Raw genomic sequence first — 118,802 nt, 5'->3', positions numbered from 1 at the left:
AAACCCCAGTTTATCTTCACCTCAGTATAGGTGCCTCTGGTCATTTTAACTTGATACCCTATGTCACATCTGTCGAAATATCTTACACACCTCAGGTCATCTAAGGTGGCACTAGATGACTATTTTAGACAACCAGACTCAGCTGTAGGGAGTAATTTAGTAACAGATTAAGACACCTAAATGACTTCATTCAAACACTTAGACACTTAGATGTCTCTATGGGTGCTGGATGTCTGACTTCCCATGGTGTCAGTGGAGATGTGGCCAGTATGGTTGAAGGTGTGGAGGTGTGTCCAGATATAAAAGGTTAAATGTGTCCAGATATAAATGTAGTTTGTGGTGGCTTCAGTGGCTCTAGAGTCCACTGATCAGGTCCAGTTTGTCCCTTCCTTGTAGACATTTGTATTTAGGTGTCTTAAACCAAAATATATCTCATTTCTGAAAGTTGGGTTTGACTTGTCTATTTTATATCCGACACTAGGGTGAAGTTTGTCATATCCTATGTGTACTTGCTTCTTCTGATTATAAAATGAATCCAGAAAAACAAACTCATGTCTAGATAGCTAAAATGCCCTTGTGAATCCCACACTTGGTGGCTCGTGCCTATATGCAGTGGCCAGTTGTGTGTTGTCCTGTGTTCCTGGTTAATAGTACATTACATTGCAGAGGAAAGAACTGCCTTTTTGAAAGTGAAAACTCAAGCTTCCTGGGTAAGAAAGATGAGATTCCTGGGCTTGTTTCAGCCTCCTTGTCAGGTTCCAGGTTAGGAACTTATTATCCTTTCAGTGTCTCACCTCTCCCATATGTTCCACGTCATTGCCTCCAGGGGCCACAAGACAACACATGCAAAGCAACTTTCCTGGGACAAGGCCAGCTGATGGCAGGATCCAGGATCCTCACACTCCCATCACCCATACCCAACCACTGCCACATGTTGTTTCTCAAGGAAAAATGAGCAAAATATTTCAGTACCTCTCATTTGAATAAATTAATATGTTTCCGCCCATAGTTCCTTGAGTGGTTTACTTTTGCCAGCTATTTTATGTTTTAGGTATTTTCAGAAGCAGTTTAGAAAAGCTGAGGAAAAATGCAAACACATTTTTTGCTTGAAGGCACTTCCAAGAAGATTGATCCTTAGGTATTCAAAGAGATGCTTGTGAGTTTTCCGTACATGGAGCAGGGCTACAGCAAAGAGTGTACGCAGGTACAAGAGGGGTGAATGTGTTTATGTTCTGGACTGTGAAAACCTGGATTTCTAATGAGCTGTAGTCTCTTGTTGGAGGTGGTAGCCCTATGTCATCATCTCCTTGCAGCACAGAAGAAATTTAACTCTCCTTGATAGAACTGAAAGTAGTTGCATCCAAAACAACATATAGTGGCATCTGTCACGGCATAGACGTTGTGTACCTTGCCCTGGAGCCATCGTGCCAGCCAGTGACTCTGTGGGAGATGACAGTTTTACTTCAGTGACATCACTTTGTGCCTGAGATATGCATGGCAAGAAGTTGGTTCATTTACTTAGTCTACTTTCCTGCAGAGTACGAGTTCATGTATCCACAGACTCATGCTCTCCTTCACACCTCATATGACCTTTGAATTTGTTGACTTGTTTCAAACAGACCTGATGGAGCACAAGAGCAAGGGGTGCAAAGGCTTGCAGGTGTAGTGGAAGTGTGTAAAAGACAGAGATGTGGGACCCCAGCTCTTGTGAGACAATGAGAGCAGAATATACAATATAAAAGTTTTGATGCTGGGAAAAAAATCTTATGAGACCTGACACCCTCTCAGACACCAGAATCAGGCAGCTACAGGTCACCAGTGTCACCAATCTATAGAAAACCAAGCATTCTTCTCTCTTCTGCTCCGGAAACTGCCTGGAGCTGTTCATGTAAATGCTGTGACTGGCTTTGTGTCCTGCCCCATGGGAGCTGAAGGAGGTGTAGCAGCCAGTCTGGGCATGGGTGGCACTCTGCTGCTTGGCTTTCACATCTTGGAAAACAGCACATTTCTCTTTGCAGCTGGTTTCAGCCCTTTCCACCTGCATGTCTCCAGCAAGTGCTGAAGGTTACCCTGCAATGGAAATTGCATAGGGCTTTATTAAATAATTTGCCAGAGAATCCAAATCAAACTGGGTTAAAGCCAGGAAACACCTTTTTACACTTGCAAACATGTCTCAGTGCAGCAGAAACCCGGCAACATGTCTACCACAGGTGCTTTGCTGGCTGCTCCAGGCTCAGGCGTGGCAGAAGGGGTCCTGCAGCAGGCTTGCTCTTCAGGTGCTGAGAGCTGCTCCTGGTATTTTCAGTTGCTACACTGGGGTGGGAAAGGACTGGGCATCATGCAAGCAGTGTCTGTGCTGTATCCTGCCCTCCTCTCTCTCACCATCTGGGTGCCTTAATGAAGAGACCGGGAGCTGGTAGGAAAAAACACAGGATTCTTCAAAATCCAGACAAAAACTGTTGATGGTGTCCACACCTTTTGTTGTTAGTAAGAGCAAAAGAAAGGGAAAATGGTTCCCAGTGTCTTCTTAGAGCCTGATTATTTTTTTTTAAGTTAAATTCATCAGCAGTGACAGTGCTGTCCTTGAGGAGGTGTTCTTTTGAAGGATAGCACCCTGGTGACAGCAGGTAGAGCAGTAGCTGCATGCCCCTTCTCACTCAGGTTTGCTTAATGAGCCAGAAGAACTTGAAAACCCTGGCGAGAATGGGACCCCCAGGAGCAGTCGAGGCCAGCCTCACCTCCTGATCTTACCTTTCTTCATTTGGCCTGACGTTTTTGTTGCAGATATGTAGCCTGTAGCAGGGAGTTGGGGGAATGAAACTTTATGGAGAGTGAGTGAGCACCGGCAGAGCACCAAAGGAAAGATGTGAAAAATGGGTAAGACGAGACCAAGTGAGTGGCAAGGGTCACTCTGTGGAGGTGGCCAAGGCAAATGTGCACAAAAAAGGGACAACATAAAGGCAATTCCTTCCTCCTCTCTCTATCTTATGTGGAACCAGTAGCCCCACTTCTGATATCACAGAGAAACAAGAAGAAAAACTGTGGACTTAGTGTCCAACTTTGGCGAGCTGCAGGAGCAGGTGGTGTTCCGCCTGCAGATCTTTGCCTCAGACTGTGGTTTACCATTTGCAAGACAAGGTCCCAGAAAAAAACCTTGGATCCCTCCCGTCGCTGCCCTGAGACTTCCTGTGTCAGCTTCTGTGTATGCACAGGTGCCATTTTGTTTTCCTAAAAAGACCCTCTTAAAAATCCCCTGCCCTGAAATCCTGAGGGTGGCAAAATGAAGTGGACTGCTGGGGGACCTGTCCAGGAGCCGTGCAAACTCCCTCAGGGATCTTGGAGAGGCAGGATGGAGAGCTAAGGCTGAGGGCTGAGTGTTGTAAGTTTGGTATTTATTATACAAGTAGACTCTCCTGCAGACTTTCAAGCTCTGCTTGCCAAGCCTTCCTATCAGCCTACCTCCACTTCATTTCTTCACCTCCCCTGCCTCATCTGAACATGCTCCCCTTGGTGCTGACAGGCTGCAAAGCCTTCAAAGGATATAGGTCCTCTCCACCACTGCCTTCATTATACATACTCCTGCTCATGAGAACCTGCATCCTTCGCCAGCATCCCTCTGGATATAGAGAGGTGTAATGGAGGGCTGCTCCCTTTCCAGGCTGCAATCAGCCTCCACCTGCTTCTCCGCTACCCTGCCTTGGACCATTTGCATTTCCAGTGCCTGGGAGGCCTGTAATGCAGAGCACACCATTCTTCTCTCCCTGACCTACCAGGTGTGATTTCCAACACCAAGATCCTCAAGTATCAGTTTGCCCAACTCAAACCCCAAGAGCTGGAGAAGCAAAGATGCCCAGTATGTCTGACAGTCTTACATTAACTAATTATTAGATGGCACTGGAACAAACCTTTCTGTAAATACATGGATATTCAGCCTATAAAACTGAGGCTGTGATTCTGAGCAAGTGATTTAATTTAAACTGGGCTTTGTAATGTAGCAGGTCCTGTTTCACATATCCAGCCAAGTAATTGCTAGTTGAGACACCCTGGTTTCTGATCACACACTTTGCCAGTGTAATTTATAGGTTTCTTTCCGGAAGTCCTCTCCTGCCATTATCTTTGTTACCAGGGAACTTGCACAGTAAACAAATGAACCTTCCTGAACTACAGGCACACAAAGCAATATCTCATTTCTCTACAAGCTTCAGACCAGCAAAGAAACACCAAGCTCTCTTTCAAATGCAGTTAGTTCCTTTCTCATCTTCTCTGTCTTGTGCAGAAACCAGACGATTTAATCACTTGGTCTTGTGTAAAGCATTTGACACTGTCCTACATGACATCCTTATCACTAGTCTTGAGGCAGGAATTTGGTAGGTGTACCATTCAGTGACTATGGAATTGGCTGGATGGTGAAACTCAAAAAGTTACAGGCAACAGCTCGATGTCCAAATGGAGCCAAGTGAAGAGAGGCATTCCCCAAGGGTAGGTGTTGAGATGAGCACTGTTTAACAATCTTTATTGGTGACAGCAGGATTGAGTACACCCTCAGCAATTTTGTCAATGACACCAAGCTGAGTGGTGCAGTGGACACACTGGAGGGCAGGGATGTCATCCAGAGGGATCTTGGCAGGTTTGAGAGGTGGGACTGTGCAAACCTTGTCAAGTTCAACAAGGCCAAGTACAAGGGCCTGCACCTGGGTTGGGGCAATCCCAAACACAGATACAGGCTGGATAGAGACTGGATTGAGAGCAGCTCTGATGAGAAGGACCTGGAGGTTTTGGTTGCTGAGAAGCTCAGCATGACCCGGCAATGTGCACTTATAGCCCAGAAGGCCAGCTCTCTCATGGGCTGCATCCAAAGCAGCATGGCCAGCAGGTTGAGTGAGGTGATTCTGCCCCTCTACTCTGCTCTCCTGAGAACCACCTGGAGCACTGTATCCAGCTCTGGACCTTCCCCAACATCAGGATGTGGACCTGTTGGAGAAAGTCCAGAGAAGGACCACAAAGATGACCAAAGGGCTGGAGCACCTCTCTTGTGGAGACAGAGTGAGGGACTTCAGCCTGGAGAAGAGAAGGCTCCATGGGGACAACCTGGTCTGATCCCTGAAATCATCTGTAATTAACAGAAAGAATCCCTAGAACAGAAGATGGAGTCAAGTTGAAAAACTCCCTGTCTTCCCCAGATTCAGTTTAAAAAGAAATATAAGCAAACTTTATATGGTAAAAGAGAAAATTGTCATGATGAACAGCTTGAGGTGTTCTGGATGTTTTGTGTTGGTATTTATTGCCTCCTGTGCTACTCTCGATGTTTCACTATGGCTTACATACTGCCATCCTGAGTTACCTTGCCAAGTAAGTGAGTTTCTAATACAGAAACAGCCCCTGTCCTGAGTACAGTTGCCATCATTCCCCACCTTTCTTGAGCCCACAATATGGGATAAATTCCCATTTTTCCTTCCTTGCCAGATTATATCTACAAAGTGAAATCACCAGGGCTAGTGTGCCTATTTTGGAAAAGAGATGTGGAACTCTCCTCTTTCCCGTTGAAATGCGCTTTGCAGGCAGTCTGAGCACTGAGGAAGCAGTCCACAGCTTCTCCAGTCGCACACAAATGATATCCCAGCAGCATGCTGAGGAACCCTGGGGTGCTTGGCAGACGTGTCCAGCCCCGCTGCTCCCACACCAACCCATGTTCTGCCTCCCATTCCACCACCAGTAATAGTCAGCTACTGACCCCGTGATGGTTTATCTCCAACACCAACACACCTGACTGGATCGTGCATACCAGAGCTGATGTGCCTACCACAGATATCTGTCCCAAGAAATAAATTAGCCCCCTAAATCTGAAGAACTGATATTACAAAAGTCAGTAGGGAAATATCTTTTTTTTGGAGAGAGGGCAGGAATTTCACACATTTCTCACATAAAATTAACTTTATTCCTTAGGGATCTGATGCACTTTTATATTACATTTTGAGAAATAATACTTATAAAAGAGTCATCCTTTTCTGGAATAAACTGGAGTAGCTTTATGTTTCTGTCTTTAGAGATTTCAGGGACCACAGATTCTGAAGATGTTGAAAGCTTCCACTTCCATGCATGAGAGGTACATTTATATTCAAACCGCATTTTAACATTTTAATTGGACAGCGTGAATAAAAGGATATTCATTTAATAATTAAGTTCAGGAATAAGAAAAGCATGTGCATTACTAACTAGAGACTGCTGCATTAACCAGGAATGTTTGGGAACCGGATAGTCACCCTAGTGCTTCTGTTTCCCACTCCAGCAGAAAATCTCTGGTGCCTAAGTGATCACTAGGCAGGCTGGCAGAGGGTAGTAGGGATGTTTCAGGACATCAGCTGTGATTTTTTTCCCTGCTCTTGGGAAGGCGAGTTCTGGTCATTCACAAGCTTGCTGTCTGCCTGGACACTGGATCTGTCTTTGGGGGAGGCTGGAGGTGGCTCCCAAAATGCAGATTAGATACAATTAGATTAGATTAAAAGTATGCTGGGAAACTGCAAAATATTCTGGTCCTAAGACTGAACCATGGGAATATCATGCAGCAAGTTAGCAAGGAGCAGCTCACTGTGACTGGGGAGTAAAGCTTTGCTAACTGGGGCTGATTATTAAAGGACACAGCACTCTAGAGTAAAGTTCACCCCTGTTTGACTATATCTGTAATTCATTTTCTAAATAAATATATAACCTTCACTTTTCAGAACTGTTTTGATCCATTTCCTCCTCCAACTAACCACCATTTTCTGGTTTCTCAATGATTTTTACATTGTGTTTGGCAACAACCCTGTTTTCATCACCTAGAAACTCAATATTCAGAGCAAAACCTCTCCAGTTGGCTCATGTGTCAGAGTCTGCATACCTTCACTAACAGAATCTGCAAAACTGTACTGATTAAATGTCTGCTTTCACTGCTATTTAGAAAAACACACCCCAGATGAAAGGTCCCTCTGATTGAATTTTCAGTTGGTTTGTGCTTGCAGGGGCCCGTCACTAGAAAGCACACTTCCAAACCAGATCCGAGGGCAACTAACAGAAAGCTTTCAGACATTTTATGGAAACAAGTCTGGCCCCTGTGTAATTCTGACCATGGCTGGTGAGAGCAAACACAGAGCACTAGCAGAAGGCATATGTGCTCTTGCAGTACAGCTTAAACCTCTGCAATAGGGCTCTGTGGGACCAGGGAAGAACTCGCATTGCATACTCAGTCCCTGCACACAGGGATTTTTTTCCCACCACACACTGATTTGTTTACTGGTTCTCAAGGTGTCACTATGTTCATATTTTTATGTCTGTATCACAGAATTGGCAAGAGACTTCTAGAATGTAAATGTCTTCCATTGCTGGCTACATTTCTTCTAACTAATTGGGACAACAACTCAGGTAGCAAAGACAACTCCTCACAGTTCTGTGGAGATACCAGGGGCTGCCAAGGAAGAACTGCCTCCAAGTACAGGCTGAGGCACACAGCAGCCTGAGACCGACAGCAGCCACCCACAGCAGCATATTCTGAGGTACCACAGAGGTTTCCATGCTCAGTGGCAGCAGGGGCTCTGCAAGCTGCTCAGTGTCTGAGGACTGTGCCACTATATGAATCACTAGAGAAGCAACACACAGCATGACTGGTGGCACCTGCCTTCCCTCAGGAAGGGAGACCCTGCTCCAACACCTGCCAAGCACAGTGGGCACTTGGTGAGAAGGGCTCAGGGTGCCTGCACAAGCCTTGGCCCGAAGGGTGGACTGTTGTGCTCCCCCATCACCCAAATCCCCCTAATCCAAAGCCTTCATAAAGCCCCTCCCTGCCCCAGGCACATTGCTTCCCTGCAGAGTCATTTCAAAATTGTCCGATAAAACATTTCAGCTTTTAACTTCTTTCATTTGCCAGTGAGAAAGCACAAATGATTATGAGACAGATAAAATATCTGCAGGTCACAGTTCATTCTGCCTGCACCTCTGTAGGGGATGGTCACATTGGATGGAGGTAAGTCATCCTTTTTTAATGTTTGTGTGTGTGACCACATCACTTATGGACAGATCATAAACTCTTTGTGGCAGTGTTTGAGACAACTAATATGTATCTCTTCAAGAGATCTCTGTGATGTTGCAAAGAAAACGAAAAGGCAGATTGAAAAGCTTCTTGTGTCTCTCTTGAAAATCCAAAGCAGTCTCTAAATGTGGATCGTGTGTGTTTCAGGTGCCCACAGTAGAACAGGCAAAGTGGCCTCCCTCTGCAAACTCTTCGCACCTTAAAGTCCAAAGTCAGATTTACTCTCTTGTGATGTAATTCCTACAGGATCCAGTACCATCAATGTCATCATCCCCCAAATTCTTTGTTGGAAGACATTTTCTCTACTCAGAGTTTATCCTATTTTCCCTGCAAGTTTCTTTGCTCCCTTATCATCTCTGGGAACAGATAGTTTTAACATACTTCATTCAGAGATATATTCTGCACTTGCAAGGAGCCTGCAAGGGGCTGTGGCACAGTGCCATCCATAGCATGTGATGACTGGTACTGGGAGGGATTTTCTGACTTCATTTGTTTAATTTCCTCCCACTTTCCTCTAATTTTACATTCCCTTATGGAGCAGTCTCCTGGCCTTCCCAAACCATCTTTTCTCTTCTGATGCTTTAAGACACCTGGGTTGACCAGCCTGAGCTGCCCCCTCTAGCAATCACCAGGCAGCATGACCAGAGTGTCAGGCTTTTCACTGTCCCAGAATTAGCATAAGAAACTGGCATATGGACTGTGACTGTAGGCAAATGTGACCTTTTCAGAGGCTGACTTTATTTATTTATTCTGTTGCCATTTATTTCTGTTTTAAAAAAAAGTCATGGATGGTAGTGCACTGTCTCCTGGACCTACTAACAATAAATAATTACAATACCTCTGACTAGCAACGCTTCTTCATTAAACAGTAATTAAGATTGTAGTCACAGCCTGGGACACAGGCTGAGTGTAGAGCAAGACCATTGTTAGCATTTCCAGTTCCTCTGCACTTTCATTTAGCTGGTAAAGTGCCAGACACAAGTGCCCCCATGTCTGTACATGTTTCTGCATGCTGGCACTGATGGGAGAAGTAACTGAGTGGCACACAGAGCTCTGTTTGCCACTGGACCTGTGTATCACATATTTCTGTAAATTCACATTATTTTGGGGAAAACCAGCTCATATGAGGTCTTAAACCACACAGATGGGCATGCGTGGCAATTTTTGCCTGCTCTGGAAAGCTCTCTCCCTCTTTGGCCCCAGGGACCATTTTCCTTGGCACAGCCTCCCACAGGGCTCACTGTCAGCTGCACCCTTTGAGTTGTGCTCTGAGTCCCCCAAGCACACGTGAGAGAGGCTGGAGCCTCACATCTTTCCTCTCCCAGCTCCCTGTCTGCTCTGAAGCTTTCACCCAGGCAGGAGGATGAGCTTCTCTGTGCTCATCATCCCCTCCCGTATGTCCCTCTGCATGAGACCTCTGTATCTGCAGAGCTAGATATTAATGAGCTTGAAAGAACACACCAGCTTCCAAATTAATTAGAATAAATCACCCACCAGAAGTCTCAATCAGTCCTGCTCTCCCCATTTCACAGAGGTGGATGTTCCTGCGTGCCTATCTCCATATCACATACCCTGACCTCCCTTCATTTTCTCCGCCTCAAATGGCAGCCTACTGCCTACCCAGGTAAATAAATAGCTACAGCATAGAATCATAGAAACATTTAGGTAGGAAAATATCTCAGAGGTCATTGAGTCCAACTGCTTACCCAGCACTGTCAAGTCCACCAGTAAGTATCAGCCCTTCCCTGGACAGACCCTCTTGCTCCACGTGTTCTAAGTTCACAGAGAGATACAAGCTCTGGCATGAGGTTAATGGTAGCTCGCCTGACAGATCTTTCTTTTGGACAAAGACAGATCCTTGAGTTTCTTTGCCATCTCAGCATCAGTCCCTGCTGTCGGCAGAGGCTCCCACTGCTAAGTGTGTAAAAATAGTGCGGAAAGAAAAAAAATCAATCATAATTTTTGCAGTATTGTCTCCCACTTTAATAACCTCATTTAATTAGAAATCATAGGCAAAAACCATGGCAGGTAAATTTAATATAAATTCCAAAACAACTGAGATTGAAGGAATTTCACCATCTCTAATAATCTTGTTAAGAAAAATATCCCTGAAGTTGCAGATTTCTCCCAGGTGTCTCTCCTCATACCACACAGCTCCATCCTAAACTAACCATCCTAGAGGACTGGCACAGGCCACCAGCACATTTTTGGGTCTGCTGCAGGGTGCCCTGACACACCCGAGAGCAGCTGTAGAAAGCACACAAACCTGTGGTCATGCAGGATCAGGAAGCAGGCTGAAATAGCAACACTGTGGTCAGTCCCATTAGCCTAATCACTTGATTTTTTTTGTTGTTCCAGAGCAGATTCGCCTTCATCTAGTCAGCTGTGAAGAGGAGAAGAGCTATGTTTTCAGGTTTTTTAGCATCACCCAAGAAACCCATGTTCTGCGAGGGAAGGATATTTGCACAGGCTTAACTTCAGTGACCTGATACAACTACAGCAATCCCATGAGGAATACAACGTGTTTCCAAAAGTTCTTGAGCTGAGCTGAGGGCGCAGCAGGACTTGCACCCCGCAGGCACACTGCTGACTCTCACACATATGGAAAAGGCTGAAAAAAGCCATAAGGAGGGGGAACAACAACACTTTTTCCCCAGAGCACACCCTGCCCATGCCTGCAGCCTCTGCAGTGAAGCAGGATGGGTCCAGCAGCCCTGGGGTCTCCAGGCAGCCGGCAGCAGAGCTCCCAGCATGCAGGGGGAGATCCCTTTTTGTGGGAAGGGAGACATACTACACTACACACATGGGTAGAGCCCAGCCATGCTGCTCACTGACCTACACGAATGGGACTTCCCAGGTGAGTGAGTGAAGGCAGGAGAGCCAAGCCTGACAAAACCAGAAGGGTCACTGCAGCCCCTCCTGAAAGGCAGCAGCATTGGGGCACACAGCAGAGCCTTTGGCTGGGAAACGGGGAACACTCCCAGCCACACTGGGATCTTAACAGGGAGAGAGGAACCCATCTTCTCCTAGCTCTTGCATCCCACCCAGCAGAACTGCCCTCACTCCCATGCAAAACACCAGTTCAGCCAGGACTTAACCCTGAAAAACTTTCCTCTTGTATCCCGCTGAAGCCTAAGGGACTGCAACCACCTCCGAATGTGTGCCAGCTCAGAGGTGACACAACAACCTACACAACAAGCAGCACCCTCTCTTCCCACATTTCAAGGAAAACTGCTCGTATATCAGCACTAGAGTGGTGTTTTAGATTGCTAGGCGTCCTCTTGAATAACTAAACAGCAGTGAGTAATAGGTATTTACATACATTACGGTCTATTCCCCCACTGGAAGGCGATTTGTGCTGATAACTTCCATTAATGCTAAAGGGAGTCGTTCACATAAATCCTCGGCGCATTAATGGCCCATGAGCCTCCTCTGTGTAGTAGTTCGTGTTGCTGCATTTAGCGAACGAGCGCGATATAAACGTGGCCAACTTAATATGCAAATAAATTCAAGTATTTACTGAGCCATAAGAGATAGTTACTAGGCACGTCTCATCCATCGTTTACAGGGAAATAGATGGAGGCTGCCAGATTAAATCGGGAGATAAATGCTATAAACATTTTTTTAAGGCAACAGGGTACTGAGTCTCCACATACACATAAATAATGATCATAAACAGTTTCTTGAAGACATCTCCTCTTCCATTTGTTTTCACTCTGCGAGTGTCTTTACTACACATCTGCACTGAAGCACTGTTTGTTGCATTGCTGTTGCCTGGCAGTGGCACTGGAGTCCCTTCTCCCCCTCAGGGACAGAAGAGGGCCATGCACCATCCCTGCTCACTCAATCACTCACTCACTCACTCACTCACCACCTCCTTGGCAGCTGCACAAGCTGCAGGAAAGGAACATTCTCACCTTGAAAAGATGGGCCACCCACTACAATTCCCTTTTACCCAGCACCAAAACATGAGACCTTCCTTTACTGGCACCTGATGCAGGAAAGAGAAGTGAGACTTTTTGCACCCTTTCTTCTCACAGATGCTTTATTGAGAAACTGCACTGGGCATTTGCAAAACAAGAGCCCTCACCAGGCCTGTGCTTTTCTGAGGCAGAAACCAGACATCTTCTATGGGAAACATATTTTAAAAATGCATCAGATACGGTATTATTGAAGTCCTCCTTCAGTTCCCTGTGCATGATTTCTAAGATGCCATGCCAAATGGATGTGTCCTCCACAAGATATTTCCTCCTAGGGGTAATAAATGAAGTAACAGTGATTCACTTTATTCTTTCAGATGTGGAACAAGGAAGAATTCTCTATCTCTATTGCACAGTTCAATAGGATAGTTCCCATGCACATCCAAGCTCATGGAAATGTGTAGATGCGTATATTAAAAGGCCTTATCTACCTTATACTCCACAGCATCTGCTGATCTGCAATCCCATTGATGCTGTGGGGTTTTTCATAGGAGTCACCAACAGACCCCTGAAGTCTTCCCAGAGTCCCTGTGTCAGCTACGGGTCGGTGCATCTGTCCAAGCTTTAGAGCACAGCACTGAGAGTGTGCAGGCCTTTCCCTGGGGAGCCAGAGCCAGGCACAGTGGCAGCTCAGCCCCAAACAAAAACGGTAGCAGAGACAAAAGAAAGCCTCACAATCTCTCAGGTTCTTTAATATGGAACCCCTACTTGTAATGTTGCCCTTTGGATTTGTCCTTAGCTAAAACCCCAGAGCTCTCTTTTGCCCTGTTCAGTGCCTGGCTCTCCTTTCAAAATCTCTTCTGAGTACCATCTCTGGCCAGGTTTGAAGACACCACCCAAATCTTTGCTCCTGCCTCCAGTCATGTTTCTCTCCCCAGAGTGCCCACAGGTCTCAATGGCTGCAAACCTTTGATGTGTACTTTGGAAATCAGATCATTCTACACACCGATTCTGTAAAACAGAGGTTCCACCAGAAAGCAGCTTGTGCCCCCTTGCTGCCTCCCCAGGAGAGCCTCCATGGCTGCTTGCAAGGTGCAGTGCTGGTCTCATGGCTCAGGTCTGACATTCTGCCTGAAATTCAGGCTGCTCTGTGGGGCTGGGGAGCAGCAGGTACCCAAGAGATGACTTTGGCAAGGGGACAGGAGGTGGCAACAGGACACACAGCAAACAAGAGCAGTGGTGATCCCTCATTCCCACCTTTCCTCTCTCATGCCTTGATACACTGTGTATTTGAGTGACGCATTCCCTCTGACTGTGAGTTTATAGAGTGCCTAAACACTCACTGGAGCCTCTTAGGATGACAACTACCATAATTCTCAATAAATCTGCCTGTGGTGCGAGATAAGGTCTTGGGTTAAAAACCTACCTGTCTGTGGTGTCTTTCCTGGCAGGCAGGCAGGCAGGAAGAAATCATTGGGGGGTAATGCTGCTTACAGGCTTTCAGGTCAACAAGGACTTACCCTGCATTTTGGGGACATGGTGGTTTACATGTTGCTCACAGTTAGCTTTTTTATTGAAACCTCAGGTGTGTGACACCTGCAGGAAGATGGGCTGAAAGAAGAAAGCATCTCATACCTTCCCTGCACCTCCCACCAAATAAGATACGATACATCCTGTGGTACCTCCCTCACACCATTGACACACAAGTGGAAGCATGAAGAGATGGAGACAAGCATCATGAAAAGGTATTTACACAACAGAGAGGTGGGGCAGCTCGCAGAGACCTGTCCTTCAGCAAAAGGCAGCATGCGCACATGTGCTGCTCCTATCCGAGGAGGGTCACAGAGAAACACAGCTTATTTGTTACAAATTACTTGAGATCACAGGGGATGCCACAAGGAATCACCTATCACTGCACATGCTGTGGAATTCATCTCTGTAGTTCTCCCTGGGAAAGCAAGGATTGCCCAGGTGCCAGCAGAAGTCCAGCAGTTGAGCTGCCACTACTCCCTGGCACCCTGTGCTGAGGTGGGAGCAGTGTACAGGGCAGACACTGCTTCAGGTGCAGCACCAGTTCCAGCTATAGAGGAAAGTATATCTCTACCAGCATGTATTTGGGGTAGAGCTGCAGGTGGCCAGCTGCCTGTCTCCTGAGCCAGGACCTTGGAGCTGCAGCGTGCTGGCAGGAAGGTGGGCAGTGCCTGTGTGCCCGGGCAGGGTTAACAGAGGAGTGAGACCTTGGGCCTCCCCCTCCCTGTGCCAGGTGCAGCCCCCTTCCCTCCTGCTCCAGCTGCAGCAGAGCTGTGTGGTCACCCAGGGTCTGTATGGGGGGCAGGTGGGAGCAGACCCTCTGTGAGGAATGGGTAACCAAAGCACTCAGAGCAATTTAGGGCACAGCTCTGAATGCTCCATTTCAGTCACACCTGTCATAAATAAAGAAAATGCCAGCAAATACTCCTGGGAGCCCCATGTATAAAAATACTTGAAGAAACGAGAGCAACAGCTGGCCCTGCAAAAACTTTTGTCAGTGTGACATTTTGAGTGCCAAGCACACCAGGCATCCGTGCACATGCCAGGGAAGAGGAGCAGGAAACCAGAGGCGTATTCCTGGCTGCACTGCCAACTGATGTTGGAAAGGAAACCCCATCGTTTGCGTCTCACACCCAAAGCAAACAGAGTAACAAACTCTTACAGGGGGAAAGAAAAAGGCATTTATAGCACCATTTCTTCTGTATGATGAGAATCACCCCTAAAGCTGAGGTCAGTATAAACTGCAGGGCTACAGCAAACCGTTCCATTCAAGAGGAATTATTCATCCTTCAGTGGAATATAATTACACATTCAGACTCTCTCTCTGGGCAATCCTTTATTCAAACCAAATTTACACTATTTCCTAAAGGGAACTGTCAATCTTAATGAATGACTTACAGGTTCATCATCTTTAATAAGGCTTTATTTAAAAAATAACATCAGAAGTTTAGATCTTTAATTAATAAATTTTAACTTCACCTTTACTGCACATCACCTTTTCTTTTGTTAATTCCTTCATTCTCATCAGCAGAAAAACTCGGTGCAAAGATGCTAGCTTAGATTATAAATTCTTTTCAATTTTATTAACCAATAGCAAATTAGCCAGTACCTTTAGTGCACCGATATATCATGATTCTGTTCAGCAGAGCAGTGTCTAATCTCCTGACACAAAATTTTGAATCAAGTTTCTTTTCTAATATACAGTGAAATAAAGAGAAAATTTTGCTTCCTTTGTACAGGAAACCAGTTCCTCATGAGGCAACTTGTTATGACAGAATTAATACATGTAATTAATTTTTTCCCTCCAAGGTGAGCCTGGAATATTTTTCTTTGAATAAGTAAACCAATTATTGTTCATTCTCACTGTGGAGAGCCATCACCTGTTAAGCACTGTAGCTGCTCTTAATGGTCAGCTGGAGAACTCAGCTGGGAGTGTTTTATATAAATAAAGCTGACTCCTCCTTTGCACCATTTTAAAGCTGTAGAGAAAGAAGTAGGGTAGGATTTTAGGGTATTGGGGTATTATTTTCTCATTGCTACTTTTTTTTTAAAGACACCATGTGGTCATTGAGTATAGTTTATGAAACTATATGAACTAAATTCCCCTTGTTTTATGAACTAAAATGCCCTGAAGAAAGCAGGGCTTTGCTGACTTCAGTGTTACCAAATATAAACATTTCATTTCTTTCCATTTTGAACAGAAATCATTGCCGCCTTGCTCTCATCAACTATTTCCTGAAAGTCTTCCTTACCCCAAAATGTGCTTTTACCCCTTGTATTTACTTGCCAGGTGTGTGTGGGTTCCCTGCCTTTTGCAGGAGGAGAGCTGCCTTGGTCTCCAGCTGAAAGTGCCCTGGGTGTTTCCAAAGTAGTGCTAGGAGTATGGGGTAGCCTTAGTGATGTGAGTTCAGTTCACAGCAGGAAAGGAGCCCCTGAGCAACTCTGAGCAGAGCCCACTGAGAAGTGGTGATGCTGGGCAATTAGACCCATAGAATCATGGAATATCCTAAGTCTGAAGGCACCCACAAGGATCACTGAAGTCCACCTTCTAGGATTCAACTCAAATTTCTTAAATCATCCCATATTCTACTATTGGGTTTGAGCTGGCTCCTGCCAGAGCTGGATGCTGGGGGAGTTCAAGGATGCTGACAGGTCCCAGCATGGCCAGGGATGAGGAGGATGGATGCATCCCCACTGAGGCCAGCCCATGTCCCAGCAGAGGGGCCCTTGTCCAGGTGCCTCCCCAGCTGGCAGGGCTTACCTGTCTCCTGTTACTGGAATGTGAACGGACAACTGTCCCACACCTCACTTCCTTGCTTCACCCCACAACCTGACCTCTCTTGCTTTTTTCCTTTTCTTTAATATTACCTAAATTTGAGGGAGGGAAAGACATTGGGGAGACAGCTCAAGCTCCTGGACCTCTGGTACCATGATCAGGTGCTATATCACCTTTCTCTCTAAAAAAAATTTTTTTGTGTTTAACAAAACTCCAAATCTTTGTGTCATGCATGGAACTAAGGGAATGGCTGAGGGGAAAGCATCCTATTGCAATTTCTTCTTTCTAGGTCCCATAGCCACCTGTGCAGTCATGTTTCAACCCTGCAGGTGATTAACCTCATGGCAAGTCACTGAATGCCCAAGAAAGAAAATTGCTGCTTTCTACCCACCCTTTTCCACAAAACATAAGGAAGTACTTGACTTAAACATTTCCAATACACAAAATAACAGAAACATCAGAGTTACTGTGCTCACTAACAAAGCGTTTCTCAAGGTTTACCTTCTGCAGTGTTTGTCGTTTAATTAAGCACATGTATTTTCCTGTTGGTAGATTTTTTTTCCAGTCCCTCTTTCACACTCAATCACTGAAAAACTTGTGCCCCTGGCAGTCTTTCTAATCTAAAGAACAGGTGCATCAGCTGACTAACTTTTATGATGGGGCAGAGGAGCTCTGCCTGATCGGGAAAATCAGTGTGACATCTGAATTAAAATACAAAGTCACCTGCAGCCGGAGAGGACTGGGAGGCACCTCATCTAAATAAAATTACGAAACCTAAACTTGCAAATCTCCAAACCATGCCCTCAGCTGGTGTCAGATGAGGCTGGAGCCAGGAAAGTTATGCTGATTTACACCAGTGGCTGATTGAACCTGGTGTGCTGAGCTGCACCGGGAACCGGCAGCACGGTGGGATGGAGGATGCTCTAAGTACTCCTGTAGCACAAAGACACTCTTTAGACTCAATCCGTGCTCCCACAAATAACAACATCCCTTTCTTTGCTTTACTTCTCCCATTGTGCCCTTATTCAATTTGAAAAGCCCTTGGTCTGTCCTTGAGAAAAACATCTTCAGAAGCCTCTTTGAAATAAACCCAGGATTAAATAGCAATCCCCCTCCAAGCAGAGCATTCTAGCAACTTTCCTTCTGCAGCTCACCGGGTTAACTTTATTCCTGCCACAAGCCCCGCATGCATCAAACCCAAAAGCAACTTCTTTCTGCCAGACCGCTGCTGTCAGATGAGCCCCAGGCAAAGAAACCAACCCCCACAGCCATTCAGCAGCGATGGAAAGGTGGAATTACTCACTGAACCACGCCGGGCTTCACCCTCTGTCAGCAAAAGGTGGGTGCGGGCTGGGGCGGCAGCAGGCGCTTGGGGGCTAGGGAGGGACCAGCAGGGCTAGCCTGGTGCCCGCAGGCATTGCAGCCCCGTGCCCTGTCCTCCCTCAAAGTTAGCTTTAAAAGACCTGAAAAGAGAAACACAAACAGCTCTGCTCAAGTGTGCTCCTCAGTATCTCTCAGAAGCTAGAAGCCTGTTGGTCTTGAAGGAAAAGCCCAGCCTGCAAACAGTATTGCTCCCTTCAGTTTTCAGTTAGGCATAAAAATTCAACTTAACATCTGGTTTGAAGACATGAGGAGATTATAATTAAACTCATTGCTTTATGAACTGTACAAAAACCCCAGAACATGTGACATATATACTGTTTGCTACATATATTGCAATATAAGTTGCTTTTAAAATGGAAGACGCATTTACCTTGGCAGCAAAAAAAAGACCAGTTAGATTCAGGTTTGGAAAAGCCCGAAGCCAGGCTGCATGCAGAGTGCTCTGTAGTCAGAAGTCTTCACTAACTCACACACACCCCCACACAGACACAGAGCCACGCTCCCGCTGCTGCGCAGCACACGCCGGTAGCACCAGCTGATCTCTGCCCCTCTCCCCACAGGAACTGCTCCCAGGGCTCGGGAAGGATGTGCTTTGGGGAAGAGAGTCTCCACCTGAGGAGCTGCGAAGTTACCACATACAGACAAGCAGAACAAGAACTGCTCTGACAAGGCTGAGCGACAAACACCAAGCAGAGAAGAAGAAGAAGAAGAAGGAGAAGAAGAAGAAGCATGCTTTCCCCTTACCTATTGCTTAGGCCAAGACACTTAGCAGAGTCTTTAGAGAGCCTGGGCATTGGGACCCAAAGGGCAGAGGACTTTCAGCACAGTCACAAGTACCCGGCAAAAGCCATCTTCTCCCTGTCTTTTAGCACAGTGTAAGTCTCCAGCAGCTCAGCTCTCCAGCTGCAAACATCTCATTAGACTAATGCATTCAGCACAGGCAGAAAACTCGATTTACCATAGCTACAGCAATGAATTTCCATTACGATGACAGCTTCAACCACATCATGTCCGGAAAAGCAGCCAACCACTGCCTTTTAAAGAACACACGCATTTTACACGCAGAAAACGAGGCCTGTGTGGCGGCTTTCCTTTCCATTTGCAACTACATTGAGAAGAAAAATTGCCATTTCTTTTTATTTTGGAAACTCCACAACCCGAAAGGTAAAGACATTTGGACTCTTCCTGCCCCCTCTCCCCCCCTCAAAACAGCACTGGCTTTTGCAATACCGTGCGCTGGGCTGCAGCAAGAAGGGGTGTTTGCAACATTTCTGGTCTCACTACCCCTCCTCTGTTGCCATGGAAACCGGACTGTAGCATCAGCCCTTTGTCCCACTCCTGCAGCAGCCTGGCCCGATGCTGAGCTTACGTGATGTGCCACGGTCGGGAAGGACCAGTGACTTCGGTTTTGATAATTTACATGGAAATTGGGGGAATAGCGCCTGGCTTCTTTCTGCCAGCGACACTGAGGGTGTGTGCATACAGTGCTGCTCATGCACACACACATGCACCTGTACACAAACTCACAAAGTCGGCTCTGTGGAGAATCTTACAGGTATGGCCAGGCAAAAATACCCATAATATATAGAAATACCAGTTATGGCTACCGTGCCATGTCACTTGGGCAGAATGCAGGAGCAGCTTTTCATTGAATTTCCAGTCACTCATCACAGAAAGTACCAGTTCTTCCCTTGTTTAGCACAGCACTAGCAGCTCTTACCACCGAAAAAAAAAAATTCTGTAGTACATATGATAAATAATGGTCATAATAATCCTGCCATGCTCCATTGACTGCGCTAGATCAAATTATCCCAGCAAAGGGGTTTGTCACAGTTGTTCGTGAGCGTTGCACAGCTCCCCGCTGCCCACTTCACACGCTTACATATATTGTTACTCAGTATTCATGGCAAGCCAAACGTGCTCCTCACCTCTCTTTATTTCCAGTCCCATGAATGCCTCACCAGACAGGCTTGCAGCTGTGGCCACTGTTTCTGCTGGTTTTGTGGTCCCTGCACACTGGTTTTGTGATAGTGGGGCTTTCTGGGATTTAGGGGAGTTACTTTTGACTTACCACCACAGAAGATGAGATGAATATTAAGCCTGTTTTATTTACTGAGGAGGAAGAGGAAAAGCAGGAAAGCAGAGATCCTGGGCTATTTGTACCAATAAGAGCCGGGGCTTTGCCAGTCCCCTTCCCTGCCAGTGCGGAGAAGGGCCAGCACCTGCCCACAAGTGACTGTGATCAAGGTGAGATGCTCAAGCTCATTCCAACATCCCTTGCAAGCACAAGGTCAGGAGGATGGCTGTGGTATTATTTGTTTCTTACAGTCATGGCTAGAGAAAAACTCTCTGCATTTGAAGAAAAAAAAATTAGGTTTGGTAGATCCAGGAGAAACAAGGTGGCATTACATCTCTTTTTCGTTTTTTTTTTTTTTTGCTTGCATTGCTACAAGCTTGACAGATATTGTGTGAAAAATATTTTATCAGCACAGAATTGGAACAACTGTTTTCTGTCTTCTTCTACTGCTGTATGAAATCTGTGGTGCTCACAAACATGCTAGTAACAAAGCCCATAAATGCTCTTCTTCCCAGCCTTCATCCTGGCAAAGACCTGTAATCCCTCATTTTCCCTCTTCTCTTTTTTTTTTTCAGACAAAATCAGGGTCAGTGGGCCAGCACTCCTGGATTTCCATAACAGAGTAAAATGGAGGGAACTGGACCACAATGGAAATTCCTGTTTTAAGTTCTCGAATAGGATACAAAGGGAAAAGTACTAGTAATTACTAAAAATTGTGACGAAATCTTTTAAAAAGCCTCTCTTCTCTTGTGAGCCATTTAAAATTTGGAGTATGAGTCTTAGCCATCCCTGTCATTTCACATTGCCTCCGCAGATCCATTGCTGCTGTGGCTTGTCACATGCGGTGCTGTTGTTTGTGTCACACCACGTTACCAATGTCATCTAGCATGGGCAGGCTGGCACAACCTCACAGCATGGAGGCATCAGCTGTGGCTTCTCACAAAAAATATCAAATTAATACAACGCAACACAAGAGCAAAGTGTTGGGGAGGCAATTGGAAATTTTGCTTTCTCGTCACTGCTGCTATTTATGCCACGTATAATTTTGGAGCCAAAAACCAAACCAGACCTCAAACTAGCCAATTCCCCACTGCTTTGGGAGCAAATGTTGCACAGTGAAGGGTTGCAGAGTTCCTTGGAATATGCTCTTTGCAGGGCTTATTTGACAGCCTTGAATTTAAAGTTTAATTTAAAGAGTTGAATTTTGGTTTAAAACATACGGCTGGTCAGAAGAGCAGCTTAAAATCACAGCTAAAAGCAAGGGTGGACGAGATAGTGTTGGGGGGGTGGTTTGAAGTGTTTACATCTGCTGTGGAGTCAAATGCAAGGCTCATTCCCTGATCTCAGGCTCCCCAAGAGAGGCAAGGGGAGATGGGCCAGAGGTGGGGCTGAGGGGAAAGTTGTGCCCAGGATGGCACAGGGGAACTGCCTGCCCGTGTTCCTGTGCCATGTTCACACAAATATCACAGCCACCTGAGCTGCCATGGCCACCTGCTGGTGGCTTCAACCCAAGGCTGGCCCTTCGACACAAAGCTGGTCAACGCCAGCCTCCCACGTGCAGAGGGACAGGCCTGATTGTGGGGCGAGAGGAAGAGTGGAGGCAGGAGGTAGGGGAGCTTTAAATTGCTGCCCAAGTAAATCTGCCTACCAAACACCAGAAATGTGGTTGAGCAGCATTATCACTTGCCTCAATTCCAAATGAAAGTGAAAAAGGAGGTAAGGGATGGGGGGTAGAAAAGGTGGTGTTTACATGAGGCCCTGGTTGTCACCCAGCCTCAAAAACACTGAATCACTTTCTTCTGTAGGCGTAAGGCTTTCAAATGAAGATGGCACTGCAGAGAAATATTAAGGATCTCTGCACAGAGAGGCAGGGAGTAGCAGAGCAAAGAGCACAGCTGCAGCCTCCTGCCTCCTGTTACTGCTTCCCCAACTATTTGAGCCACAGGCCACCATCAATGTCCAAAATCATTATTTTTTTTAATGCAAATCCTATTCACGCTCTTTTCACCTGTGTCCTGATATTTTAATTTTGCCTATTTTGTACTGATTATTTTTCAACCCTTCCTTCCACTGCTTGTCCTCACAGCCTCCTCTGAGGAGGAACAGACCCCTGACATGGAAGTGAAGCTTTTGGGGTAGGTGATGGCATGATGAGGGACAAAGGACCAGGGCCTTAATGACCAGTCTGGAGGCAGCCTGACATCCAGGGTTTGGACATGGGGCAATCCATGTGGCAATGGGGATAAACCCAGGTTAATCTCTGTCACTCTTGTCTTGAAACAGCCTCAAAGAGGGACTGAGCTACCAGCTCTTGCCCAAGTCATTTCAGATAGGAGACAAACCTGGCCAGGGTCTGTGCTCTGCCAGGGAGGGACGAGTATCACAGAGGGTTGCCACCCACCCAGGACCATGCTGGATCCTGGCCTTGAGCCAGTGCCCCTCCCCAGCCTGTGGCTCTGGGGCACAGCCAGCCCTGAAGCCCTGTGCTGGGCATGACGGCACATGTCACTCTGCTGCTCTCCATCCACCAGCAACATGAATAAACTCCCACAGACTGTCATTTTATTTCAAGCATTACCCTATAATTTAAATAATTTGATTCTTTAAACTATTACATTCAATTACCTTCAGACTTCCATGAAATCAGAAAGCATTCAGGTTAAGTGAGAAAGGAAATTAAATATCCCAAAACAACATAAGTGTGTGCAGCCCAACCTGCTGTTTGGGCAGAAGATGATCGGGGCGGGGGTGGGGCTTGGAGCACGTCTTTCCACCTGGCTGCGGGGGTGACATTCACCCTGTCAGTCACTGCAGCACAGAAGATATCAGCAGGTCTTTTGGGGCAGCTGCCTGCCCGGGTTATGCCCCGTAGGTGAATTTTCCCTGCATCTTTACTAGACATTTCAGTTTAACAAGATTTTTGCCTATAAATCCTTCCGGATGATGAATCAATCCCGTGACACCCGCCCCGACCCTGTTCAACCCTGCCACGCTTGCACAGATACAGTTGGTTAAGTTATGATGGAGTCCGGTTTAAGGGAATGAATTTAAACAATTACCTTAATTACAAGAGCAGTATCATCTTTCAAGAAAGCGGTTCTCTAGGGAGGACAGCTGCTGAGAAGTCATTTAGGCGCATGAACCTTTGAAAACAGCGGTGAGAGGAGCTGCGACTCCTGCCCCGGCTCCTTCCAACTTGCCCAGCAAAGGAGGCGAGATGGGATGGCTGCCAGGCTGCCAGGACCCAACAGCACCCAACAGTCACGCCCTGCCCAGCCCGGTCCTGGAGGTCACCTTTTGTTTAGGCTCGTTGCTAAGTGGGAGTAAAGCCGCAGAGACTTCAGATGCGCTCCAGCAGTCAGCTCAGGAGGATGAGCTGAAAATTAAGCACATGCCTGAGGCAAAGAGAAACCCCTGATGTAAGCCTGAGAGCAGCCAGGATGGGCAAGGTGTGGCAGAGGACAGGAGTTCCATCCTGCTCAGACCCCCACCCAGCCCAGCCCGTGCCCACTGACCACCCCACAGCCGTCTTTTCCCCCGGGACAGGCTCTGGACCGGCTCTGACTCCTCCACCCCTGGCGCGGCAGCCCCTGCAAGGTCACCCAGCTACCTCCCTACCCCAACTCACTGCTCGCTTGAGGACATGATTATTTCCCAAACCACTAAACATCAGGAGCAGCTTTGTAATTTGCTTGGTTCTTTATTACATTTATTGATTTTAAAATATTTTAACAGCTCGTTTATTGCTGTGTTAAAGAGCTCAGAAAGGCAATAAAGTCACACAGCATCCTTAGTGATAAAAGAAATAATCCTTTGAGCTGCCAAAATCATGCCTTCTCCTTCCCTTCTGAGTTTCTTTCAAGCAAAAAATCCCTGAGAGTAACTGCAACCAAAAGGGCAAGTGCCTGGGCAAAATCCCACGCACCCAGAGTGGGTAGGTAGAACAAAGTGAAATAAACTGTAACCAAAACTGGAGCTTCAAAGCAACCTGCTGCAGCTAAGAAACAAAGAAACCTTATTCATCCCCGAGTTTAAGGTGCTTGACACACGTGTAACTCGTTAAATGTTTGTTTATACAGCTGAGGTGACCGCCCATGGACCGTCTCTCTCTGGCCAGGGTCAGCAGTGATGCTAAAACAGTGATGAGACTCCAGGTCCAGAGCAAGGATGATGCTTGCTAGGGTGTAAAACACTAACTTGTTTATCTGCAAATACTTAGGAGCCCTGCTCTCCCCTCCAACCTTGGGCCCACTTCCCCCTTGCACATGTCACCCTGGGGGATCAGCCATTTTGCACCTGGGCGCAGCTTCCCCCATGCTATGGGCAACCCAGCAAACCCTCCTGCCGAAGGGCAGAAGTGGCAGAGGGATGGCCCCACGCGGACGCATCTTTGAGCATCTCTCTCACGTAATTTGTCTCAAACAGCCTCACTTTCTGCACTAGAGATAACTGGGTCTGAGCAGTAATTAAAAAAAAATCCTCCAGGTGAGGGTTTTTGTTCCTTGGATTACTCTGCTGTTTCTACAGTCATTTCCATCCCACAGCCTCCCCAGGCACTTAACCAATTAAACACCTACAGCCTGGCAGCTGCCGGCAGCTCCCTGCTCTGCAGCAAGAGGCCCTGGCCAGCAAGGACCATTCATTCCTATGTGAGGTAACACAGGATTTCTTTAATCAGCCCCCATTTCAGCAGGGGGACAGCACAGAAGCCTGTGCTCTGCTTCTCTGTGTGCCTGGCCCTGACTCACAGATGCAAAGCCGGGGGTGTTGGGATACCCTTGCTGCACTGATGTGAACGGAAGAAATGGCAAGCTGTTGCTCAGTGGAGGAGGTGGGGGGAGAGGGGTGTTCTCCCTCCCCAGCAGCTGCCATAGGGCATGCCAAGCCCCTGTGTGACCTCTTTCCCTCAGGTTAGGGCAGGATCACACCCTCTCCAGCTTCCTCCCTTCCTTTAGGCTTGGAAAACTGGTCTGGCACTAGGAAAGCCGATGTTACTCCACACCACCACCCCCCCCACCCACCCCCCCCCCAAAAAAAGGCACTTCTGAGAACAAGTTAGCACAGAAATTCTGAAAGAAATAGTGTTAAAGGTGTAGGCAGGTAACATTAATGGGCAATGCCTGTCACACCTGAGGGGATTGAAGGCCAAGAAAGCCATTCCCAGCCAAGGACTGAGTCCCTAAAGTCTGTCCTTAAGTAGTCATTAAGTCTCCTGCAAGGAGGAAACTACACTTCCACCACAGTCCTCCACAGCAGCCACTGTGCAGCCATGTCACACGGAAAGCTGTTCTTCCCCAGACTGAACACTTGCTTGCACACCAGAGAGACGGGAAAGACGAGGTGTGATGGTGCCATCTCCTGCCTCCTGCCAGAGGAGCACTGCATCTCATTAGCAGGATGGGCTCAGCTGCCACCTTCAAGCAAAGCTCATCAGAGAGAAAGACATTAGTAGCAATTTCATATAATAAAATTCTACCAAATGTACAAGTCCAGTAGGTTTTATTTTCCTCCATAGCTAAAAGAGCAGTAAAGATATATGTCTCTATATAAGCTATGTTTGCATACTCCTTTTCCTAATTCAATAAAAAAATAAAATCAGTTGCAATCCAAATTCACTGTAATTATCTCTGTTTTTCTCTTGGCAAGTGCTATTTTTAGTCAATACGCATGCATAGCCATACTATAGCATAGCTATTTTTTAAATTACATATGCCAGCATAGTTTATAGATTTTAATTTGCCAGGGAGTTGGATAGCCATCAGCAGTCAGGATCTGTATGTTGTTTGCATACAAACTCAGTCGAGAAACTTCCCCACACAGCATCTGCTTGTACAACGGAGGAGGGGCAGACCCTCCCCGGGAGCCGAACCTCGGGGCAGTTTAGAGCCTGTTGAACCAAGGGCTCAAATTTCACGGCTCGGAGGGAAGGGGAGCCCGGGTGGAATAGCGTACATCAGCGATGAGCATGGATTTAGGAAGAGAAACGCAGCGCTCCACTTGCCAAAAACCTGACAGATGGGCACATGGGATGGGTGTCCCTCCTTGGCTGGTATGTCAAAGCACCGCCTCCGACACCGGCTGCAAAGGCCATTTTCTGCTCAGGGTACATTGTGCATGGCCCCAGGAGGGAATAGAGAGATCCCTCTCCATAAACACGCTGGAGGTCAGTGGTGGTGGGGAGAAGCACAGGGTGCCCAGCACAAGGGCTGTGACACCTGTGAGCAGAGCCAGGCAGCAGGGCTGTCCTGCAGCCCACCTGAAATGCAGCTGTGCAGCCGCCCAGGCAGCTCTGGCGCCTACACGTTTGCCTCACTAAGGAAGCTGACACCATCTCTTAGCCATACACTGACTTTCTTTAACAAAAAAATAGTACTAGCAGAGATCAGAAATATACCAAAATTTCAGCACTCAGCTTCTGAGGATAATCTGTATCTGGATTTTATTTTACTGGGTGGTGGGGAAGTACTTTAGTACAGTTTAGCCCTAAAGCACCCCAAAGTCACATGAAATTCAGAATCCCAGGACCGACTCTGTTGTCCTCCATCAACATGTACTTCTGCAGACACTTGTTGGATCTTCTCATGGGTGAGCAGTTGGCTGAACTAGCAAAGGAGATTTGAGCTCCTCAAGTGACCTCTGCTGTATGCCAGAGAAGGCTTTTTCTTTTTTTCAGATGTGGAATAGCTGCCAACAGAAAAAAAAAGGGGAACCCCCCCTAGAACCAAAACATACTTCCCAGTGGTATTCTGAGCTAGCTGATTAATTGCTCACATGCTAACCTTCAGAAATCATATTGTGGTTATTATAAAGCTAATCTAATTTTAGTAGTGAGATCTTTCAAATAAAAGGCTTAATTTTAGGGTTTTCTTCCTATTTTCCCTCCTCTGCTATTTTGACACGTACATCATTTTTGAGGCTGGCATGATGTGCATACCAAAAAGCCTTGCCTGTGTCTAACAAGCTGAACTATTTTGTTATTGCCTAGCCTGCAACCTCACATCTACAGAGACCTGGCTTACAAAGGCTGGTGTCAGCTTCCACATCAGTGCTGCTGTAATGTTTAACACTGAGCACTTACATAAAGATTCAAAGCAGCATGGTGATTAATTGCTCACTCCTGCAAGTCTCCCAGGCTCACATTTGACCAAGAGGTCTGTGCTTCCCCTTCAAGAGACAGTGGGGTTTGAAGAATATTACTCTATTTTGTGTTTTAATGGGCTTTTAGCAGCGAGCATGGAAGATGCTGTGCTGGGCAGTGCTGTCCGGGAGTGTGCGGGGAGCTGGAGCTGACCCACAGCTGCAGCTGGGCACCAACACCCCAGTGACATCCCACAGGCATCACTCAAGGCATCAGATTTGGAAGAAGAGGTTAGAGGCACACTATGCAGGGATAATGTCAGCATTGATGTTGCAAGGCAGCAATGGACTGGACAAACTAAGCTGCTTTCATCCCAATTATTTCTCTTCTGTCTTCTACTTTTACTGAGCTCATAACAAAGATGATCCCCCTGACCTTGCCACCCATCCCTCTCTCTCCTTGTCTCATTGCACCCACAGTGCTCCATGCAGCACCCTGCCTGTTGCTGTGTGCCTGGCAGAGCCAGCTCCAGGGTCACCACACATAATTGTGCCAGTGCCCAGCCACCCCCATCTCACACCCCCTTTCCAGGAGACAATCCTTCACATGGTGGGGGCCATTATCCTGAATTCCATGGCTACCAGGCAAGAACAACAATGGGGAGAAGAGGTTCTTCATTCATCTAAAAGAGCCTGACCCCTCCTGTGGCTGGTTCTCAGGATGGAGATGGCCTGGGGGACAAGCAGGTGACATAGACCACTTGCACCCCACTGCAAGGTCCAGCCCCAGCTGCCCTGCCTGATCACATCCAAGTCTTACAAGCTTGCTGAGAGGTGGGACAGAAGAAGAATGAAGAGCCCATGTATAGTCATCCCTGTATTTCAAATAACCAGTGATTTTTAGTGTACAAACTATAGATTAAATATGAATTCAAATGTAAAATATAATGGGGCAGTTTTTCATCTTCTGAATGAACTCCTCAGTCCCGACTGAAAGAAGGAGGTAAAAAAAATAAAAAAGAGATCAAATACACCTAACAAATCTACATCAGGAGGGAACCATAAAAAGATACAACCATGATAAAACCTTATGTGGGGAAGTTAACTGCGAAGAGTAAATCCTCATAACTTCAGGAAGAAATACCTGTATGCAGCAGTCCCTTCTGCCCCGGGATGTTAAAGAGAGCTAATGATGTAAATGAGGTTGCTCAAACTGCCTTGTGCTGGGAGGCTGACACCCACTGCCTTGTATGTGAGGCCAAGACAGCAACAGGCTCTCTGGAATTGGGCTTGATCCAGAGGGACCTGCACAGCTGGGCCATATGGGTGGACCAACAGCTGGCTGCAAAATGAAGTAAGAGCTGTCTTATTTCAAGGGACCAAACTGATTGTCACCTGGGCCTCCAAATCTCACCACCCTGTTATGGTCTGTGTCTATTTCACAGCCATTATAACCTAATCTCAGCCAGTGTGATTTACACATAGTAATTAATGGAGCTTCAGTGGTGAGGAAATTGGTCATTCAATTTGAGTTTAATTTACTGCACATGCATGCATTAGGAAGCACAAATTCCATCGCTGTGATCTGGGCACAGAAAAAGGGTTGTGTGCTGGCAAGGAAAAAACAAAACACCCAGTAAACAATTCACCACTGGCCTTTCACATCTCCCGCTCTGCAAGTGTCTCCTCAATGGGAGGATGACACCCAAATAAACCTGGACATCTCAGTTTGGATTCTTGGAGGTGGAAGGCAAAGTCTCATTGTCACTGCTATCCTGTTCCCCAGCTGCAGGAAGCATCAGCCTGGCATATTGGTGAGTATGGCCTCATTCTGATCCCTGCTTATATTTGGGGTGTGTATCCATCAGAGAGGGCAGAGTGGGTTAATGGAATTCAATGCTACAAGGTATAAAGGCTACAAAAGATGCTGTATCTGTGGCATACACATGAACAATTCCAGTGAAGGAAAACCATGCCTGAAAACCAGGACAACCTTTCACAGTGTCATAGGTTAGCAAGCTAAGTCTCGGAAGTGATGTTCTTCTTACAGCTTCCTCTGGGACCTGACAGAACCTATCAGCTGGCCAGTTTGAATATGGACAATTCTTTAAGCCACTTAAAGTTGTGACCGCCTCTGTGATGCACACTTAAGAATAGAAACCCTGAGGCAGACTTTCTCTCTCTCGTTTTCAGTGTTGGGACAGGTGGCTGCGGGCCCTGTGGGGGGCCAGGGGGCCCGGCCCAGGCCCTGCTTGGTCCAGGCCAGGCTGGGCCACGGCCATCCTGGAGCCATGGACCTGTTCCACCCACAGAACCCCCCACAGCCCTGCTGTGGGCAGCCGGAGCCGCTCAGCTCCACCATAAGCCACATTCCAGCTGCAAGGCCTAGGTGAGATTAACCCTTTTAGTGCTGTGAAGAGCTGAAAACCTGAGGGAGGAGAAAGAGGAGATGCTTAAAGCTGAAATTCTGTTGTAAAGCTACGATATGTCAGAGTATCCCGTTGTAATTTCATGAAGATATGGGGGGTGGAGTGTTCAGTTCAACTTGTGAGCAAAAGCACCTGTGCTGAGATAGGCAGATGCTGACACAGCTGTAATTTCATGAGAAGTTTGAACAGGGAGAGATGGAAGCGATGAGGACTTTTGCTCCAAATGGGAAAGGAGAAAACCTCAGTTCCTAGAGATGCTCCCAGAGATAGTCCTAAAGATGAAGCTGAAGACCCTTTGCTCCCAGGGAAGGAGAAGGGCCTCTGTTCTTAGAGATGAAATGCTCCCAGAGATGGGTGAAGAGAACTTTTGTTTCTGAATGGCTCTACCTTAAAATTGTACCCCAAAAACCTTCAAGAGTGGACCCTCGAAAGCAGTTGTAGGAAAAGCTGCAACTTGGGGGAAGGGACTCACACGCAGGCAGAGAGACTCCTCTTCCTAAATGGACTGAACAATATTTGGAAGTGGGCGGCTGTCTCATTGTGATAATGTTTTCATAGCACGAGCAAGAAGAGACTTCTCTTTCTAAATGGACTGAACAAGGTTATTATGGAAGTGGTAACAGACCAAACATCTTAAGGGTTGTTTTTTTACATTGTCAGTGGGAGAAGGGAGGAAGGTGGGGTGAGGAGAAGAGTTCTGAAGGTGTGGTGTAATTTTTTTTCCCTTTCTTTTAGGTCTGTTAATAAACTTATTTATATTCTTTCAAGTTTGGTGCCTGCTTTGTATTTCTCCTAATTCTTATCTCACAGAAGATAAACAGTAATGAGTATTTTGGACCAAACCACTACACACAGCAAAAGCAGCATTGCATTTTCAGCTACCTTAAGTTAAAGGTGGCCTCATACCAGGCTGGACTTTGGAGCACCTAATAACCACGCCCCAGCAAAGCCAAAAGCAATGCCTGGGTAATCCTCAGTGGCCCATGTGGGACCAGGAATGCCCCAGAGGCATTGGGGCTCTTCCAGCTCAGGGACTATCCTGCAGGAGATACCTACTAGATGTCCAGCTCCTCCAGGGTTTCTCCCCAGAATGCCTCCATGCCATGAAGTATCTAGCTATGTTGCTTGCATAAAAAGAAAACACTCACACCTGATTTTAAAGTAAAGGTGGATGAATTTAAAACAGTTGCTCAAGGTGGTCCATGCAGTCTCTTTTGTGCCGTTAAATTCCACACATGCAATATAAATGTAACATCTTCCCTGTTTAATGGTTAGAGCATATATGTGGCTTACACACAGTGAAAGGCTGAAAACTATTCAGTGCTTCCTGATTCAGCACACATTAGAAATCAAATAATATCATAAGCTTTACAATCCATTGTACTAACTAGATTTATTAATAGGGTTCATTGCCAGTAATAGTTCTATTATTGAACTGAATGAAAAATATAAACAATTTTGGCACAAAATTTTTTCTACCAACTCGATAGTGTCTGCATTGGCTCAAGCTGCATCTTAAAACAAAAGATCATGGTGTGAAAGAAACTAGGTGCAACCATGAATATCAGTACATGCAGTGTGAACAAATTTGATATCTCAGCCAGAGTTCAATACTGAACACAAGCCACCCAGTTCCCCCTTCTCTGCCTTCTCAACAAGCACCTGCTTTAATCCAGCACCTGGGTGCTCTGCCAAGCCCTCAACAAACCCTAAGAAAAGAGATTTTAAAGATGCTGCTGCCAGGGGCATTTTTACATGTTTGTCTGCACATCATTTAAAACCTGAGTGATCACAGCGTGCTGTGGGTGCCCACAAGGCTCCCCAGGTACCCCGTAAATCACCTCTTCATGGTAGGGGCATCCCCACGGTGGAACCACCTCATGTACTTCCCTTTGCAGAGCTTAAAACACAGCTGAAGTGCAGATACCTTCACAACGACCATCTTACACAAACACTTTCCCAAAAACTATTGCAAAGCAATGTTTAAAGCTCAAAATGGACTGATTCACACCTCAATTACAGCTAAGAAAGGAAGCTCTGCCTTCCTCACGTTTGTATTTTAAAATAATTTAATAACAATAGTATAATAATTCCGATATTAAAATGGGTTACCTTCAGCAGGTTTTAAATGGTCAGCAAGGAGGTGGGGGGAAAACAAATCACAGAAAACACAGAAATTGGGGCGGGAGAGAGTGCCTATGTAACAATAGTTTATTGGAAAGAAAAAAAATAGATCAAAGAAACTTCCATCTAAGCCTTCTTCCCCTCCAGACAGGGGGAGCACAAAACTAAACCTACAGCTCAAATTACGATAGGTATCCCCTGGAAAAATCCGTGCGTTTCCTGAAGAAATCCATGCCCCTGCCTCCCCCTGCTGATCGCGGCCGGGAACTGCGCCTGCTCCTTAAGAAAAGCCCCTTCTCTTCCACTACAGCTCAAGGGTTTTCCCACTCACACACACTTGCCAGTTATTTAACGACTTAATTTACTACTAATCAACCATTGTCAACGTTTGGTGGGAGGAGGAGGCAGAATTTTAAATCGTGTTACACAAAATACCCATGAGAAAATCTCATTTTTGTAACTTCTTTCTTTTAGCAACACTTACCTACTTCAACAAGCAGCATTTATCAGCCCTAAATCTAATTCATGGTGCCTCCCTCTAGAACTGCAGTCACAGCACCCTGCACCCATCCTTGAGCTGGGCCAGGAGGAGCAGGGCCAGTCGCACTGCATCACCCTCCTCGCTGCCCAGCCAAGTCCCATTTTTACCCCTTGGAAGTGCTACAAGCCCTGAAGGTATTTGCAGCACCTCTGGTTTGGAAGGACAACCAGGGTCTGCAGTTGCCTCCTCTGGCCTAGAACAAGGGGCTACAAAAAGGAGCACGACAGCAAAAGGGCAGAAACAAACCTGTTCAGGCTGAAAGAGCAGTAGCTGCTTCCCAGTTTTGCTTGGGTCGCTACTGCACAGGGAGTGCAGCAGGAAAGCAGCTTTTATTTCCAGAACTTTTTTTTTGTTCTTCAGTTACTAGCCCAGAGTTTCAGAAGACTTAGGTAGAAAATTGGCTAAATTGCTTCCTAAATGTTATCAAAAAGTGAGGCTTACACAACAATGAGTCCAAAACGCTGCTTCTTCCTGTAGTTTTACCCATCCTGGTACCTGTTATTCAGGAGGCAATTGATCTATGTTTGAATGACCATGCATACTGTTAACAAAAAATAGTTATTAATGGACACACCGTGCAACAGAAGACCAACAACTCAATAATGCTGGGAAGCTGCAGTTGAGTTGCTTTAATTGTGTGAAGCTCTTCTCCGTGGCCCCACTCTACATCTATCTTGGGAGGTGGTGTAAAGCACAACTACATAGCTGGTATTTCCATGAGAGAAAGTATCAGCATGTCTTTCTCACATTATCAAGATTTCCAATACCGCCAATTTTTCTCCTCACATTATTCTACAAAGTTACCTTGACTATACAAGGGACACACCTTTGAAGTATTAGATTTAGCCTTTGCTGGCTCAACAGAATTATCCCTGGTTTGCAGACTTAAAGTGTTATCCCAGCTGTCACCTTCAATCTTCAAGAAGAAACCAGTTCAGTATTCAGACCAGGGACATGATTTTTTTTTTTTTTTTTTAAATAATTTCAATGCATTCACATCTTGCCAGTATATACCTTGACTGTTAACAGCAAAATTTAGGGATCAGCGGTCAGAGCACAAGCCCAACGCATCCAGAATACTCTAATTATCAATTTTACCTCCTGACTATCGCCACTCCCCTATTTTTAACTACTGCAGACTTTCACTATGAGTTGTTCTGGCAGAACAATGTCATCTTAGCATTCAATTTGCCTACTTGCTTTAGAAAGAGTCACCAGACTCTTTTATCATCATTTCTCTGACCAGTGCAGTATTTGGCTCAAAAGCCTACAGAATATAACTATAGAGCTTCTGTGTTGTTATTTCTCTAATGTATTTTGCAAGTTAAAACTGGAGTTAAAAGGCATCAAGTGTACAAGCCATTTAATTTAAACCTAGCCTTCCTTCTTGAGTTTGAACACCTGACACTTGGTTTACAAGTTTTCTTCTACACAATGCACTTCAGAAGTACTTTGAAAGATACCATAACCCCATTAGAACATCTTCAAATTTTATTTGCATCTACTGTAATTACAAAGAATATAACAATATAAATCTGCACTTAAAGTGACAACCCTTTCTAACAAACAAGGTCACAAATTACTGTGCACCTAATTCTGGCTTTGGGCAATTTTTATAGGATGGAAATTTTCCTGCATGAGAATTTGTCACATTTTACAGCATTTTATTTTCATAGCTCAATACATAGGAACAGAAATACGTCTATTCCTACTTGCAGAACACTCGTAAGTATTTCTGAGGTATAGAAATGTAACATTTCATCTGTTTTACTGAGAGGAAAAGGAAGAATCCATCCATGCCTTTTGTCAAGTCTCACAGAATACACTAAGCCCTGATGCTCTCCTCCCTGAATTTATTCTCGAATTAGACTTGATTATTTTTTCTTTAACAGGAGTAGGAACAGAATCACTGTCTTGTTTACAACCTTGCAGAAGACTGGGGTAGGAAAAAAACCCAAACCAACAACTTCAGACAAAGATGCACGCTATTACAAATGCAAACAGCCATCAAATTGTCCAGTTTATTGATGGGAATTCAAAACTGATACAAAACATGCCCTCTCTGCACGTTGTATTTTACCCTTAAAATGTTTCTGACGGTGTCAGGTAGATTCAGAATTAAGAATATACTTCGGCTTTCAGCATGTACCTTTTATAAAGGTATTACACAAAAGCCACTAACATAACATGTGGTCCCAAAATTACTTAGAGACATTCTGTTTATCAAAAGACTCAGATCTCCTGCTGATCTGATGAAATAAAGGCTTAAAAATGTTTTAAGCCATTAATAAGCATCTTATGGCAGAGTCAAGAAAGTTTATGATTTCCATTATAATCTCGGGCATAAAAAGGCAACAGTCCTAAAAAAGCAGCCCTCCAGAATATATGGAATGTGGCAATGGATATGATGCCAATTTGTAATGATCAAGTTAAGTAAAACAGATTCTTAAAGCTATGAATGATGTGAGCAGTATCACAGCAAAATAGTTAATGAATACCACAGAACCAATCAAGTTTGAAAGTTGAGCAAATGTTGCTTCAATCAACAGAGATTTGTAATGTTAAGTATACCAAAACATTTTCTAAAATAAATTCCTAATGCAGAAAAATTGATTGAAAGTTTGCTCCTAGCTAATAGTACCTTTTATTTAAATTGGACCCTAAACTGATCAGACAATACATAGCCCACACTTTCGGACATTTATAATAAAAAAGCTTTTATTTTCAATTGAAACAAATGCACCATCCTGCACTTTGAAGGCTATAATGAGCCATAAGCATATTCCAAGGTGTATCAACGATAACAGATTTGTTTCACCTCCACTGAGAAGTTACATAATGCACTCTTAATTGGTAAAGAAAATTTAAACTCAGCCTTCTCAAAGCTTCTGTACTGTGTTTCTTGGTTAATTGTACAAGTTCCACAGTCAGACCGAGAGCTTGCAGTGTGTGCAGATATTGTAGTCAATCAATAGTATGTTTAATCGTCATCTTCCTCCTCTTCCTCTTCCTCCTCAAAACTGTCTTCAAAGCCCTCACTGTCTTCCTGGTCCTCATCACCTTCTATTGCTGTATCCCATTGTGGGTGATTTTCTGGCACTGGTTTTGCTTCGTGAACTTCCAGCTGTAATTGGATAAGGAAAAAGAAGAGAGGGGAAAAATAGGTTACAGACAATAAACAGCAACTTGGGAAAACAAACAAATCCACACACCCAAAACAAACAAGCAAACCACAAAATAACAGTTAAAAAAACCAACCAAATAGCAAAACAAATCCCATCCCAATTCCCAAACCAAAAACAAAACCAGGAACTGCTTCCAGAAATAAGGCATGCCAGATTTTTCCCATTAACTGGACGAATCTAGGACTAAGGAAAGGCAGTGAAATAGCAAGGCAAACCTCAAGGTATAAAAAGCCACAGCCAACCCATACTGCAGAAACTGAATAAACATTAGAAAAACATGAATTAAAATACACACACACGGGAATTATCACAAATTTTAGTCTCGTTTAATCCATTATAAAACTACCACTACTGACATTAGGCAGAAACCACTTGCAAGTCCATCCTTCCCACTTGTTTTAAAATGAGGACAGGTTAATTCTTTTAAACAGGACTTCTGGTTTTGTAATAACCATTTGGAGTAGCTTTTGATGTAATACAAATATACAACACAGTCAAACATCACCTTCAATGGTTTAATCTGGTCCAATCCCATATATGAATCCGATCTTAAATAAACTGTGTACTGATAGTTTCCAGGCTTGCCTGGTGCTGGGAACTTCAGCTCTACCTGCAAAAGAGATTTCATACTGTAAGTTCTTACTGCTTCCAAATGACACATTGAAACAAGTACCTGAGTCTTCCAATGAACAATAAACACTACTACAGAATAATAGAAAGTTTTCGTTTCTTACTAGGGACACTTCTTTGAAGATCTCTATGTAATAAAACACCTGCAGCAGAGAGTCACAATACCCAGACACAATACCTCCCACAAAAGCTGTATTCACTGAGTCACTCAATCACTGATTTTTTTTCCTGAATTAGGCCAAGTAAGTACATTAAGTACACAATTTCACCCTGCTGTATGCTAAACCTCAAAAACCCAAACAAGTTAAAATATTTAGTCTGCTAAAAGTATTATCTTAACTCTGCTGTTATTTGAAATTGAACATAATATCTAGTTTGGAAGAACAAATACATTAGGTCCTAATTTTTCAGAAAAGTAGCAAGAAGAACACTGCCAAAGGTTACAGGTTCAGTAAAGTCCATAAGAGCCAAAGCTAATTAATTTGTAACAGTCTCTGCTGTACAGAAAGAAAACACTTAATATTTCTAATGATTTGAATAAATTCAGGAATTTCACTGTGTATGAATACTGGTTTTCATCATCTTTTGATATCAGGGGGAAAAAAAAAGCCAACATATTCCACGAAGAAACTTCAAAGTTGTCTTAAATTACTTTCTCTTTCTCCACTATCAATTTTCACAGTTAAAAGGAACTTCTCTACTTTTATCAGCAGAATAAAATTTGTTTTCCATCTTAAGAGATAAGTACAAAAAAAATTAAAATCGACATGTATTTGCATACCATAGACACTTCAACAGAGTTCTGTAATACCCCAAAAAGAAAACTCTCCAAGTACTTTACCTCTTCTTTATCTTTTAGTGTACAAACGTGATATGGCATACATATTAACATCTGCTCCTTCCGATCTGCAATATACAGCCACCACCATTCTTGCTTTTCCTTTCATAAAGGGAAAAAAAAACCAAAAGTAAAAAACCACCAGGATTACTGAAGTCATAGAAAAAGATGCCCCCACACTTTTTAACGGGTAGTTAGGATTCACTGGTCTTTGTAATACAGACAGAAAGGAAAAGTTTGTGTCTGGTGGCTTTTTTAAACTCTTGGATGTGCATGAATAAAATACATGGTGTATACTGCACACTAAAAGCAAACAGGTTATCACAAGTGACTTCTGGTTTCCAAAGGCTTCATTCCATGTATTCAACTTAAGTTATCGTGTGGGACATGGAACCATCCTGAAGAATTGTGTCCACTAAGGATTAATGAGCAACTTAAAGATAAAACAACCTTAGGTCCTTCAACAGAAATCCAACTTGGATAAAAAGCTGAGCATATAAAGCAAGGAAAGTGTAAAGACAGATAAAGAACTCTTCACAGAAGAGTCTTTTTCAGGCAAGTATGCCCTGTCCCACTGCTCCCCCACCCCCCAGAAATTAAAATGACATTTGAACACACAGAGATTTCACTTCAAGGAAGCGACTCAGTATCAGTCAATATAGATTTGTATTTGTAAAGGATGCCCAACAACTGTCCCCTATCACACACAGGTTTCCAAACAGCTACAGGTCTCAAGGTTTTGCCATTGCAGATGCTAAAGCGGAGATCCTAAATTAAATTAAATTAGTGTGGTCCTTCATACAAGACAGCAACACTGTACTAAAATAGTGGTTTTTTCCTTCAACTGAAGTCAGAATTTTAAGATTGTGGTGCAGTTCAGCAGCACAGACACAACTGTTCTTAAATGGTAAAGACAGTTTTTAACATCAACTGTTCTTCATTTAAACGCTACACCTTTTTCATTAACCCTCTGGCACCCATTTTAGGCAAAAGCCACTTTGTTTTAACAGAAACTGAAACCTTTTTATTATAAAAAAATAGTTTAGTACTGGAAAGCACGTTCCTGTTCCTACACCTCCTTAAGCCTTTTTTTAAAACAAGTGAGAACAGTAAGGGACAAGGGGGAAGACTTCTACATGGTTATGAAGAAGTATTTTAGTAGATAGGTAACAGTCACAACAGCGTAATCTTGCCCTTCAGGCAAAAAAGGGGAATACACACATTATTTTTAGACAACCCAAATGTTGAACTGTGTTCCAAACCAACTTTTATCCACCCCTGACGGTTTGGTAACTCATCATGTTTCTAACAGACTAGAGCCCTAAAAAGTGCATCTTATTCAGTTACAAGTCAAAGCTCCAAACCAGGGAGCCAATTTTTATACATTTACACCAAAAACAATCAGGCAGTTGCTTCAGTGTCCCATAAAAAGTGGTTGTTTTGTTTCATTTTTAATCTAACAGCATTAGAAGTGCTAAATGAAAGGATGCAGTGGATTTTTAACACCATCAGTAAGCAACTTCTAAATTCCACAGTTGGGAAGCAAATGCTGTTAACATACAGAATTTGAAGAATTTTTGTCTCTACTGGAAGAGTTAAAAGTTCAGTAGTTTTAGATTTTTTTTAACATTGCAGAAGCCAGTGTTTGGTGATCTGAGATTTAAATCATGCATGTTTAAAAATTTAAAAAGCCAAATTAACTTATTTTTTCTTTTGAAGTGGCTAATTATTATACTATCACAATCTCACTGAAATATTCAACTATTTACAACAGCAAAACACTCACACCAACAACTAAAAACACCAATTAGCACTCCTGAGTCCCATGACAGAGAAATGTAAAGTTATCTGAACATGTTAAATGCCCATTTTGAAGTGTATAAAAGCAAAAGCATCACAGTGAAGCAACAGCATTCCCTTGTGTTTTTGGAATGGGCACAGAGAATAGGATAAAAACCTATTCATATACTATTTAGGACCAGAATGCGTAGAATTCTAAATCCTTTTTACAACTATTCCAAGTGATTTTCTTTAAGAAAAAACATCCCATGTGATTACAAGGCATAAGTTACTTTATCTTTAAGTTTCCACAGTAAATATATTGTCAATCTTCTTGACAGCAGTAGCAAAGAAGACTCTTATGCAGTCAAAGTGTTTATTTCGTAGCCAAGAGGCCTCTAGGAATAGAAAGATGAACAGTATAAATAGCACAGATGAACAAGAGCTACAGAAGCAAGATCCATTACAGAAATGCCTAATCACCATTTTAAGCCTATAAGGACTGTGACCATAATAAAAAGGACCTGCAGTTGTATCAATATGTCATTTTTGATTTTACCAAAACACTGTGCTGACTTACTTAAAAAACAATAAAAATTCCTTGCCCTTGAGAGTGATGGAAACAGACAAAGATCAAAACCATCAAGTGGCTTTTTACAAAAGCTAGTAAAAATAACAGCCAAGTGGGGAAGCAGTATCAGTGCTAATGATAATCACTGATCTAATGCTCAAAGGATGCTACAGAGTTAACTCTTTGGAAGTAAAGCTCCTGACCCCAACGTGCCATCACTTTTTTACAGAAAGGACAATTGTGCAGGACTGTCATTTTTGTCTTGCTTATTGGGTGGAATTTAAAGTTTATGCCTGTGAGAATCTGGCAAACTAACAGGCAAGTGGGCAAAATGCCCTTTAACAGATGGGTGTAAGGTTTGGCATGCCAGGGAACCAGTATGTTCATGAAATTGGAACACCAAGGCCAGTTTCTACCTAAAAAATGTCAAAACTACAATCTGTGCAGTTTCTGGATCCATGGATGCAGGAGCAGAAGATAATTATTTAGGAACCTGCATACATTAAAGACACATCTCTGGCAGAGCAATCAACTGCCCCAGAACTCAGATGAAACAGCATTAAGGCTGCCTCCTGAGAACAGGTGTATTATGCTCAGCTACCCTCAAACATCTGTATATTCTGGAATACAGCATTTTATCTCTATTTTTGTATCTCTGAACTGGCCATGACCACAGTACAAATAATACTCTAAATAATAGATGGAAGAAAACCAAACCAGAGTACAATGGATTTTGTTCTTCAGATGTAGCAGATCAACTCTATCTGAACATGCTCCAACCACAGCTACAGCACTAAATACAGCTGCATTCAACTTTTACGAAATCAGTGAAGAAAAGTTGGACAATTTACAACTGCAGTACCATGAGAGGATATGTGTGTATCTTTCAAGTTCAAGCATTCAGATCAGCCCTAGATTTCTTTTTAGCAGCAAGCTGTATTTAGGTTTTATCATAAAACCCATATGTACCTTGATTACACACAGCTGAAGCTTATGCAGCTTTATACAGAGTAAGTATAAGCAAAGTCTCTGAAGGGACCCTCACCTCAGTAAAAGAGAAATACAAATAGTCAGCACCCCTGAGGCACTGGGCATGGTGCTTATTGTCTGTGAGCTTCAACTGATGACCAAAGACAGCTGCCTTCGCAGCAAGGAGGTATCAAGACTCTGCAGCACATGTGACATGATCTAAGGCAGTCAGAAAAGCAGAATGCCAGTACACCTTTCCATGTTATGCTGGTGTACTGCTGGAAGCTGTATTGAGAGATGGGAGCGCACCTAACTGTCAGGAAAATACAGCTTTAAGTGCAGCCATTACAAAGCTAGGTGTCAGCTAAGGCCTTCAGGAAGACAATTTATTTGCCCTCTGGGACCTTAGCAACAACTCCTGCTTCCCACAATTTGCTTTTTAATGCTGCTAGCAGGTAAAACAAGCAGGAACAATGTGATCACAAGCATGTGGACAGTGGAGTATGTTTGCACATGCAACAAGCTGTACAAGGTATAGACATAAAGAGCCCTGGGGATTGAGAAGAAGGATCAAATATACACAGCATCTTCCTTTTTAAGTCATGCTTTACTCTTCTTTCCCACCTTAGCTGTCTTCTTTAAACCACAAGAGAAAGAACAAGCCTTGCATCCCACCCCCCTTATTGGAGATAGGCAACAACAGAGAAGAGATCCTAGATTAGTTCCTTAGACTGCAAGGAAGCAAAGGAAACCTCTGAACCATTGGCCAGGAAAGAAAACGCGGCCAAATACTCCTTTCTCCTGGTTCCAATCTGGTCACCCCCAAGGACTTAACTTATTTGCTCAGAACACAAACCCTTCACTTGGAAAAATCCCATCTTTTTCAAGATTCCACTGCTGTTACGGAGTTCTCAGACAACTACTGAGTGGCTAGCTGCTAAAGCAAGTAAAAAGTGGTATCTCAGAACATACTTTCAACACCAAAGGCTGCTGTAAAGACACCTCAGCTCATACTGAGTCACCACTCTCAAATACATCCCTTCCTCTGATACTCATCCACACTTGAACTTATTATTTTCGAGCTCTATAGCAAAGACTGTTCCAAAGCTGGCTTCTGCCACTTCCAGACTATGCTGTGGTGTAAAGAGACAGCTTTGCCAACCAACCCCATCTTCCATAGCTGCACACTGTGCAGCCACCACACTGCTGTGTTCAGAAGTCAGCCAGCAAGCAAGCCAAAACTATCCGCTGATCCAAATGAGTCTCAAACTCTCCGGTCATTACTCATAACACGGGAGGGGTCAGCATCTCCCCCAGTCACAGGCACTTGGAGTTAGATGTAGAGTTAAAAACACCCCAACATTTCACCTTATATTTTATACAGGTTTGCAAGTCTCTGGGAACTGGGTAGAAAAAATAATGAAGAAAAAGCTTTTAGAAAAGTATCTGAAAGTGTTTAATTTTGTAAGTTAAGACTTTATAAAATTAATACTAGATCTTTTTTCCAAGCATGAAGCTTTTTAAAAAGCCCAATATTTACAGTAAAAATACAAAAAGATCAATTAATTTATATTATTATTAATTTTCATGTTTCACAACTGTAATGTTTTTCATTACTGACCTCAGGAAAAAAAAGACTGTAAACAGGATGTGTTATCTTTGACTTCGTTTCAAGAAGGGCTCGTTCCTTTCTCTGTATACTTTGCTGTAATTCTTGCCACTCCTGTCAAAGATAAGGTTAAAGAATTACTGTGCACTAACCATCTTTTGCATTAATAAGACAGAAAATGGGCCGTGAAAATGGAACATGTGACAAGTTGTTGTGCAATACTAAATATTATAAAGGGAAAAAGCAGATCTGTGGGGCTCACACACATTCTTCAAAACTCAATTCTGCAGCACTACCTATAAACACTCTCTATCTCAGCCATAAGAGTCCTAATTACAAGTTTGATGATTCCTTTCCCATCAGGAGCTTAATCTCACCCTGTATGGGGCATTCAGCTGTCACTCAAGTCTTGTACTGAAAGACCTGTGGTGCAGAAATCATCTACCACCACAGTGTTTTGCTCTCAATTACTATTACGGTTTCAAACAACTAACTTGACAGTTACTAGTTTAGTAAGCACCTGTGCAAACAGTTTGCTCAACTACTGCATGCTTAGTACGCATTATGCAGCATGCAAAAGCCACTGCCTGTAAAGAACACATTTCAAGGGAGAGACTTTAAGTCACAAATCTGCAGCAGCTAGTAATCAAATTAAGCTGAAAGAAATATTGCAGTTTTCTCCTGAAGTTCAGCCATTTTTCTCATGTCATTTCTAAGTTTTCTGACTATGCTGCAAAAATCTTCGCTACTCACTCTGAAACAAACTTGCAATGACAAAGCTCTTATACCAGAATGAGGTCTGAAAACCTCTGGAGAATTGATATTACTACTTCATCCTAGTGTTGCCTAGCCTGAGGGGATGCTAGAGGATTAAAATGCATTTTCTCTCAACCCCAAAGGCAACATTACCCTTCAAGAAAAAGTAAGGCTTACAGCTTCATCATCTTTGTTTTGCTTCTCATCTTGCTCTCTGTCAGAGTCTCTGTCGCTTCCATCATCTTTTTCACTTTGAGAGTCCCTGTTTGTTTCTTCTTCTTCAGATTCACTTCCTTTATCCGAGACCTCCTCCTCCTCTTCCTTCACAACAACTTCCTAATGGGAAAGAAAAAGAAAACCCAACACCTCTAACTTAGCTTGTCTGCATTACTGTAGTACGCAGAATTCACAGCACCTGCCTTAAGGTCGCACGATCTACGGTCTTCTTGTGTCACAGAGTTATGTCTGCAGTTAAGATTAATCCTTTTCACCTCATTTGCTAAGAGAAGGAAGGAAGCAACTTTCCTTCTCCATATGGCACTTGCAACAGGAATAGGAAAAACCAGTATTTGATTCCCAGATTGGATGCACCATCCCTGCAAGTGTTCAAGGCCAGACTGGATGGGCCCTGGGCAAACTGATCTAGTGAGTGGCATCGCTGCCCACGGCAGAGGGGCTGGAACAAAATGATCTTTAACGAATGATCTTTCAACCCAAATCATTCTATGACTCTGGAACTGCATTTCATAAAGTCTTACGAAACAGAGAACTTAAGAAAGTACCTACAACACAGCCCATGAGGTGGAGAAAACACCATAAAGTGGGAGCATAAAGTTACTAAAGATACTTAATTTATCACAAGAAAGTCTCATTTTGGTTTTTATCTTCAAAGAAAAAGCAGAACTTACAGAACAATTCACCTCCCAGAAGGCAGCATAACAAGAACTAATAATAAGAAGGGACTATAAAGCCAAATTTCTAAAAGAGTTGAGCAACTTTCAGCAGGTCACTGCAAATGTTACCATGGTGGCTCCCTGATTACTTCACCAGAAATTTTTAAATGTAAAGAAAACAAATGCTATTTTAGAAGACACACTTCACAAAAGCATAAACTGAAATGTAAGACACAGATACAACCCGCCCCCCCACCATGAGATTACAAGTGATAAACTGAATAAAATTATAAATATCATTGAATCTGTGAGCTACCCCATTAGCTTGTTTTTGCTTCTGCTGTTTTGGTGGTTGTAATGAAGGTGGCACAGGTTTCTTTTTCAATGGCTTCTTCTTCTTTGATTTTGAAGCTTTCTTGGTTCCTTTATTCTTTTGTTGCCATCCTTTGCTCTTAACTTTGCTGGCATCTCCTTGCTGCAGGAAAGCAGTATTCAAATATTTATTCTGTTCATAAAATTTCAGTCATTCAACTGTACTTTAAGCATTTTAAGCTGAGAACCAAAATTAGAAAGCACAGCTCAAAGGACACTTCAGTAGGCATTTCTGAAAAAAATACTTGAGAAGTGCACAATTAGTAATTCAAGATGTGAAAGAAAGGTCTCTTTAATTAGCAAGAGGAACATTCACTCTTCACTTACCCCATCTTCTGTTGGTTGCTCTTCTGCTGCACATATAGACTGTTCCTTTTCAAACACATCCTGGTTAGAGAAAGATGTGAAAACTACTAATGCATCTCTGTACCAAAAGAGCAAATTATTATTTCATATTTGAACTTAAACCAAATCACCTTGATCAGGTCTGAATATTTCACTCATTATGGCAAATTCTTTTATCAGTGACAGACACAACAGGGGATTAACAGATCAAAATTAAACACTTTCAAACATTTGGTCTCAGATTTTTCCATCACTAGTACTATAAAGAAATTTAGTAGCAACATGTCATCTTGTTCCTAAGAATCTACTTGTTTTATAAAGCACAGAAATCCTGTATCACAAAAGCAAGCAGTAGTAAAATGCTAATTCTGTTCCAGTTGTCAGAGCATTAAAAACTTCAACAGCTGCTCTGCTACTCAGGGACACAGAACAACAAATCAAACCAGAAATGTGAAACATTAGGACACAACACAATGTTAGGATTCTGTAAAATAGAACATCTCTATGTAAATGGAATTTTTAATGCATTTCTTTCTTCAAAATATACTATATGCCATTAAAAAAAACCCACCCAAACAAAACAGTCACAAGGAGCTGTCTTACACAAAGAGGGCAAATAGGAAATACCACCACAAAAAAAGTGCATCATACAAAAGGCTAGCTCTAGTTTTACAGTCATGTGTTTCTATGCCAGACTGCCCAGTGGAGGTCACAGGAAACACCTTAAATGAATTTTCTATATGCTGTTAGACATTTTAGTTTCTAAGTACAGTTCAATATCCTCACAATTTTCAGTTTCCTTCAGTTTGCAATTCCAGCATATTGATACAGTGCTTTTACTTTCTACCTACTGCACCTTCAGCTACCACAGCATGAGCACATGGAGCTTGTATATACGACTTTCTGCTCAACTGGCTTCAATAGTCTGATCTCCCCTGCAATACTTAGGCTTGTGTGCCTTACCTTAGAGGTGTAATTCAGACCTTCTGTTTAATTAGACAATTATGTCATGAGTACACATGCAAAAATTGACACTGTAGTCTTTGACATATCAAAGTTTGTTTAGGTTCTGTGTATTAAGGTTTTTTGTTCAAAGAAAGCCATTACTGCATTTTAAGCTAGAAAATAAGCACAAGTTAGAAGTTTAGCTACTAGGGTGTAGTATTGTTTTGGTTATGCCACACGCTTTCCTACTCAGCAGTCCACTTTCTTCATGTGACACTGGTGTACCTCCTTTATATTAACTTATACATATTCTGCTGGACTGTGCTTCTTTCATAGAAGTGCCTAGAACACCCAAGAGATTTGTAACATTATGAGCCCACATAAAGTGAAATCAAGCACTGTCCTGAGGACTTGAGTGAATATTTTATTTTAGTTCAAGAACCAAGTTTCTGAACGTCTCTTTTCCTGTTGTTTACAAACCTCAGAGCAGTATCACTTGACATATTCTGTTACTGTTCCCTAGACAACTGCAATGGGTCAGACTGAACTTTGGTTTTATTCCAGGAAAACCTTCTCATTCCAAAACAAAACCATAAGAATGGATTAAGAGCACAAGTTCTCAATGTCAAATCTTAACCTTACAGTTACGTTTACAAAACAACCAAAAATGCCTGTTTACTAGTATATACATGCAGTTAACCATGAAAGAACAAGTATTCTTAATACTTACTGCCATGGTCTGTCTTGTTAGTGTGACCAGAACAGTGACAAGAGAACCTACTGTAATGTTGTTGCTGTCTTCATCATCCAAAACTAGTGCAAAAATAAAAGCAACACATCCATTAGACTTCTTTAAAGCCTTTTCTCCATTAAACATTGCTTCTGCTACTTCTAAATGTAAGCATTCAAATTCCAGAATTTTTAACAAAAAATAATCTCAAAGTATTATTTAATAAGTCTCTTACAACTTCAAATATACTATCAGAACAAGGGCTGGTAATTCAGCAACCTATAAAACCGCAACATTGAGTTTGAAATTTTAATTGCATGAAAGTTAGAAAATTCAAAGTTATAGCTGCTGTGGGAACCATAACCCTGTAATACCATGCATTATATATTAAAGCATTAAACTTCAGAAACATGAAATACCACACATGACCAGAGGGACCCTGTTATATTTGTTTTGGGAATAATAACTTTCATTTTCCTGACTTTCATATGATTAACAACTCAATTTCAATGGCACATTAACAATCATGCATTTAATTATTTTTTAAGGAGAAGGCAAAGAAAAATAAAAGAATAGCAATGATTAGTTTAACTAAAACATCAAACAAACCCCACAGGAGAGCCACTGAGGAGTTTATACCTCCAACCTATAAACTGGAGAATGTCTCAGGTAGGAGAGGAATAGAGTTATGTCGCAGTGTAGACATTTTATTTATTCCCCTCCAGTCCCTCTCTGAGGAAGCAGTTTTACTATTCACTAGTCTTACATATATATTTTATATAACGGCAATACTGAGCTGAACAGAAAAGCATATGCATGGTTTAATCCTCCACACCACACTTGAGTGCAGCTGTGTGACAAATGAAGACTAGAGGCTGGAAATAGTTGTTTGCCAAAATATGGGGAGGTACTCCAAGACTGAATTTTAAGCAGATTAACAAGACTATATACAATCCTATGCTACAATAACAAAGTCCTCTGTTTATTTGTTAAAAAAAAAACAAACACCAAAACCAACATAAATAACATTTAGAAACACCAAGATTAGCAAACATTTGCTTCCTTAACAGATATTTCCTCTAACACTTGCTTCTCACAGGGGGACTACACATAAGCCAAATTACAATCAGGTTACCGAAACAAAGCAGATCACATTTTGAATGTGATCATTGCTATCACAATGACAATATAAACTAGAAACAAGAATTAGAACAACCTTTCAAATATCACACATTTACTAGCACTGTTCTTCTACAAACAAAAGGAGACCACAGAACCAATTCACTTCCCACTGCAAGGCTGTCTAACAGGAACTGCTTAACAATATACCTAATTTTCAGAGACGAAGACCATTATACATTCATTGAAATGGTGCACACAAAAGGTAGCTAAGCATAGCTCAGACAAATTCTGCCAGATATAAAAACTATACAAGAATTATCACAAAGGAACTCATGAATATTTAGTCATCAGGATCTCCAACTCAAAAAATCTCACAAAGGACTCTACATGCTGGAGAAGGCTGAGTGTAAATTCTAGAATAAGCGTAACTGTTTAAGACAGCTAATAAAAGTGGTATTTCAACAAAAATTCCACACTGCTCATGAAATATTAAAATCAAAAGACAAAATACCAGATAAGCGCCTGTATGAGAAACTACTGCTGGCTTGGGAATCCATGGAATGTTTCAATGTACTTTATCTCCTCAGACTGTAACTCTCATGTACAAGAACCCACCACTCCGAAGAAGTATGCAATTTCCAGGCCACATAAATACATAAACAGCAGTGAGTTGTGCTTCAGCATTCTCCAAAAGCTTACTGCCAGCAGACTATTAAAATGTCAGAAGAGTGACATACACAGAACAAAAGGACTTCCCACTCACCCTGTGGTTTTATATCCATAGTGACATATGGAAAGCTGCCAAGGACAGCCATAACTTCTTCATATTTTTTATCTTCTAGGAAGTGCAATAAATTGCGACGATCTGAGCCTTTCAAACTCACCAAATCCTGAATAGTTTTGATTTTATACTGAAATAAAAAAAGAAGAAAGGAAGCCACGTGGTAGCACAGAACACAGTCCACAAATAAACTCTTAATAATACATCATTGGTGTCCCCACATGTTACTAATACATACACACCATTACATTTGTTCCTATTAAAAACCCCACGCTTTGGGAAACTAGCAAGTGTATGTTTTGAGAAACAATAAACCAAAGAGGTTGCACTCAAACCTACTCAACAGCACTGCTTTGAACATTGATGTGTTCCTTAGTATGTCACCCCTTAGAAATGGTACTTTATAGTTTCTTACAAATTTGTTATTTCAGCCAAGTTTTCCAAGAAGTTGAGCCAAGAAATCTTCCTGGTAGGGTTTTTATTTAGATAGAGTACTTCAGTGCTTTGAGACTTCCATTAGCAGAAACAACCAAATACGAGTCTAGGGATTTTTTTTTGTACTGAATCGCAAACAAATCTAAATCCACTCATTTTAAGATTTGCAGAGCAAAGCTAAAAGGATAAAACAAACAGATTTGAATACTTGATTACCTCAGCATTACAAATGCATGTACTTTATTAAAAACAATTTCATGCATCCACGTAGACTGATCATACTGCCAGTCTAGGGCACTGTATTTTTGAAGAACTCAACGCATGTGAATCCTGTACAAATTAGCCTAAAAAACTGGTTTCTTCCCTCTTTTATAGCAAACAGAGGTGGGATTATATCATAGCCAAATTCTTCAGTTTTCTACTTAGTGACAACGCACATGACAAAAAATACATTTAAAATTCTTTATTTTCTCATATGTTTCCTGTAGTTTAAGACTGGATTTTAAAAGTCTTTAATGATACCTGTAAGAGACTCTTTTACTTTATCCAAAGGATATGCCTACTTGAATATTTCATGAACTAGCATCTTCAGAGGGGATTAAAAAAAGGCAGTACCTAAACAGTCTTCACACTAACACAGGAGCATTTAAACACCCCCTAAGGCTGTAGTTAAAGCTAACAAAATTGCCATCAGATAAAAATAATATTTTCAAGATTGATCCATATTAACCACTATAATAGAACTAGCAGAAAAGTCAACAGCTTCCAGTAGAAGGAAATGCTGTTTCTAACCAGGCACTCCCAGAAGATATACTAGACTCGAACGAACAAGCAGGTTTGAATACAAAGACAGCTGGTGAAACAGAATGAAGAAACACATGCAGATATTCGGACAAGATTATTCTTTTTTGTCCCTAAAGTCTACAGATACCATCACTTACAGACTACAGTTACGTAGCAAAAGCTTTGTAAGACACAGCCTTTCACACAAAGGATCACAAAACCTGAAATGCTTCCCATAGTAACTGATCATTTTTTTTCCTTTTATGAACTCCTCTGTGTAAGCTTCCAAAATATATTTTCTATCAAAGTAGATTAAGAACAATGTAAAGCCAAACAACCCTCCCCCACCCCTCCTTCCCCAAAAAGAAAGTCCCAATAGGATATTCCCCACACATTCTGGAAGAATATTAAATAGTAGATAGTACATTGTAATAGGAAAGAAACTGTTCCTATTGTTTGTGAAGTCAACACAGAATGATCTTTTACACTTATTTACACTTACCAGATCTCTGATCTTAATCCCCACCTCCTAACTGAGATGGACTTTAAAGAAACCAAAAGTAGACAGAACACCTAGGAGTATTGTATTGAATTCCTGAAAAATAAATCTATTTTTATTCTCTTAGTTAATTCATGACCTTGCTTCCTTAGCCGCAGATAGGTAAAAGAAGTAGCAGACAGCATTTTAAGAGGTTACCCAGTATCATTTGTATTTTTATACCTTTTTATGATTGGAAACTCTCCTAAGATTGTCCTCTTCAATGTGAGGCAGCTGCAACAGGGGACACTTGAACTGCTGAAGTCCCTGGACTGTCATCTGGGAAAGCTTCATGCAATTTTCCAAAGATCCCAAAGATGGAGCACGGAACTCCCTTTCTTGGGGAGAATGAAACAAAACACATGATTTTTAATTTTTTTTTCTTTATACTTTTCCAATGTATACTTGTATTACAGAAAACCTTATTTCCAGTCCACAAAGCAAAAGAAAGAGACATCTTAAAATGCTCAGTATAATTAACTGGGCAGCCTTTTTGCTCTCACTCCAGCCACACAGACCAGCAGACATTTTCTTCCCTCTATTTAGGATGTCACAGCTGAACACTAAGGGAGACTTCCATCTAACATTGCCTCAGGGAACAACAACTGCACAATGTATCTATGTAATTATTATAGACAAAAACTCCAATTCAGTTTTAAAAATGCAGCATCAAAACAAACAAAATTTGTATGCTTTATGTATGCATGTGTCTGTATAACATGTTTAGCATATCATTTAATATAGTTTATCATTAAACATTAATCTTTTACAACATAATACATTATTTATAATATTTTCATCTTGAGAAATGAACATACTAGGTAGGAGCCTATCACATGCAAGAAAAAACTATATTTATAATTGAAGCTAAGCAGACCATATTATGTTAGAAGGCAGTAAGAAGAGCTGTAAAAATACAAAATGCATGACTTTTATAAATAAACTTAATGGTTAAAAGGGGGGGTCTGAGCAAACTCCTATTTAACTTTTCTTTTAGAAATTGCCTACAATTCTTTTCATATTCTAAAGTGCAAAAAGGCCTACACTCTCATAATTAAAATGATTATAAGGAGAAAAAGTCTTAGCCAGAACAGAGCAAAAGGAAAAAAAAAAAAAACCAAAAAACTCCACTTAGTTATTTAATACTCATCACATCTGCAAAGAAACGAAAAAGCAAAGCAGACACAAACTGCAACATAATGTTGACAACCATTCATTCATAAATAAAACTTCTCATAAACCCTGTTTAGAGAACTCATTTCAGAATTCCCCTGCAGCTCAAGAGCTGCTGCAAGTCCAGAACTGGCAATGCTTTACCATGAAACAAAAAAATAAGTTCAGATCCTCTTCAAAGAGCCAAAAGGAACTTAAGTTACTTAAATCTTTTTCTGAACTTATATGTGGCATATCAAAAAACTGAAGGCCATTTTCAACAGGTATTATGGAAGGCACCTGCAATTTATGATGCCTGCTACTTCATTTAAGAATCCCTATGCTTTCTCCTACACTTCAAAATCTTTTCTGAGAAACAATCAGCCTTTGACTACCTTGACTGTTACAGGTGTATTCTGCACATAAACATATAAATGTGTGAACACAAGTATCTTTGGGTACATACACAGATACATATGTATACAAATATGTGTATTTGGGACACTACAACAGGGGCACAGAGGTATCTCTCAAGAGATTGATTAGACCAGTGGTCAGAAGGACTGTGGCCACTCTGCTAGGGCTGTGTGACCCAGCTGACCACCTGTCAAGGCAGTGAGAGATGCAGATAAAAGCAGGATTGCTTACACCTGGGTGAGAAGGCAGACAGGCTATAACCTGCACCTGAACAAAAGGGTACCAAAGCTACAACTGCTAAACACTTACCTTGCATTTTGATAAAAAGCAAGTTTAAATTAATTTTAGAACATTTAACAGAGGAAATACGAAAAGGTAATAAGTTTGACCAAAAAAAACCCCCCACGAATTTGGTGTCTTCAGTATGTTTGCTGCTTCCTTTACACCACTCACTATCTTGCTGCAAATTTCTAAGCAGCTATGAGGGCATATTGACTGCACATGAAAGATCACTCTTCCCTCTGCTTCACCTGCCCCTTTCCCCTTCAAATTGTCTGTTTCTTCACTAATTACACCAAGCTATAAATATCATCAGCTATCAAATCAAATTACATGGGAGGACATGTGACAATTATATGCAATGCAAAGAGAAATATAACACACAAATGGAACTACCTGGCTAGACAGGTAACTAAGGAAGATGTAAGTTCAACCTTTAAAGAAAAAGTAGTAATGGAAAGATTAATGTCCCAACCAAATAACACCACATTTACTTTCCATTTCACCCAGCTTCCACCTCCCCTGTAATTTTCTTGGCTGCTGCTGCTAAGCAAAGTCACAGGATTTTAAGTTAAAAAAACACACTGCAAACCAAGTCAATAAAAGAATCCTAAATAATCTATGACAAACTGACTTTTGCAGGAAATTCATCTAGAGCTTTGAGACCACAGAGCACTAGTGAGAGTAGAAAATATTCTCTTTCTTAAAGGATTGACTCATCATCTATATGACAGTAGAAAAATATTTTAAAGTTGGAAAGTATTATTTTGGTTTCCTGAAAAGAACACAGGGTCTTTGTACTCCCTGAGACTGGACCTGAGGACAGCAGAGCTTTTAACATCCTCCAAATGCCCCACCATAAAATTAATGTCATTGCTGTACCTATTTTGACAGCTTCTGATTGTCAAATTGCACAATACAAGATGACCTTTAATCTAAGGTTATAAAATTGACCAAAAATACAGAATCATAAAATGTTTTGCATTGACCTCAAATATCATCTAGTTCCAACCCCCTGCCCTGGGTAGGGACACCCTCCACTAGACCAGGTTGCTCAAAGCCTCATTCAACCCAGCCCTGAACACTTCCAAGATGTGGCATCCACAGCTTCTCTGGGAAACCTGTTCCAGTGCCTCCCCACCCTCACCAGCAAAGAATTTCTTATCTAAACCCACCCTCTTTCAGTTTAAACCCAACATATGACATTTAAGTAGTCAATCACAAGTTTAAATGCAAATTTTAGTTGCTTGTGAAGGACTGGCATATACCTAGGTCAAGCCACAACCTCTTCATTACACTGCAGCTTCCAACCTGAATTACGGAATGTGCTTTGACTGGACAGCTGAACTGACGCCCAACTTCTGGAGACACTTACTGGAGCCCATTCCATGTTTTTGGCAGCAAACACTTCACTTGGCAAGGCACCTATCTACTTATCATACTTAAGGATGATCTCAAGGAAGCCATGAAAATAATTTATACTTGCTGGTTCTCAGGTATCAGTTAAATTGCCACAAAAAAATGGATGCAAGCAAGGGATGGCACAAAGCAAAGCTAAGTGCCAAGATTGTCAAGATTCATCCCAAGTATCTCTCTTTAAAAGACCTGATTACAAGGTGAGCATGAATTGCTGTAGACATTAAGCTTATAATGATGCCTTTTCCTGGTCTTAAAATCAAGACTCAAACACGGTTAGAAGGGAAAAAGGGATTTTACCTTGGTATTTATTTTAAAGATCCTTAGGTGCACACGTCCAGGTCGAATGCACCTTAATGCACCCTGCAATGCACACCCCCAAAAAAACTGGTCTAACATTACAGGTTTTACTAATTAGCATCTCTATCAAAAATTCTCCAATGAGAGGCTCGAGTGAGCCCCCCTCCCCAAGAACCTTCCCCTGGATGGTTCTGTCTTAGTTTACAAAATGTGTTTTGGAGAGGATCTTGGGGTCTGGGGGCATTTTGATCCTTAACTATGAAGCTTCTAAAATGTTTAGTCTCTTAACTTGACAAACAAGTCTAAGAATGTAGGCTAAAAACACTAAGAATACAGAAGTTGTAAAGAAGTATAAAAGGGGTATAAAAGAAAAGGCAAAAAAATCCTCATGGCATCAATAATAATAACAAAAACATTTCAGAATATTTGAAAGGCATAAATGCAGCACAAAATGAGCTTCTCATCCCACCATCAATTCAGGTTTCACAAAGTACAATTTGTCCCCAAAATATTTCTTTAGATAGTATTAATACATGCCATCACCTTTGTACTTTCACAGATCAGGACTGCTGAAAATCTATGACTAATTATAGCATGTGATCATTTTAATTACTGTGTCAAGGTTGATTTAAGTGAAAATTAACCCCAAAACCAACTGCAGTTAATTAAGTTTTAAGCCACTTAAAATTATGGTGACAAATACAAACTCAAGCAAAGCAATCTCTCAAAATTCTCAATACCTAAGTTCAATTTCATTCATCTTAAAAAAATGTAACACCAAACCAATGCCACCTTTAAAATTTCCAGTTGTTTCCCAGGGTGAGACAGTTCTCTCTACATGCACAGTCATCAAAAACAGGGTCAATGTAGACCATCTCAACATTTGCTAAGCAGTAAGTAGTAAAAGCAGTGACTCCACTTTAGACCAAAGATCAAAATTCTGAAACTGTTTACCTTGAAATCCCCAGTTTCATTACTGTTGGCTGTTAATGGGCAACTGTTGGGTACCACCTTCTCTTTAATACCATGTGCTCAGAGCACTGGCACAGAAGCAAGAGGAAATGTTTGGTTGTTTGGTACAAATTTCTGGGTACTGCCACTTTCAAACTTTGGAAAATAGTTTTGAGAAAAGCTGTTAGAGAAATACCAGACAACTCCCCAACTATACCTATGATACATACCTACTTTTTTTCCAAATCTAGGGAAATAATTTCTACTGTACATAATGACAGCTATAAATTCTCTTCCGCTTTCACAAAATGATTTGAGGCTGGAAGAGATAATGATAATCTCTGGAAATTGTTAGTAGTAGAGCTTGTTCAGATTTGGTTTATAAATAACCATTTCACATGCTAACGGAAAATTAGTCTACACCACTGTATTTCAAAATACTGTTTCCTTTTTTAATTTTAATTTAAGCTAAAATCTAAATTTTCTGGAACTTCAAAGCAATTTATTAAGAATACTACATCTATAAATAATCATTTTACTGTCAAATTAAGAAAGTATCTCTCTGTATATTCAGAACTAGAGAAGAAGAATACAGCTTCCTGAAGGTCATTTAAGTTGCAAAGTATATTATGCACTCTGTTCCATATCCTATTTCAGCTTTTACAAGAAGAACTATAGATGTTCCTCATTTTTCAAAGATTTCCGGTTCTGTTGCATGAAAAAATCTTCTGCCTGTATTATTTTGGTTTCATTATGCACAAGAGAAAACAACTATTTGTTAGTTGACTAATACATACATAGACCATCTTAAAAGGTATTTTTCAGAGCCTTGCACTATTTTACAGTATCTCAGAGGTTCAGGTATTTTTTATAAAATAGTATCCAAACTTTAAAAATCTAAGCTAGCACACAACATCCTTATTTGCTTATATCCCCTCTCACACTTTATTTTGTTATGTAGCACAATTTCCAGCACCACTTGCAACAGTTCTGGGAAGTATCTTTCCCAAAACCATTCTTACTAGGAGGCTATCAGTGGTCATTAAAGGAGTTTTGGCCTAGTAAAGATCAAACAGTAAGTATTGTTCGATAGCAAAAAAATGGTCACCAGTTTGACATAAAAACATGCCTTGACCATGTTTGGTGCAATAAATGAATGATACCCAAGTCTTTGCTTCCTTACACTGCAAGGAAGCATCTTCTGAGTAATTGCCTTTTTACAGTGAAAAGATAAAAGCTTAAATATTATATTTCAATTAAATTATAATTTCTATGGCAATTACAGCTAAGCACCTGCCCCTACAAGTTCAGAATAAAACTACACAGCAGGCTAAAGAGCATAGCATTCTGCAACAGAGAAATATGAGCAACATACAAAGAAATAATGGCAAAGAAATGATCTAAAGAACAAGAGGCACTCATAAGAGGAGAGAAAAAACTGTAAAAGTGCAAATGGAAAGAACACAAGTCTTATACTAAATGCCTTGCTACTGAAAATGAATCACATCTTCAAGAAAAGGTTTTCAAATGCAGTTAAGGAGAAACTTTAATTGCAAAAAATTACAAGCAGTACACACATACCCAGGATTTCAGAGCAGAGCCTGGCAGCAGCAGCATTTCAATCCTCAAAGCAGAGAATTCTCTCATTACAGTAAAAAGAGCAAAAGTGCATTTAGGCATTTCTAAATATCACAGGTTAAGTTTCCCACAAGAATCAAAGACTTTATGAAGTATCACAATGAAGAAATATATTTACTGGGTTTAATTATACAGTTTCTTTTCTTACCTTCCCTGCTTCGAGCCATTATTATTAGCTGGCAGATCACATTAATCATTTCTTGAAGTAGTGCAGGACTCTTCTTAAGGATAAACTGCTGATCTGCAAGATATAACTGGCTGCAATTATGCTGTACTACTTCTAGGAAAAACAATCAGACAGTTCACATGAACTGGACCATTAAATGCCATGGTCTTCACTTCTATTCATTCTTGTATTACCAAAAACACCACTTTATTCTCACTGATGTATCCATCTGTAACATTCCTTAAAAAAAAAACAGGTAAATGCAAGTTCTAAGAGGAAACAAATTTTGTACACCAGCTTCCACATCAAATGAAGCAACACTTATTAGATCCATCTAAAAAGAAGCAACAGGATGGCATAGACAATTTATCAGCCATATTAATACTGCATGAATTCTTTAGGTAATCGCAGGTTAAAACCAGAATTCTTAATTTTAAGTGAATCACCAGTTCTGCAAAAAACATTATTTGTAAAGTACCAACTTCTTTTGAATGCAGTCCTGTGAAGTTCTAAATACTAACAGTAACTAAGTAAAAATGAGACATTTTTCATTACTTTTTAAAACGGATTGTTTTTCTTTTGAAAGAAAGTGAAAAATTTGAAGCAAAGCATCTTCCCTGGTTTGTTGTTTTTTGGTTTTTTGGTTTTTTTTTTTTTAATTTCCATTAAAATGTAGACCATCTCAACTTTGCTGGTCAGCCTAAAACTATGTCTTTCATGACTGAAACTTAAGAAATGCATTTAGAAACATTTTGGTTTGAATATTTACAAGTATGAAAAATCCCAAAACACAAACTGAAGCTCACAGGTAACTGATATTTAAAGTTCTAATCTTGTCATCTTTACTTCACATACTGGGCTAAAAACCTCCAAAAATAAATACACATGGAAATGCTATAGAGAGCAGCATTATGCTGATCTTGGATTTCTTTGCTCTGAAAAGCAAATATACTTCACGTTTAACTTTTTATTCTATTACAAAGACCAAAACCAATTTATCTAAGCCATATCTGCAGCCGAAAGCATTAAAAAGTAAAATATCAGTATTGCAGGGCTGTCAGGAGAGCGAGTAAATGCTAAGTAAATGTTCTAAAGGGACATTAAAGTTGAAAAACTAAGCAGCCTGAATAGAGACTATTGAGCAGAGATCCATTCAACTCCTTATAGGACAAGAATCAAAAGCAGTGTAGCATGCAGCATCTTGCTCTGTTCCCAGTAATATTCGATTAGGGGAGAAGCCACTACCTTCTTCAAGGACCTCAGGAACTTGCACCCGGGCAAGATGAGTCAACAGCAGAACTCTGGCTTTCAGACTGTAAGGGCAGGTGAGAGGAGGCTCATTCTTCTTTAAATTTATGCCACCAATTTCTCTGATTAGCTAAAATAAAATAGTTAAAACACAAACAGTTATTTTGTTGCTAAAGACAAGCAAATACAGGAGAACAGTTCACAAGGGAAAAAAAAGTGTGTTCACAAAAGGAAGAGTTTAAGTAACTTTTCCTTGGAAATTTCTGTAGAGGTGAACATTAGCCATTTTTATCTAAAACCCAGCTCCAGAAAGTTAAGAAGTGTCTTTATATGCCTTTTTTCAATGTGGGAACAAGGGGTTCATAAAGATTTGCATTCAAGAAACTTGTCTTATGTAGTGATAAGTAAATTTGTCTTGACAGGTAAGTATTTTTAATATCTAATTTTATTGCCAAGGTTTACTAGATTCAACCATATTTCTAAGGCACTTACATTGAACTTAATATACACAAGCAACAGCATCACCTTGAGAACCTTCACCCATCTAAGACACAGTAAACTTCCCTAGGAAGAATTCCAGGTAAAACAGGAAGGAGGCTTACAAGCCTGAAATCCCTAGTGGGCTGAAGATCAAGTATTTTAACTTGTATATAAACCACATTAACTTAAAAAAAGCATGGTGTTCTTTATTCAGGATGACCTTTCCTGATCCCCACAGGACCAAGACCCACAGTTCAAACACATCTGAGTAACAGAAGCTCAGATAAAGTAACATCAGTACACAGTCCAGAAGCTTCACTTTTTAGGTCAAAAAGTTACCTGAGGAGAGATAAAAATTCCAAAATCTCAAGACAAAAAGAAAACTTTGGGTATCAACAGCTAAGCTACATCAACCTTTGACCAGTCTTTCCCCACACTTGAAAAAAAGATCTCCTGACAAGAAGTTTCTTAAAAGCACATCCTGGTGTAACCCCAAACCAAGAGCAGTAAAACTTAGAAAAGAGAACTTTGTGAAAAATGGTAACAAAGATCATGGCCCCAAAAGCAGGATACACAAGCAGAAGTCATTAGCAATACCCTTCTGTATTGATGCTTCAAATAACTGTACTGCCATAAAATCAAAAAAATAAACCCCAGATGACACTGATTATTGGACCTTTAGAAAGGGAACAAAATCTGTCATAAAATGCAAAGTCATGCACTACAGCTTGGAGATGGGAGCCTGCTAGCTGAAAAAAAGAGATATCTACAATGGGAAAATCCCAAAAACTTACTGATCCCACTCTAGTTGTACTAAACCACCATATAGAACAGCTGTGGACAAGAGCATGCTGAAAGTCATTCCCAGCAGAAATACAGGAACAGTAGTGCAACTAAGGCACTGTTAAGACTTAACATAGAATACTATGGACAATTCTAAGCAGATAAAAAATACTGTAGAATTTAGAAATCTATCAACTGGGAACAGTACCCCATTCAGCACACAGCAGGAGGGGAGAAATGAGTCTTTTGGAAAAGACAGGAATGAAAGACAGCAGCTTTTCTAGTTTAGCAAAATAAAGACAAAAAGATAACTAATGGGCTATTCCTTCTGTCTACAGATGCATAAGGATACACGCAGCAAGAATAATTTAGACTCCAGAATAGTGATGATAAAAACCAAGGATATAAATTGGTCACAAACAAGACTTCTAATTACTAGAACAGCAAGTTCTGGAACAGCTTCTCAGCAGGATATGGTTACAGAAGGCTTGACTGCCTTTTAAATAATGAACGATTAAATGTAAAAGGGCTTGCAGAATGCCAATGCTGGCAACAGCATGAGAGAAGAACCATTGATCCAGGTGATCTTTTCCAGCCTTTTGCTCCCATTGCTGAAAAACCCCACTTTACTGCAATTTCATCTTCTACTCATAAAGTCCACAACATGATAAAAGAGACAAAGAAAATTAAGTAAAAGAAAACAGACTGAGATATCTCTTACGTTTAGGTCATGTTTAAAACATGAAAATTTAATCGTGTGCATGCAAAGGTTAAATCTCTGAGACTAATTCCCCCTCTTTTTGCCAACTCAAAACATTTTCATTGGAGCATTTTGTATACAGTGCTTTAAACTTCTTAAAATCAAAGTGTTAGCTTCTGATAAATAAGACTTCCTAAAACTCTGCTAGCAATAATTATTTTCCACAGTATGCATTTATGGCATCTCTGTTGGAAACACTGAATGGAAATGAATATAAAAGGTAACCAGAGTGGAACAGATATTCATGGAGGAATCTTTACAATATTTAAAGACATTACTAATTCAGACATCAGATAATAATTTCATTTTACTGTTAATACACTCCACCAGATCTGTGTTAATGATTTAAAAGAACATCAAATGATCACCTCCTCATATCAATACTCAAAATCTGTAAAGACTAACACTTTAATTTCTTATTTACTTTACCCCTCCCCAAAAGCCCAGCGCAGCAGCCTATATACTAAACCAATTCAATTTAAAATAAGCATTAGCACAGTTCATGTTATCTTTTCTCTTAAAAAAGTTTAGATCAAGTCTAGTTTCTAATTCCTATTTCTGAAGGAATACAGTCGCCTCCCTACAAAGTTAATGCCCAGAGAATTATGAATTCGACTTGAATTCTGTCAGCTGGTCACCTAAAAGCAACGTCTCCCTCTTCCCTTGAAGGGGTCAGTTAAAACAGCTCTTGATACAACTGACCTGAGGTATCTGGATGTTGTCTGCTGGTCTGCTCGTTGCATCTTTATTGTACTGAGGATCAAATTCAGATGCCCCTGCTAAAACCATGATAAGTCCTGCAAAGATAATTGGAGTCAGACAAAGAAAATGTCAACATCTTAAGCCACCAACTAATTTCTTCAAAACCTTCCACCATAAAACTTATTCCCATTCCTCCCCGCAACAATTATGAATATCCATGTTCTCGATTAATGTTCTGTTCTGTTAATGGATAAGTTACTACTGCCACAGGGCAAAGGAGGCAGGAATCAATGTCTGGCACAAGACAAAAGAGATCATTCAAGGCTCAATTTCGCATGGTATCAAGTCCAGCATTTGACACTAAATGTCTTCAAAAAAACACAATTAGACTTCATTAGGACCAGCAGACATCACTGCACAGCAGTTTGACTACTTCTGCATGCTCATAGAACCATTCCTCTCAGCAATCCATGTGCCTGCAGCAGCACGACAATGTGTATAGAAGAGGGAGGCAGGAAGGATAAAATTCCAACTCCATTTTCAGTTCAGTCAGCATTGAAAATTCAACAGAAAAATTCTTTTAATTATTAGAAAAGCAGTTCAATAAATAATCCTGCGAAAAAATTGCACAAAGATGATGGACTGCTCTTTTCTTAATGTGATTAGGAAAATCCATATTACACAAAACATTCTGTAGTGTAATTAAAATGAAAGCCCTAGACAACTGGATATTTTAGTCTCATTGTGAGCTTTCTGCTCATGAACACATCAGACCCCTCAGCCATAGACAATCAGAGAGAGCTCACAATCATTTGCTCCAGTTAAAATAACTTTTTCACCAGTAGTCACTCCAGCTTCCTTCTCAAATTTTGAACAAGTGCTCTTATGAGCAAGTCAAAGTTATTTTTGCCTACCTGCACTGCCAAGTGAATTCAAACTACTAACAGTGAGTCAATTCACTGAGCATCAATTTTCATTTCCACGCTCAATTATCTATTCACTTCCTCAGCACAGCATATTGAAGACTTTCAGATGACTACAAGTATCTTCCCATTATTTAAGATCAACAACTTTAAAATTTCCTTTCCTGGAGATTTACAAGTTTGTTTGTCCTGAAGCCTGAAAAAATACCTTAAAACCAGGCAAGTCATGCAGATTTGTCTCATCATTTCTCTAGCCTGTTTGATTACATTTGCTGACACTGATATACCACACTACAATGGAATTCACAACCAAGCAAAAGCCTTACATGATCACTGTGTGGTTTGTCTAAGCCACCTCAGCTGCACCTCAGTTTTCATTCAGACTGCACAACAGACTTCAACAGAAAAAACTGACCTGCCTCTGATCCTAGAACTACCTAAAAGTGTTAAGTCCTTAAATAAGGTCACATAAACCTGAAGTTAACTTTTTAACCAATCTGTAGGAGACACAAGGCAAGCCTCTCAAGGCTGGGTTCTGAGCAAGGTTCAATATGAAATAATCTACTACCGACAAGTCTGGAGAAAGAAAGTGATCTCCCTAAACTTCTAATGTCCCACCTACTACCCCAGTTCCTCTTTTCTCACCTAGCTGGAGAGGGGAAAAAGCATAGGAGTATGACAGAGTATAAACCGGTCTGAACTAATCCCACACACAAATCCATGTGTCCTGTGAATAGAAGGCTAACATCTTTCCATACTCTCATCCCCTACACCTCTTGGATCATCTGTGGAGCATTTCTGCTCTGTAGGAAAAGGATGGATCAAGAGCAGATTTCAGCAGTCTTCCAGCAAATTTAAAGCTGAAAAACAGCGCAATTCAAAGAAGTAAGAAAATATATTTATGAATCCTCTTTCAGAAGGTTTTGGGGATTCTTCTATTCTGCTTTTCAATTGCTCTGAGCATGCAGTCTAGTTAAATCCAATCTAGAATTACGGAGTACTGTGCCAATTCTTCAGGCCCTTGCCAGCCCCCAAACTGAAAGATACAATTTTGCACCAATGTAATACATCTACAGTTTTTCCCAGAAAAATAGGGGGGGGGGGGGGGGGAGTGTTATTCCTTTGAAATAAGGGAGTAGACAAGAAAAGTAAGTATATTGAAAGCTACAAACAAGTAACAAAGTAACATGGAATTGATAGCAATTTTTAAAGAGAAATTTAGCTCTCTATTCTAATATCAAAAACCCAGAAATACTATTTCATTTTTTATGCACATAAAAATTGTATGAAGCCCTTAAAAAAATTCCAAAGCCTGTTTTGTTACACTAACAGAAGAAAACACAGAGAGGTTGGCTCCTACTGGCAACTGAGGGCTACAGGCAGGTCAGTATGTTTTTCCCAACATACAGTACCCCTTTTTCTTTCTTTTTTTTTTTTTTTTTTTGTTAAATGTATAGATGGACATAAATATAGATCTATACAATTCCCTCTCCCAAATATTTAAGTCTTCTTACAGAGTATTCTTCGCCTGCGACGGAATTAAGTTTTAAAAACACTCTAAAGGAATGAGAAGCATGAGAAGCTAACTAAAGCTTATGAAATAGGAGTATTTTAACGTCACCAGAGTGACACTTCCAGATGAACATCTACAGTTCAAGATGCCTTTTACTTACGCTTCATGTCCATGTTCCGGGTTTTATAGACAAAATATGTATATATTTGAGTTGTCCGAATGAGAATCTGATCTCCACTGTATCGTATTGATCGGTACCACCAGGAACCCTGAAATATTCAACAAGAACAGACTGATGTCAGCTACAAGGAAGCATCAAAACAGCCATACTGCATGACCTCATGCAGTCAACAACCAGGTAACTCAGCCCAACTGATTTTGCCTATGTTGAAGTTAACTGAATTTCAGAAAGGAGAAGGAAACAAAAAATATTTGCTGACACAAACTTTAAAAGCACACTGATAAATTAATCTGAGAGAATCTAATGTTAAACATTTATAAATGACCTCTAGCCTAGAGAATTTCCCCCAGCATATACACCTGCACACATATACACTGCTTGGTTTATTTCTGGTTGTTTTAATCAATTCACTAAACAGTAAATTCACTCAATTTACCACTTTCTATATATGATGTAGTAGCTCCTTACAGTGCAACACAGCACTCAAACCTAGTTTAGGCAGACCAAGATCAAACTGAGAACAAAGACATTTCTTTCACTATGACAAAATTTGCAAAATAGTGATTTAAGTCCCCTGATCAGAAAATGCTTTTCAGAAGGGGAATCTGGAGGTGGCATGGGGCCCTTGTTGTAAATTCAGAATTAAGCCATACACCTTCAGGTTGACAGAAGAAGTTTTCCAAACCTTCAGCAACACTCTGATAATTGCCTAATCAGCATTACACCAGTGACTCAAATTACAGAACTCACTCTACAGTGGTTGTACCATCCAATATATTTTCAGAAGAATGTTGTGCTGGGTTATAAACTACAATCTGTTCATTAAACTCCTCCCTGTAAGCAAAGCTCATTTAATATAAGAAAACACATCAAAGGTACTCCTTAATCTACTGTAAAGTTTACCGTAAGCAAAGAGCAACAAGCAGTACAGTAGTAAATGATGCTTACTACAATTAATTTAATAATAGTGAATTCCCCCACTATAGTAAGAATTCTGCAATCTACTTAATTATTTGGGAAATGCTCAAGGACTAGCTCCAACAAATTTTTTAATAAATTAAGCTTGATTCCTCCATGAATAGATGAACCCTGGCACAAAACAGTACACAACTTTCTACAATGTTTTTCTGCATTAAAAAATTAACTATAATCCCATAGTTATCAAATATTTGTACAAGTACAGGTATTGGAAGAAAAATGTAACTAGCCAGTCCAAACCTACATGAAAAAGGCTGCCCTAACTGCTTCTACAGATACAGCTCCTGTCTCTTGCCTTATGTACAGGACATTATTTAGGTCAGTGGAGGTCTGGAAAGAACTTATCTTATAAAACACTTATCAGTATTTTCGTTTTTCTTTAATCTGGATTCAAAGGGTGGAAGTAGCCTTCCTTTATTTTAGATGCCCATCAAACATAGGATGACTACACTGTAGGGAACTTCAGCTACTTCATTGATTCATGAAAGAAACAGGCCCATTAAAGGCATGAATTACCTTGTATGTCTACTTTAAAATCAAATGATAAAATAACTTGCTCCATAAAAATTACTATTCCTCTTCATTGACTATAAAAGAAATTTACAGCAACAAGTGAATGTACAAGTCTACATCTGGTATGGAGCAAGAAGAGGCAGACTATTTTTCCTGTGCTCAAAACATTTCTTTGTACCAATAGCAAGGCTGTTTTCCTTTCATTTGAGCTATGATAAACCTAGTATAAATCACTACAAGTATGTGTATACAAAAAAGCATCAACAGACATCAACTGAATCCTAAAGGGAAAGGTATGAAAAATTTTTGCACCCTGGATTTTAAACTTTTTATTCAACAGCTTGTTGAAATCACCACATTTAATCTTCTAAACTGAATCCTCAATCACACAGAAAGACTCAAAGGGAAGGGATAATGTCTCTCTGAGTCTCTGCACACAATGATGCAAGCAGCTGCCAAGACCTCAGGACACTTTTTCAAATGAAAATCTTCTCAAGAACATGAGGGGTTTTCAGTGTCAGCGTTCTGAGTCTTGCTTCATGCCATACCCCAAACGCACAATCGGTGGATAAGGGACATGGTTCAAAAGCAATACTGTAGGGTAAACCTGAGCCCTGAAGTAACAATCACTTAGCAATTGATTCCTCACACAAAGCAATCTCAAGGGCAGACATCTCATGGTGTACAGAAGAACAACAAAAACTGAAGTTATGAAAACAAAGGCAGCCAGGAAAAAACAAATCAACCACCTGTTCCACCGGCAGTAATCATTCTAGCACCAACAGCTAGAGACATCTCAGTCTTGACTCTACTGTAACACCAATGAATATCCTCTTGAGCTCATCACCTCAATTTTCTTGCAAAAGAAGCTACAAGACAAATTACATAACTTAGCAATTCTTGTGATATGTAATATTTTCCCTGCAGTCCCCTCTCTATCATGGCACTGCATTTTTCTGGAAACTCTACAGCAGCTATACTTTTTTCACGACAAAAGAAAACACCACCTTTTAAAAAAAAGCTCACTTGCGCTCTCTAGGAAAGGTAAGAATGAGCAACCCAATGTCTAAGACAGCTTTGTTTACAACTTGGTTACTGAGAGTAGAATATTAATCAGATAACACTTACCACAACAACTGGAAGAATAACCATAAATGCTAGTCCATATACAAACAACACCTACAGAAAAAAGGCAAAACATACTGTATTAGAGACTGTGGCTACTTAATACCACTCTTGTTTAATCTTTTTTCTAAAATACAGTCAAGTAGCACTACCACAAGCTTACTACAAATTAACACAAGCTTACTGCATAATAGCTGTCATTATTTCTGAAGAGCAACTTACAAGTAATATAATTAGGTAGGGCTTAAATAAGGAGTATCAGTTTACCGTGATTCACGAATGAATCAGTTTTAAATGATTCTCACATGGTCACAGGTCAGTTTCTTTAATAATTAAAAAGTTGGCAGCTAAACTGTGATGCAGTGGACAGACGATTAAAAGAAATCAAGTGGTTAAGAAAAATACCTTGCAGCAGCAAATGCAACAGGAAGAACATTTAAATACTGTATGATTAGAGCATCACTAGCAAACCAAACGGAACTATAGAAACACAGCACACAGCTCTAAATGTATTTCCTTGCAAGAGCAAACACTCACTTTGTAGCAGGGGTGACCACAACAGAGCCTCATTATCATTGGAATGAGATCCATCCAAACATATTCATACTTTGCTCTCAAAGGTTAGATTTAAGCTACTCTAATACTTATGACTCCTGAAATTTGCTTCGAAGATGTGCATTTGGACCAAAGTATTAACGTGTTTTGACTAAAAATGTGCAGTATTAAGCAAATTTTTTTTTCAAAAACACTTGAAAGTTCACCTTAAAATCTTGAGCTAAGTAAGCTGACTCACCAGAATTGAATTTTTCTGATCCACAATCCAAGCTGGCAAAGCTATACCGAAACTTGTAGCTGCAGGATTAAAGAAAAGAAATCCACTATAAAAACGTTTCTCAATATTTTGAAGTCGTATTATGTCTAACAAACAAACAAAACCACCAACCCACAAAAAAACCCACCATGTTTATTACTTCAGTAAGAAAAATTTTAACAAATATAGCAAAATCAAGCAACAAATTAGAAATACACCAAGTATGCAATAAAATAAGACTTAAATCCAACACCTGAAATACCAAATGTTTTAGCTTAACATATTGCAGTGAAATAGATAGGCAAGATTTATTAATATATATATTAAAAAATTTCACAGGTTGAAAGATTTATGAGTTTTGCATTACAGAGTTTTCAGCAGTTTAAACACATATAGTTTAGTAAACAAATGAACTGCAAGAAAATGGTCTGAGCAAATAACTTCTGTGTGAAGTTCTATTGGTTTGTCCCTCTAACAAAATGTTCTAAGCTGCAAACTGTAAACACAAAACCCTCTATCAGTACAAATTTGTGTGATTGGTAAGAAAGAAAAAGGAACACTTCTCAATTCAAAAGGAGTTAGGCTACAGAAAATAGAAGACATGAATCTCTAACATCTCCAGCATACAGATCTGAGTAGAGAATAGCATAGAACAGTTTGTCTTGAGACACTGGTGATAACAAATTAAATTTTGCAAACACTATCTATCCCAGTACTAAGAGTTCTAGGAAACCAGCGGGGAGAAGAAAAGAAAGTAAGACTTTATGGACCTGCTTAAAATAAAAACAACATGCCTTCCTTAATACTAGCAGTTGTCCATGAGGAGCAATGCCTCAAATAAGGACAGACTAGGATCCCTATGTAATTAGGCACTACACTGATGCTATCTCCAACAGATTGTGACAGCCATCAATTCAGATAAACAGTTGCTATACACAATCCGAATGTGACTTCTGTAAGTTGAAAATTACTATTTGTAATTACCAAACATCTGACAAGCCTGACCATACCTCAACCTTAGGAGTTCAACCAGATAATACCCCATGAATTTACCACATTGAGTTACAGGAAATGCCTTGCTCTGGAGAAGGAAGGTCTCCAGACTCTTATCTATTAATGATGATGGATTTTTAGAAGAATCTACTAAAAATCTGTCTTTTACTGATGGAATAAATTTCAGTTTACTACAGTATTTTTGACCTTTAGGACTGTAGCTTCAAACTATTCCACGAACAGAAGTAGTTCAGTAAAAAAACCTCTTTCTCTTCTGGTCTGAGAGTCTCCTTGCCCCCCACTCATGCTCACTGAGCTGAAGCACTGGCAAACACCAAGGGAAAACAGGCTTTTAATCATAAGGTACTTTTAGTAGACTATCTTCAGATAGTCTGCTTTTAGTAGACTACTCTCCAGATCCCTCTCACCTGTTTGTAAACACTCTTTGAATGATTTTGCCTTTACTTTTAGTAAAGGAGAAAGTCATGCAAATCCAAAAAACTCTTGTTTGCCTGCCTCTGGCCTCACACTGCCTCAGCTGGATAGAGAGGAATGCTGCTCCCTGTTCCTCTGTGCTGGGCACAGAGGGTGGGATGTACCACATCGAACTTGGCTGGACATGTCTAACCCCAGATGTGCTTCATCTCAGCCCTGAAAATACCTCTGTGAGGGACTGTATCCATCCTGTGCCTATACAGAACTAGAAGACTAGAGTACATAGCTTGGGTACATGTTTTTACACCACAGATGTATAAATAAAGAGAAGATGAATTTCACTAAATTAGAAAACCCCTCACACTTCAGTGTGGAACAAGCTTAGGGAATCGAGGAGGGAGAGAGAAAATTTCAGGGACTTCTCCCACCCTTCAGATGTCTCAAACAATGAGAGGTCTAGAAATAAACCAGAGAATTCTAATTCCACTGTAGTCTGAGGTAGGGTTTTCAGAAGAGCAAGAGGCTTAACGCTCATAGTACAAACTGCTACCCTGCCAAAAAACATTTCCATTTGCCCTCTGGGAATCCAAAGTCTCTTAGGTTTGTGCAAGCAATCACTAAGCCAAGCAAGGATCTTCGTGCTTTGTAATTCTCAAGTTTTGGCTGAGTTTTCTTTTGAAGAGACAGCTTCAGGTCCATTCAAGGACACTTACACAACTGCCTAACTTCAAATCCTATGCCTTGGCAACACTAAGAGAGTAGCTTATGGATGTGAAAAACAATTTAGCACCCAAAAGGTCCTAGGAAAGCTATTAAAATTTACGTTTTGCTGATATTGTGACAGCATTTCTGAAGAAAGATTCTATCTGTATTTTGTAGCTAGAGGGACAGAGACCTCTTATTTGCCAAGCAAAGGAAGCACTAGAAGCTAGGAGCTGACAAATCTGTTACGCTATAAAACACAGTGATTAAAGAAGCTGATCTACCTCCTTGGTCCATCAGAAATGCCTTTGTCAGACTGTGATTTAGTTGGCAAAGCTGTTTTTTTGAAGGAAGAGGGAAGATTTTCTTATTTCTTTGAAACACCAGTTCAAAGGCTGGGGTTGGTTTTTTTAACTTTAAAAATTAATGCTCTGTGTTGGGTGGATATAATTCAGAAGAATTTACAGAACAGATGACAGAGTACCCTCATGTCATCCTGTAACTTCAGAATTAAGTTACAAATTCCATTTATTATTTCCAAGCTGGCTGTAACTCATTCCACACAGATATGTTGTGTAACTCGCCCTAACAAATGGCAGGTTTCCATTCTGCCTGTAAAGAGTACCAGTTAGAAATATGCAACGTTTTTCCTTAGTAGGCCACTTAAACAATCACTAAGGTGTTTTACAAGCAATTCACACAACTGCAAATAGGGGAAAATTATTAACTTCCAGTCTTAAATTTGTTTAGCTTGGATCACCTACTGTATAACTTTGACACACCATCATCAGGATTATTTTCACGTAGCTACCTGCCCAGAAACAATATCCCTACGTACATCCTTTCCAAGTGTGTTTATTGCACTACAGCTAGGTTTTAATTTTTCAATATACATCTCTAGTATTTGACCATAAATACCAAGAAATGTTTAAAATCAGTTTCTGCTAAGCAGTATTCTATTTTTTGCTTATACCTCCATTAATATTGGCAAGTCTCTCTAGATTTTTACTGAAGCTGACTAATTAAAAAAATCCTTCTTTTTTAAGAAGTTTGAGAACTGTGAAAGCCAACTCTTTCCTGCCTTTCCCTGCCATCACCCCCCCAGAGCCAGTTTCACAAGAAAAAAATTGGTCAGATGCATTGCCTTAATCACAGCAGAAAGTTATTATATAAAGCTCTGCATGCTTCTTGACTGATGAGATATTACACATCCCAATGTACAGTGATTACAGGACTTCTGTCATTCATAGTTGTTACCTTGTGGTCCATCTGGATTACCGAATTCTTCCCAGTTTTTTCGTGACTCTTCATCGGTTAAACTAGTTACAAGAAGAGATATTAAGTTAATACAGAAAACATTTCTCTAAATCATTAACAAACAGAAACTTTAAAATGTGGCAGTCATATTATCCTCTAGAGGTGGTTTGGAAAGCTAAACAGCTTCTGCTATTATTTTGTACGAAATCTAACAGGAAATATTAGGAAATACTGCTGCATTCCTCCTTGATACACAAATTCTTTAAGCACTCTGACAGGAAAAGAAATCAGACACAGAAGATGCACACGCTGGAGACAGCACACTCACATCTCCCTTTCATGACAGCAACTGCATACCCATCAGCACACAATATTTTTTGATGCCAGGTTACAGCACAGCAAATTTTGAAAGACAAAGGTTGAAACTTTTCTTTTTTTTTGGAAGGAAGGTAAATATGGAAGATGAGTTGATTGATCAGAAGTAGTCCATATGGGCCTTTATCTTATTCTAGACCTTTAGCCTTTGACAGCCTGTGTTTGGTTGTCGCTGTTTTATTTTTCCTGGAAATCTCTACTTTCATAATTTATTTCTCTTTTATTTAATAGGACACCACCTCCTAAGTCTTACAGCTTCTGTGCCTGTTCAGTAATGACAGCTTTTTGGCAATTGTATGCCACCTCAACAGAATCCCTGTTACTAGGAGGAAGAATACTGCTTTAGAAAACGGAATACCAGGCATTCACTGTATTTTGTCTCACATAAGAAATGCAGTGAAGTCAGGCTTCTCCTGATCATTTCTAAGTCTCCCATTTGTTGACAAGCAGACTCACCAAATGGGCGGCTTTAATATTCTTTCAAGACAGCATGGCTAAGGAACTTCACCGTCATTTACCTCATAATATACCTCTGCCATGGCCCTTGCTCTAGTGTTTGAAGTACTGAACTGCAGCACCAAGTGTTTGAGTACTGGCTTGCAAAGCAAAGAATTTAAATGTTTCAGGAGTTCAAAAAAGGCATACCAGAATTTCCTACTGAAGAGATTTTCAAAGTGATACAGATGTGTTTAAGCAAAAAGTATGATTTCCAGCCTGCTCAAGCAAGGCTTGATATTGGCTCTCCTTCCCACCTCTTCCCAAACAGGGCTCTCAATCAGTAAGATTAACCACACACACAACTGACTTCAAGGCAGAAGTCACCAACTTCCTAGGTTCTGGGATGATGTGACTGACCCAGTAAACCTCAATAACTGAAGAAGTCTCAGTGGGGATGGGCAACAGTGACATGCTGCGAAGCTCTGCATGACCACAGTGACTCAGCACATCTGCTGCAAAGAAGTTGACTCCACCTCAGCACAAAGGGGACACAAAGGTGGCCTTTGTTTTACATAAAAAACCTATCAACACCTGAGGGGATCAACTGGTGGTATAAACATTTCTCTTCGAGTGCATTAAAAAAGTATGAATGTTTCAAGTTTGAGACATCAACATGGGGGGAGTAAATACCTGGCTCAGTCCAACAGAGTATAAAAACCAGACAACTAGAATTCTGAAGAGAACAATGGGCTCCACTTGGCTTCAAGCCACACATGCCTTCCCATCAGCACCGTGACAGTGAGTGTATTAGAGATACCTGTAATGGGAATCCCACCAGTATTGTGATAGACCTGTGTATGGAAATGCCTGTATTTTGATTTCCTTTATACCAAATTCTAATATTAGACATCTCTCAGATACTAAAAAAAAAAAATGCTGCAAGAGATAAGACCATAAAACACTCTAGAGGAAAAGCAGATTCAAGGACTCAGCTCTTAAGAACCACACAGGTAATACAACACAGTCACCAAGTAAAAAATCAGGACTGCAAGGCAAGCACAAATGGAAAGGGACAGGGGTGAGCTGAGAGAAAAGAGTCAGATCCAGAATGAAACATCCTTTTCACTGGATGGAACAGTTAAAAGTACTGTCTTTTACTCTTTGGCTTTACCACCAGGTAAAATGAACAGCTTATTTATTTTCTAAGCATCACTTCAAAACTGCTGTCACAGAGTTGGCTGGTTAAAAATCACAACACCCATTTTGACCTTTGTCATCTTTAAGATTTGATATGTGTTATACTGGAAACACACTTCCTAGCTGACATGAAAGTTAACACAAAGAACTAACACCTTACAGCACTCTGACAGGTGCAAAACAAATTATCCTTCCTAACTTGTACAAAGCAAATACACACTGCATGAAGACATGTTTGGCTTTTGTTACATATCTGAACACACTTTTTCCTGCCTGCTTAGGCTATCCTTGTTCTTATTGTAAAGGCTGTCCTCCCCATAATATCATGATTCCCTTTTTTCATAAGCAAAAAAGAAACTTACGCTGCATAGGCCTTAGCAATCCTCATGAACATAACTTCATCTCCTCCTTTATCTGGATGGTATTTTAGGGATAGTGCACGGTACTGCTTCTTTATTTCCGATATACTTGCTCCCTTCAAAAGGAAAGGTTTGCATTTATTAATAAATACCTTAAATAAAATTCATTCCTATATATAATCCTAATATACATTGTGTAGTATTTTTCTGAACCATTCACTGAAGAATTATATTCTAACACAGGATCATGAAACTACATATATATATTTCATGAAAACATTATTATTTTTCTGGTAACATTATAACCATTATGTTTTTAAATAAAGACAGCAGTCACAGTCTAACTAAAAGACATTCAGATAACAGAATATTGGGGGTTTTTTTCTGGATTATTTTGCGTATCCATCCATAGGAACAAAAAAAAAAAAAAAAAAAGAAGGATTTCTTATCTGTTTGATGAATCTTAAACATATTCATGAATACAAGGAATTCTCACTTGCAATATTCTTCTATTTAAGCCAGAGTTCATAGATCAAGTATGATGGTCCACTTGCAGCTTGTATGCAGAAATAAATGTCAGTCACCAGAAACAGCAGATTTCCCTGCCACTTAAAAATGCCTTTGACTAGAATCATCCTACCCATAAATTATTTCAAACTTCTTGAACAAAGGGAATACATTACCTATACCTGAGAAAGATTGATTTTTTTTCTACTCCAGCATGCTGTTAAATGCCACCAACACAATCCCCTGTGCATTAACTTTCTGCTTGGACTGTGAACTTCATTACTCAAGAAAACCCATAAAACGTTATAGTAAGTTCAGCTAAAGCTTTTTCTATATGTTATCTGTTAAGCTTCACACCAGAATTACCACAATACTTCTCAATATTTTGTGCCAGAGAAGCCTAGCATGCTGACCTTAACTGCATAATAAAGACACAAGAAGTTATTTACAGATGACGGTACTGTTTCAATAAATTTAAATCAGAAATTAAACTATCCTGAGGCTTCACTTGCTGTTACTTTATCTCACTTTATACAGTCTGCCATATTCCAACACTATTTTTCAACAGCATGCCTGCCTCATTTAATGCACAGGATGAATTTACTTCATTATAAATTAGCCTTCAACTGAAAACAGGTGGTTCAAGACTAGATGAAGAATGCCAGATAAGGAGCAGAAGCTAGAAAGCAGGGGGAAAATAAAAAAGGACAGTAAAAAAACCCCAAGCTATTTGAGTAGAGATGTGTTTTCATGGTTCACATGAATGCTGCCTGAAAAAAACAAAACTAATTTTTTCTCTCTGACACAGAGGGTGCGTATGATCCCTGATAAGTTGATGACAAGCCTTCCATCTACATTACTTGCTTACTCCTCATTTTCCAAAGCCAGGCTACAGAGGTTAGGCCTGACTTCCAGTAGTCTTGGACAGCTGGAGTCAGTCTGCTTGGAACACAGAGCGCGACTATATTAAACACTTGCAAATAAAAGAATAATTAATGCCCCAATTGTCTTACTTAAAGAATCAAGTTTATAATCACTCTTAGCTTCATCTTTATGCCTTGGATCCCATCTCTGAAACTGCAGTACAGATACTTATTAAATAGATCATTAATATCTGAGCACCTTATGTATTAGTGAATTCAAGTGATGTGCTTCAAAAAGAGCTATTCTATGTTCAAAACACACTGCTGATATTACATATAAAATCAGGTGTATGTACATTATCTTCACTTTGTTGGTGCTGTGGTTCTTCTCTGGAGAAAAAAAACAGCCTCTTGTTATAAACTGATATGCTAACATAAAATAAAAAAATAATCTTGACTAGAGTGTGAATGCAAAGAAGAAATGAATTAGCGTGCATCAAAACTTTGAAGTGCTTGCATCTGCAACCATTTTAAGTTCAATCTTCAATCATTTTTTAAGTTCGGGGGGGGTTTGCCGGTGGTTTGTTTTTGTTTTTTTTTTTAACAACAATAACAGTTCCATCATCTAACTACACTTCAGCATCTGTATCACTTCATCAGCAGGGTTGGCAACAACTCTCAAAGTTCCACTTGAATGGTAACAGAAGAAAGCTGCTAGTTTTCACGTAGTCCAAACTAAAAGTCTTTCAAGAGATTTAAAAGAAATTGCCTGATAGCAAGAAATACATAAAAGAAACACACTCTGAAATTTTGAACTCTTATTTTGAGCCCTACTTCAACTATCTATTTTCACCACTATCTCTTCATCGCCCTTTTAAGATCTCTGGCATTCATTCAGCTTGTCCTTATGACAACATGCTCCATCCCTCAGTTCTTGAGTCATTCCAGAATTAGTTTCTTTGCCTGCGTAAGTTGCATGTGTCTTGAGCATGTGTACAAGTTTTCATCAATAAACACAAAATTGTAATTCACTACATACATGCCTTTCTTTCCCCTCTGGGTTGCTCCTTGTAGAAATTTCCCAAAGATAACAAAGGAAAATCCTGATGACCTAATCCCTAGCCTGATTTGTTTAATCAAAGTTAACCCAGATATATGAACATTTAAACTGCATGGGTCCAACAGATACCATTCAACAGTAAAAATATGTATTGCTCCTTCCTATGCATCAGTGAGAGAATCAAGTCAGCAATCAGTGAGTCACAGAGGAGCTGAGCAGGGGTTGAATTGTAACTTGGCTCTAGACATGACAGGCAGGTGTTCTACCTGTCTAGCTAGAAATAGGCTACAGACTACTTAACCTGCTACAATGGCTTTCTTAGCACAAGGTGCTGCTTTTCTCTGCTGACAGTCAACACCACTTAAAGGCAAGAGATGTATTTGCTGATGTTCACATACATATTAAGCTCTCTCACACTAACAATATACATCATGTTTAATCAAAACAAGTACATTCAAACCTCATTCATATTCTTGTGCTGAGCTGGATCCACAGTGTACTTTCTTCACTCTCAAGAGTGAAACATACCTCAGACTCCAGAACTGGAAAGATGACTACTGTTATTCAAAAGCAGAGCCTTGGATCAGGAAATAATTAACATAAGCAGAGAATCTGCTTGAGGTATTGTGGTTAAGATGAAGAGAAAGAGTTTGACAAGACTAAATAAGAGTTTACAAGAAGTTCAGAAGGTCTGTCCTTGGGATATGTAATTTTTTGCATCCATTTTGAATCAGTCCTTCAGTATAAACAAAGCACTGCATCTATTTTCTAGATAAGGACTATATCTTTTTTCATCCCAGTTTAATAAAAGTATAGGCTGGTATCACTGTTTAGAATTTGTTACTTGCATTGACAGATACAACTGAGATTCAAGCTAGCCTGCACTACATCAAAATGTGCATCACCAACACCCTTCAGTGAAACCTTTCATTTACAAGGGAAGTATTGTTTCGTACAAAAACTATAAATCAAATGAATTCACATTCTTGTTTATACAGTTTCGTCAGCATCCCTAGAAGTGGCTATTGAGAAGATTTACACAGGGCATACAAACAAGATTTTTTTTTGTTTTCCTGTACAAAGAGCAGAAAACAACATCAGAATAAGATTCAAAATAGATTTTAAAAACCCACCTTGCTACATTACTAGAATTTTGAAGGAGCTAGATACAAAAGTTATAAATTGGTACACATACAGGCAAAAAACACATAACAACTGACTTTATAATATGCAGCAGCAGCTTTCACATGCCAAAAAAGAACAAAAACACTAGACAGATTCATAAACTTACTTTGTTTGAAAAAATAAGTCTAAGATTAGACATCTACACACAGAATATACAGTTACAGTAGTAGACTAGTGAAAAATGTTATTACTTACAGGATCCAAATGTAACACTTCATAAGGGTTGTATTCTTGATACTCTCTGTCTGTTTTGGAAACTTTGTATGCAAGAAACAAAAATAACGCCCAGCCAGCAAGGAGGACTATTTTCCTGTTCGGAAGAAAGGGATTTTTTAAATACATAAATCCACTAGCTCTAGCACCATTCTAATAACATTAGAAGCCATTTAATAACACTCTTCAAGAAACAGTATTAAAACAATAAGAAACATTAAAGCAGGTATTAGCATTTCAGTTTTAATACCACTTTTTCTCCTAGTTTTTAACAAGGACAATCCACTACCACAAAGCCTCTTTCTGTTCTTTAACTGTCTGTCCTCAGCAGGCATACATTAGTATTTCCTATTTTTAAAGGACAATTTTAACTTAAACCTAGACAATGTGTTAAAAGAAAAAAAAAAAACACAAAAAGCTGACACAGGGGCATAACAGACAGCAAAATATTTTGAGGGTGGGAGCAACAAAGACCGGATGGATATAAAGCCATATACCTTCAACATACAAAGTCATTATTCTTTTCTATTCGAATATATATGTTCACATGCTAAATATTTAAATCAAAAAAATATCACTAGCACCACTAATTTCAGTGAGGAAAAATTACTATTTTGAACAAATAAACACATTGTTTACTTCTTTTGTTTGGTTGGTTTTGGGGTTTTTTTTTTGTTTTTTTTACAGCTGAGGCTCACTGGTCTCATTTATCAGATCTTTATATAGGACAAACAGCATACATCTTGATTTCAAGCCCTACTAGATAATAATGATTACCTATTAATTATTCAAATACAGCAGATTGCAAATGTCTCTTTAGTGATGCAAAAGTAACTAATTCCTGCTGCTTTGATTACAAACCAATACATTTTTATTTTCAAAAAATAGTAAGAATTGCTTTAATGGAAAGTTGTGTAAATGAAATGTACGTACTTCACTGTCGGAATTATGTTCTGCTGCGGTTTTAGCAGTCGCAAGCGGTACCACAAGCATCTTCCATACACATTCCTTATATTCTTTAATCGAATTTGTTCTATAAAAATAGAGATTGTGATTAACCAAGCTGACAAAATGCAGAACAACAAACGTGCTTACCTCACCCCAAGCAGGCAGTACAAGGTCAGTTGGACGACTAACAGAAGGTCCAGCATTACCAGAGAAGAGAATGCTTTTTATCCACTTAAGTGACGCTGCACATGCATAAACATAAGATGTTGGTCAGACTACTCTCTCTACCTAAAAAGAATCCATTCTATTTTCCATATGCCACATAGTAACCATCACATGTGAAGCCAGCCCTTGTCTGTCTAACATGCACCCGTAAAATTTGCTTCTGCCACTCAACTCCTAAAGTTTCTCATTTCAATATGTTTTTCCTACATACAGTAGCTGACAAACGAACAAACAAACAAACAGAAACCCACAGGCAAACTGGTGTTTGTATACAAATAAAGAGTACAGCAAGAGCAACAGCTCCTTCCTCAATTCAAAATATGATGCATTTTCTTCCTCTTTGTGACATCTGCTTTTATAAGCTGCCTTTTTTCCCTTTTTCTGCTGAAGGGGAAAAGGAAGGAAGATTAAGATAGCAGCTACTCATAAGCCATGCAGCTCAGTAATACATGCCCTTGGCAAGGGAGTTCTCACATTAATGACAGTCAACAAGATTTCCTCCCATAGTCCTTTCAGGACAGGAAGGGGCTGGAAGGAAGTTGTATTTATACTGTCAAACTCACCATGATGAGGCATGGAAGCTCTGTTAAGAGAGCTTTATTGTACTTCAGAGCTAAACAGGACCAACTTAGTCTTGGTCAACGAATTCTTTTATACTATGAAAAGTACAATGGAAAGCAAGTAACTTGTACAGAATTTCTCTAAGTACTGAAATTATATGTTATAATTAAACTCCTGTTTTAGTAACTTGTCTATCCATAAACTATGCAGTCTGACCTGTAACACTTCTGAAGTGAGGATGCCACTGTTAATTACCTTACTTTCAAAAGAATAAGATCACTTGGTCCTTTTCAGACTAAAGGAGAAGGAATCAAGACTACAGAAAATTCATCCAGTGTCAACACACTTAGATATTGCTGGTGAACGAAATTTAAAAGACAATAATGAATTATATAAATACAGGAATTATATTAACAACTTTGATCCAAGGCACATGTCGGTCATAATCTACTAAGTCTTAAATCTCAACTTGGCACTTTTGACCAGGTGATGCCCTCATGGAGTCACAGAATGGTTTGGGTTGGAAGGGACCTTAAATACCATCTAGTTCCAGCCACCCGGCTATGGGCAGGGATGCCACCCACTAGACCAGGTTGCTCAGAGCTCCATCCAGCCTGGTGTTGAACTCAACTAAAATAACAGTTATGATACACAAAGACATTTTTATTTGGCTGATTTCTAAAAGGTAATAGTGGAAGACAGTGACAACCTCTGTTTAGTTATTCTGAAGGTGTTGGAAGGTGGGATATGGTGTTGATCTACTCGAATTTCTAAGCAAGCACACAATTCAGATGAAACACGTAGAATTCAATTAGCAATCACCAAACTCTTTGAGGCCAGAGAAACATGACCATTGTGCTCCACATCAACCATGAGTTCAGATTTAAGGCAGGTTAGATGTGAGCACTGGATGGTATTTCAAACTCTGGCTGATTTGGCAGAAATAGAGTGGGAACTCAGATGACATGTGGCCATCCATGAACTGGTAAAGCAGGTAACTATTAAAGCTTGCACAGACACGGTACCGGAACCAGAAAAGAAGTGTATCAGCTTAATTCTGAACTACCTAATTTTACAGAGTATAGCTTCCCCAAAACTTTATATGACATTAAACAGTTTGATGCAATTCCTGTAAAGATTATATTAGTAGTTCCACCACCCCCAAAGACAGAGAGTGATAATCAAGGATAATTCAATCCCCTGCACCTGATTCAACTCTTGCCATGCTTCAAAATAAGCTTCCAAACTTCTTTAACTGTCTTGGGCAACAGATAAACTGCACAAGTATTTTGCAGCTCTCCTGATCTGCAAAGATTGTTCACAAACCTAAAACACAAAACTTTCAAAACAAAAAAAGAATATGACTAAAATTTGGTTAAGCAATCCCCCACTAAGTTTTACTTTTGTAAGATTTTAGAAAGCAATGTGAAGGAAAAATTCAGCAGACAACAGAAACATTGAAAAAACTCACTCCCTACCGGTAGAATGTAAATTAATTTGGCTTTTTGTCTTTGCTTTTTGTATTTTAAGACAACAATTGTGGGAGATCTGTCTTGGTTCAAAACTGGATCCATCACAACCAGAACCTAATTGTTACTTAAAATTAAATTACAAACTTAAAGCAAAACTAAAGAGACAGAACTAAACAAAGAATAGGTATTTCAAAAAAAAAACCCCAACCAAACTTGATGCCATTAAAGACTACACTCACAATTAAGTCATAAGGATGAAAAAGCTTTGCAACAGAAACAGGGAAGAAAGTGTTCTGAAGGTTTTAAATGGTCACTGGACAACTATGAGCCATACTGCAGTGCTTTTATGGAAAGGTTAGTGATTATACTTGAGTAACTCAGGCATCAGAAGACTCACAGAAGACATGTGTTTAAGCCTAAATCATTTGTTTCAAATACTGTCAGTCAATTCAGTTGTTTGGTGCTGAAGCAAGATGAAACCAGCTCTTCATCAGTTCAACCACACGGACCCAGACCAGCACCTGAGCCTTTTAGTGGTTTTGCTAGGATTTTGCAGTTTTAACAAGCTGCTGTGCCTTGACTTCAAAGACCTATGCCACAATGCCCCACTTCTCAAACCTGCCAACTGTCCAGCCCTCCAAGGACCAGATGACCCTCTCCTTTCCCCACTCTGCATCCTCCCTGCAAGAATTGCCAGTACCTTCTACCTTACCATACCAAAAGCCTTCCAAAAATGCCCTAGAGGAAGGCACCTTGGAGAAATGAAACATGGTTGAGCAAGATAAACTGAAGAGCTGGCAGAGAGTCAAATAAAAATTAACACTAAATGTAGTTTACAATAATCTCTGAATTGAGGTTTTGGAACAGCCTTCCAGTATCAGCTGCAGAAGATATGTTTTGTGACTAGTCTGACAATAGCATCAAAAGGAAAAAAAACCAAAACCAACAACCTGAGCCACGCAGTATGAGCAAAAATTAAGCCTTCTGAATACTTGGCAAATGGAGTCCTGGAACTGCTATGCTGCACAAGGGGATCTCTTCAGCCAAACACCAAATTAAGGCACGATGCTAAGTAGCCATTGCATTTTTTACACATGCATCTGAACAACTCTGGATCAAATCTAATCACAGTTGATCAAACAATATCAAAGCAAAAGCATCCTATTCATCTCTTTCTGATCCTGGGATGGCAATGGTCTCATTTTACTAACAACCCCAAAAGGAAACAGGGCACTAAAAAGGTGAATGATTGCTTACAGTTATCTCTTCAGAACAGATAAAAAGAATCAAATCCTACCCAAACTGAGGCTGAAGTCCAGACCACTCAAATTATTTGGAGCTATCCTGAGGCACTTCCTCTGTCATATGTCATCATTAACACATGTTAATTTGTGGAATTCAAAAACAGGCAGCTACTTGGAAAAAGGAGGAGCAATACAGACAGCATAACTCCCAGTTTAGGCAGAAATCCTAAAATGGCAAAACACCATACTAAGAAAGCTATATTCCTACTGTATCTGGGAAAAACAAGCTTCCTGTTTATTTACAAACAAAGCCTGCAACTGCACCAGAGAAAATACTTATCTTGTAAGGAAGACAGTGGTTGCAGGAAAAATAAAAAAGAAAAAGAGAAAGGAAAAAAGGAGAGAGCAAAATATTACAAAAAAAAAGAAGAAGATAAAAATAGAAAAAGAAAGTTATAAAATGAAGAAAAAGTTTAGAAAAAAAAGGAAAGGAAAGACAAAAAAAAAAAACCAAAAATAAAACCAAAAAAAAAAACTCAAAAAAAACCAAAAAAGGCTTGCAAAGGCCAGAATACCACATAATTCCTGCGCTTAACAAAGGCCGCAACTTATTACTAATGAGCAAGTTGTGAATAAATCATATCTTTTTTGCTTTGTCTTTGTCTGACTAAAGGAGCTTCCTTTTTACACAAGTGGATTTACCATGCCACAGAACTGGCACACTGCCCTGCAATATCCTGCAGACCCTGATCACACTGGAGTAAAATACCTTACATACTGCTCAAGGTAAAGCTTTGCAGTGAAATATCAACTGTTCCTTCTTTGGATTTTAGCTCTGGAATCCATATTCTGTCAGGGGAAAGAGGTTCAGAGTTTTAAAGGCAGACAAGAGTTCTCTTCTTTCTTCTCAGTCCAGATCATGGCTTCCCATTACAGCGTAAGAGTACATCACACAACATCCTTTGATACGGGATTAAAGGGAGATGAGTGTGTGGGGGGCGGGAGGAAATGCATTTCCTCTAGTCAAAATCACTTCTCATTCGATAGGCAAAATCCTTCACAACAGTGAACCTCTCCTACAGTTTTAGCAATAGGCATTAAAGAGCCTTGGAAAGCAAAGGTGTAATGCACCCGTGGGCTTTTGAGTTAATCTCACTAACACTAACCCATGCATCAAGGTGCTGTTAAAGCACCCCTCTCACATGAGGATGTAGACTGCCACTTCATTTCTGTAAATAATTTGGGGAAGCATCCCATGCTTGCCTTATTTCCCTCCACATTGTTCTGGATGCATCCAAAGTTCCTGAGATTCACAAGCAGGTTTTCACCAACGTAATTCTTATTCACAAGGCTTCTGCCAAGTGCCTTTTATAATAATTTAAAAAATGTATGTGAATATCCAGCCAAAACTACATCTTAATATACTTTTCAAGTTTGAGAAATACAACTAGTACTGCTACAAAAGAAAACCTGAGTGTCATCTCTTTCATGACTTTGTCAGAGGCCTTACAGAAGTTTAGGGAGATGATATAGGTTGCTCTTCCCTTTTTGACTGTTGCAGTCACTTCTTTGGTACTCCAGGCAACAACACAGGTATGACTAGAGAATGTTTAAGTAAACAATCAACTTCTCTTGATCAGAACTTATGCATGCCTCTTGAATATCCAGTTCGTTAAGCCAGAGGTGTCTGCTTTTTCTGCACAGGTAACACAGACTACACAGTTCTCAGGTAAAACAGAACAACCTAACAGGTTGCAAAGGGTGGAAAAGACCTCGGGAGATCACCTAATCCAACCCTGCTGCTAAGAAGAGGGTCAACAAAGCAGCTGCTCGAGGTATGGCTGCAGGCCTTTCGAGTAGCTTCAAAGACAGAGCTCACTGAGCCACCCATTCTACAGTTTGATCATCCTCATGGGGCAAAAATTTCTCACATCTGTCTCAACCTCTGTTCATTTACCAATCACATAATGGGTGAGGACACAGGACACACAAACAGAGAAGGAAGCTAATTACAGGTTGGATTTGCTGTTTCCAGAGATTACATTCAACCCGTGTCTACAACTCAGCCATGCCCGGCTTACGTTTGGTTTTGAAGTTCACCCATCTTACATACTTGTTTCCAAAGAAACAGGAGGATACACCAAATCTTTAGGAAGGCTGGACAAATGATCCCTACCTAGACCTAATCTTTTTGTTTCAGGTTCTGGAGGTTCCAAAAAGTGCTTAAAAAAAACCCAAAAAACCCTAAAGGGAGATTATTTTTCATCTGTCTGAGAAAAGAGAAAAGATTACACATTTATTGTTATTGGAGACAGGCAATTCTTGAAGAGAGAGAACGGAAAGAGACACAGCTGCAGCTATACTGAAAAGTTTTAATCTCCAGAGTCTTGTTTCAGCTGCAACAAACAAAGGTCATTTTTAGGAAAAAAAATTACCACAAATAAGACTACTGGCATCAGTACTTCTATCTAAAGCATATAAAAGTCTTAAAGTATCAGTATCATTTCTGGCTATTAGGATAGCCAAAAGCAAATGAAAAGCCAATATCCAGAATACATGGAAGCCACCAGTTTCCCATCATTCTACCTCAAACAGCAGGAAAGAACAGAAACACATCCTAGCCTCCTGTGTTCTTTCTATCTTCAGGCTACTAAGAAAAGCAAAGTCACATAGTCTAAAATACAGCTCCAGTGGACTCTGACAGAAAACGAAACAGGAGGAGGTGCACATGAAACACTCTGCCCACCAGCTGCAGACAATTCATCTAAAGGAGAATGGTTTTGCAAGAAAATTGCTTATTTCAGCAAAGAACACAGAGCAACATAGTTCTGCAGCCCTAGGAAATGCCAAGATCACTTTAAAAACAGACTTTCACAAAACTCATTTGTAGTGTGTAGTGTCCTCTCTCCACACCTGAATGGAAAACTTGTACCTGTGGAAAGCATCAAGAGATGCAACTAATACACACATCATGCAAGTCTTGAATAAAGGTTACAGCCCAGGGGTACCATGGCTCTAAGCATTAAATCTCATCCATTAAAACTGAGGGCAACAGGCTCAGTCAAAACACTCTCAAGAGTTTCCAGGTTTGCTGGGTTTTATTCAGGGCTCTACAGTTTTAATCCTCTAAACTGCACACTAAGTAGGCTCCTATTTACTTTCAACAGTTATGGGCATGCATATATATATATATATATATATATATATACACACATATGCAAAATCTGAACTCCTGGGCTTTTTTCTACTCCAACAATAACAGAAATTAAGTAATGTATGAACAATTTATTTATTGAGGTCTTGAACTGAGGCTCTCTGAACGAATTTACTTAAGCACTGAACCATTTCTTGTATAACAGATGAAGTAGGAAAAGGCTACCCTACTGCTTCGCTAGGCCATCTTTGCTTAACTCTATTGACATTTTCCTTGATAATTATTATAAAATAAGACTCCACATGGATATAGTAAGTTATCTGAGAATAATTTTAAAAATCACAGGATTAGGAAAAAACCCATACACTTACTTTCAAAAAAAGCCACTGACAAACACTGATAACTATGTTTTAAAAGCAGGAACCCATCTTTACCAGCAACTAAGTGGCAGGATTCAAACTTGCAGAAGACTCACAGTCAGCAACTCCTCTGAAATACTAAGCAATTTCAAACCTTATTATAATAGGATTGACTTCTACTGTAAAACCCCAAATTAAGAGGCATGAAGCAAATTAAATTGATTTTAGAGTGTTCTAAAACACAGTTGCTTAAATCCAAAAGTCTTCAAATAACCACTAGTGTTTCCATTAGGATTACTTTAAAAAAAAAAAAAATTAAAAATGGAAAGCATGTTTCAGGACTTCGAATGGACCATAGCAGTGAAGAATTAAATGATCTGATAGACACTTTCTAACTTTAATGGCTATTATTATAAGAAGTCTCCTCATTACCCTCATTATTTATCTATAAAGAGGTCCTGTCCAAGTTACCCTCTTCACTAAAACATTTATAGCTGAAAAATCTCACTCCCATTGTCTTCAAAGAGATTTTTTTCTGGCTAGTAAATATTCATAGAAATAAGCAAAAAAAAATCATGTGTTTTGAGTAACATGTTAAGTAGTAAAACCCCAAGCAGTTCATTAACTACAAAGAGACCTGCGAAAGACTTAACAGCAAGGGTGCTTTTTTCCAGAGCATGTTTTGCAGCAACTAGATTAAGCTTAAAAGGAACAAAAAGTAACCTAACTTTTCATTCCCACAATTCCACACATATTTGCTGACCAAAAGACAGCATTTGTAACTAACAGCTCTAAAAAACAGCAACATAAGGTGATTCAACATCTTGAAAGTTAACTTCTTTTCAGAGTTTACTTACTCAGGCTTTCTGTGTACAGTCAGCTGGGCACAGTTCCACACTACACTACTGCTAATCAAGCCATTTCCAAACCTTGTCCTTCCTATTAGTGTACTGTTTCTGACAAAACTGTCAGTGGTACTACCTATGCTAACTTTGAAGCTCTATCACCTAAATTATCTAATTCACAGTACAGGTGGACCTATAGGTGCATTGCAAAACTTTAATAGAATCTGAGAGGAATCAGAAAACTGGACATTTTACTATGGAACAACACCCACATGAGTCAAGGTTAACAATTTTAGATGAAGCCAACAATAGTGCTGAGCTCCAAGATTACACACTCTTAACTATTAGCTTAATTTTATCAGTTTGGTGTGGGGAGGAAACCAGAACACATTAAGTCCAGAACCAATGTGAACAAAAGTAACTTAGCGCATCACCAATCACTAAAAATGCTTGTAGTCAGTTTTGTTCTGATGCACACCTGGAAGAAAATCTAATAAAGGACAGAACTAGTGGACACAAGGGTAAGTACCATACATCCATTTATCATCTGTGACGTCTTTGGTAAAGGTGAAGTCCTCTAAAGGAAGTAAACATATGGAACAGATACTCCTGATGCAGACTGTAGTTTCCAAAAGGCTTTTTAAACATTCCTCTTAGAAGTCTTTCAGGACAACCATCTAACTATTGCAAAAATAAATATGTGACTAGAAGATTGAGTGGTGAATTCCTACAGCAGAAGGAAATCACCAGGAGCTCTGCAGGAATCTGTGCTGGAACTACAATACTCACACTTCACTAATAAGTAATCTGACTAAAAGGCTGAGCAGTAAAATAAAGCTTCTGGATGATATTAACTTATTCTGGGTAACAAGGACAGGGCATCCTGAAGAATTGTAAAGATTGAGCAAGTGCACTACTGAATGGAACATGAAATTGAGAGTATGAAAACGTACAGAGCAGCGGGGGCTATCCTAATTTTATATATAAAAGGATCAGCTCAAGGCTGACCATTATGCAATCTTGTGTTGTGAGAAACTGTTCTACGTAAACCTCAGCTGAATGCTTACTACTAATAAAAAACAGAGCAAGTGTTTAGGGCATTCCTATGAGAAAGGGAAGGGATTATTACTCCACAACATAAGCTGGAGGTATGTCTAACCTTGAGGTTGTACAAACCTCAAGTATGACACAGTCCTAGTTCCCACCTCTCAAAGAGGGACAACCAGAAAATATTCAATTAAGGTGAACAAGGGCCATCAAATGTGTAAGGAGATTTATGTCCAAAATATAATCTACAAATCTTCCAGGTGGGAGAGAGTAAAGTACAAGGAGAGGTAATGGAAGGCTGTAACAAACCTAAGTGACAGCCAGGACAGACAGGACTGAATGTTTACTGCCTCTTCCAATAGAGCAAATAAGGATTGTTAAGCAACATCAGAAGCAGCTGCAAAACAAAGGTGATTATTTGCAGTGTGGGCAGCAGATCTGGTGACCTCCCTCACACAGGATGGTATAGATGCTATACCAAAAGAGTTACTGAACTCAAAACCACTGGAAACATGGAGAATATGCAAAGGAAGCACCATTTATGCTTGTCCTGTTACTCCTTCCTTAAGGTATTCACTTCTTTAATACTACATAAAAGCCCCCACCTGATCTCACCCGTATGTCCATTCTTTTGTTTCTAAAGAAAAAAAGGGTATTTGCAACTTTTTTGGTAAGCCTTTGTAGAAGCCACAATGCTTACAAATATCCTAGTTTCAAACAGTTCATCTAGCCAACCATCACAAAGCAATCCTCTGAATTTGAAATGTTTGTAAGCAGTTTCCTGTAAAAGAAATACTAGATGAAAATCTGAAAACACCTCTTCAATCTTCTTAATTGTATACTTATTTAAAAACTGGTGCAGACGCTAATCTTTATGCTCGGGAAAGAAATTAAGTACTTATTCTGTGCCTCTCTCTGCCCTTCATACTTCTAGCCAGCACAACCCTAGTCAGCATGACACAGAGACACATGTCAGTCCTGGCTAATAACTGAGGGAAAGGCCTATAAACCCCACAGTGGGAGAAGGCAGCACCACAGGGGGCAGGGATGCAGCAGCAGCCCCTGTCTAGACTTGTTCAAATTGCTGCAGATCTGAACCCTTCTTCTCAGGTATGAATTTGAAACACAAGTTTAAAAAAAAAAAAAAAAATCACAACCAACAAACCAGAAAAAACCAAACTATGGAATCACTATTGATTCTATTCCTTGTCATTTACCTCGCTTCTCTCAAAATTCCTGCTCCTTCTCCAAGAACCATTTAGCTGCCCATGAAACCATAACTGAATTTAATTCTCTAACACATAGCCTGTATATCCTGGTATCTTAGTGTCACCTACGTAAGTAGTCAAGACAATCTTGCAGCAACTATTAAATGAACAAGGCATGTAATAAAACCTTCAGTACACTATTTTCATAAGCTTACATAACTTAGGATGAATTTTTTAAAAACAGAAACTACTTTACTTTTACATAAACATAATGAAAGATAAAGTTCTTGTAATGGCTTGATCTTTAACTTGCCACAAAAAAGCTTTTCAGCATTTTGTATTCCGGACCATCTTGAAGCTACTCAACTAATCTCTAAACAGGGCTATTAATTTTATTTTACTGCTAGGAAGCTACAGTGCTCATAGTAAGATTACAATACTTTTTAAAAATGCCATGAAAACACAGGCAATTTTTTTTCCAAATAACAGAGTAGTTTGGAGAACTGTGCAAAGACTTTGTTTTGAAAAATACTTTCAGAGATAACTGCTGGGCATTACTAGTGACATGTCACGATGTTTGCCCCTTCTTCAAATGTTTCTCAAAAAATCCCTACCACTTCAAAACAGCAATATAGGGAAAAAAAAGTATCAAAACAGAGTTAAGTATCACCATTACATTATATTCTGCCTTTTAACAGTCACCTAATAAACAGTATTTTTCTGAACTTGAAACTGTTTAAGTCAACCATGGTACACTCAAGCTCTCAAAAATCTCAATTTGTATGTAGTAACAGTTCTTAAATGCACGACTGAGTTTCATGGACTCTCCTCCCACTTCCTGACACAATGATGAAAGGTTATATTAACAGGAAAGGATAAGCACACACATATGGGCACAAAATGCTTATATTCAGAGATATCAAGTTTTCACATGCATGCTTATCCACCACATTAGCAATGAGCATAGCATCCTGTGGTTTTATACTGTCCTTTTATCCTGTCCTTTACCAGCATCCTGTACTTTATCCTGCATTACCAAATACCAAAATGCTGTGAAATACTTTGGAGTAAGGTTAATGAGATTGCAGTGAGCTGTGGGCAAGGACAGGCATCACAGTTAACCCACTCCTATCAAGCTTATCTCACATCAGAGGATTAGGAGCAGCACAAAAGAATTTTACCCACAGTGGGAGCAGCAGCAATGCTGCTTCCTCTACCCCAGCTGCTGTGAGGTATAAGGGCTCATTACTCCGTTACAGATAAAACTGAAGAAGTGCTGCCTGCATTCTCTACGCTGGCTTGAGTCACATCCAAGTTGCACACTCACTGTTTGTCCTTAGCCAAACCCTCAGTTCCTCTACTTGCATCTTAAAGCAGGGGATTAATATGAGAATCTCTGAGGTCAGCCTCAACACACACAGATGAAAAATACACCAACAAATTACAGAGAAACCTTCATTATTGACGCTACTGCACAGAGATATCCAGTATAGTGGGCAGATATACTGAGAAGTATGGTTCCTAACACAGCAAACCTTTACAGAAGAACTTTCTCAGGACTTCTGATCAAGGTTTTGAGTGCCAAGTGCTATCTACAGAAGTATACAAAAAGCCCTACTGCTTCAAAATAGCAGTACAGTAAAAAATTAACAAAATAGTATGAAGTATCAACATGGTATTATATTCTCCCTTTTAACAGTCACTAAGTAAGCTGTGTTTTTTAAATACTTCTATACTTTGCCCAGCCTCAATACAAAAAAGGCTGGAATAGTACTACGGTTCTCTTAACTGACTATGCTACTTCCTAGAGGCACAGGAACTTCAAAGATTAGCAGGAAATTGCCTTCCTTTGATGCTTTTTCCTGGTCTTAAAATCAAGAGTAACACACAGTTAGAAGGGGAAAAGGGATTTTACCTCGGTATTTATTTTAAGGATCCTTAGGTGCACACATCCAGGTCACATGCAGCAAAATGCACCCCCCCGAGTATGTCCCCAAAGATTGGGTATAACATTATAGGTTTTACTAATTAGCATATCTATCAAAGATTCTCCAATGAGAGGCTCAAGTGAGCCCCCCCTCCCCAAGGAACGTTCCCCTGGATGGTTCTATCTCAGTTTACAGAATGTGTTCTGGAGAGGACCTTGGGGTCTGGGGCACACTGATCCCTAGCTATGAAGCTTCTAAAATGTTTAGTCTCTTAGCTTGACAAACAAGTCCAAGAATGTAGGCAAAAGCACTAGGAATACAGAAATTGTAAAAAGGTATAACAGGGGTATAAAAGAAAAGGCAAAAAATCTTCATGGCATCACCTTAACCAGATTATTTCAAGTTTCTTTGTACTAGCCCAGTGTTCTTCAAGAAAACTTTAGCTATATCTCACACAGAAACATTGGAGAGAGGAGGGTGCAAAGGAAAAGTGTTAGTAGTGAGCAACAGGACAACATATAGCCAGGCTGGGGAACAACAACAACAAGAAACAGAAACAAACAAAAGCCAAACAAATATATTTTAAAAAAACCCCAAAACACCATAGACTTTGTATGGATTTCTGCTACAATTAAAGTAAACTAAATAGCTTTAATCCATTTCATATCAAGACTTTTTTCTAGATACAAAAATGCAGCCATTCATCTGTTTTTTCTCCTTCCCTACAGTAGGTTTTTATGTCCTTAAACTTCAAGGCAGAATATCTGTATTCCAAACAGAATAGCTGCTGCAGCCTCTTTTCTCTCAGAGAAGAGACTGCAAACTTGTATTAGAATTATCCCTGCATTCACAGCTGTTATTCTTTGGGGTTTTTGAACTGTTTTCAACATCTTGTTTTGTTCAAGTTGCTGTAAAAAACTCAGGATAGAGACTTCTATTCTTTCCATCAGCTTTGTAACAAATTATGAATACCCAATGCCCTAAAACAGGATCATTTATTTAATGCAGACCTCAGTCAACTAAAAAAGATGAAATAACAAGCTTCTAGATACATGTACTTAACTACAAAGCACATCACAATCTATGACCACCTGTTTCAGCACAGCTTTATAATTATGTCTCAATTCAGCAGCATAGGTATAAGTCAAAAAGTACACAAAGTTCAGCAAATACGTCAGCATTGTGCAACAACCGCCACATTATCCAACTAAATTAATTCACCCCTTGCTCTCCATTTTCCTTGTAGATGCTGACGTTTAAACTACACGAGCTTACACCGAAAAGTCAAAGCAAATCCAACAACAGGAAGATACTTTGATGGGCACTCCTCCACCCCTAACTGCAGAGAAGAAAAAAAATCTTTTCCTTCAACTCTCACAATTAACTTTTTGGAAAACACCTTGAAAATTCCCATAGCAGAAAATACCTTTTAGTTAAGAATGAATCTGCAGCAGAATAACTTTAGCAACCACATTTTTTGTGCTTGCAATGGTTTTCCTCACAGTAATTAGGCTAAATTTATACCAGTGTTTTCCCAAAACAGAGGTAATCCAGAAAAGGTACGACTTTTTTTTTTTTTAGTAAAAAAACATATACACACACATATATGTTTTAAAAAGTCAAGGATAAACAATATAGCCTGAAGCCGTATTCACCATCACCTGAAGCCATCAACAACACTGAAAAAAAATCATCTTCTTCCCTCAGTCACATCCTGTACCATCCCAGGTACCCACAAAGTCTTACACAGAAATGAATACACATTAAAAGTAAGACAGAAGAAAGAAAAAGAAAAAGGCCAAAAATTAATTTTAGCTAAAATGAGTTTCTTCCATTCCCATACACTGCTCAGGTGCTCTACTTGGCACAAGGGAGGGGGAGAAATACAAGACTTAACTCTGTTAGAGTACTGCTACCTTGATGCAATTATGAAACTTCAGTCCAAGACACAAAGCCGAACAATTAACCTTTTATAAGAGCCTTATTAGCTCTGAGTGAACACCAAGGAGGTAAAGTCATTTGTACAAATCCGGTTTACAAAGTCAATTACCTGCTTGTTTGGTTTTTCAAAGCTGAGGTAATGAAATTATGGGACAGTTCACAGGGTGTCTAGCACACCACAGCAAAACCTTCCCAAATATTAGCATCAACCCCTACTACAGCCTGCAGCAACACTTCATATGGGCTCTTTCAGAATGCCTGAAAAAAGCAGGTTTAGACACTCAGGAAATAAAAGCAGCTCAAATTTTTCTCAGGACTTTAGAGACATAAGTTACATCATGCTGTTCTTCCAGACAGTAGTATTGAAAACGCTTTCCAAAAGTTTATTTTAAGAAGAACTAAAAGCAAAATCTTAATGGCTTGCCAAAAAACTATTCTACTACAAATCTGACATCAGATAACACATTTTGAGTTTCCTCGAAGTAGTAAAGCAATATAGATCCAATCTTACTTTCCAATCTTCACTATGGCAAAAACAAACACTGAGTTTTGGGGCGTTTTATTTATTCTATGAGCATTTACTACAAAACTAGAGCACAGGGCAAATCCTAAAATGTTACAGGCCATCAGCAACTCCCAGATTTTTGTTCTTCTCCCTCCACTGGCACTCTCTACTGTATCACATACCACCAATCCATGGCAGTGCATTTGCAGATGGAAGCAGCTGGCACCAATGGCTTGACCTTCCTGCAATAAGCATTTCACCCTTGCTTCACACTAGCTCTAGTCTGCTCTTACAACACAATGCAGCTGAAGCTCATCTTCCAACCTAGTTTTTACCAAAAAAGGAATCTGCTCTGTGTCTTTTGGATGCTCTGGTCTGCATTGCAAAAGGGTCTGGAAGTGAGGAGGACAAGCATCTGATTTGCTTCAAAAGCTCCCTCTGATCTGGTCTTCTTCACTCCCCACAGGCTCTCCTGCAGCTGGAGCTGAACGAGCTCGCCAGTACAACTGCACCTCACCAAGTCCACCAAGGGCAACAAAGGCTGTGTTCTCCAGCACAGGTAGGGCAAAACACAAGTCCAGAACAAAAATGTTAATTGGTCCTACATGCAGAGGGCAGAGGTCTTGGTACAGCTTATTGTCTTTGGCCCGGTACTGTGCCTCAGTACTGTAAACTCCACTCTAAACTAGCATCAAAATAGCATCCCATATCAACATGCAGATATTTCTGCTTATAAATGGAAGCAGGAGTTAGCCTGTGCTTTCAGAAGAGAAATTTTCCAACACTACTTTCTCTTAGCTTCTGAAATATGTGGTTTTGTTGGTTTTTTTAAACTAGTGAGTTACTCTAAAAAGAAGAAGTGGTGGCTAAACAATTAGTATTTTTCATCACCACAAGGTTTTAATTTATTCCTGAAATCTTGCTCAAATGCTGGAACAGGCATGGTTGAATACATACAAAAAGCTGTGAGAAAATCTGGGAGGATTTTGCTGGAAATTACTTGCCTAAGAGCCATACACTTAAAACAACTTGAACATCAGTGTTCTACTACTTAGCAGATTTACTTCATAGCATCTCACTTAGTAGATCAACACTAGTCCCAAATGATGACCTGCACGGCACCTCAACTCCTTGTTTAAAAAGAGCCTGCAGAACAGAACTCAATCAGGAGACTGTAGGCATGCCATTAATGCATATGCTAAAAACTGGACTACATTCCCATTTTAAAATCCATTAAGACAATTATGAGGCAGAAATCATTCTTCCATCTCCCTTCATTTCCACTGGTGATTTTCACTTAGTTGACTCATTTCTTTGCACCAACAGCATAACAAAATCTACTTTTTGTTTTGGAAAGTATGGCTTGACACAGCTTTGTAAAAATCTAGCACTGACTGCAGAACAATATGCAGCAGGTGCTCCATATACTGGACAATGCTGGCTAGATGGAAAGAAATCAGTAATGCTTAATGGCAGCCCTCTTTGGATACTGGGTGAAATCCATACAACCATATTCCAAAGTCAGGATTTCATTTTCTGCCATTCTGTAAGAATAGCTGAAGATCAACTGTGTAAGGCTAGTAAAGTGCTTTCAAGTCTGACAGCATTTCTACAGCTTTTCCTGCTTCTGTCAGCCGCCAGAAACTGATGTTAACATCACAGAGTGTCCCTGCTGGCTATACCATTCTGCACAGCATCCCAAACAAGTCACAATCATTTTCCCAAGAAGCAGCTTCTAAGAACAACAGAGGAAGTAAAGCATTATTCAAGAGAAAAGCGAATTTTCCCCCCCACCGCCTCCCACCCTTCACCAGAACAAAAATAAAACAAATATCTTGATGTTTGGAAAAAGGTTACAGAAGTAATATTCTCTCTCTGATCCACTGCTCCTCAAGAACAGCCCAAAGATTACAAAACGCCTTTACACACAGTAACGCCTCCCTCTTGCAACAGTCAGGACACAGAAAGAGGAGGCAGAGAACCTTTCCTTTCAGCAGAGAGAACTAACTCCTCAGCTGTACAGCAGGTAGTAAGTACCTGGAGGGCACAGATCAATCCTCCAAAGAGGTTGTCCAGCCAGGGCCCTGCCAGAAGCCACAGGCGTGTCTGGCACCAGCCAACACCATGAACAGCTGTGATTTAGCACCAGAACAACATTTGATCCATCTTACTCCTTACTAGAAGGTGCAGAATTAAGAGTTCATTATTGGGTATTTCTTCTACATATAAAACTAAGTTAAGCAGAACCTGGCAAGCCATTTAAAATGGCATCAAAGCCACTAAATAACCACCAGATACTGAATGTAAAAAGATCCATCTCAGATTGCGAAGTCCAAGTGTTCTTAAGAAGTCAGTAGGTTTCTGCAATGGGAACCAGCATCAAGCATCCTTGTTTTACTCAGCCCTTAGCACCCAGCCTTTAAACACAATTTCTACAGCCTTTTAAACCTCAGAACTGCTGTTAAAAACGTGCTCCTGTACACCCTGTATACAACACCTTCTGCTTCCAAGAATAGAGGGATGCAGGAAAGACAAAGAGGAAAATTACTTTGGAAATGAGATTCTGAACTATTCAAAGAAACTTTATAACACTGTTGAGGGACACAAAGCATCATCCCGAAGGGTGATATAGAAATGTAGCCCTTCGGACATTTAACCGTGATTCGCAACAGGAAAATATTAAATCCCCATTTTCGCAGCCGGTGTGACCTTATGGCACATAAAAGCAGAGCCCGGTAACTTTTTCCCTTTGGCCCCAACTCAATAGCTTGTTCTTTCCCCACGATTAAAATCCAGGTCATCGACCCTGAAACACTCCGGGAAGACAAGGGAAAACCCAAACGCTAAACAAAGCCCCGGACCCCGGCGCGGCGATGACTCTGCAGGAGCCGCGGCGCGGAGCCGGGCGCGCTTTGGGAGCGGCGGCCCCCCGGACCCTCCCGCCGGCCCAGGTACCGCTAAATGGCCGCCGGCGAGCACAGCGCGGGGCCGCCGCCCCTCCAGGCGGCACCCGGGGGCGCGGGCAGGGCCGGACGGGCGCCCCGGCCGCGGTGGCTCCGCGACGGGCCCGGCCCGGCCCCCCGTGCCGCGGCGCGGGCGGAGGAGCCGGCAGTGCCCGAGGTTGGGCCGCTCACCGGCGTGCTGGTCCCGCGGCCACAGGTAGTAGGTGGCGGGGATGACGATGAGCCCCACGAAGCTGGTGAGGAAGTAGAAGAACGTGTTGCCGCTGTCGTCGTACTGGAACTGCTGCCCCGCCATGGCCGCGCCGGCCGCCCGTCCCCGCTGCCGCCGGCGGCCCCCCGGTGTCGCCGCCCCGGGATCCCGCGAGATCCCAGGCTCGCTCGCCCGCTCGCCCGCCCCTTCCCAGGCCGCGCAAGCAGACGTGTCACTACTCAGCCACCATAGCCCGTGTGGCGTCACGAGCGGGCCCGCCCACAGGCCCCGCCCGGCCGCCGATTGGCTCGGCCCGAAGCACCGCCCCTCAGGAATCACTAAATCCCAGGATCTCGGATCCGAGCAATCACAGCCTGGGCCAGGCGCGCGGAGGCGGGGGCGGGCTGTGGGTACGTGTTCTAACTTCTTTGCTGAAGCAGCGTTGTCTCAGAGCACGTGCCACAGATTCCTTAAGATTGGAAGAGATGTCTGAATCTCGCCCAACCCCCTGCCAAGGTGTAGGTGACAGCACCTAGAGCAGGTGATGCAGGAACCTGCCCAAGTGGATGTGGAATGTCTTCAGAGAGGGAGAGTCCACGACCTGCCCAGGCTGCCTGTTCCAGTGCTCTGCTTCCCTCCATGTAAAGAAATTCTTCCTCATGTTGAGGTGGAACTTCTGTGTTTTAGTTTATGGCCATCCTCACTCTGTCACAAGGCACCACCTAAAAGTCTGGCACCACCCCCTTAACAAATGCCTTTGAGAAATTTATATGCATTGATGAGATCCACTCTCAGCCTTCCCTAGACTAAACAGGCCCAGCTCCCTCACTCTCTCCTCATAAGAGAGATGCTCCAGGCCCCTCACCATCTCTGCTGGACTGTCTACAGTAGCTCTTTGTCTCTCTGGTACTGATAAGCCTGAAACTGGACACAGCACTCCAGATGTGGCCTCACTGGGGATGAGTAGAGAGGCAGGATCACCTCCCTTGACCTGCTGGCCACACTCTTCCCAGTGCAGTCCAGGGTACCATTGGGCCTCCTGGCCACAAGGGTGCTGCCAGCTCATGGTCAGCTTGTCACCCACCAAGAGTCCCAGGTCCTTGTCTGCAGAGCTGATCTCTAGCACATCAGTCGCCAGCCTGTACTGGCACTTGAGGTTATTCCTCCACAGATGCAGTATCCTACACTTGTCCTTGTTGAACCTCCTTAGTTTTCTCTCCACCTAATTCTCCAGCCTGTCGAGGTCCTTCTGAATCCATTCAGCAGGACAGGATTGCATCCATATGGTTCTGGAATATCTCCAGTGAGGGAGACTCCACAACCTCTCTGGGCAGCCTGTTCCAGTGCTCAGTAACCCACACATAAAGTCCTGACTCATGTTTGTGTGGAACTTCCTGTGCATCAGTTTCTGCCTGTTGCCTCTTGTTCTGTTCTCACTGAGAAGAGCCTGGGAACAGGAAAGTATTTCAGACATAATAGAGTTCTCAGAATTTGGAGGGTGGACCCTCAGCAGACATGTGAGAGCAAACACTTAAAATGCATCTCATTCTGAATTAGTTGCAGGAATGGTCATGCTTTACAAGGGGTTATGACCCTAAAGGTGTGAAATCAAAAGGCAGGTACTGTGATGATCCTATTCACACCATTAATGGCAAGTTACCTCTTTGAGTTAGGTAAGATTGCTGATCATGCCTATTCATGGGAATATGCCCACCTCTGCAGATTCACAGTCCAGTGTACAGCCACTCATAACTGTGATCCTATAAAAATCTCACATCTTCAGTGCTTGTAAGTTCAGGCTATGGGAAACCGTGACACAGAAGTGGTGATGGCATCACATGCAAGGGAAGCATTAGGCATATCTTAGAAAGAAGTTCTGCCCCAACATTGACAAAGACTGATGTGGGAAATGGAGAGAAAGGTAACACAATGCCACAACCAGTGAGTAGCACCAAATGTCCTGGTGCCATGATATGGTAGTCCACAAATGGACAAAATCTCTAGTTTTTCTTGGAAAGGATTTTGTGTTAATTTCTTTTTTTTTTAATAAAATACTTTATTTTTTTTCATTGATACTCTCTGTAATTGCTTCCAGTTAGATCCTTGTAGGGTTCATAGGCAAAGGTTAAGGTATTTCCTTCTATGTATTTTGCTATACACCCTGAGTACTGTACACTCCCTGCAGTGATGGCAACTCTTGCAGCAGATGTTTTGGAAGAGCCCTGAATGCATTAAAACTCATCTCCCTCTGGGTTTCTAGTCCTTAATGTTTTACAGTGAGGCAGTGAAAAGCTGCTGTGCACAGTAAAGAAGACATGACAGGTAAAAACCTACACATGTAATCAGACCAGTTTTGTAAGCAGAGGAAATGCTCTTCCTCCAGCTGTGTTCATTAGCTGAGTTTGCTTCTTCAGGCAGATAAAGGCACAGAGCGCTCACAGACAATTATGTTCCTGCAGGTTTTGTGAAAGCAGCTTGTTAGATGAGGAAGGCTTGTGAGGGCACCAGCTTGAAGGACCAGCAGTGGGTGAGCCAAGATCTTACTAGACACTGTAAAATCCACACAGGAAACAGCCTGTGTAAGTAAGTGCCCTGTAGAAAATCTCTGCTCGATGCATTCAGCAGATCACAGGAGCAAGATCAGGAGGAAAGCAGGCACGTTGCAGATCATTAGATAGTTTCTTAATGCCACTGTTTCGTAACCCAGTTACGGATTTTCTATCTGTTGTTGGCAACATCGCTCCTTAGCCACATTGGTGTGTGAGGGGATTGGTTGCCCATGGCATTAACTGACTTAGGAGGGAATCCTAAGGGTCTGCTTTCAGCCTTATCTTGTCTCTGCTTTCTCCCTGCCAGCCTGTTCCAGCTATTAGCCAGGAGCCACTGGAAAGGAGGGCTGGAGAAAAATAATTCCTACCATCAGCTCCAGTATGCAGGTTTCCCCAGCCAGAAGGGGGGATGCCCCATAAATGACCAGTAGTGAGCAGAGACGACTCTAGCTTAAACCCCAAGGGTTTGAGTGCCATTCCTTACATACTCAATTTCTCTATAAGAAGTGATGTGATCCCTTGCTTCCCAGGAAAAAGGAAGAAGCAATATTGCTTTTTCCATTCATGGCCTGTCTGGAAGGTCACCCAGGTGAAAACAACCCCAGCTCCTTGGCTTTGAGATGCAATGTGTTCCACTGGAGGTGAAGATAACATTATGGGGTATCTTGATTACATATCTATTTGTAACCTAGAGGAATTTGATCTTCCCAAAATGCTCTCAAAATACTTTAAGGACCTGTTATGTCAGCTCACAGAAGTGCCCTTTTTTGCAACACAGCTCTGTCATGCTATTAGCAGTTGTCATGAGCCCTTCCACGTGAGCAGGGTCTGCACAGGTGGGTTCTGCAGCCATGGGGGCTGCCCCCAGCATCTCACGGCACACTTCTGCCATCCACCTGGCTTCCCTTCAGTACCCCACACTAGGTTCAAATTACTCAGTGTCACACACATGGTCATTTGCACAGTGGTTTCACGGTTACCGGCACCTCTCCTGCACATCTCCTGCTGGTGTTTCTGATCTCACAGGGGATTGTCAGCTGCTGACTGCCTCTACCACACCTTCAGGCTTTTATCAGGCTTAGTTACAAAAATGCAGCTGACTGAGTTTGATCCTACCTTAATCCCTAACCATACAAGCCAGGGACCCAAATTACTGGCAGAAGAAAGAGCGCTTTGACAAGGTCCCAAAATCTCTGTGGAAGAAAAGCAGTGACAAACCTGATATGGTGCCAAAGATGACAATCAGACTGGTTTAGTGGGTAGGAATGGTGAAACTTAGAACGATTCAGCTGTAACAGGTATGTACTTTTCAAACAGAACAGAAGATTTTATGACTGTAAAATGGAAATTAAAACCTAGTAGATATGCTGTACGCTGTGGGAATTTGTGTCCCACATGTCATGACCTTCCTAATCTTCTGTGAGGTGATGGACTGCTTTCCCACAGCTGACAGTCTGGAGAGCGGGATCTCCAGAGGTCATGACTGGCCGGCAGATGGTGCTGTGGAAATTATGCACAGCAGGCACTGTAACAGGGTTCGGCTCTAGCCTTGGCAGAATCAGTAAGTCGAAAACAGACTCTTCTATTAAGTCCTTTTTATTAACAGTGCTCCAGCTCAAACTAGGCATCTCTGAAGATGGACCCCAAACAAAGAAATCCCTTGGCAATTATTCCTTTACAATCTAAGTTCACCCCTCATGTGACAGCTAGGACCAATGGTAATATTGGAGTCTGGGGTCTTCTTTTTATTGATTTTCTTGCTGGTTTTTTACTAAGCAGTTCAAAGTGGTCATCTTCTTAGACAATATACAGTGGTTCTGTATCCTGTTTCACATCCTCTTAGGTTATCTTCTGGTTCTGTAGTTAGCTTCTTGGCATGCTGTTATATGGATGTCACAGCTCATAAACCACAACCTACAGGCTTTGCATACTCTAGCTATTAATGTTTAAGCTGCTAGTGCTAAGTTGAAACTAACATTTTCTACAACAGTCCTCCCTTTGTTTTTATTAACATTCCTGTTACATGGGAGCAGAATACCCTAAGGTATTGAGTACAGTAAATGTTACAACATTGAATTCAAACAAACAGTTATTTCAAAGATCATTATAAAAATTAATAACCTACAAAGAATTCATTTTGCCCAAGTTCCTAATCTGGTACCCAGGAGGTGAGCCAATATTTCTTGGTGAACTATTGGTGAAGAAGTGACCATACTTCTTGGAATCTTGCTGAAATATTGTCCTATTATATTTTATGCATTAATTTTATTTGTTCCCACAACTTTGGACATTGGCTGAAATCTTTTCACTCTGGTCAATGTACATGCAACAACTGATATTAATAATTGTGCATGCCTCCCTGTGTGAAACTAACAAAATTAATCTGCTATCACTAGCCAGTGTTTATATCCACACGCTGCAGGCATATTCATATAATCTATTTGCAATCTTTGGAATGGAAAAAGTGCTCATGGTCAATTTCACAATTCAGTTTTATAAGTAAGGATTTATGACAGGTGGGACAGGTATTAATAATTCTTTTAGCAGCTGCATAGACACCCAGATCTGCCCATACTTGCTGTACTTGATTAGCCACTGCTTCCATTCTTCCATGAACTTCATCATGGAACCATTCAGTTATCAGTTATTTCTTCAGTAAGACAGGTTTTCCCCCTATTATTCATATTCCATCTTCAGTCTTGCACTGCTTCCAACTTTTCCCACTGTTCCTTTTCTTCACTCATTGCACTTGATTGGTTATAATCCTTTTGGATGGTCAACATCAGGCCATGAGCTCTTATCTGAAGTAACTGCCATAATGTGCACCACAGGTTGACGAGCTGTGGCCTTTGCTGCTGCATCAGTTAAGACATTCCCTTGGCTGACTACAGTAGCATCCCCTGTACAGAATGGACAGCAAACCACAGCAATTTCTTTGGGAAGTTGAATTGTGTCCAACAAGTCCCAAATTTCTGTTCCATTAGCCACACCTTTTCCTGAGGAGGTGGGACACCCCCATTCTTTCCACTATATGCCTATTGCATGGCATATGCCAAGAGCACACTTTGTTTAAATACTTACCTTCTGCTTCCCAGGCATTGCTGCTCAGGCTAAGGCTATTAACTCTGCCCCTTAAGGACCAGCTGTTGCTGGAAGGGCTCTGGCATCTGCAACCTGCCACTGTTCCACAATTGTGTAGCCAGGTTTTGCTGCCTGCGTAAACAGTAGGATGATCAATCTGCGAATAAAACAAGACCTGGGTTTTGTCTGTCTGGGATCTGCTTGTGCCTTACTGATAGTCTGGATTACCATGTCACATCAGCGGAGCTCTTCCCCTTCTCCTGGTATTGGTAATAGTGTTGCCAGGTAGGGTCACACATCTACATTTAACAGAGTTAGTTCATATTTATGTGCACATTGGCGAGACACGGCTTGTGTCTTTTAGTGCTTGTGAAGTAATTCTACTTCATGTGGCACATAGATTGTAATTGGGTGCCCTAATACTAAAGACTGAGTTTTTCCCCTGTTGTAGCTGCCACTGACATGGATCTAATATATGTTGGAGTTCCAGGTGCCATCAGATCCAGCTGGACAGAATAATATGCCACAGGTCTTTGATGAGGTACTAATTTCTGCATTGACACTCCACTAGCCACTCTTTTTCTTGTATGTATATACAGATCAAAAGGCTTTGTGTAGTCTGGAAGTCCTAAAGCTGGAGCCAAAACCAAGGCCCCTTTTACAGCTCTGAAGGCTTTTCCCATTCTGGCCCCATATAATGGGTTCTATTGCTTCATGTTTTGTTGTTGCTGTCAGAGATTATGTTAGTTCCCCTAATCCTGGTATCCATGGTTGGCAAAGCCCAGCTGAACCTAAGAACTCTCATAGCTGGTTGTGGTTTTTTTTAACTGGCCAAGAAATTTCAATTATAACCTTTACTCTTTCTGTATCTATTACTTGCTGTCCTTCCTTTAAAACAAATCCCAGATATTCTACTCCCATTTGACACAGCTGGAGCATGGATGGAGAGGTGCCCTTGGTTGCTAAGGCAGTGTATAAATGTTTAGTATGTTTTAAACAGTCATTAAAAATTCAATTAGCTATTAGTAAATAAGTCATCTTCATATTGCACTAAAACGGATCCACCAGGTAACTCAATATCTTTTAAATCTTCTTTTAATATCTGAGAAAATATGGCAGGAGACCCATTAAACCCATATGAAAGACAAGATCACATCAACTGAAGTGTCTTCCAAGTGAATGCAAACAAGGGCTGGCTTTCTTCATCTGTGGGAACACTGAAGAACACTGCAGTCAAATCAGTCACAGTAAAACATGTAGCCCAGTGCATGATTTGCAAGAGTGCAGGAGAGGAATCTGGCACTGAGGGGTGTGAGACATGCCGGTTAGTTGCTCTCAAATCTGGAATAAATTGAAACTCAGGATCCCCATTTTTATTCAATCTGGTTTTTTCTAACTGGTGAATTGGAGTTTTATGTGGGAATTCAGACACTTCCAAGGTTCCTTGCACACGGTGCTGATCTACTTGGTTTTGATTAGTTTTCCCTGCTTCCCGGGAATGGGATACTGCTCACAGCAGAGGGCGCGCCTCCCTTTGTTTTCAGAAGTATTTCGGCAGTCGCACGTCAGTTCCCCATTGACTGCATTTCCCTGGGCACCACTTCCAGGGGTTTAGGTATCTCCAGGTCAGGCTCCTGAGCTTCCGATGTTACACACACCCCCGTGATTGTCAAATCGATACTCCAAATGACAGATGTAATTGTACATCCAGGGTTTGGAGGAGATCTCTTCCTAATAAAAAAGACAGGGACACTTCTGCTAATACAAATCTTCTCCACATCCCTTTATTTCCTGTTTCTTATAGTAATTTCCACATCCCATAAACTCCAATTTCCACAGTATTCTGAGTCCTTGCCTTTAGTCATTGCAGATTACCTCATGATTCCTCTCTTGCATCTCCCATGTCCAGTTCCCCATGATGCCTCCTTGGATGCAGTGAGCATTTTCTTTGCCAGTGACCAAGTTTCCCACAGTAATGACACTTTTCCTCCCATTTAATTACAAATCTTCTCATTTCTTTTTCAAATTTGCTATCTGACCTACCTCTGACCCCTCATCAAGAGGGGAAATCCCTTCTTTCACCCTTTTAGTTGTAAACATTTTGCCAGTTTTGCCACTAAAACACTAGCCTCTTGTTGCTTTTCCTGTTTATTTTCCTTTGCAAGCTCAGGTCTATGCATTCCTCCCCATCCATCAAACATAAACACGTAACACATAAACATCATCCACAAAATTTAGGGTCTTTGTAATGTCCCCCCTTGCCACCCAGCCATATGTTCTTTAAAATATTTCTGTATATCTGAGGTGACTTGATCAACAAATACTCTTGCCACTAGCTCATTGTTTAAGTTCTGTGTGGTCATTCCTCTGTGTTTTGATAAATCCCACCATGGTCATCCCCAATATCACTAAGGTGTTCCTCTAAACACTGCCTACATTCCTGTACTTTGGACCAATTCACTCCAGATTCTCCACAAGCTTTAACAGCTTCCACTAAATTACACCTCAGTTCAGGGCATCCCTCTCTCTGTGCTGGGTATATCCACCATACCGTATGCCAAATTTGAGTGCCTTGCTCTGATCAAGCCATGCACACCACTGCTACCATGCTTCTGAACTGGCATTTGAACCCACTTGAAGCCAGAATATCCAGAATTTAGTAGTGGAATTTTAGCATTCATCAGTCAGTGCCTTCTGTCCCCAAAGTTCTCAGCTGATGCCAGCAGCTGGACATTTGGAGACTAGAGCATCCAACATCTAGTGGTGGATGCCTAGAGTCCCATCTGGGTCTCCAAACTGCTATGGAAATTACACACAGCAGCCACCACAGCCGGGTTCAACTCTAGACTTTCACTGAATCAATGAACTGAAAGGAGATTCTTCTACATAGTCCTTTTTATTAATAGCACTACAGCTTGAACTGGGTGCCTCCAAAGAGGGACCCCAAACAGAGAGATCCCTGGGCAATTATTTCCTTACAATCTAAACTCCCCACCCCTCATGCAACAGTTCCATAATTTTGGGGTCTGGGATCTGCTGGTTTTGCATCCGATTTTGGGGTCTGGGATCTGCTGGTTTTGGATTTTCTTGCTGTTTCAGTACTAAATGGTCATCTTACCCAGTAAACAGTGCTTCTATATCCTATTTCACATCCTCTTATGGATGTTTTGGCCAATTCTGTAGTTAGATATTTGGCATGTTGTAATATGGTTGTTATAATTCATGTGCCACAGTCTATAGGCTTTGTGCACTCTAACTATTAATGTTTAAGCTGCTAGTGCTAAATTTCTAGTAACTTCTTCTACAGTAATGGCAATCCAACACAATGCTGGGACAGTCTCCAGCTCATGCTGCTGCCAAACAAGTCTGATAAGAAGGTGATGAATTTCCAATGATTTGCTAGTTTTGTAGGTATACTAGCTCCCAATAAAATGCAGTGTGGCATTACCTAAGTCTAGCATATCTGGGCCATCAAAGCAACAAAAGAAGGCAGCTCTTAGTGTGTTTAGGTGAGAAAGACTAAAGATAACAAGTTTACATGGCATTTTTTATTGAAATGGGCACTGCTAATAAAACAGCTCTTTATGAGGGCTTCAGAAGAACTTGTCACCATGGAAAAGCTACAGACACCAGAAGGGCAGCAGGATCTGCACTGTGTGCAACTGGGATACACCTCAGGCTTCCCAGCTGTGTTGGGTGGTCTCTTAGATCCCTGCTTTGGTTCTGCTCCTGGTCTACCCTGCAAGCAGTGTCCCACAGGAGTCTTTGTGTTTGGCCCAGCTATTTCAGAAATGTTCTTTCTCTGTGTCTGTCCTGTGACACAAGATGGTCCATTCTTCCAATTACTTCCAGTCAAAAGTTTAGCGTGACCAACCTAAAGAGCCATGAACCAAAAATAGACTTTCATGAAGGGACACACTATGGGAGGGAAGCTGCCCACAGCTAGTTCCATGAAGGCAAGTGACTGCCTGCAACCACTTCCTTGCAAACACCACTGCCCTTCTCACTGGCACTTTTTATTGCTGCTATTTTATTTATTTCTGACAGAGGAGCCAGATAAAAATTGATGGCCCAATGACACTCCCTGGGACCTCAGTGGACCTGCCTTCTTTATATTTGCTTGTTCTTTTTGATGAGAATAAAACTAGTGTTGTCCAGAGTCAGAGATGAGTTTTAACATAACCATACAAGGAAGAAAGATCCCAAAATGTTTCAACCTCTACTTGGACTGCCTACAGGAGAGTAGCTCCCTCTTGGCATTGCCCCATTCTTGCATACCCCAGTGTCCAACTTGCTTCCCAACAGGGGTGAGAAAATATTTGTATCATATGTTCCTTGGCAGGCTTCCTAACATTTTCATGCAATTTCCACAAATGCCCCCATAGATCCACTCCTGGCTAGGCACAAGGATTGTGCCAGACCAATAGGAATGGGATGGGGGAAGTGAAGGAGAAGAACTGAAGGGCAGTGGCATGGAATTCTGTAGGATGGGTGCCATGGTTTAACCCCAGCTGGCTGCTGAAGGACAAGGTTGGTTTGCAGAAGGGAAAGATACGCAACTGGCTTTATGTATCACTCAGTGAGGTTCCATATATAAACTGGGGGAAAGCTGGCAGGGGGGCACTGCCCATGGTCTGGCTGGGCATTGGTCAGAAGGTGGTGAACAATTGCTATATAATACTGTGTGTCATCACTACTATGGTTGCTCTGTGCATATTAACCCCATTACAGTAAAAATTACCCAGGACAAGCTCATCAGTGACGGAACAAGGGCTGGTTTCAGCTGGCAACTCTGTCCCATGCAGCTGCTCACTCACTCTCCCCTGGTGGGATGGGGAGGAGAATCAAGAGAGTAGAAGGGAGAAAACCCACATGATAAAGACAGTTTAACAGCTAAAGCAAAAGCCACACATGCAAGCAAAACAAAACAATCAAGGAATTCACTCACAGTTTCCCATGGGCAGGCAGGTGTTCAGCTATCCCCAGGAGAGCAGGGTTCCATCACACTTAACAGTGACTTGGGAAGACAAGCAACATCACTCCAAATATCCCCTCCTTTCTCCTTCTTCCCCAGCTTTATATGCTGAGCATGACGCCATAGGGCATGGGAGATCCCTTTGGTCAGCTGAGGTCAATTGTCTGGGCTGTGTCCTCTCCCAACTCCTTTTGCAGGGCCCTCTCTGGCGGGGTGGGGTGAGAGGCAGAAAAGGCCTTGACTCTGTGCAAGCGCTGCCCAGCAGAAGCTACAACATCCCTGAATTGTCAACTCTGTTTACAGCACAAATCTGAATCACAGCCTCCTCATACCAGCTACTGTGAAGAAAATTACCTGTATTCCAGGCAAAACCATGACAATGGGAAAATGGAGCTTTCCTGGGCAGTGTGCTGAATACTGCAGAACTTCATGTAGTGGGTCATTTCAGATGACAGTAAATTGTGGGGTATTCCTGCTGAGAGGTGACAAATTCAGGAAAAAGGTCCTAGAGCAGATTGCTAGCAGCTTGTATCTCAGTAGTGTAGAGGTTAGTGGCAACTCAAAACCCCACAGTGCTCCTGAATAAAGAAAGTGCAGCGCCAGAAGAGCCAGAAAAGTGGGAAGATAAGAGCTTAAGCACCTTATACGTTCATCTGTAAGGTTTGGGCTGTGATTTCCTGCAGTTTTACCCTTAGCAGAAATCCAGTGGTTGAGTAACATCAGGAATCAATTTGGTTGGCATTTTGGCCTACTTTGTTCTTTCCTGCTGTGTGCTAGGGAATAACTGGGAGGATGCAATACTGAAGCTAAGCAGTGCTTTAGAAGCTGAGGGTTTCCACTGACCTAGGGCCAATGTCCTTTCCTTCCTTCCTTCCTTCCTTCCTTCCTTTCTTTCTTTCTTTCTTTCTTTCTTTCTTTCTTTCTTTCTTTCTTTCTTTCTTTCTTTCTTTCTTTCTTTCTTTCTTTCTTTCTTTCTTTCTTTCTTTCTTTCTTTCTTTCTTTCTTTCTTTCTTTCTTTCTTTCTTTCTTTCTTTCTTTCTTTCTTTCTTTCTTTCTTTCTTTCTTTCTTTCTTTCTTTCTTTCTTTCTTTCTTTCTTTCTTTCTTTCTTTCTTTCTTTCTTTCTTTCTTTCTTTCTTTCTTTCTTTCTTTCTTTCTTTCTTTCTTTCTTTCTTTCTTTCTTTCTCTTCCTTCCTTCCTTCCTTCCTTCCTTCCTTCCTTCCTTCCGAATTCCTTCCTTCCGAATTCCTTCCTTCCGAATTCCTTCCTTCCGAATTCCTTCCTTCCTTCCTTCCTTCCTTCCTTCCTTCCTTCCTTCCTTCCTTCCTTCCTTCCTTCCTTCCTTCCTTCCTTCCTCTCTCTCTGTTCCCCTTTTCTCTGCCCTTCACCCAGCTGCACACAGGGAGCAGCCACGAGCAGCCTTGAGGAGGTGCAGGATTTGCCCCAGGGTTTCACAGGGCACTAATGCCAGGAATATTAGCAATGAAAGCTGGAGTGTGGCTGCTGCTTCTCTGGAAGTTGGTAAGTGTTACGGCTAAATCCAGCAACTGGGACTCAGGGGTATTATGAGGATAGGCACAACAAAGATGCAGTAAGTGGATTATCTGAAAAGTCCGCACCCCCCTTTTTCCTCTCTGAGTTTCCCATTTTTTTTTAAATTAACTAATTTATGCCATATTGTTAAACATGACCTAAAAATGATGCAATAGCACTGCCTTTAGAAACATAAAATAATTTGTAAATTATGCTCACTGCTTGTCACTCAAAGCTCTCCAAACTGTATCTGTTTTGATAGTTGACCTCGCAAACTGGGGAAGACAGAAGTAAGTCACAAAGACTCCTGTGGGTTAAACTATTTTCCAAGCTGATTATGAAGCTTAGAGCTCAAATGGTCTTTGCACAGAAACTCACAAAATACCTTTTCTTTTTCAAGGGTTATCACCACCTAATTCATTTTACCTCTGATTTCGCATTAGGCGTATTGCTTACCCCTCTGCTGCTCAGAAATTGCTCAGGAAGTGTGATATTATGGTCCTCTCCACAAGTCTGCTCCAATATACAGCAGCTGTCTGTTCACCATGGCTGGACTTTTTAAACTGATGTTGTTTGAATGTGTAAGAGAGGCTCTCCTTGACATTTTATTTGTTATGATCTCAATCATGCTGCCAGTGATCAGGCAAAATTCACATTGACACCATTGCCTGGCTGCTACCTATGCAAGATTTGTCCAAGAAATAGTTATAAAATCATGAATGCAATGAATCATAAATTAGAACCATAGAATATCGTGAGCTGGAGGGGACCCACATGGATCATAGACTCCAGCTTGTGGCCCTGCACAGGACAGCCCCAAGAATCCCACTATGTGCCTGAGAGCATTGTCCAAACGCTTTTTGAACTCTGCCAAGTTTGATGCTATGACCACTCCCCTGGGAAGCCTGTTCCACTGCCAAACCATCCTGTGGGTGAAGAACATTTTTCTAATACCCAACCTAAACCTCCCCTGGCACAACTTCAGGCCATTGCCTCAGGTCCTGTCACCGCTCACCAATATTATGCAGAGAGGCTTGTGCTGACTTCCAGAGAGTTTTTATCAGTTTTCATTAATGATTTATAATTAATTACAGTTCTCTGACTTACTTTGTTCATTACTTATTTTTAAGGGGCAACAGTGTCTGGGTTTAGGTGAACATGCCAGAAGGCAAAGGACAAAAATTGTTTTTCATTAAGATTAAAAAGCACTTAATAGCTAACAGACATCGTGGCAAAAATAAAAGGGACTTTGAAAATTGTACCTACTGGCTGAACTTATCTACACTTAACCATTGGTGGCTGGAGCAGACACCTGTTGACCCATACCCTTGGTATAGAACTAGAGGAGTGATGGGAAAGGGCAACTGAAATGATCAAGGAGATCATCTGAACATCATCTTATGGGAAGCAAGGAGGCAGGTTGGGATTCTGCAGAGGAGGTGGCTGACAAAGGATATGTTGGAGGTTTACAAAGCTTCGGCAGCAACAGCCAAGTGGAAGAGCGACTCACAAATACTGCATCAGCAAACATCAACATGGGGGAAACTGGAGGAAACTAGTAGGAGATTGGTTTAAAACAGACATTCTTTAGGCCACTGGCAGTGAACTTCTGTTGCTGGCAGTTACCTAAGGCTGGAGGAGTCAAATGGCATCAGCAAGTTAATTAAGGAATTAGATGGACAATAGATCTATGGGTGGATTCTAAAAGGGCTAGGCTAGGACATACCCCTGAACATCCCTAGCACAGCAGCACTAGATAGATACAGCAGAGAAAGGGGGCAATGGACTGAGACAGGTGGCAAGGCTCGTGTGCTCTCTCCTATTAGCCTCTCCCCAGTGAAAGCATCAATGTGTGCTCGTATTTGTATGTACACACTGACTTCAGCCCACTTCTTGTTGAGAGGTTTCTTTGCTTCAGAAAACCACTGTTTTTTCTATGAGCAGGCTTCTTGGCTGCATTGTAATCAACAGCTGCCTGAAGACACTTTGGCTTTTCTGCTTCTGTATCAGAAATGTCCAGCCCAAATCCATCTTCCTCAGCCAAGGCAATTTCCACTTGGTCCCAAGCACTCTAGATGACATCTTTCACAGGGATTGGCTGTGGGATCAGTCTGGCTACACAGTTCTGTGACACTCATTTCAATGCTGCCCATGGCAAAAGATGGGAAGTCTGCCATAAATGAAGAAGGAGGTGAAGCCTCTTTTGTAACTGTGGAGCCAGGGAGTGCTCTGAAATTGTCCTGGCGCATCACAGCAGCCCAGCCTGTGGCTGTTCCAGCATGGGGCAGCTACAGCAGTGAGATTTCCTGGTGAGGAGCTGGGACAGCTCAGGACAGAACAGACCATCAGCAGCCTGCAGCTGCTCTGAGCATGCTGAGTGCCTGCCTGAACGGGATATCCAGGGCTTGAGGAGAAGGGTGGCCTTTGGTGCTGGGCTCTGGTCCTCTGCTTGCTGAGCTGAAATAATGATCATGGGCGTTTCAGGCACAGAGGGCAGGGAGTGCAGGGAGATGTTTGAATCAGAGGGGTTTAGTCCATCCTGGCAGTGATAGGGACATGCACATCTTTGCTATGAATATAGCCAGGCCACCACTCCAGGTGGTCCTGACCACAGAATGATTCACGGCAGGCCAATAAGTACACAGTAGCTCCAGCCCAGCCAAACACAACTCTCACAGCGGCAACAGGGAAGGCATGCCCACAGTGGGCAGCCTTGCTGCTCAGTGGGGGGGCATTTTAAAACTTTTTGGGTTTTCCACCATGACGTCTGTCAATCTGTATGAAGTAAAGATCTGTAAAAATACCATTACGTGTTTTCGTATTTATTTTTCCTTCACTGATTTCCTTTTTTTTTTCCCTTTTCTTTTTTCCTCTGTAGCTACCAGTCTGACAGACCCAGAGTTGTTTTGTATTCTCCATCTTATATGTCAGGCACCAGGTAATAAAGATCTGTAAACCAAATGCAGAGGCTGTGTAATCGTAATGAAAGGCATAATGTGATTCTGTAGAGCTTTTATTCTCGTTCCTCATGAAAGCATTGCACTTCGTGGCAAAAATCTGCCACCTCAACCTTTTCAAACATGGGCTTCTATAGGGAGTTATTACTTTGGTGAGGTGAGAATGTAAGATTGATTTGTACAATCTCATCATACCATGATGACATTGATTCCATTACCAGTATTTGTTTTCTAAGCTTTTCCATTTACAGGTCATTTACCTTTTTAAACTACTATAGCAAATGGAAGGGCTGTGTTCAGTGCCACATCCACAGTTGTACTTGGGTTCCCCCTGGCTCCGATGTGACACACACCCCTTGCCCAAACTGCACCCAGAGTTTTGCATTATTCTTTCAGATGTGAAATGCTCTGCATTTTGCTACAATTTTCTGATGCAGTAAGGAAAAGGGATAATGTACTAACAAATGTTTTTGTGGGCTCCTAGGACCCACTTTAAATTGAGCAGATTTTTAAAGATCAATAGAAGGATAGAAGGACCATTAGTGCTCTTCTCCAATTCTGACAAAGGATTAACAGAGACCAAGACTAGGCTGAGACTTTGTGTGTTGTTATGTTGATTTTTTTTTTCACAGCTGAGCTTTATATCTCGAAACACCAATGTTTCTAATGCAAATGCTATAGCCCTTCACTGTAGCAACTTAGAGGAGCAATGCCATGATTTTAATAAAGCTGTCAGATTAAGTGACTGCATGGTTACACCATGATATTAATACATGTTCTTAACTGTCAATTAGTTAACTGGCTAATAAAAAGAGCCTAGCTTATAGGATTTCACTAATGAATATAATGCTTTGTTTCTGGGCAAAACATATGCTTTGGATATATAATTAGAAAAAAGCCCCCCTCTCTCTCCCCCATCGAGAGAGCATGTGCAGCTGAATAAAGGAGCTCATTATACCTGCAAGGGGTCAAAGTCTGTGGATCTGTAGCTTATGGTATTATGACAGATTACAAAATCACTCTATTATGTTAGTCAATCTGTTTCCAAGCACAAACTAGCAGGGAGCAGGGCACTAGAACCTCCCGAGCAGGGCACCCTTTGGCTGTTCCCGGCAGTCTTATGATGGGTCAGCTGGCAGTGACACCACCTCTGACAGCTCACATGTCAGACCTTCCCTGCCTGACTTCTGCCTTTGTTACCTCAGAGCCTCTTCACAGACAACCAATCCATGCTTCAGGTTGCAAAGAGCTCCCAGTAAGAGCTGAAACAAATTTGAAATCCATGTGTAGCCATCACTTGTGCTAATGAAAGGGAAAAGCAGAGCACTTACGCTCCAGCTGACCTCTCTCAGGCTCTCACCTTAAAAAAAAGTAAAAAGTTTTAAAGTAGAGAGGGGAGCAGCTAAACAGCAACAGCTGGGAGTGAAAGCATTTGGTTCAGTTTTGGTGCATGCATAATTTTAAAAGAAAAAAGTAATTCATATGTAGAATAAAGAGATTTCAGACATGATAGAGATCCTAAGAAATATTTGACTTTCCTAATCTTTCAGGAAAATTATTCTGCTGGAAAGTCTTATTCAGTCAACTCAGCATAAAACTCCTTGGTACCACGGGGAAAGAAAATCCTCTTGTATTTGAGAAATGCAGCAGTAGTCAGCACTGTGGGCGCATACATTACTGACAGACCACAACTTTCTGAGATTCTACTGAGGAGAGGTGGTTCCACCACTGCCTTGGGCTGGTTATTTTGCCCTCTCACCAGTCTGGCAGCTGTGCCAAGGCCAGGAGGGCCCCAAGGCTGCCAGTGTGGCACAGAAAGACTGGGGAGTAAAGCAGAACCAGCAGGCTGGCTTAGGTAGTCCTCAAGGACTGGAACTAAAAAAGCCACATTTGTACCCCATGATCAATTGATTGTGGTGCCCAGGAAGATGTAAAGTCTGGCTGTAGATTTCCCTGCAGCTGGGGCTTGTACAGGCTCCATCCTGTGGGATTTTGCCTTGGCTAACCATCTTTGAGGGATAATTTCTAGGTGATTTCTTTCCTCTCCTCCACAGCCCTTATCACGAAACTTGTAGAAACTCCTGTCTCTTTGTATGTTCTCCCTCAAGTCCAGTTTGATTAAGATTTGCCCAGAGATTACAAATATAGGAGGTCATAATCTACATTTGAACCCCGTAAGACACAAGCTTGCTTTCCCCAGGAAGCCAAGCTCAGAATGTGCTTGCCATTGAGAGCTTTTTTTCTTGAAATATCATGTAGAAAACACAATTTTAACCGTCCCTTGTTTACAGTGGCCACTTGAGTGTCACTCAGCAGCAACAGCAACAGCTTCTTGCATGGTTAATAAGGGGTTGAGCTTATGGCTGTGTCGCTGGCCGGGCACTGTGGCTGCTGTGCCATAGCGCGAGGTGCTGTGACCTTCCAAAAGCGTCTCTTACGCGCAGCTGCTCGGCAGGACCAGCACACACTCACACTCACACACACGCATGGATAGCTCCAGTAACATGAGTCGATGGCAAAGAGGCAGGAAGGGTCCTCATATGGGGTTCCACAGATGGAGGCTTATTGCAGCGACACCACAAAGGAGTCCAGGGACAAAGACCAAGAACAAAGCAGGGTCCAGCATTTTATATGGGAGCAGGGCAAGCATCAGAGACCAATGATCTGAGGGCATGAGGGCGGTACAAAGGCGGGACTGGGAAATGGGAGCCAATGGGGAAGCTCTGGGGGAGTGGTGAGCCAATGGCGGGAATCTGGAGTGGAGAACTTTCTAGGGCATGGGACATATAAGGTAACAAGGGGTCAGAGGGGCCACGGGTCAACCAGGGAAGCAGAACTGGGGTATATTACCATAACAGAACAGAGCATCCTGAGAGAAGACTTTCTGGTCACCCTAACCTGGGGAGAAATTTGTGATACTAGGGACTATCTCGCGAGCAGACTCTCTTTGTTCCTTGCTACATAGGCTCACTGGCCACCACAGGGCTGGTCCCAAAATGAAGAAATATCCAGCGCTTGCCCTGGATTGGGGTTAACAAGCATTTAAGGAGGTGTTTTTCTCTTCTTCAAGCAGACACAGGGCTCCCTTCTCCTGCTCCGTGGATTGTCCTGACCTCCAGGGATCACAGCAGGAGCTTCGATACCAAACCCATTAAGTGTTCTTCCTGGAGATACCTGTGCTTGGAGCTAGGTGCCACAAGAAATACAGTGCAGAGAGCCTCAGCATCAGGAGGAGCCACAGCCCCTGGAGGACAAAGAGTGGCCAAGAAGAGGTTTTTGTAGGATTATGTTGGACACCAGCCTGCCTCAGCAAGGAGCTGGGCATGGGATCTGACACCCAGCAGTCCTTTCTCAGTACCTTCCTAGACCTGCTGGGTTCAGAAGTGCCCCTGCAAAAATAGGTAACTGAGAAGCTCAGCATAGACTCACCTTGGGGCAACTGTGTCTGGGTGGTCGTGCTTGAGCAGGGGGATAAGACCAGAGGTCCCTTCCACCCTCTAGTATTCTGTGATATTTTGAGGAGGACCAGTGTGTATTTGACATATATAACACTACTGAGATGTGCATTCATTTCATAGCCTGCATGAAGTAAGGGCCGTGGTTCTGGAATCAAACCACCACTGGAGTGATGACAGATGAATCTTCAAAGCCACCCTGGTTGTTCACAAGTGAAGGGCTGCTCATGGACATGGCTGAAATGCTGAAGGAGGCACAAGAGGGAAGAACTGAGGATTTATGTGAAAAGCAAGCAGAGGAAGCTGCTTACAGGAGCCAGTGAGGAGTTTTTCCCATTCCACAGACTCCAGGAGCTGTGCTGGCTGTCCTGTCCTGAGTGGAACACTGCTGAGACACCAAACCCTGAGTGAACCACACACCTCTCAGAACTCCTGCTTCCCCTCCACGTGACTGCCCATTTCAGCAGTGATTTCCTTGGCATTGCAGCTCCCTGGGCTCCCCAGTGGTTCCTGACCAGTGAGCCCCTGACCTGGCAGCACATGACCACAGAAAGTGACTCTGGTTGTTCTGGGACCTGTAAAAGCATCAGTGTTAACCTCTCCCATCAGCTTCTTCTTGCTGTACCCTTCCTTGGGTTGCTTGGTGTTTGCCAAGTGATCAGGCCATTACCTGTTTGCGGTAATAAACTTTACTGCAGTTGCAAAGCACCCTCATAATTTTAATTTTTTCATTTTCGGTACCCCTCCAAATGAGCAGGAAAAGCTCTGAAATATTAAAGTAGGAAACCTGTTCCTTTCTCCTTGAACCATCAGCTCAGTTAAAGAGATAGAAAATTTCCCATGATTGAGTTTTGCTGTTATTATTACAAAACCAGAAGGGAACTTCTCCTTTACTGGGGAGTAGCCTTTCCTGGCAAACACCAGGAAACCAAAAACTATGTATTTGGAACAACATGTGGTTTTCAATAAAAACTCCCAAGTTTTTATAAAAAAATCTGTGGTTTCTTTTCTTATTCATCACCTCAGAGATAGACAGTCTGTCAGTCTCTTTCTCTTGGAGGTCATGTCTGTTGTATTTCAGGAGCTAGCTTCTCAAATACATTCACAGGTTTTCAGACACGTTTAGCCCGTTTCAGTACAGAACATACAGTGTTACCAGTCATATAAACACCTTGTTAATCCCTGGAGGCTGCATCCAGGCATGGCAGGAGTCAGTTCATGTCCTTGGAGACAGACAGAGTGACATTCGTTTACACCAGGCAATGCTCTGATGTAGTGGCTAGCAGCCAAGGAGTTCATGACTTTTATATGTTTCAACAAAAGGCGTTGAAAAGAGCTTTTGATATGGTTATTTGGTGAAAGAGATCAAACGTTTCCCCTTTGCATTAATCCGTTTCATGTTTTCAGTATATAAACTAATTTTTAAAAATCTCATCTTGCAGGTGTTCGAGCACGTGGTTTGACAAACAGTTATTTGGGGTATACGTGCTACTGGGGAAACTGCAGAAGAGAAACAGCAAAGGTTTAGGAAAACCCAGCTGGCATAGAAAGCATGAACAAAAATGACGAGTCCTACCCACAGTGCCAGAGTTGGCAGGCATAGTGGGGACAGGCTCCTGGACTAGAGATGACCCACTACAGCAGCACTTATGTTCTTCTATGGGCACTGCTCACCCCAAAGCCTGTGCCTGGAAGCTACAGATGCCTGGGGCCTGTGTTTCAGCAACACAAGAAAAGCATGTGCTCCTGCATTGTACCAGGCTGCTCCCCCAGCCACGACCTGCCGGGCCACTCCCGGGCTCCTGCCAGGCTCAGGCAGGGGTGGGTTTTGCCACTGTGTGCAGGGAGCCGGCGGCTTTCCTCCTCCGGGGTGGGGCAGGGACAGAAAGGCTCCTGCTTCCACCTGGGCAGGAGGGTTTGCCCAAGGGTCAGGAGAGGTTGAGTTCATTTACACACCACTCACCACTTGTTTTCTGACCTCTGCAGCCCCTTTGTGAGCCCTGGCCCATACTTGTTTATATGAGCCTTGGCTATTGTACGTGAGCCAGGCTTAGCTGTTCTTCTTAAAAGCTGTCCCCAAAATGAGATTTACTTCTAAGAAATAACAAAGCCCAGGCAGGCACTCATACCTTCTTCATCATTTCTGGGGTTTTGATTTCTTTTTAAATGACCTCTAAAGTATTTTCCCATTAAAGCAAGGTCTATTTTTAAGATACCAATGTCATCTAATTAGTCATTTTGCACAAGAGGCACATCTGACTGGAATTTATGCTCTTTTTATCCCCTTTTAGCAGATACACAATTTTTTCTACCAGTGAGTAAGATGGGGTCTCTTAGTCTCTCAATCTCTACTTTCTTTTTTTTTCTCTTTTACCTCATCTCCCCTCTCAGATGCTGGAAGCGAGAACAGTAGAGTCTGTGCAGCCCCATTTCACAGATTGTCTGACTCATGGCACAGGAGCTAAGAAGTAATGCACTCTGAAATCAAGAAGGTACACTTAAAGGAAAAAGAAAAAAAAATATATAAATATTTCAAATCTATTTTAGACACTTTCATCTGTTACTTCTATTTCTGTCTATGTTGTCTTATGCTTATTGTCCTCTCAGAATGAGTTTCCAGTGTAAAAATATGAGAGTTTAATAATGTCAGACCATGAAGGTAACTCACAGCTTGATTTCTGCCCCAATCACATAAAGGATAGTGCTATTCCTTTACTGAGCTGTCACAGCTGTGTGAGCATAAATTTTCAGGGGAAAATAATGCAGATCTTCAATCAAAATGATCAGAAATAGAAACCAGAACAGGGAAGAAAACATAGGTTTGCCCAGTTTAAGTGCCTTCAAGATCTTATGGTTGATTCAGAAGAGTTAGTTCAAGCGCAGAGCACACAGGTCACATCTGGCATCCTTGTGCTGAGAGGCCATGTATCCAAATCCCTGTGATGTGTCCTTTTTGCTTACAGACTTCTAGACACAGCAGCAGCAAAAACATTGAGAAAGAGAGAAATCAGGCAGAGCACATCTGTGTATGCTTTGCTTTTTCCTTGAGGTTGCCTACCTATACATAAGACTGCTGACTGCTGTACAGCGAGGTGTGCGCTGCAGGGCAGTCATCCCATCTGGGGGTAAACCCCCAAGCCCGAGGGGAAAGCCTGGTCCCTGTCCCAGAGCTGTAGTCCCTCTGCATTCTTATCAGAAAGCACAGGACACGAGGTTTTACTTCTGACCTCTTATTACAGAGGGTTGCTTTCACTTGAACAGAAGTCAGTGGGCATCTGTATGTGTGAGAGGCAGAAATCTGCTCCTGTTCCCAGTCACTGGGGATCAGCTTGTGCACACAGTCTCCTAAGGAGAGTGAGAGAGAAGCCCTATAAAGAAACTAGGCATGGTGGGCCCCTTCACCTGCTCCATTTTTGGAGTGGTTCCTCACTACCCAGCCATTTTGTGAGACAGCCACATGCTCCCCAACAAGGCTGGCACACACACAGCTGCTGGCTCAGAGCAGCCTTTGCTACACGACTCGTAGAGGATGCAGGTAAATATCGCAGATAAAAACAGGCAAGCTTGCTTTGACCATGCTAGCCAAGAGGCAAGCTAAAAGCCAATGAAATCGTTCCAGGAAAAAGAAAGAAAAGAAAAGCTTAATCTTAGTAAAAATATAGTCCCTGAGCACTGGCAGGGTCAGGGTCAGGTTGGGTTACACGTTGTATAAGTCCCCATTATACAAGCCAAGGCAGGGCAGAGGCTTTCCCAGGACTACTCAATCCTCCTTTCTCCTGCTCAGTTTCACTGTTTCTCCCTCATTCCTTCCTTCTCACTATCCCTTCTTCTGGTGCTTGCTTGGACATTGAACAGGTCAGTCCAAGTGCTTCCATTGCTGTGAGTTAGAAGATCACACAAATCACTTCCTCTTTGAATAAAATATGACTGTGGGAGCCTATGAGGGGGCCTAAAGTTGCTCATGTGAGTGGCAGCGATAAAGGCAGCTGCTTCTCTGTGTAGCAGAAAAAATAAGCGTATTATGCAGTAGGAACTCAGCCTGCTGTAACACAGAGTGACCAGAGCCCAGGGGCTATGCAAGCATCATTTAGATCTGTGCAGTTTGCACAACAACAGCGAACAGTGCTGAGGGGGCTCCAGATAACTAAGAAAAAACACACAAGTATTCCACAGAAACATGACTGTTACTATTCCTCCAGTTTAAACCAGCTGCTGAGGCCAGTGTGTTCCCCTTGAAGCATGCATGTTCCTTTTGGGGCACTCCATCATATTCAACTTCAGGTTCTGTTTTTCCAATAGAAAGTGTCATATCAGTGACAAATTAATATCTTTGCCAACACTCACATGCCCTTTTTTTGCATGCCAGCACTCACCCTTCAGGCAGATAGATGTTCTGAAAGCATCTTCAGATCTGGGGCTGGTTTTTTTTTTAATGGAGCAATGCAAAGTAGGGCTGCTTCCCCTAACAGACTTCCAGAGTGCATTTTCTCCTACAGTAACAGCTTCCTTCAGTCCCTCAACTCTCTCATTACCAGATCACTTTTGATTCTGTTTTCTGATCACTTGGACAAAAGCAGCATTCACCAGAAATAACATGCACTTTCCAGAGTGAGAACCACCACCTGCATTTGAAAACCTGCTCCAGCACAGTGCAAATGCACTATATTCTTTTATAATTTCTACATGTTTAAGTAATTGCTCTCAACTCAGCACACATCTGCAATACTTTGAAACCCGTCTCTCTGGGTTTGATATTCTAAGTTTGACTCCAAGACCCCAAAAAGCTGCTGAAATGTGCTGGCAACTCATCATATTCTTCCAAAGCAAAAGAAACATAATGTAGTGCTGCACACAGAAAATTCATTGCAATTTTGAGAACTATGGAGAATATACAGATGCCCCAGCAAATACAACTTCCTTCTTAATCAACAAGAAGGGAAGGTAATCATCAAAACCATAGTTTTCATGACAGAGGGAAAGAACAAAACAGTAATCTTAGCCCACTGAAAACCCAGTGGAAGTTTGCCACTGTAGCAGGAAGAGAAGAACACACAGTTTTACCTGGAAACTGAAGAGCTTAAACTTTTCAGACCCGCCCAGTATTATGCAAAAGAACAGACTTTCTATTATACATTACACAATACTGGACAGGTGTATAATGCCTGTACTCTCACTTCCCTGTCTCCTTCTACAAACTCCTCTGAAAGCCTTCTGTCTGTACCACATCTATCTTGGGACTCTTCCTTGCAAAGCCAAGATGCCTGCTGTTTTTTGATGCAGCACAGTAATTTGCTATTCTTTGAAATGCTTGAAAAAAGTTTTTTGAATGAAGTCCAAAGAAATATTCTGATTGCCAGTGGCTGTTCTCTCTGTCTTAACCTAGATCAGTTTGACATAAGCCATTTATTTCACAGTTAACCCCAGAAAAATCCTGAAGGGAGTATAAATTTGTGCATTAATCCTGCTCACTGGTTTGGTTCCACTTAGGTTTGGATGAAGGAGGTGCCACATTGCAGCTCTCCAACCCATATTTACCATTCCAAATGCTTTAACCAAACACCATTCGGGAAGCCTTCTGGGAAGCCAACACAAACTCGTTATTGCAGAGCAGAGAAAGTCACACCACTGTAAGTGCTGAGCATTACAATGAAATATAAAGCAGCATTAAAGTTGCTCCGTGCTTAATGCAGCAGTTTAAGCAGCTAATCTTGTTTCGGTTGAATGGCATGTTCATTACAGCAAATAAATCAGTAATGTGTAGGATTATTGAAGAGGAAAGACATATTAAACCAGTTTAGGGCATCATATTGATTTTTTAATTTTTTTTTTTAGTGTCTGATTTAGCTTGGCGTTTTTCAACAGTCAGTTCTAATAAATGCTTGTATAGCACAGATTAAGCAGGTGGGAACACTGCCCAGAAAGAGTATTATGAATAACTTAATGCACTGGTTTAATTGCAGCAATCCATGATACTTACTGTGCTGGCACCAGAGGAGAATTTTCAGTATTGAAAGTTAAAAATTCAACTGAGCTACTAGCAAGTATTTTTCTTTTAATAATTATTTGGAAAAAAATTCCATTATTTTCACCTCAGATAGGAGCAGAGGAAGATTAGAGCTCATGTAATTATTTAATTTATTTCTACCACAACCAATTAAGTTGTTAAAAAATAATTAGCATTTACTTGACACAACTTTGTCTCTCTGACACAGCAAAACATTGCAGCAGTGTCCCTGCTGTCCTTGTGCTCGGTCAGCCCTATTCTGCTTAGTCCCCTTGGCAACCATGATGCACAGAAGTGAAAAAGCCCAAACCTAGCTCATACTTCCAGCAAGAGGCTCCCCTCAAAGCTATACTCTAGAGTATCCCCATATTCCTTCCCCACAGCGCCAGCTCCCTAGCACTGTCCTTGCCACAGTTCAGAGCAGATGCTGGAGGAAACCAGTTTGGAGCAGCACCAACTTCCCAGCAGAGCAAAGCATTGAAGCTGCTGCCATAGCAGAAGAAGATGCTGGTCTGACAACTCCCTAAGCCCACACCCAGT

The 118,802-nt window shown here is 41.4% G+C and overlaps 1 protein-coding gene across 1 annotated transcript; it reads right to left on the bottom strand.

Moving 5' to 3' along the window:
- Positions 1–34,619: 34,619 nt before the first annotated feature.
- Positions 34,620–93,893, bottom strand: SEC63 (SEC63 homolog, protein translocation regulator). Its single transcript, XM_082301920.1, has 21 exons — positions 93,692–93,893; positions 76,054–76,153; positions 75,103–75,217; positions 71,296–71,408; positions 68,924–68,985; positions 65,519–65,577; positions 64,729–64,779; positions 62,089–62,197; positions 59,493–59,587; positions 56,765–56,897; positions 55,502–55,594; positions 49,384–49,538; positions 47,427–47,574; positions 45,542–45,624; positions 43,849–43,908; positions 43,466–43,624; positions 42,434–42,592; positions 41,513–41,614; positions 36,576–36,674; positions 35,610–35,714; positions 34,620–35,043 (listed from the first exon to the last, which is right to left on the bottom strand). The coding sequence occupies exons 1-21, from the start codon at positions 93,813–93,815 to the stop codon at positions 34,900–34,902; spliced, it is 2,268 nt and encodes a 755-aa protein (XP_082158046.1). The 5' UTR covers positions 93,816–93,893; the 3' UTR covers positions 34,620–34,899.
- Positions 93,894–118,802: the final 24,909 nt, after the last annotated feature.

The sequence above is a fragment of the Coloeus monedula genome (assembly GCF_965178545.1).
Source record: "Coloeus monedula genome assembly, chromosome: 2".
Taxonomy (NCBI): domain Eukaryota; kingdom Metazoa; phylum Chordata; class Aves; order Passeriformes; family Corvidae; genus Coloeus; species Coloeus monedula.
This window is presented reverse-complemented; position numbering and strand designations above follow the sequence as displayed.

What these genes read in the sequence shown, in the direction of transcription:
- SEC63 (XM_082301920.1), bottom strand. Translation starts at nt 93,815, where the DNA reads ATGGCGGGGCAGCAGTTCCAGTACGACGACAGCGGCAACACGTTCTTC. An exon ending in GAGTTTCCAATCATAAAAAG is followed by an intron (nt 47,575 to 49,383) that starts GTATAAAAATAC and finishes TTTTTATTTCAG; the next exon opens with TATAAAATCAAAACTATTCA. An exon ending in ACCAGATTAAACCATTGAAG is followed by an intron (nt 35,044 to 35,609) that starts GTGATGTTTGAC and finishes ATCCAATTACAG; the next exon opens with CTGGAAGTTCACGAAGCAAA.